Source organism: the organism of the source record quoted next, unplaced genomic scaffold (assembly GCF_019419815.1).
Source record: "Pyrus x bretschneideri cultivar Hongxiangsu unplaced genomic scaffold, Pyrus_bretschneideri_v1 Contig51, whole genome shotgun sequence".
In the NCBI taxonomy this organism is placed as follows: Eukaryota; Viridiplantae; Streptophyta; class Magnoliopsida; order Rosales; family Rosaceae; genus Pyrus; species Pyrus x bretschneideri.
The window spans coordinates 2,555,481-2,695,681 of NW_025999789.1; the positions used below are offsets into that span (position 1 = coordinate 2,555,481).

Consider the following 140,201-nt stretch of genomic DNA (forward strand, 5'->3'; position numbering starts at 1 on the left):
TATGAAAAGAAATTCTTCTTCAGCATCGTCTTCAACACCTCTCTCTATCGATGCGGCAGATCCAGAGAGAAGAAGCCGGGTTGTAGGGTTTTTCTTTGGAGGGCTTCATAGGTTCACTTGCTCCTAATTTGTGCTTGCAACGTGTCTAATTATTTAACACGTACGATTTTTTGTTTAGATCAGTGATTTTTTTTCTAGAAATTTTAATAAGTAATAGCTAGGGTGGTTTTATCGAATATGCTTTAAGTATACAATGATATATTTACACCTGATAGGGTGGAGAATTAAATTGGTAGCAAAATTGTCGTTTTTGAGATTGAGATTCGAACCTAAGACCTCTTATTTACAAATAAAGGAATAATATTATTACGCCGTAGTACTAAGTAGTTGTTTAAGGTGTATTTTGAGTGACGGTGATATATGATATAGAACAAATAGCAAAATCGATTGAAGAAGAAATGGATCATCATAAGACAAAGGGATACAATGAGAATTTGCAGATTTAGCGTCCGAGCTCCGATTTAGGACTACGGTACTTTTTTTAGAAGAGAATGACGTTACGAGTCAAACTCACTGATTTATCGTGATGTACGTGGATTTTGGCCATCTAACCTTTTGAGTCACCCATGCTCTATACATATATATCTAATTGCACCAACATGAAGAACATAATCAAAGAACTTAAACGTTGAAATTCAATAGGAACAAGGCGAAGCAGAGGATATAAAAAACCAGATACAAACTAAAGAAGATCACTTCGAACTGAATTATAAGATTAGATCAAAGGGTAATAAGTACATAATATTTCAACTTGAACTTTTATAACTAAGTTCTCAAAGATACCCGTCCGGTTAATTATTCTTCGTTACCATAAACAAATTATAAGATTAGCTAAACAACCTTTGCAATATTCAGTCGACGATATAACTGAGCCCATCAACCCAATCGAACTTCTCCATGTGGTGACCCCGAAAGATTGAATAACCCTAGTCGTTAACTTAGAACAACCGAGATTAACCAAATGTAAACACTGATAGAAGTTAGCAGAAAGCTAAAGCAATTTAACTGAGTGACTGAATCATGTTAGAGGGAGCACTTCCTGCGTCAATTTATATCATCAGTTATACATGTGGGAAAGATTATACATGCAATGTTATCACAATTTGCCTTTAACGAATTCAACTAAACAAGATCGATCGATCGAACTATATTAACAAATGAGCTAACTGAAATGAAATCTGGATTTCAAACCAAAAAATAAGTTCTGAATTTTAAACTCTGCATTTATATTTGAGTTTCTTGACCCGTTCATCTAAATCCCGAAAAGATCCAAGCTTTACTTCAGTTTGATACCAAGAACAACTGAGATTAAGCAAATGTAAACACTAGAGCTAAGTTAAACTTCTCGAAAGAAAATCGCAGATAGCGAAAGGAATTTACCTGAGTCGTGTTAGAACAAACACTTCCGGTGTCAAATTTAAGAGGAAAAGCGAACGATCATTAGTTTTATGTGTCAGCTATCACAACTTGCACTCAACAAATTCAACAAAACAAGAGCCAAAGAAAACTAAATTACACCTCCCCAACACAAATTATTATAATCAAAGCATTTCATTAACAACTCGAGAGCATATCGTAATGAATGCCATGAATATCATCCAATGATCATACAGTTTTGGATGTCAGTGATTTTTGTAGAGATGATTTTGAGAGAAACTTAAAGGATAAATGATTGGAAGGAACACATTATAGAGTATGCCCTAAGAAGTGTATCTAAATTGTGTCAAAAAATGTCTCCCAATATATAATAGAGACACGTTTTAATACATTTTTCATGACTCACTTTACAATATATTTCAATAATCCATCCGTCTATCTTTTAGGTCGTTGCTCATAATTTTAGATATGCAATCTTACCATGTGTAGGAATGAATTCAATTCAACACTTTGACAGTATAACATGCCAATTACAATAGCTTAGAGCATCTCCAATAAACTTTCTAAATCAACTCGTGCTAGATTTTGCCACAATTCCTATCCACCTTCTATTTTGTCACACTTCTATCCACCATCTAGGATATGAATTCTCCTGAAAGCTCCTAAATCTAGAAAATGAGAAAGTAATTCCCAACATTAATTACTAATATTTTAAATAAGAGCTCCTTTATTATTGGTCAACAATGGAAATGGGTCTCTCCAGATTCCTTCCATCAAATTCATCAATTCTGAACTTTGAAATTTGATTCAACGGTTAAAGTTATTATAACTTTTGAAGGTACCCCTATTTTTAACCGTTGGATCAGATTTCAAGGATCCGGATTGATGGATTTGACAAATTTTGTGAAAGGGATCCACCCTTTCCGTCAACTATCGTTATATCTCCCTAAACTGGAAAGTATGATTGAAGTAGAAATTTTTAAAGAGCTCCAAAACTAATTTTTTTTTTTTTATCTTATTAACTAAAACTGAATTAAAAATATTAAAAACATAATTAAAGATGCTTTTAATATTTAATTAGCTTCTCAACACGAGTCTGGCGATCACGCGCACTACGACTCATTACAAATTTGTAAACTATTTGAGTAAATAGAAAAACAAACTTGTAAATTATTCAACTGAAGCGCCAAAAACAAAAATAAAACGATAACATGGAGCAACTTACATGGCTTCCTTTCCCGTTTCATGTAGGTCCCTCGACATTAGCTCAGCTGCGTGTCCCTCTGCAACCCCCACCTTCTAATCCTCAATTGAAACTGCGCCACCGCCGCCAAAACCTTCACAGTCTGCTCCGGACTCAACACCTCCACCACCTTCCTCACCGTCGACCCGCGAAGACCATCGGCGCTCTCGAAAACCCCCAGCATGGCCGTCTTCAGCATCTCCATCGCCATATCCAGCGATGAAATCTCCCCTTCCATCGGCCTCCCCACCCTCCTCGCCAGCGCCAGAATAGGCGGCGCCGCCACGCTCTCCTGAATCCTCGCCATTGTTTCCGAGAGATCCCGCTCCGCCCGCCTCGTCTCGCCCTTCACCGCGTCCATCTCCCTCACCTGTTCAGCCGTCAAGTCCTCAACCGAGCTGTCCACCATGCGCAGCACCATTGACGGCTTGAATCCCCCCAACCAGAGCAAGCTCCGCTCAAAGGAGCTGAGCCAAGGCGGCGAAAACAAGACGAACGCATCCTCCTCCGCCGTTCTGGCTTTCTCGGCGAAGTACTGCTGGTAGTGGGACAGAACCTGTTCGATTAAGATCCTCTCTCGGGCATCCTTGTTTTCGTAGTCCGGCGATTCGACCAGATTAAGGAGCTGGTCCAGAAACGTTTGCTGGCGGTCCAGCCAGCCGCCGAGGAACGTGACAAACCGTTCCCTGCCCGGGTGAGCAGCAGCCATGTTTGTCGGAAAAGAGCCAACCAAATTGTTGGTGTCTTTTAAAAAAATGGAATGTCACCGCCTCAATTTATATGTTTTCGATTTCCCTTTTTGGTAATTTTATGTCTTTTTGGGATGTGAGTTTTGGAGTTACTTTCCTAAAAGGGTAAGGAGTGGATGCTTTCGTAATACTCAATTACTTCATTGGTGTGCGATGCGGTTGCTTCGTTATGAAGGCTTTTACTTGTTTGGTTAGGCGAGGAAGATCACATAGAAAGTGCTCCTCAATTGTAGGCGGTGAAGCAATGGCAATTCTGTGGGGTTGGTGAATGACTTGCATGGAACGATTTGATTATTGCTTTGATATTTAAATATAAGGTCAAATATAAATTAATATTTTGTTATTGAACTATAAAGCGTAAATTGGCATTTAGATAACTTTACAATTAGATAATGAACTGACATAGAACGAGTTGACAATTATAAAAATATATGAATCACTAAATGTCTACTAAACTCGTTTTATATAAGTTGATACTTTCAAGCTACCCAAATTTTTTTTTTCTTTTAGGTGGGTGTAAGTGTCAAGCAGTAAGAGAGACAGGTAATTGATACGGTGGAAGACATTCAAGTCGTCTGGCTTGGTGATAATTTTGCTTGGCGCACGGTGGGACCCACAACCGACGATTTCATAAAAAGATATGTACTGGCGGTTAATTTCTATCTATCAACCTATCCAAGTCGGGTATTCCACCTCCTATTACCATCTTTCGCACAGGAATCAAGCACGTTCGTTGATACAAGAACTTTTGCGCCACCTGGTGCTCCTACCAATCGTCGTTAAACACTTGGCCACTTTGCTTAGTGACACATGGCATGTCGCCTGATTGACAAGTGGCATATTTGTGTCGCTAACAACTCGAATTCATTATATTCATTATCTTTCTATTACCACAAAATTCAGGATACTAAAACTGAATATGACGGTCTTTATTGGCTTAGCCTATTAACTCATCTCACACAACCAATGCCCTGAAATTCTCTTACTCGCTCTCTTGAATGGTACAAATTACATGATCCTTTGATTATAACAGTGATTCAGCGCCATATTATAAGATCCGTCCATATAGACAAACTCGTATAGAGAAATGTAGCGTTATCATTTCACTCACTCAAAATGCAACACGCAAAATAATATGATACATGGTTTCTCTTTCCGATACACGTAAAATTCCTCCTCTCTAGAAGCAAGGGCACCTTGGACCATTGCCTTCATCAAATGGTCACTGCATTTGGTACCACCCTTGCTCTAGCACATGTAGCATCTAACTGCAGCTACAAGAGAAACATCATCAAGGAACTTTCGAAACTCAATCCGAAAAGGTCAACCTAGCAGGGGCTAAAGAACAGATTCGAAGTAAAAATAATACTCAAGAAAATCACGGCGAAAGGAATCGAATTTGGAACAGCAAACAGTTTTCGTATAAATTGCAGCCCTCGTTCGAGGGTCTCAGTCAAAAAGATTAGATCAAATGGTAGCAAATACATAATATTCGAACTTGAACCTTTGTAATTGAGTTCTCAAACTAAGCGTATTCCAACAATGAAATGAATTTATAAGGTATTAAGTTTACTCAGCCCCCGAAAAGATATCCGGCTGCTTGTTCTTCGTTACCATCAAAAAATTTAAGAGCTTGTATTACCGCATCTCTCCCAAATCCTAGCTCAACAAGCTTTGCAACTTTAGCTTCAAAATCAGATCCCTGCAACCAACATTGTCACATATGAAAATTTCATTCGATGATCCAACTTCCATGTATGGCGAACCCCGAAAGAGTGAAAACCCTAGTTGATATCTTAGAACTGAGATTAAGCAAATGTAAACACTACAGCGTAATTTAATTTCTCAATAGAAATTAGAAAATAGTGTATTTGCTAAAAAAATTTACCTGAGTCGGGTTAGAACGAGCACTCCCTGTGTCAAGTTTAAAAGGAAGGAAACGACCATCAGTTATATGCGGGAAGGATTCATACATGCACTGCTCTCACAACTTGCAAATAACGAATTCAACCAAGAAGAGTAAACAAACTAAATTTCACACCCTGACACATATCATTATCAAGACGTCCCATTAAACTCTATAATTTGCATTTAACAGATTCAACCAAACAAGAGCAAACAAACTAAATTGCACCTCCCAACACAAATCATAACCAAAGCATCCATTAATGACTATGAGCAAGTTCCAAACTAACCAGAAGATTGCCCTCCTGATAGTACAGTTTTGCTCGTATCTGCTGTTCCCGATGTAACCTGAAGAACACCATATTCAAGCAAAATGAGCAATAATGAAAGAAATATAAGTCCAAGGTCAGCTACCTTACTATATTTGAAACTTTTCTAAGACAACATTATCCTAATGAATGCTATGATCCAAAAAACCGTGTAATATAAATAGATTCTACACTTAAACAATAAAATTAGGAGGGGATGGGAAGATATGAAAAAAACCTACAAAAAATGGAGCAAATACAAAGCCTCATACAAGATGATCCAATTGTTTGTAAGGACAACACCAGAATTTTTATCCTAAGTTTTTTCTTATTAGACAATACATTTAAGAATCGGAAACTGCAAAAAGATTCCTTGACTTAAGGAAAAGCATAAACTCGAGTAGACTTACAGGAGCTCCTGAGCTGGATGCTTCCTTGGCAAACCTTTCTTCATCGAGAAAACGAGATGGGATGTCTTTTTCTAAAACAAATACATAGATTTAGATTTTTCTTTAACAAGGGACCATAAATATTCCAGAATATTTAAACATCCATACATAGAGATCATGGGACCAACCTTGCAAAAATGGTACAGAAACTTCTCCACCGCCAACTCTCAAAACATTTTCATTCAAATCTATAATGCACTGATGACATCTTTAATGTTAGAAGACTAACAAATGGAGCTCCTCCATTAATTAAAACCATTGAGAAAGACAGCTTGCACGAAATTTGGAGCATGGATTCTACCTGATGCTTACGGAGCATATCCAACCCAAAGAGAAACTCCATATTTGGAGCATCGAGAACCATGAATGAACAAGGGTAAAATATACTTCCAATCTATAGAAACAATGTTAAAAAGCCTGTCACTCAAGTAAGAATTTCAGACAGTATAGTATGATATGGATTGCTTATCACAGGCAGCTACCTTGATAGGAGCTACATGTATTCGACCCAATATCTCTGATTGACCAACTCCATGAGCAATGCCCTTATAACGTTGATCTAAAAGCCTCAACAATCTAGAGAGTTCAATGCCCAAAACAACACAACGTTAGGCTTTTGCTCCTGTAACTCACACGTTATTCATAAAAATATGGAAGAAAAAATAAACAGAATTTGTAATTAAAAAACCTGCAGTAAAGCATTCAAAAATTGCCTTCCTTTCACAAAACTTATAAGCAGGGTCGGTCGCCAAAGCAAAATTTATGTGGCTAAAGTTGTTTGATATAAAGTAGTTGGTGAAAAGAAAAATAGATTTGTCATTGAACCACCTCCTAAGGTCTCTCATGCATCCAAATCAACATCAGTATTCATAAAAATACGAAGGAAAAAAAGTCAGCTGAAATTCAAATAAAGAAAACAGCAATAAAGCATTCAAAAGTCTCCTTTTTCACATGAACTTAGCTGAGTTTTGGTCGCAAAATCTTATACTAAGAGGCTAAAGTGGTATGATATAAAGTAGCTAGTGAAAACAACGGACTGCGACTGTTATCGGACCCCCTGCAGTTCCTACTGTTCTACATGATCCACATCTACATCCGCATTCATCTCAAAATCATGCATGCATATTTATCATGTATGGGCCACTGAATGTCCACCATGAAACACATATTAAATGAGTCGCTTGTGTAAATATACTTTCACAACCAGTAAAGAGAAAATTACTATCTAATAGTTAAAAATATCTCATACCCACAACGCTCGGCACAACTTTTAGATATAATAGTTGACTGCGCTCCACTATCAACAAATGCCTGGATACAAGTGGAAATAAACAAAGTATGTAACTTTTGCAGTTACTTAAAGTACAGACAATCAATAAAGAAAGACAACTGATAATACTACTCGTGATGGATAGCGTTTATTGAGTTGTACAGGAAACATAAAGGGCAGTTGAAGGCAACACAGATGACACAAAAATATTCCAGCAGTCTCATGTCACATTGAACTGAAGAGAAAGAAAAGTAACAGTCCTAAGCTATTTGGGAATAATTACCTTCAACGGGATACCATTCACTTCCATGTCAACATACAACATAACCTGGAAAAACAATGAACATCAAACAAAATACCAACTTAAAATGATAACACTGGTAGCAACACCTGATAATCATACATACCACTCTTGCGAAAGCTTCAGGGTTATGCTCCAAAGCAGCAGCCCAATTTTCATCAATTCCTTTCTGCAAAGGAATTAGCAATATTAAACAAAATATATAATGTGAGCAATTAAGATTTGATTTTAAGGATACCGTTACCACTGCAAATGTTTTAGGAAAGAACAACTACAACTCCAGGTTATTAAAGAAACTATGGAGTTGGATTATCGCTTGTGAACCACACTCCTTTGACAAAGACAATAATCACAATACCACTAACCTGGCGAATAGCAGCTTCAATCTTCTTCTGGGCTTCAACATCAAAAGGATCTGCATAAAGAAGAGCCTGCTCACAAGATTCAGGTAAACAAAAACTCCATTAGTTACAGGGATTAAAATCATGCCAAAATCAATATTCAAGAGGTAGGACAGGATAAACAGGTATACTTACAGAAACAGACATTGCAATATCTTTTACAGTTAGTTAACGTCACTGTATTTCTCTGAAACTTCATAAACTACCATATGGCTATATGTGTTTTATTAATCGGAGAGTATGGAGACAGATTACAGTGAAGGCCATATTAAGTAGCAACTATCCTACAATGACTACGGATACAGAAGAAAATGTAACTTACAAGCTCCTCATCTTGTTTCCGTTTTAGTTCAGATTTTTGGCGATGACGCTCTCGTAAAAGTTCCTGCAGTCTATTGAGATCATTTCCAAGAATAACTTGTGCCAAGTCTGGGTCACTCTGTAAGTTACAAACAAAAGAAAAGACTATGAGAAGCTCATGGGAAGTAGAAAATCACAAACTAAGGACAGTGAATTACATTTTGAAAGACTGCAACAAACAGTTTATACCTCAGAATAGCAGTGCAAAATTTAGAAAGGAAGATTTCATTCAACTTATTGCTGTTTCTTTTCAACCACTATGTAGCAAGTATCGGCAAACGCCAACCAAAACCCGAATAAGAAGTAAAAGAACACCATGCTACCTGAAACAACTGTGCTATCAAATTAGAATCATTCCTAATGTGCTGCTGGAAAGCACCTGGATTTACCGCAGACCCATCCGGATTGAAGCTCAAAGCATTGGTGGGTGCACTGAAATATACTCACAGGCCCATTAAACACACGAACATCATACAGTGAATTGCGCATAAAGTACAACATTTTCAAGTATACCTCGAAGCGGCAGTGGATACCATCATTATCAAGTCTTCATCTCTGACACCAAGAGCACTTAGCTTCTCAGAATTCCTCATCTCCCTCCCATTATATAGCAGCTGCTGCTGATGAAGCAGCACCCGCGTCTGCTCATACGCATCAAAAAACATATCAAGCATTCGTTATACATTACTATATTAACTAATCTGCTAACTGAATTTAAAATTAGCTTCCAAACCAAAAAAAAGTTACGAACTTTTAATTCTGCAATCGTATTCCAGTGATGAACTGTAAATCCCATTACAGAAAGATCTAAACTTTACTTCAATATGACATTGTTTTCCCTAAAAACAGCATAATCCCACAAAAATAAAGTAAAAATAACACTAAATCATCAATAATTAAATTAAATTAAATTTCTCACCTCCACCTCCAGCAGAGCTTTCACATTCTCAACCTATCACCAAAAAATATCAAATCAAATTAAAAAATGAACTTGAACTTCCAAATTAATTGAAAGAACTATCAAATCAATTGGGGGTTTCTGCTGAAGTGAAAAATTAGGGTCTTACAGTCTCGTGAGGATCGACGTCCAATGAGAGGATCTGTTCGTCTGCAGTCATCACTGTGATCTTCATCTTCTTCAATCCGTCGCTGCGATTGGATCTCCGCAGTCGATTGGTGAGGATTTTGTGAGATTGTATTGTGGATTGTAACGAATCGGAGCTTCGGGTTTTTGGATATAATAGAGGATTTGTTTGATTAATTTGGACTTCCAGTCCCACTTGAAGAAGACGGAGAGAAGGATCCACTGTGATACGAATTAGTTGCACTCGTCTAGTTTCCTTCCTCTAAAAGAAAGTTATATTCTTTTCCTTGTATTTGTTTAAGAAAATAAATTGACGTAGGTTTTTTTTTTTTACGAAATCAACTGGTAACTTCAACAGAGTATCCACTCTTTTAAGAGTCGAAAGATTAACAATGGCATTTATGTCTTCTCTTAGGCATAATTGTGTGATTTTACTTATTATTTTATGTTTATTGACTTCTGATCTAACTAAGCAACTTTTCTACTTTATAATGATGACTCCACCTAGTTTTTAAGAGTGTGTGTTTACAACTTCTCCAAGTACCCTTTATACCTTTTTGGGCGCTTTTGTACTGTTATTTGATATGCACATTTGATTTTAGGCTCATTTAAACATTTTGCACCGTTATGCATTTTAATATTATATTACATTATCACTTAATATTACGATATTGTTCTTCACTTAAATAAGAAATATTAGGTTCGATTTTCACTAGAGATAGATTTAAACTACATTATTACTAGTTTATTGTGAGGCTTATCTCATTCCCTCACTTATTTAGTATAAATACAACCGTTAGATAAAAAAATTGTATATTGTTTTCTTTGTTATGGTGCTTTTGAACATTTTGTAGCAAGTAATTAATAAGAAATAGTTTAAACCATACTAGACCTAAGTAGGATGATAACATGGGATGGGAACAATTCGTATGATCGAACGAATCACATGTACGTATGAATGTTGGTTACTTCTAGCATCATTAGGTTTATCGACATTATAAATTTACAAACCACCAGGGTAGGTTTATCAAATTACAAACCTAATTAAATATGATTCATCAGGTTCATTAACCTAATTGTCTCTCTCCTTCACATCCCCTTTCTCCCTTTGTCTCTTTCTCGGTCGTTCACTCACCTTCTGCCTCTTAGAGTTTTTTCTTTTTTCTTTTTCGCGTATGGAAAAGGGAAAGGTTCATGTTTCATAATTTTTGACCGAGGTCGGAAATTTTCATATGAAAAGGGTTCACGTGTTCAAGAAGAAGGGATTTCAATTTTCAAAACCACACAATCTCAATTTTTTTGATGTTTTCTAATTAATTGGGTTTGAATATTATTGTTAAAATATTGGATGAAATTTGATGTGTAAAATTATTCGGATTTTATGCAATTGGATTTGCTAGTTAGATATCGATGGAAGAGATTCGATATGACGTGAAAGATTCTTCTCTCTTTTTATTTTTTGTTTGTTTTGTCAATTAGTATTTTACTTTCGTATAATAAGAATTATTTAAATTAATAGCTTAATCTACCGTAAAATGATCTTAGAACTCATGTAAAAAAGGACCTCACAGGTTTTCAAAATGAAGGCCTTAGAGAGCAGCTCTGATTAAACTAAGCTACGAATGGGTTATAGTAAAAAGAAGAAAGGCTTGAATTCTTAGTTCAAGTGTCGTGGAGGCTTCTAACTCCAGTCGAACGCATGTCCTAATTGAATCATGTTCTCCTCTTTTACAAATAATTATTCGATCCTTATGAACCCTAGCCTTACTGCTTTATTTTACTCCAATAAAACAAAAAACAAAGCAACATAAATTCGAAGATCAACGTCCAAATCCTGATGGCCGCTTCTTTTTTAGTCAATAAAACTTCATAAGATGAAACACAGGAAAATCTATATAAACCAGAAACCTTGATTACAATTACAAACAATGAAAATATAACCTAATTAAGAAACTAAAATTCAAATAATAACAAGGAGGAGAATAAAGAAACAAAGCCCTAGCTAGCTAGCTGGAAATTAAGGTGGAGGTGCCGTGTAACCCAAGAAGGGTTTTCTGGTCATCCAATGCCTGCATGAAGATGTTCCACGAATATTATTTGGATCACTGGCATGATCCACAGATTACTTGATGATGAATTGATGCTTCAGATTCTTCAACGGACCGACACCAAAGAACACCGCCATGAATATCAATATCACCAACGTGCAAATGCAACAGAGGCACAACCTGCAGCACATCTCGAATTACTACTTTATTTGATTCTCTTAGTTTCCCACTTCTCCCTATTTGTCTTTTATTCAGATCCAAAAGGTTCTTTAATTTTCTATCTGAGATCTTGGAATTTTGTGGAATTGGGTGTTTGTGTTTTGGACAATGCGAGGGGAACGTTCGAATGTCCTTCGTTGTTCCAACTTTATCGGATGTTTTTCTTGACTTTTCTGTTGTCTATATTAATCAAGAGAGAATGAAAACTCTATGATGCCATGGGTTTGGATTTGAGTGCCAATTAAGTTGCATCATATACCGTAGTTTCTTCATTTAATTGTAATTGTATGAGAAATGGTTTAATTATATGAACTGCTTAATTTGGGTGTCCAGTGGGCATTCCGGTTCAGGATGTGTTATATGAGAAGTTTTTGCAGTCGACAAGAAGTGTTCTCTGAACAGCAAGGAAAAACGCTACCATTTATCATCAAAATCAATCGAATACTAACTAATCTTGCCAATATGTGGAAGTATATACATGTATGTATCATATGAAACAAAAATTAGCACAAAAATGAATTAAGCAGTGCACAATTAATATCGTAATAAACAATGTACATAATAGTATCAAACGGGGGAACACCAAATCAAGTACAAAAACCCGGTAAAAATAGTTTTATTTAAGTTTCAAGACCAACTCAAATTCATCGGTATAACACATATGTAACATTGAAACCCAGAAATAACCGTAATAAAATATGAACCTAGCAAACCCGGAAAAAAAAAATCAAAAAATAAAAAGAAGAGAGAAAGATACACATATTACATTGTATATTTAGTGTAACAACAAGAACCCTAGTACGGTGAAGGTGCTATCTTATCCAACAAGCTGTGTGAAGGTGCCATGTTGCCAAGGAAGGGTCTTCCAGGCTTGCACAGTGATCCATATAAGCTTGGCTCACATGATTCCTGAAGGTGATTTATGTGAATAATCCTGAACCTCTGGATGGGACCAAGCCCCAACAGCAGGCAAACTATTACCGTCAGTAGTATAGTGCAACAAATGCACGAGCAAACCCTAGCAATGCACCCGGGGCAACACATCTTTGCTTGATTTCTTTTGTTTCTCCTTCTCTTCTTTTCTGAAGATTTGGATCCAAAAAGAGAGAAGAGGGAGGAGGGTTCCTCTCTTTCTCTCTCTTTGTGTGTTTTGTATTTGGCCAGGCAAAAGATTTCGTTCTTTTTCCCACTGGCCAAACGAAACTTTTTTCTTCCTAGAGATCTTGGAATTCCCTTGAGTTGGGGAATGCAAATGGTTTAGCGATGTATTTTTTGTTTTAAAGGGCACACCAGATGTTAAATTTAGTAAATTTTCGTATAGTACGCGGACATCAACCATGTTTTTAGAAATCGGTTGACAAGTACGCTTGTTGATTATACACCTTTCAAATTCTTTCCTGAGAAAAAGAGATTTCTAACTTGGCTTGCCTGTGGCCACTATTAAATCTTGTGAAAAAAAACTTCGTCTTTTAATTGTTTAACTCAAATCCAAGTAAATTCTATCCAAACATGGCTAACAAACTTGATATGTTTGACAAGCTTGATATAATTTGACTTGGTCCTTCTCCTTCTTGTTGAAAAATTATAGACATAATCTATGCATGCTGCTTATTAATGTCGTGCTTTGGTCTAATATAACAAAGATATTGTTTCGACCTAGTTCTGTCATCCCTCGTTCAAGTTGAGTTGAGTGAGCTTAGTTCTAGTCGAACAACTCACTTCGAGCGAGTCGAATGAACTTACTCCAGCCAAAAACCCATGTCACGACAAGTACTTAACAATTTTGTTGACGAAATTAACGAAATAGAGCAAACTGACACTTATAACGAGTTCATAGGGTAGAATGAGACACAATAAAGTAAAATAGAGTAAGACTTATTGAAGAGTACATGAGATATTGCTAAAAGTAAGCCTGTGTATAATTAATGTCATATCTTGTGTTGGCTCGACCCTAATGTTGAGAGCAACTCCACCCCTCCATAAATGAGCTGGGCAACAACTCATTTTTACCCCTAGCCCCCCAAAAACCCACTCCACTCCATCCAATTAGCTGGCCCAAAGTGGAGGCCAGCTTCTAACCCAGCACAAAATGAACTGACCCAAAAATCGACTTACATGACGCTAGGTTGACGTCAGCCATGTTAATTAAATTTTGTTGCGACTGGCGCTTGGGGCACACGTTGTATAATAAAAAAAAGAAAAGAAAAGAAAATGTTAGATGAAGTTACCGTTGGCCACGTGTCCACTTTTGTGATGGCAATCCATATTAATTAACTTAATAAAAATTGTTTTAAAATATAGAAAAAATAAGACTTTTTTTTTTATATATAAATACCTAACCATCTTCCACAAAAATTGTAATTTCGGATAATGACACGTGGCGTGACAAGATTAATTAAAAATCATTTTCGAAATTAAAAAAAATTATTTTTTTATTATTTTTATAAAAAAATTAATAATATTTTAATACGAATTGACTATACTATTCAGTTTATAAGTGAAAATGCACTTAGGCAATTACTATTTATTACAGTTAATTACTATTTATTTGAGTGGATTGAATTGACTCTTGACTAGGGAGTTTTTAGAGGTAGAGTTGCTTTGAGTTGATTGATAGGTTTCGAACCATTTGGGTACATTAGATGTCATGTATTTATTTAGGTCAAGGGATGTGTTTGTACAAAATATTGATTTTATTTGTACTAAAACTCCCACTTTGTTTTATAATGTAAATGTTTATTTTATCTCTACTAATTAATAAAATATTTATTATCAACCAAAATCATATAAAATTATCAATTTAACCCTCTAATTAAAACAAAACATGAATAAGAAATATAAGGTAAAAATGTAATTTAGTACAATCAAAAATTATTTTTTTTTTCAAAACCTCGCATTCATGTAATCCTAATATATCTCTAATTAAAAAAAAAAAAAAAAACCTTCCCCCTACCACATTCTATATCATTTCTCTTCCTCTCTTCTTCTCAAAAACAAAAATAAAAAATTTTCTTATACACTTTATGCTATTATTATTTAGAAAAAGAGAAGAAAAATTAATTTGATGTTTTACAAAACTTAAGCTAAATATTGTATCCTGTGTGTTTTTCGTTTTATGAGTATATTTTCACAAAATAATCCACCGAACACATTGTTTATCTGTTTTTTGTATCTAAAAAAAAACAAAAAACTACTCTACAAAATGTTAACGAAGAGAACCTTAACCTACACCAAATTCTAATCAAATTTAAAGAATTCAAGAAGTTCGCACACAAGTCAAGGGGCAGAATAAAATAAACATCACAAAAACAAAATAATAACCTGAAATTGGGCAAAATACAAATCAATTTATAAATCCCAAGAACAACCCAAATCCCTAGTGAAATAAGAAAATCAAACCTAAAAGACTAGAAATTAAAAAATAATAACAGTAAGGAAACAGATTACATTGAAAAATAATGAGAGACAAACAACCAAACCAAACCAAACCAAACCACCTAGAAAGGTGGGGGCGCAGCATAACCCAAGAAGGGCCTACCCGATTGGGACCCGCAGTAAGACCCGGGAACATTCGGGTCACAGATATTCACAGTATCTTTCAGCTTGTGGAATCCGTTCTTGAAGACTCCGAACCCGAATAGCAGACCCACCAGAACCACCACCAGAATCAAACAGGTACACAGCATGCAAACCCTACTCGGACAGCACATCTTTGCCTCTGATTTGGGTCTTTCTTTCTTTCTCTCTCTCTCTCTCTCTAGAAATTTCAAAACCCAGAAACTGGAACTTGAGATCTCGAAATCTGGGAACTGGGTTTTGTTGGGTTTTTGATGAATGTGGTGAATTTTCAGGCTTTAAGGCTTCTTCTTCTTCTTCTTCTTCTGAGGGAACTCACCGATTCGGGTTTCTGTCTCTCTCTTTATAATGGGTTTTCTTTCTCTCTCTAGAAATCTCAGAACCCAGTAGATGCAGCCTGAGATCTTGGAATCTGGGTTTTAATGGGTTTTGGATAAATGTGGGGAATCTGGTCGTTTTCAGAGATGGAGATGGAAAGACGCGATGGGAATCGAATTGTTGGCTTTGAAGGAAAGCAAATTGCAAAATAGGGTTCCGATTTTGCCCTTTAAAACGTGAGTGGATAATGCGGGCAAGAGAAAAGGAGTCGGTTACCTTCCTTTTCTTCTACACGCAAGAAAGATGGTTTGCTTTTTTATTGTTTGATGACGAGGAGGAGGGATGTGATTGGGGGATTCTTTAATGGAATTAATGTCTAATAATTGTTTAAATTTGAAGTTGTATTGTAGCAAGTAATTGTTTTCCTAATATGACTTTGTAACTTAATATAAAAAATAAAATAAAATACAGGGTATTTTCATTAAATTCATATGGATTTGAATTTGAATGCAGAAGAGTAAAGTTCTCTGACCGGACTAGATGTGGAATGGATAGAATCAAACCAATGTAGGTTCATTGTGTTTAGTTAAACTCATTGTGTTTGCGTTAGCTCAACTCACTTAAAATTGAACTTTCATATTTTATGCTGTGTTATTTCTGTTGAATCCAAAATTTAGTAAGTTTTGGATTCATTGTCATATAATCAAAGAGCTTGTTTGGAACTGTTTTAAAAATTACTGAGAACACTTAAATCTTTGCATGAAGCAACAAAATGTTTTCCAAAACTTACTTGACATTTTAGTATGAATTGATTTTAAAAACGTTTTCATCAAAAATGCTTTTAACCATTCTTAAGGCAATTTCAAACAAAACAAATATAAGCACTACAAATTGTATTTATATAACCAATAATTAGGATCATCATAACCCATTTGTTTTATTCTTTTCAACTTACCTAAATTATTTCCTCACCAATTTAGTATAAATATATCATTTGTATTGATAAAAAAACATTTCATAAATTATTTTTCATTTTTGTGATTAAATGTTCTTTGTTTTGGTTTTTTCAAACATAGACGCCAAATCCCCACTATCTTTAATGCCCCACTCCTAATGGTCACAAGCCCACGCAACCGGGATTTCTTCAAGCCCATTAAAAGGAAACCTCGGGAGAGCTTCTAGCTTAAAGCCCAAAAATCAGTTGACCAATTATTTTGACAGAGCTTATAAGCCCAGTTCTTGATTCATAGCACTTGCAGCCTAAAAGAAAAACATTATTTTAATTCAAAATTAAAATGCAATGATTTGTACACCAAAAACAAGGATAAATCATTTGATTCGACAATCAACAATGAAGAACGGTGTGTAAAAAGTAAAAATGAACATGCGAATCACACTATTAAAAAACAATCATCAAAGTCACAAATGCAAATGTATTTTTGAAAAATAGTTTAACATTGAGAAATGCAGATGGAACTCTTTCAAAAGTGGGACTCTTCATAAACTCTATGTCACCTCATGTTTTTGGCACTATGTTTTATAGTATTGGCACGAGAAAACGTTAAACTGTGAGATAATAGAGAATTTATAAAAAATATTATTTTTGAGAAAGTCCTGTTAGCATTCATTTTGAAGGGAAGATATCCTCTCCGAATCTCTCCCATCAAATCCTAGGGATCTAAAGATCCGGGCATTTGAAATTTGATCAAACAGCTACAAACAGGAAATCTTCTAAAAATTATAATAATTATAACCGTTATATCAAATTTCAAAAGTATAGATCTTCGGATTTCTAGAGTTTTATAAGAGAAATCCGAAGGGGATCTCTTTCCCATTTTTAACTTTTGGTTGAACTAAAACCTTTTCACTATTTGGCCCAACAATACCTTAAAAAATTGACCAGTCTGGTGAGAAGGAAGCCATTCAAACGCCACTCATGAGACATTGAGACCCTTTTGTTCATAAAAGTTGTAAAGGAGGGACTAAATTATTATATACTTTTCCTTTTCCCCATGCTAAAAGTTCACTTGGAGTGGAAAATATTTTTCTTTATTCATACAAACGGTATTGGTGAAGAAAGAATACAACGTACAAAATCCGGTTTAGAATTAAATACTTTAAACTGCTTTTACTACAAATTCTTTTTAGCAAACTATATTTCTGAATTTCTTACTTTCTATGATATGTAAAAAATAAGAAAAAAATGCCTCAAATATTGATACATTATCATTATACATGTATATTCCCGAAGGTTGAAGCTCCTAAATGTGATATCTGACCCACTTCATATAGATATCATAATTAACCATATAAAAATAATAAAGAACAAATATAATAAGTAAGATAAATGCTAACTGCTAAGGAGACACTCTATAAAACTCTTTATGTCAATATTTGGATTTCTTTCATACGTGAAAATATCGAAAAAATCAGAGAAATATAGGAAAATGCGGTGAAGTCTAAGCTTTACAAGATATTGAAAAAACTTTTAAATTTCGATTAAAATTGATAAATCTCCTTTTTTTTTTTTCTCTCTTGATATATCGGTTAAATATTAATAAACTGCTCTATGACATTCCTTAAGGTTTAATTTTAAATGTCTATTTGTTTTTGGCACATTTCCATTATTTATATTGGAAGCAATCGATATCGATATATCCATGATATTTCTACAAAGTTGCATATTGATATTTTCACGGTTACATACTTTAAACACTGCTGATAATTCACAGTTTAACGTTAATTTTTTTATATCAAAATTATAAAATATTATGTTAAAAATATGAAATGACAAAAACTTCGTCGTTTCATAAAATATAGAATAATAATCACCTCCTTCTCTCTTGTTGTGGTCTCTTCCAAGTCCCCACTTCTTCACTCCAAAGTCCTCCCTCATTCCCACAACTTTTAATTATTTTTCGCTCCCTCTCTCTCCTCTCTGCTCATCACTCCCTTCAGATCCCACTCTCTCTGCAAATCCCAGATTCCCGATCGCCCGTTTCTCTCTCTCTAAAATCCATTCCGTCAGGGAATCAAAATCCCATCTTTTTCATTCACTTACAAAACCCACACACACATATTTATAGATCTGCTGCTCCTCCTCCCATGGCTGCCACCGGGAATCAAAATCCGCCGCCTCAGCAGCAACCGCCGCCCTTCGACATGCAGAAGTTCTTTAAACCCACAAGCCCATCTCCTCTCAGCCCCCAAACCTCAACCCCCGCCCATTCAAACCAAAACCCTAACCCTAATTTGAGTTCCTCCTCGTTCCCAATCCCGCCCGCTTCTTTCCCTCCGCCCACGGGGCCCTACTCGTACCCGCCCCAAACGGCACCGTTTCACCACCATCAGTTTCAATACCACCCCCACCCGCAGCAGCCCCACCCCCAAATGCCTTACTCTCCGCAAGACCACCACTTGCTCCACCAGAGGTCTCTCTCGTTTCCCACCCCGCCCCTCCAACCCCCTTCTAATTACAACATTGGCACTCCCGCTTCCAACCCCAACAGCACCGGCGGTAGCAATTCCAATTCAAGCCCGAATTCTGGTGCTCGAATCATGGCGCTTCTTGGTGCTCCTTCGGGAAGTCTAGAGCCTGAGTTGTCGACTCCAACAGGTGTCTCAATGGTGCCCGCTCTCCCTATGGGGATTCCATCCACTGGCCCGACTCGAATGCCCAGCAATAAGCTGCCGAAAGGCAGGCATTTGATTGGTGATAACGTGGTTTACGATGTGGATGTTAGGTTGCAGGGTGAGGTTCAGCCACAGCTCGAAGTTACGCCCATAACCAAGTATGGTTCAGATCCTCAGCTTGTGCTTGGCCGCCAAATTGCGGTTAATAAGTCGTATATATGTTATGGATTGAAGCAGGGGAACATTCGGGTGTTGAATATACACACTGCATTGAGATCTTTGTTTCGAGCTCATACGCAGGTTTAAGTCAAATCTTGTATTCTAATTTGTATTCACATCATAGTTTTTTTTGGATTGGTTATGTGCTCTTTTATTTTGTTAAATGACATTGCAGTCTTTGTCGCTATCCGGGGTGTTGATGCCCTTGCATAGTTCATGAATTCAAATTTAGATTCTTTACTTTCGGATGGCTGAAAAAGTTAGTATGACTTCATGTACTATAACTTATGTACCAAGAAATTGGCAATGGGAGTTAAACGGAAAGAGAGAGAGCAGTGCTTGAAGTACTGAATTGCAGGAAATATCACTGCTTGACAATTGATATAAATAAAATAGCTTGATTTATTGAGTGCTAATCTTATATTCTGTGTCTATCCCTCATTAGATGCGGTTTTTGTAAAGCAATGTAAGCTTGCAAGTTTTTATTATCTTACTGATCTAAGTGATGTCTTGTTCTGCCAGAGGGTCACCGACATGGCTTTCTTTGCTGAGGATGTTCACCTTTTGGCTAGGTAGATGTTTTCTGCTATTCTAATATGTATATATTTTTTTTTTGCTCATCTAGTTTGGCTTTCTGTTATTTGACATAAATTTGTGCAGTGTAAGTGTAGAAGGACGACTCTTTGTATGGAAGATTTCTGAAGGTCCAGATGAAGAAGGTACGCCACAAATCACTGGAAAGGTTGTCATTGCTATTCAGGTAGTTGGAGAGGGAGAAGCTGTTCATCCACGAGTTTGTTGGCACTGTCATAAACAAGTAATTCATCCCTAACTCCTATTTTTATCGAACAGTTAATGGCTCCTTCCATTCAGTGCCTACAGTCATTTTCTGTACATTTTTTGTTCTTCTTTTTGGCTTTGAAGTTTGAATTGGCTGGATGATCTCTCTTTTACTTATGAGTATTATGAAAAATGATCTTACAGGAGGTTTTGGTAGTTGGGTTTGGAAAGCGTGTACTAAGAATTGATACTACTAAAGTTGTGAGGGGTGAAGCCCCTTCTGCTGATGAGCCTCTCAAATGTCCCGTTGAAAAGCTGATTGATGGAGTCCAGTTTGTCGGTAAACATGATGGAGAAGTGACCGATTTGTCAATGTGCCAATGGATGACCACCCGTCTGGTTTCTGCTTCTATGGATGGAACAGTATGTACCTTTACTATATTTGAAGGCTTTGTTTCACCTTACATATTTTCTTGTAGTGAAATTAGTGAAACTTTATACAGCATTTTTGAACGGTTGAAACAAATTTAAGGAATCCCTGTTGCCTGCTCCTTTGTGTCATGGAAAAAAATTCAACTTGGTTATTTGATTTTTGAGTCATATGGATTTGTTTACTGTTTGAGGTCAAATTTTAGACACGTTGACTTTCATTGCATATTTTATACTGTTTAATTTATTTGCTCTATGGAGTTTGGTCTAGGTTTGAGGTAAAATCTTGCATACATTTTTGCTTCCCTTGCATATTTCACAGTTTGCTTTATGAGTTATGTGGGTTTTGCTTAGTGTTTGCGTTGCATATTTTTTTACTATTGGCTTATGACCTGTATGGAGTTTGGTCTAGATTTAAGGTAAAATCTTGCATATGATTAGCTTCGCTTGCATGCATTCTACTGTTTGCTTTGAGTTATATGGGTTTTGGTCTAGGTTGAGGTGAATTTTTCACTGCCCTTTTCTATTTTCAACTATTTCTGGTCAAATTCTTGAGCTCACCACCTTTTGGCTCATACATTTTGACTGAAAATTTGTCAACAAAATGTTTCTCTTAATACAATATGGCTGGTCAAAAAGTGTGTCCGGTTTTCTGACCCATAATGCAAATGGCTCTGAAGGAATTCCTGGTTCCAAAGTGACTCTGAGAAGTGTCTTGATTTCTACATCAATGTTTGTATTGAATGGGTAGAGAAATAGTCATGGGCTGTAACATATAATTCACAAGCATCTACTGACATGCACGCGAACACTTTCCTTAAACATTCCTGTTGATGTTTTGTAATAGTTTGTGCTTATTCCACACGAAATGTATGTCATGCAACAGATAAAGATCTGGGAAGATCGCAAGGCTCAACCTCTTTTAGTATTGAGACCCTATGACGGCCAACCTGTTTATTCAGCTACATTTGTGACGGCTCCCCACAGGCCAGATCATATTATACTTATCACAGTGGTAAGTATTTTTTATTCTTTGCTTGTATTATAAGGGTTCTAGTTGTGTTTCTGCGTGTAAGAATGTTCTAGTTTGTAATTATATAAATCTGTTTTATAGGGGCCACTTAATCGGGAAGTGAAGATCTGGTCCTCAGCGAGTGAAGAAGGCTGGCTGCTTCCCAGTGATGCTGAATCATGGAAATGTACCCAGACATTAGAGTTGAAGAGTTCTTCTGAACCCCGAGTCGAGGAGGCATTCTTTAATCAAGTCATAGCATTGTCACAAGCTGGCCTTCTCTTACTTGCAAATGCTAAGAAGAATGCTATATATGCTGTACACTTAGAATTTGGTTCTGATCCAGCATCAACCCGCATGGATTACATTGCAGAATTTACTGTTACCATGCCTATTTTGAGTTTTACAGGGACCAGTATATCTTCTCATGGTGAACAGATTGTTCAGGTTTATTGTGTCCAGACACTGGCCATTCAGCAGTATGCTTTGGAATTATCAAAGTGCTTGCCTCCACCACTGGATAATGTGGGATTAGAAAAGTCAGATTCCAATATTTCACGTGATGCAATTGGGGCTGAAGGATATCTATCTGGAAGTAAACCCACAGAGGCACTGCTAGCGAATTCATCACCTAAACCAGCCGTACAAGAAAGTAGTTCTGAGGGTGCAGCTGCCATGAGGTACCCTGTAAGCGCTAGTTCTGTTGAGGCAATCACTTCAAAAGATATTACCACTTCAAATACAGAATCCAGACTTGTTTCATTGGCATCGGCAACGAGTGACTCTGATGCTGTTTTTGTTGCATCACCACCTATTACTTTGAGTCCTAAGTTGTCTGGGAAATTTTCTGGTATAAGAAGTCCAGCAGATAGCTCTGAGGCAGGTCGCACACTTAATGACCATGGTGGAGACCAACAAGTCAATGATTACTCAGTTGACAGGCAAATGGACGCTGCTCATTTAAACATGTCAGATGTGCCTGCAGTGGATGAAGACTCGAGGAATGATGAACCTAAAGTTGGACAAGATGATTTATCTAGTGTGCTCAATCCCCCTATCATGTTCAAACATCCAACCCATCTAATAACTCCCTCTGAGATTTTAATGGCTGCTTCATCTTCTGAAGCTGCTACTATTGAAAGCAAGAGTGAGGGGGAGGGAAATATGCAAGATGTTCTTGCTAACAATGATGTAGGTAATTCTGAGGTGGAGATGAAAGTAGTGGGTGAAACGAGATCTACTCAAATTGATGAATTTGGCTCGCAAGGAGAACCACAAAAAGCTATCTCAGAAAATAAAGAAAAATACTTTTGCTCCCAGGCATCAGATCTTGGAATTGAAATGGCCCGAGAATGCTGTGCGCTACCAGCAGAAAATTATGTTACAGATGAAGCTCGGCAAGTTGATGATGCCAGCGTGACAGAACCACCAGGCCAGTCTCATGCTGGAGACGAAGACCAGGACTCTGCAAAAGATGTTTCTGTGTCATCTACCCCCCCAACAGTTTTGCAATCGCAGACATCAAATACAAAAGTGAAAAAACAGAAGTGGAAAAATTCACAAGCATCAGGTTCATCGTTCCCATCAGCAACTGTGCTCAATTCAATAGATTCCACCAACGAACATGGTGTGAGTTCAAGCCTACCCTCTTTAGAAGCTGCACACCCTCAAATTATGGCCATGCAGGATACGGTTAATCAGGTAATTGCCAATCCCCGTACGGTAATATTTGGCATATGAATTATTCTCCACATGACAACTGAAGACTTTCTTTTCTAGTTTGAAGACTACTCATCCTTTATCTTGACAAAATAGTGCTACTGCCACTTCAGTGCCTCTGTTAATCTTTTTCTTTGTCAAATTGGAACATGTTTATATTTTTGGAAAAGTGAAAAAGTTGTATGTATATGATGTAGTGTGGGTTGTGTTGTAGAAAAGTGGACTGGACCTGTATTTATTTCAATCATCCTTATCTTTACTTTGTGTACTTTTCTGTTCGTGCAGCTACTGACCATGCAGAAAGAACTGCAAAAGCAGATGACAATGATGGTTGCAGGCCCTGTTACAAAGGAAGGGAGGAGATTGGAAGCTGCTCTTGGGCGAAGTATGGAGAAGACTGTAAAGGCCAATAATGACGCTCTATGGGCTCGTTTTCAAGAAGAGAATGCAAAGAACGAGAAGTTATTGCGAGACCGTAATCAGCAAATAACCAGTTTGATCAATAACTTCATAAACAAGGACTTCCCAGTCATGTTGGAGAAGGTGGTGAAGAAGGAATTATCTGTGATTGTACCAGCTGTTGTTCGTGCTATAACTCCAGCGATTGAGAAGGCCATACCTTTGGCTATTTCTGATTCCTTCCAGGTTAGAACTTTGGATGATTTGACCCCTTCTTCAATAAAGCTGGCCTAGAATTCTATATGATCTGGTATCTTTCATAATAAAGTTGCCTTCTAGTTATCTAATTTGATGCATGTGTTGCAGAGAGGAGTGGGTGACAAGGCTGTTAATCAGTTGGATAAATCTGTTAACTCAAAACTTGAAGCTACTGTTTCCAGGCAAATTCAGTCACAGTTTCAAACTTCTGGCAAACAAGCTCTTCAGGTGTGTATTTGCCGATGGTAGCTTAACTTTCTTGAATTTGTAATCTGAATATGTAACATGTTACCTTGGTTTTGACAATTTATTTACTGATACTATGACCTTTGCACACAGGATGCTCTCAAGTCTAGTATGGAAGCTTTGGTAGTACCTGCCTTTGAGAAGTCATGTAAGGTCATGTTTGAGCAAGTAGATGCTACGTTCCAGAAAGGAATGGTTGAACACACAACTGCGGCCCAGCAGCACTTTGACTCTGCACATTCGCCATTGGCACTGGCTCTAAGGGTACGTATGCTTTTACCAAGTCCAACCATTTTCTTCCTGATAATTTTTTGTTGGCAAACTTCCCTTCTCTTATATTTGAACGGTTATAATCCTTGGGGTCTCAGACTATATTCAGAAAACAAGTGAGAGATCATGTGCTCGTTGTCAAATACAGTGGGCCAAATATGAATTTTGCACAATGATCTTGTTTGATGTTTTATGTTTAACTGAATGTAAGCTGATATATCAGGTTTTTTGTGTGTGGTGTTTTATACGGTTCTCCTTGCATGAAAGTAGCATTTGTTGTACACGGTAAATATCATTAGAGATAAGGATATGATAGTTTGTGTTGACTGAAAAGATGATTCTATATTGTAAGATACAATTGTTTTCTTTCGGTCAGTCAAGGTTTTACTCATGATATCTTTTGGAAATGAAGGGTTTTTTTTTTTTTTTTTTTTTTTTTGATTCCTTTGCTTTTGCTATGTCTTTTGATACCCACTGCATGGCTTAATTTCGTATTGTATGTTCATCTGTTCCTACGGTTGATTTTATATTTTGTTGATATTTGCAGGAAGCTATTAATTCTGCATCATCGGTTACTCAAACCTTAAGCGGAGAAGTGGCTGATGGTCAACGTAAGCTCATAGCTCTTGCAGCTGCACGGGGAAACTCAAGTGCAGTAAATCCTATGGTCACACAACTCACTAATGGACCTTTGGGTGGTCTCCACGAGAAGGTTTGTTCTCTATCTTAAATTTGTGGAATCTGTGGATATGTAACTCCAAAATGTTCAATTTTATCATTGAGGGTTGGTTGGTCGACTATTTTTATCATGAAAAGCAATTTATTTTTGCATGATAGGTTGAGGTGCCTTTGGATCCAAAGAATGAGCTATCGAGGCTGATATCTGAACGCAAGTACGAGGAGGCTTTCACAGCAGCTCTGCAAAGAAGTGATGTGACCATCGTATCGTGGTTATGCCATCAGGTATGCTTTAGATGATACACATGGTGGTTATCAGAGATTCTGAGCTTGCAAAGGATTATGAGCCTGAAACATTCTTACGGCTCTTTTTCCAGGTTGATCTGCGTGGGATATTGCTGTCGAATCCTGTTCCCCTGAGCCAAGGTGTGCTTCTCTCTCTTTTGCAACAACTGGCCTGTGATATCAGCAATGATACACCCAGAAAAGTTGCGTGGATGACGGATGTGGCGGGTGCCATAAACCCGACTAACCAAATGATTGCGATGCACGTACGGCCTGTATTTGAGCAAGTTTACAATATACTGCACCATCAACATGCCTTGCCTACGGTCTCTAGTGCCGAACACACTAGTATCCGACTTCTCATGCATGTCATCAATTCCATGATGATGGCCTGTAAGTGATTATCCATCTCTCGACAAATCTACCCTTGTGCAAGAAACAATTATTATATGGACATTTTGTACAAAAATCTGCTGTGATCTCTTATGAAAAGCGTCGCCGAACCGTGTAGAGTCAGTTTTCGTCGAATTGGATACATAGGGCTTAGGCATTTCGGGTTTCTTTCTTCGGGATACTGTATTTATCGTCTGTTTTTCGCCTTTCTTTTGCTTGTCATAGCTCTATGTAAACTTGCAATTTTGTGTTTTCTTCACACCTGTGAATGCATCTGTGTTTCTATTTTTCCTTAAATTTTAGATGTGTCTTTCAAGGTTATGGTCAATAATTTGTAGACAAGGTCCCCAACAAATTGCGATGAGAGTCAATTTATGGTACATGTTTAAGGAAGTGAGTTGATATTGTTGTACCAATACAACTAACATGTCGTAGGCTTAAATGTTAAAATGGTTTCTGTGTTTTACCATACTGATCAATTTAGTCGTCGTGTTTTCAATTTTGCCAATTTGGTTTCTTTGTTTGACTCAGTCGATATGCTCCTTTTCAATCCAATTACCGTTAAAATTTTAAAAACATGTTTTAAATTGATAAAAGGAACAACAAAATTGAAACCTCCCACCTCCTACATTTCCCCTAATCCTAGCCACCGCCATTACCAAATCCATCCAAAACCAACACTTCAACCACCATGAATCGTCCCATAACCACTCATCCTATCTCTCTCCGAAAAAATCACCCCACTTTCCCCCACCTGCGATTGAATACTGCGTCATTTTTCCGCGATAAATCGACGCTGCATTGCTCTCCACCTTCCGCTCCACTGCGCCAGCGTTGACGCATACGACCCTAATCCGAGCCATCCTTGCATCCATTACCTTCGTAGCATCGATCTGCACCCCTTCTCCCCCTTTGTAGATCTCTCTTCCCCACTGCACATTCGTGACTGGAGATGTTGCCTTGAGTTCTTAATCTGAACTTTTTATTTTATTTTATTTTATTTATATCTATATTTTTTTTAATTTTATATTGAGCTTTTCATATTTCTTAACTAAATAGAGTTTTTAATAAATTAAAATGAAATATTTAACAGTAAATTAACGGAATTGACTAGAATGGCCAACGATTTATAACAGAAGAACTATGTTGATCAAATTTAAAAAATGAGACTAAATTGATAATATAAACACATGAACCCTTTAGACATTTAAGCTTATTTTTAATCATTTTATTAGAACCCAAATAAAAGGGTCAATTTATCTTGGGTGGCGCTACTCACAAATTCTTGAATTTTAATTTTGTTACTAATCATCTTAACTTGTTAGATTAAATGTTAGATTAAAAAGTTGACGAGATTCGAACTTACACCGTGATGCAAAGATAACATTCTTCCCCATGGATCACTTGCAATCATTGATCACCTTTAATTCATTAGATCCGACAACAAAAAATTATTTAAAAAAAATTAAAATTAATATAAATAAATAAATAGATGTAGTTTCCGTTCAAATTCATTCACTTCGTACCCCGTCATCATAAAAGCATTTACAAAAAATTTCCCTACCTTCTAATTTTTTTCTTTTTACACGTCACTCTTAAATTTCTTTTCTTTTTCAAGAAAAGGAAAAAAAAATAAACACAAGCAAAAGTCGGTGTCTGCTGAGTCAGCGGCGAGTCTGGTGGACCCCGGGATTCTATTCGCTTTACGTTTTCTACCAGCACTGGTCCGTTTCCCACCTCCGGGTCGAGTAAAACCCGTCGGCTCGAAACCCGACCGACCTTCTCTGCCGATTAAAATCAATGTGAGCAGCGCCCAACGACATGTCGTACACCGCCCGGGCCGCCGGATCTGACAGCGTGGCGTAGGCGTTGTGAATCTGGATGAAATCCCGGCCGTCGGACTCCGACCCCGACGCGTCCGGGTGGTATTCCTTGGCCAAGCCCCGGTACGCCGACTTGATCTCCGATTGCGAAGCGTTGGCCGTGACTCGGAGGACGTCGTAGAGACTCGCCGCCGTGGCACCGAGTCGCGGCTTGGCCTCTGTGAAGGCCTGGGCGGAGGATGCCTTGATCTGGAAACTCCGCCGCTGGGGCGGTGGCATTTTGGGAAGGGGGTTTGCGGCCGGGGGGAAGAGGGTTGTAGACATTGGGGATTTTGGCGGTCTGCGAAGGGCAATTTGGGAATTGGAAGAGTTTGGGAGGGGGAGTAGGAGGAGGAGGAGGAGGATGGTGTGAATGGAACTTTTGAAAAGGAGGTATAAATAGGAGTCAAAATGCAAAGACGCAGCAAAATCTGTGTGTGCGCCGTGGGTTTTCAGGGGGCGCTGACGTGACACGTGTTCCAGCGGCTTACAGTTTATATTTATTGCTTCTAGAAGCACCAAGGTTTTCCCAAAATACACGGCTTTGGCTAATGGTAAATTAATTTTTAATTTAACTATTCTTTAGTCTCACATGCTATGAGCAATTCGGTGAATTTTGATTTAAATATATATATATTTTTAAATTGTTTTAGTTGTCGGATTAAATTGAGTTATTATATATATTTTTACTGTTTGATTTGTTCATATTCAATCTTAATAGTTGGATTTAATATTTTTGTATATTTGATTTGAAAAAAAAAAAGGAATCTGAACCGTTGGTTGAACCAACGGTCTAACCATGTGGATTGTCCGGTAAATAAAATATTTGTTCGTTTTTCCATAAGTGACCGACAGAGTTAGCAACTGGGTCCTAGCCTCTAACTTTGACTCATTGTCTGGATTAAATTTGGACAGAAAATAATTTTAACCCAAATTTTTTTAGCCCAATGATTGGAGAAGATGTGGGTGAGTTTAAAACTTAAATTTTGAGTTTCAACCTAACCATTGGAGTTGGTCTAATAACTAGGGTTTAGTGAATGTATCACTAAATTTGTGTGATTGACCTGATATTCAACTTATTATAAATGTCTAGTGTGATACTTAATTATAATTGGTTAATTGCGTGTAAAAAAAAAAAAAAATCTATCATATGCGAATGGTACATAAAATTGTAACTTGCCCAGGTTAATTTTTTTTTTTTTTTTTGGTAAACAATGAGGAATACAACCCAAATTAAAACTAACTCAAAATAGCAATGAAACAAAACGAGTTCGAAAGACTCCAAAAATTTCGTCTATAAGAGTCAATTCAATACAGGCAGGAGGCTGATCAAACACATGAACGCCAACATTCATATTAAAATTTTAATTTGCCAACTGATCCATCACATAATTCTTCTTCCAGAATTACAGTTTCGATAAAAAGAAGGAAGTAAGTTTCTAGTATTTATTTTTCATAGAACACTTGTAGATATTTTGTAGAGGCATGGTGATGAAGATGGGCAGGTAACTACATGGTGATGAAGATGGGCAGGTAACTAACTATGCTAGCAAACTTTACTTAAAAACTTTTTCCATAGTGTTGGTGTTGTAGGACGTGCCTTTTTTTTAAGGAAGATATTTCAAGTGATATCACCCAAGTCAAGTCACAAAAAGACATATAGTTTGCTGCATACTCTCTGTTTGATAGTGTGCTCCTATACTATAACAATTTTGAGTAGAATTCTCTTCCCTTTTAATCCTTCTCTTCAAACTCAAGAGTTCTCAAGAAATTTGAACTGTTTAAATTAGTTATGCAATCTCCATTAATTAATTTCATTGACCGCTTCATAAAGACTAAAAAATGCAGATGTTCAATTTAAATTATATACTTTGAATTTTTTAATCTGTAAGTTCTTGAATGTAAGAGGCGAAGATCTGAATTTATATTAAGCAAGTATAGGAAGCGTGGCCCTCCCGAATAGACAAGTGAAAGGGTGCTCTTTCTAACCACCATAGATGGAGTTGAGTTGGTTTGCCACGTAAGAAGGGCTTCTAGAAACCCTAGTCTTGCTGACTGAAAAATTGTACTCCCTACGGCCTCTACACTCCTAACCCACGCAGGCATTAAATAGTTGGCACTAGGTTATGCCACCCTTCTAGAAGCCTTTCTTTTTTCCCAAAAATGGGGAGGGAGAGAGAGAATAATTAGGTGGTAATGGAAGGCTTTTCCTTATTCTGAATGTATGATCAGATCATGCTACAAACGATATTACTATTTTAAATTAGACGGGGAGAGAGAATTTGAAATTCAAAGATAATAAGTTAAAAATTAGGGGAAAAAAAACTCTGTCTACCAAGAGAATCTATCAATTGCAGGCATGCAGCACAATGAAGAGTCTTATTTTCGTTACAATATCAGAAAAGTTTGATCATTATCATCTTCTAATGTGGTAAAGGATGTTAGTCTTATATATATAAGAGTCTTGTTCTTCAAAGGTCCTCATTTTGAGAATATGTAAGGACCAAATGTATATTAGTCAAAATATTAAATTAGTTTAGATTCAAATACTTAAAGTAATTCACAACTTAATAAAGCAAAAGCAACTTAAAATCCATAAACCATTAGAAAACTCATTTTCTTGTTTTGCTTTGATAATTAAAAGCATTTCAAGTCATCATGTTTGCTATTTTAATGCTTCCAAAACAAATGTTTCCTTACCATTAACTGAAAGATTTGTTGGTGTGCCGGGAACACGACTCGATACATCAAGTGTCATTATACAAGTGGATGGACATTTGAAAAGCAGAAAACTTCCCCCCCAACACTTGGTATAGAGGGACGTGTTCCTTGGTACACTGAAAAAATTCTCCCATTAACTACCCTAGTACACTGAAAAAATCTCTCCCATTGACTACTACATAGAGAGCTAAGAGCTTTTTGTTTCTCTCTAATCCTTGGATCCTCCTTAAGGGTCATACATGAGAAGATCAATCGAAGTATTCTGAAAGAAGTTCTGGATTAATTAGTGCGTGCTTCATGTCTAAAAACATCCTCCGGGGTCGATCTCTGTATCCGCCAACTTCGGAAAGTATTAAGCATGTTATAATCTCCGACTCCATTAGTGCATTAGGAAAGGCTACAAATTAAACAAAAATGACATACAGAATTTCTCCCGAGACTCCTATAAGTCTAACAAGTAAGTTACCATCTGTCTAACAAGTAAGTTACCATATGAAGGGCGAAGTCTCTTTACTTTTGCTGCCCCAAGAACCCACATTGTCAATTCAATTGGTGTTCGGGTATGGCAACTAAAGTTCTTGCTCAGATCGAAAGACAGCTTGTACTTGTCAAACTCAAGTAACCAGTTCTCAACTAAGTTCTTATTAACCCATTTTATTCGCCTGCTTCATACAATGTAAGAAATTCAAACCGTTCAAGTTTAATCGTGTAGTCTGAATTTGTTGATCTGCGAGTTCTGAAAGTTGTGAGATTCCATGAGGATGTGAATTATATAAAGCAAGTATAGGAAGCGTGGCCCTACCGAATAGACAAGTGAAACGAGTCCTCTTTTTAACCACTATAGATGTAGTTGAGATGATTTGCCACGCAAGGAAGGCTTCTAGAAACCCTTGTCTTGCTCGCTAAAATTGGGCCTTAAAACTGGGAAAAGGTTTTGGGGATCTTGGAGATTTCGTGATCATGATCGTTTATTGTATATTATGCGGTTAGTTTTCGTTAGGTACTATTTATATTTAATTTAAAATTTAAAATAATTTCTGATTGCACGATATACGATGAACGATCACGATCACATAATCTCCGAAATTCCCAGAAAAAAAACCGACGAGAATCGTTTTCCCTAAAACTGTACTCTCTACGGCCTCTACACTCCTAAAATCCACTGTGGCATTAAATAGTTGGTATTAGGCCATACCACCCTTCTAGAAGCCTTTCTCTTTTACCCAAAAAAATAGAAATAGTAAGAGAAAGAAAATGGAAATAATGAGATGGTAGTTGAAGGCTGAATGTATAATTAGATCAAACAGGATGAAGACGAAAAAACGATATTTGTTATTACAAGCGATATTAATATTTTAAGTCGGAGAAGGAAGAAAATTTGAAACCTAGCGTACTTCAAGTTATCATGTTTGACATTTAATTCTTCGAAAAGAAAATGTTTGAACTTTGTAGTCTCCTTGTCATTAATTGAGATTTAGTATAACGAAAACACGATGGTATATTAAGTGTCATTATACAAATAAATAGACATTTGAAAAACAAACTTCTGCTCAACACTTGTACCGAGTCGTGTTCTCTGATCCACGGAACGGAAAAATCTCTCCCATTAACTTCTACATGAAGAGCTAAGAGCTTTTTGTTATCTCTAATCCATGAATCCTCCTCATGAGACGTACAAGCTCTAGGTCTGTTGTCCCCTTTTGTGTCTTCTTTGTGCTCTAGGTGTGTTGTCCTCTTCTGTGTCTTCTTTGTGTCTCTTTACTAATATTTTGACATCTGTTCTTTAACTTACCTTAGAGAAAACTCTGTTAATTTTTTTATTTAACATTTTAAAGTTAATAAAAAAAATCCGTAATAATCAGAAAGGTTGTTTGGGTTAACAAGATGAGCAAATCCAAAATATGCTTTCTTCTTTGTGGCTCTACAACTTCCTTTCGAGTATTTTACTGAAAATCAAGATGCTCGACACTCTTGTACAATTGATCAATACATCCTTTCAAAGAGCCAATCTGATCTTTTATTAACTTTTAGATGTTAAATAAAAAAGTAAACTGAGTTATCTCTGAATTAAGTTAGATGACACATGTCGAAATATTAGCAAGAAGACGCAAAGGAGACACGAAAGGAAACTTCAGACCTAGAGCTCTTTCCTAATGCACTAATGGAGTCGGAGATTAAAACTTGCCTTATACTTTCCGAGGATGGCGGACGCAGAGATCAAATCCGGATGATGTTTTTTACATGAAGCAAACCCTAATCCAAAACCTTCTTTGAGAATACATCGATCGATCCACTCATGTATGAGACATAGGAGGATTTATGGATTAGAGAGAAACAAAGGAGACACACAATATGGGACAGCAGACATAGAGCCAGACAAGAATTACATACAGAATCTCTGCCGAGACAAGACAGTAGTATAGGTCCAACTAGTAAGTTACCATATGAAGGATGAAGACTCTTTACTTTTGCTGCCCCAAGAACCCACATTGTCGATTCAGCTCGTGCTTCGGGCATGGCAACTAAAATTCTTGCTTCGGATCGAGGACGGTTCTCATCCGAGAGAGGAGGGAGCCTGCCGGTGAATTTTCAGTCAGTCATAGGAAGGCCAGATCGTGTTAGGCATGTAGCAATGCCAAGTATCACCGTACTAAACACCCATTCTGCAGAACCGATCGAGAAGCCAATAGCCAACCATTTTCGGAGCATGAGGTCCTCCATTTACACTGAACACTTATGATGAAATTGTCATGGAAAATGAAGTTTATTTGTTCGGTACAGCATCGTCATTAGAATTCCATTCGTACTACTTCATAAGAATGTAGGTGTTCATTATTTTCACGCAACGAACGACTGCTCGTTCCAAAGGAACATCCTTAACCGAAACCCAAAACTTCCCCAACTCAACGTTCCATATTCACTAACGATCCGATCCTAAGTCTGAAGCATCGAAGTATAATAAAACGTGTGGAGAGAGGAAGGAACTTCGAGCAAAGATCGTAAGGCATCCACGCATCAAAAAGACGGTGTCATTCCACTCAGATTGAAAAGTGCCCTATGTGATTGTCCTTCACAAGAAGCAACGCTGCTACTCAGCTCCGCCTAGCAGACTTTCCACATCACAAACATTGGGCAAACATCCAAGCAAGCAAACATTCCATGTCAAGATTCAAACTATCGAAATAATACTAACGGTCACACATTTGACTAGTTAAATAGAAGCTTTCATTTCTCTCCCAATTTCACGAATACAAACTGCAAGCCACGATGCAGACAATAACAGCAGTCTGCATTTTCCTTCCAATTTTAGTTACTACAACGACAAGGTACACCGCTTCCTTCTACACGCCTACACAACATTCTAATACAACACTTGTAATTTATACCTTAAAACTCGATGATGATGTCCCAAAGGTGCAGTTCTTTCTCTGGCACCCTCAAATCAGTGGTGAGTAAACCAGACGTGTCTTCATATCCAAACTCAGTTTCCTCCGAATCAACTGTTATCCTCTTGGGTCGAGCTGATGAGTAGGCTCCAAATGTGCCACATCCACGAGCTTTCACGACAACTGTTGTGCTTGTGTTAGGTTCATCATATTCTTTTATGGCTCCCCCAGAGTTCAACATCTTGATTAGGCCTATGGGAGCAAATTTTACGCCGTTGGACAGTTCCTTGACGGGAACCACTGTGAAGACTTCATATTCCCGGGTTTTTAATGTTATTGTCATGGATGCATCCTTGGGAAGATAAGACACCTCTCCTGCAAATTTAATCAATGAATTTGTTAAATACTCTAAATAGTATGGTCTACTAGTAAAGCGTCAAGCCTACATCAACAAATCAAATGCTAAACTTACCACCAAGATGAGAAAATACGACAACATCCCCAGACCATTTCTCATCTGCAACCTTGGGCAGATAAATAACATCTTTAGCCCGAATAACCCCGGTAATTGTGCCTGGTTCCAGGTCGTGGATGAGGTTCGTCTTTCCAACCTTACACCACCCAGCTCCCTGGCAATTGAAGACCCCCACAACTCCAGTAACATCGTTCAGATTCCATATCTTCAGAAGACTGTAATAACATAATTTAGATTAGAAAACACATATTATTTGAAGAGACAAAACCACAAAAGATTGATGTCCTTTTATGAACCTTTTCCCATCTCGGGCAGGATCAGAAAATAAGCAATCTCTTGTTGGTCTTCCTGGAAGTTTGGCCCTCAAGATAGATCCATCAGGAAGTACGAGCTTCCTCAGAAGATCGAAGTCATGCTGCCCAGGCTTGTCACTGCATCACATATAAACAGCTCATATAAATTTGTCTCTGGTTTGATTATTTTCATATCAGAAGGAGAAGTTGGCAAAGACAAAAACAAATACCACACCTAACATAAATTGCACATCCTCCAACTGCGCGAGCTGCTCCATGATATTCAGCCATTGGATGCAGGCTCTAACATCCAGAACAAATCCAAAATAAGAATCGAAAACTAAAACAAAATAGGAGAGTACTTGAACTTCAAACTAATATCAGAGTTTGGCTGCTTACTTGAAACATATCCCAATCCGGCTGCATAAACTCCCCAAGGAAAACAGTGTTGTAAGCAACTGATGCGATATGAATTGTATGCGACGCTGGATCTCTAGGCCAGAAATCATCTGATGCCCTTATAACAGCTGTACGCTTCACACTAGCAAATTCAAGGTCACACCAAATCATTAATGTTGAGAATTCATACAAAAAAAATTCAAGGTCTTACGAAATCAGTAATATTGCGCACACAAATGTGAAATAGATTTTTACCTGTATAAAGCATCTGTATTGTGACTCATACAAGAAATAATTTCGTTGTTAGGAAAGTTTCTAGCGATAGACGCTTCCAATGCTTGATGGTATTTTCTCGTAAGCTTTACCCTTCCACCATGGCCTGCCCCTAGGGTCTCAAGAATGTTCTGAACATCAACTTTGACTCCATCTATACCAGCTGATGCGAGATAAGAGTGCAGTTCATCATAAAAGTTGAAAACTTTATCGGGATTCACAAGGCCGAGCCCATTTGTGGTAATATTTTTCAAGGCAAAGCAATCCTCATTAGACTCAACCCCTGGAGATGAAATTGGGTAGGCCAACTTTGAATCGTAGTGTTCCATTTCAGCAACACCAGGTCTAACACCTCCCCAATATCCAGTTATGGCATGCCACACATAAGCATATCTGCAAGTTCGAAAACAAAACATAAGTACTTCCTAATAAACTAAATGGTTGTGACAACCAAATGTCAGAAAATACAATAAGACTTACTTCAAAGCGTATTTTTCTTTAATTTCGGTAACAATGTGGCGAAGCCCCAAAGCAGGATCCTCTACCCTCTGACCCTCTTTACCATCTTTCTGAAATTTGTGGTTCTCTTTGATATGTGTTAATCTGTTTGCAAAGCTGCAAGAAAAGAACAGAAATATTAATATAACGAAATCTGTAAGGTGAGACAACGTGAAACGAGAGTACTTTGGACCAAGTGCTCACTTTGCTGTGTTATCAGCTATGTATGGAACACCAGAAGAGTCCATGTCGACTGACTGCCATCCGTCATCAAGAATAACGAACTTTGGAGGGGCTCCACCACTTTCTAGGCTGCAAAAAACACTTGTTACTGTCTCTGTAATGCTAATGTCGAGTATTCAAAAGCATCCATAACGAGAATATCAGTACCTCTGCAATCCTTGCTTCAGGCCTTCTGAAGTCACGTTGGTGTAGAAAGCATCCCATGTACACCAGCCAAACCAGTTCAACATGTCTGGCATCTGAAACATAAAGCATATTCACTTAGAGATGATCGAATTGAGGGAAAAGAAAGGGCGAGTTCAATTTACAAGAACTGCGAAAAAGATTACGTTACCTTCTTTCTCTCACGAGGAGAAAATGTCTGCAAATGTTTCTCCACAGTCCTGTGTACAGTTAAAGTTACAACTAAGTCGATCGTATACACATTCACAAATAAATGTTGCCAAGAAAGAGTGGCAGTCCCAATTCAATTTTATTTTCGACTTCAACGAGGAATCTCTATCAGAACTTCAATATCTTCGTTTATCCTAAACTAAAAGCACGGAGATCTAATTCCTTTCTACCATTTTCAACAAAAAATTTAATTGAACATTTTCACAAAGTGACGAGCAGAAACCAAAGAATATATTAGCAAGCATGCAATTTATTAACTCTTCAACTTACTTCACAGAATCTGTGATGACATCGAAGGGGTCTGATCCGGCTCCAACGAAAACCAAATGACTACCCTCAAACCCATCAACAGCAGGATCTCCTACAAAACGCAGATTTTTTGCCATTTCAAAACCAACCAAAATTACTTGTAACGGAACAAAAATACATATGAAATTTTTTGAAAACCTTTTCCTTTTGCCTTACCACTTTCTAGGCAGATTTCAATCTCATTACGTTCATTTCCTTGAAGAACAGCCCTGAAGTCCCCTTCGAGAATCGGTAAGAAAACTGTATAAGCTGCAGATTGATCCGCTCCATCATTGCTTCCTTCACCAAAATGAGAATCAATCTTTGTTTCCACAATCAAAAACTGAGTCTCAAAGGGAACATCTTGGCCACTATTGCCCATCCTCTGTGTCATCCACCATAATTTAAACCGGAAAACGCACATAAAACGCAATCCCCTGCACAAAAAGATCGATTACATCAAACATTCACGTAGGTTCAAGCCACAAATCCAAATTATGAATCTTAACCACATCACTAATCACAATTAGAAAATAGAAAAGACAAGATCCTAAAACTTACTAAAGCTTTAACAATTCATTAACATTAACACGGAATTAAGCCACAAATCTAAAAGTTGACACCTTTACCACATCACTAATCACAATTAGAATTTGTTATTAAATGACTTGTATACATCAACATATAATCAAGTAATTAACCGAAAAGCATATGTTGAAGCCAAAAAATCCAAATTATGACACTTTCCCACTCTACAAATCACAGTCAAAACATTAAAAACAAAAGATCACGAAACTTACTTAAAGTTCCCAATTGCATTAACACAAAATTAAGCCACAAATCGAAAATATGACCTTTCCCACACCACTAATCACAATTTAAAAGTGAAAATAAAAGAACTTACTCAAATTTCCAATTGCATTAACACATAATTAAGCCACAAATCTAAAATATGACCCCTTTCCCCATCACTAATCACAATTTAAAAGTGAAAACAAAAGAAGTCACTCAAATTTCCCAATTGCATTCACACATAATTAAGCCACACATCCAAAGTATGACCTTTCCCACACTACTAATCACAATTTAAAAGGTAAAAAAAAAAACAAGATCATACTCAAGTTCGCCATTAACTTGACGACTAACACGTCGAAAATCACAGTTAAAAAGGTGAAAAAGAAGGAAAAAATGAAAAACTTACTCAAGTTTGCCAATCGGAAAGACCCTGCGGCTACCAGTGTGATCAGATTGGACACCAATGAAAGCACCATTGGCCAATGCACCCCCACATGCCGGAGTAACCACAACGTTGTCATGAACCTCAGACAACACTTTGTTCCCCAACACCACCAAGTTCCCACCCTCCACAGAAATCCCAGCCCCAACCGTCATCTTTGCTCTTCCTCCGCCGCAAAAAGCCCACCAAAAACACCAACTACAACTCCAAAGTTCGAGTGAAACAAGAACACCCCAACACCAGCAATGGAATTAAATTGCAGAGTCAGACACGAATACTGGAGAAAAATCCACGGAGAGGTATTTATAGCATAAATTATAAACTGTCGCAATTAATTGTTGAGTTATGCAAATTTGAATTTTGCAATCCAGGGACTCCGTGTAAATCGGGGAAAAAATGACACTTTCCTCAGATATTTGTTCAAACGTAAACAAAAATATCTTTGTGTTGGCGGGAGAGCGATATATCTGGGATTTGCTGCATGTACCGTGTTGCCACGTATATCAATCATATGTATTTTCGAAGCATATTAAATCATTGAGTTGTATTATTGTTGTCGACTTCTATATTTTCGACAGAGAAAGTTATACACCAGTCTTTCGATTAGTGGCCGTCAAATCTGTGGTCGGAATAAATACATAGTAATGCTTGAGAAATTCTTCGGTGTGCCAAAACACTGAGTTTTTGGCTAATTATATTATTACATTTGACGTACTGAATTGTATTTACGATTGAAAAATATCTTTGTATGTTGAATCAGAATGTTTTGTCATACATACACAAAGAAACATGTGATGTGTACGAGCATAATGATATTTCAAGAAATAAAAAGAAAAAGAAAAGGTTTGAGGTGTGACAATAATTCTTGGTTAACATAGTGTCACGTATCTACATCTTGTAATTTGGATGATTGATGAGTTTAGACTAATGAGGATAATATATTAATATAATGAACATCTTATAATTTGGATGATTGATGAGTTTAGACTAATGAGTATAATATATTAATATAATGTAAGTGAATTCGTCATTCTAATTTGTGATTTTGAAGGTATTCTGAAGTCTGAATAACTTTGGTTTCAAGATGGATGAGTTTTTATTACTTGAGCGATAGTTTAATTTAAGTTAAATTATAAGGTGAGGCGTTCGAACTTGAGTGTTAAGGAAAAACACAACTCTAACTGTCTTTGAATGTCATTACAAAATATTTATCAATGGGGTGTTGTACTAAGTACATGAATGTAGCCAAGACGAGTGAGGAAAAAGATGGATCAGTTCCGGCCTTTCTTTCGTTAATAATTATGTGAGGTTCTAAGAACGAAAGAGGATGGGAAAGCGTCATACCCAAATGAGGAAAGACACAAGAGTGTTTAATTTCTTATGACACTAAGGCTCCGCTTTGGTATTGGTTTTTTTTTTTTTTTTTTTTTGTCCTTCCTTCCTTCAAAAACTGCTTTGAAGTAATAAAAAATTGTTTGGTAAAAATATAATTTCTTACTTATTTTACAAGTAAAAACCTTTAGTCAACAATTTTTATAAAAAACGACGTTGAGCTTTTAATAAACATTTTAAATTCATGCAATAACCTTGTTAGCTTTTAAAAATGACATTATTTATTCTTCTACACACATTTTCTCCATCCGAGAACAAAGTGACCGTCACTACCTACCATTACAACCACTAACCTTACACCACCACTGTTAGTACCACCGAGGACGCTGCCAACCCCGCCGTTACCACTACCACCACCACTGCCACTACTAGTACCACCAAAACCAAAACCAGAACGGTAATACCCTAAAAATTTTAATGTATGAATTAGATATTCATAATTATGAATATGTGGAGGAAATCCAAAATAAATCAATTTATGGTTATGAAAATTGAATTGAGAATTTGTAAAAATTTTGTTTCCGGAAATTATTATAATTTACGTCGTAAAAATTTATTGATATGTAAAAAAGATGAAAAAGGCCCCTAGTTGGTTTAACGTAATTTTATGAGGACGTATGTTATCCTCATATATTTCATTGTATTTCTTGATATATTTGAAAAGAGGACGACCATACCAGCATGTAGGCGAAAACCGTTCGTGAAACGGAGTTTTAACAAAAGAGTTATTAACATATAAAGTTAGGGACATTTTTGTAATTTACCCCTCATTTAGAAGGCTGTAGATTTTCTGGAGCAAAGAGATGTGCCACGTGTATGGCTGGAATGAAAGGAAAAGAAAAGAAAAGAGAGAGATGAATGGCTGTGATGGAAAGGAAAGAATAGAAACAAGGAAAGGTAGAAATGAAGGAAGGGAGGTGGGACCAATGGGAGGAGGGAGCCGGGAAGGGAAGAGAGAGAAAAGGGAAACACCGGATCACCCTAGACTTAATGACCTGACCTGGTTAGCCGGCTCCCGTGAAGGTTTTCGACAATTTTCTGTCTGATTCTTGGCTAGTTTCGTCAAATTATTACTTGGAAAAGTGTTTTCAACCTCCCCTTTGTAAATTCTATCAAAAACCCGAGCTATTTTGGACTTGGTTTCGTGGGAAATGCACCGGTGGGTGTACGAGGTGGGCAGCGACGATTTCGCCATTTGGGGAAGCAACACGGTCGACTACCACCATGGTTCGACTCCTGGTGAAGCAGGAAACAAAGCCCAAACAATTGTAGGGGCAGCGGAGCACCGGAGGTGACAGATCGAAGTCACCCATTTCTAGGGTTTCCGGGGGGTTTGAAGGGAATTGGAGCTTTTCCCGGCCAAATTGGACTTGGGCACAGATATAAAACTTGCTCTACTCATTGAAATCTTCATTTCTATGAAATTTGAGAATTTTTGGAATTAGTTGAATTTTTCGGCCAGTAGAGGCGGCCGGCAACCTCGTGTGGTGGAGTGTGGGCCGAGACCCCACCTGACCTTCCGAGGCTAAATTTGATACCCCAAATCCATATTTGACATTTGACTAAGCAATTCCGTTATTTGAGTATAATTTCGTTAAGATCTACCATTTAATCATTATATGAATTGACGATTTGACCGTTGGATCGACATCAAACTTTAATACATGATAGTACGTAATATATAAGGACCATAGGAAACTACGGACTGGGAATCTGATATACGAATTTTCTCGGATTGGACTTGTAATTTCGTGAAAGAATTGAATTGTGATCCGATTGTGAAAGCTAATATTGGATATTTCCATTATTATATGGTGAACTACGAAATGCTTGATCCCACTCAAGGGTACATAGGCAGTCTAATAGGGGTTAGATGCAGCCTTAAATAATTGAGATTAAATTTTTGTTGGAGATTTGAGGGAAGAAAGAAATTATGGTGATTTAATTGAAAATTAAAATCTTATGTTTTTGGTAAGTAAATTTTGGTTGTAGATTTTGTGAGTAATTAGGAAATTGAAATAAAGAATAAGGTTTAATGGTAGTAAAATAAACAAGAGTTTGAATTAGGCCTATCATTGGAATTATTTCCCGAAAATAAATATTTCGGGGCGGGACGTTACAAAAACTGCCACCACAATCACAACTGCCACCCCCTCCATGTTGTTGCTTTACCACCGTTGTTACCTCTGCACCCCAACCACCACATCTCTTCACCATGGTACTCCTAACATTGTCGTTGTCATCACCACTACCCTCGCCACCGCCACTGTCGTCATTGTCTCACCACCCACGACTACAACCACTATCCTTACACCACTGTTGTCATCGTTTCCACCTCCACAACGAATGCCAATGCCATTGCCACCACCTCAAATCTCCACCACTACTACCTCTACACCTTAACCACCACACTGTATTATTGGCACTACTACAACCACCACAATCGTCACTATTACTGCTTTTTGCCACTGCTACCTCTAAACCTCAATCACCACACCCTGTTTTTGGCACCACCACCATAACCCACCATTGTCGCTATCATCACCACTGCTGCCCCTGCCATCACTATCATCACCACTAGCTTTACCATCATGTCCATTTTTTGTCATTATGTACGATTATATTACTTTATATTAAAATTTACCAAATGGTTTTTGTCACATCCCGGGCCGGGGCGGATCATTTCCCGGGCCCGTTCCACCACCGTAGCACGATATTGTCCGCTTTGAGCTTACCATTCCCTCACGGTTTTGTTTTTGGGAATTCACGAGCAACTTCCCAGAGGGTCACCCATCCTGGGAGTGCTCTAGCCCTCTCCTCGCTTAACTTCGGAGTTCCTATGGAACCCGAAGCCAGTGAGCTCCCAAAAGGCCTCGTGCTAGGTAGAGATGGAATATACATTTAAGGATCAGTCCCCTGGGCGATGTGGGATGTCACAATCCACCCCCCTTAGGGGCCCGACGTCCTCGTCGGCACATTTCCGGCCAGGGATAGGCTCTGATACCAATGTCACATCCTGGCCCGGGGCGGATCATTTCCCGGGCCCGTTCCACCACCGTAGCACGATATTGTCCGCTTTGGGCTTACCATTCCCTCACGGTTTTGTTTTTGGGAACTCACACGAGAACTTCCCGATGGGTCACCCATCCTGGGAGTGCTCTAGCCCTCTCCTCGCTTAACTTCGGAGTTCCTATGGAACCCGAAGCCAGTGAGCTCCCAAAAGGCCTCGTGCTAGGTAGAGATGGAATATACATTTAAGGATCAGTCCCCTGGGCGATGTGGGATGTCACAGTTTTACATTGTTTTTCATGCTCGCAACACTTCAAAAGGTACAATTTATCAAATGCTTAGCTGCTTTATTTTATAGCTGATTATTCTTAAAGCACAACAGAAATAATTTTTTTTTTAAAAGCATAACAATTGCAAATTGGCCCTAACCCTCCTTGTTTCTCGTCCTATTTGATGTTAATCTAAAACTAAATTAATGAAACCCTCTTTGTCAACCAAAAGAGGATAAAAATACAACTTTATCTTCTATCACAACAAAAAGTTAAGGATAGTATTGTAATTTCACAAAACAAAATTTTACTATTTTTTTAGGAATTGTTATTAGCATTCCAAAAATCTCACTTTGCACTCCTAACTTTCTATAATTAGAAAGAAAAATACACTTGTGAGGAGTGTACAATGAGATTTTTGGAATGCTAATAACAATTCTCTTTTTTTAAACCTCACCTACATGTAAGTTTATCATCTCTATTTTTTTTTTTAAACAATCTCCCTCCCTCTCTCCTCACTCCTATGTTATCTCTCACTCTCTTCCTCTCTCCTTCAATTTTAACAACTAAAGTGAAAAATTTCACATACTTTATGTGTGAACATATATTAATGTTGGTTAAAATAGTTGGAAAGGAGGTCTGCAAAGATCAAGGGTGTTTTTGAAAATCTACTTGGTAGGGTTCGTGGACGGGAAAGGAGAATCACTTGATTATTTTCTGAAACAAAAATCTACTCTATTATTGTGGATTTCCAATGACGTGACTTCCGGCACCACATGCACTGTAAGTTATTCTAACTTTGAAAAGTAGAAGTGAATTTTCTCAAAACAAAAAGGTAGAAGAGAAAAGGAAAAAAAATCAGAGAAAAGTAGAATAGACAAGTTATCCAATAAGCTCAAGCTCACGTGAACCCTACCACGTGGAAAAGTAATAAGGGTTTCCACCCAATAATTTGGAAACAAATCATGAGGCTTGGTTAAGTTATATGGAGAATGATTTGTATGAAATTGGTTCCCCGTCACGTGATCAAGGGTGGAGTCAAGTACAAGGTTTCCCTAGACTATAGTATAGGAAGAGTTTGGTTCTTCAAGCTTAAAAATATTAATTTTTATTAATATTTTTAGGTTAATTTATGATTTTTAATTGTCATATTTCACATAAGAAATGAATTTTTTTCATTAGTAAGCCTATTTTTAAGAATAATAAGAGATAATAGATATTAAATAAACTCATCACTTTAACCAATATTATATTTAATAATAATAAATTAAAACTTTCATATCAAAAATGGTTCATTATTTTATTCACTTGAAAGTTTTGAAGGCTAAAAACCTGGAAAATATAGCATAAAATTACTACATTCAAGTTTTTACTATTATATAACTTTATGTAGGCAACGTAAGATTAAAAACTTGATTTCGTAGTAATAATTTTAACTTAGCCCACCCACCGAATAATTTCTGGTTACACCATTGCACGTCATGTATCTTGTTTAATAATATATTTTATCGTGCGTAAGTTTTTTTTATGTATTATTAAATCGAGATGTTACCAGACAGTGAATCAAGTACATATAAGTTACTATCGGATACACGAGTACTTAGATTTGTCGTGGCAACTTATCACTAGAATTTTGGAATTCATTTCATAAGTTCATAACCACATGCTTGGTTTTCTCCAGAAGGAGTGACACGCCAACTACCAAGCAGATTAATGCCTGGTTTGGTATTGAGGTGATTCTGAAAAAAACTGGGAGCTATTTTTGTGTTTGGTAAACATTCAGTTTTAGCTTTTTTTCACAGTTTTGGGTGAAAAAAAGCCAAAAACAAGAAGCTGCAAAACTCAACTTTGAAAAACCGGCTTTTTTTCACATTTGTTTTACATAAAAGTTTACCAAACACTATAATACTGTTTTTTTTTTTTTTCAAAAGCACTTTTACAAAAAAGTTTACCAAACACTGTGCTGCTTTATTTCACAGCTGCTTATTCTCACAGCATAGCAGAAATAACTTTTTTTTCAAAGGATAACAATACCAAACCAGCCTTAAGACTTGGCCAGTAGCTAGGCCAACAGTAGAAATTAAGAGGTGCAATGCTGATTAATTAAGAGTAATGTTATTCATACCATGTTTTTGTACCACATTTTCATATCATCTTAAGTGACATTCGATGTGAACAATCACATCATTCGAATTAATCAGATTTTTAAATTTAGGTCATTATTTAATAAACTAATAATTAAGAAAAACTAGTTAATTAAATAATGATTGTGGTATACGAGAAGTATTTCTCCTTCATTTTCTTGGATTTTGCAAATTTTTCAAATGATGTGGCCGTCCACATCAAATACCACCTAAGATGGTATAGAAATGTGATATAAAAATATGATATAAATAACATTACTCATTAATTAATGGATAATTAAGGAGGCCGATCGAAAATTGTGCGAGCAGGGTGGGGTTATGGTGAGTTCAGCTTCTTCCAATGTAACAAAGTAAACATTAAACTAGCTGCACAGATGTAAATTTTTTCTGCAGATTATGATCTTGTGATAGAGAAGGTTGAATTATGAATGTTAATGTTTCGAATATATCTCTCATTACTTTGATTTCTTGATTAAATTTCTATGATATTATGCATTATCTATCTTGGATTCGATGCTCAAATGAATCTTCAAAACAGAACTAATTAGATGTTAAAATTACTCTTCCAGTTTTCATCGAATTTAATTAGGCACCAAACGAGACTATTTACAAGTGAAACAGAAAGCTCTTGGCTGCCGGAAGAGAATTGCTAGTTAAAGTGGTGGCGCATCCCCTCTACACCATGAGTTGTTTTTCTCTTTTCGAAGTATTTTTGTGACGCCCTGAATCGTATGGTTGCTTCCTTTTGCTGGTACGAGTCGGATAGCTCAAGAAGATACATTGGCCTGCTTGGCAGAATCTCTGCTGCCTAAACGCCAAGCGGGTCTGGGTTTTCGCAGCCTTAATGCTTTCAACAAGGGATTACTCGCTAAATAGGGCTGGAAATTAATCCAAGAGATCCCTTATTTTCACTGTTACACATTACTAAGTAAAGAACTATACCTTAACTATGACACTAATTTCATATTTGGTACGCCAGTTTTTGTTTGGTTTTGTTGTTTCTGAAAGTACCAAGCTCACTTAGAGTTTTCCTTCGACAAATAAGTCAATTTATAAATTAAGTGGTTATTGGAGAACCTAGTCCCATAATATAATACACACTTAATATATGAAAAATAATAAACAATTAATATATGAGAGTTCTCGCTTCTAATATTACGGTGACCTTTTGTGATAAATCCAACATCGATTAAGTTAAAACGATAATCTTTGTGATGGACCTGCATGACCTTATATAAGTTTATCCGGGTTGAGGATAGGCAATAGCATAATTACCATCGTGCACTTCTTCTCCAAACATCAGACACATATCCCCCTTTACATTATATCTTCCATTGTCAACCAATTTATGACCCTGAAAATGGCTGACACGCTTATTTCCTTGAAGATGTGGAGGATGAGTCTCTCTTGAGGATGCACAGAGCAAAGGCGTGCTGGATGATTGAACACTGACATTTTGGAAAAACAAGTTGAGAAGCAAGAAACTGAAGGTGCAGCTACTACTTTTTCTAAGAAAGTAACTTTATCTATTTTCCCGGTTGTTGTCCCGGTCAACCGGGCAAATAGACAAATAGATAAGCAAGAAACTGATGGTGTAGCTGCTACTCTTTCTAAAAAGTAAGTTTATCTTGACATGCTCACTAATAATTTGATAATTTTTTGGGGCGCTAATAATTTGATAATTAATAAAGAGTTTTAGAATAATTAACCAATTTTATTTATGCAAATTAACTTCTTTGCAGGTTATACAGGCATTCTCGTTGATTACCTCAAGTTACAGCCTTACAGGCACAATCTAATTGATCTGTTTCCATTCTTTCTCTGAAGATGACGCTCGAGTTTTCTAAAACGACGTATTGCCAGATTAGTTACTTGTCATTTGTCAACAGAAATTAAGATCAAAGTTTTGCCAACACATATCGATCGACAACTGCACAAAAAAGTTGTAGACCCTTTGTACTTCTTGTACGTAACAAGCTAAGGATTATCCATTTTCTTTTGGATGAGGCAAAACATCGATTGGTTTGTTCTTCTTTTTTGTTGGTATTACAGTAATCGCCAGCAAAGCCATGCATGCACAACTACGTGTCTCACGCGTCGACTGCAACGTGTCCCACATGAACTGAAAACAGTTGCCACATAACAATAGATGTCAAAATCTACACGTAAGCAAAACCCAGCTCCACCACCTCAACATAAAACCCCAACTTTTGCCACTTCAAAAACTCCCAGCGCAAAAAATATACAGATGCGAAAGTAATATATGAAGCAGAGCAAAATGGAGATTCAGCATGGACAGCAGAAGCAGCAGCAGATGCAGCTGCAGACCTCAGGCACAAAAATGCTTGTGGCTGCTTTCACTGGCTTAGCAATCGGAGGGTCGCTTGTGGGGTTGATGGGGTTCAGCTTCTTGGCGTCGGTGACGCTGCTGGTTTTGAGCTCGCCGCTTCTGGTTATTTTCAGTCCACTGCTGTTTTTTGCTGGGTTTGTGTTTGTGGGAGCGTTGGTTGGGTTTACTGTGGCTGCAGCCATGGCTCTAGCAGGGATGACTACTTTAGGGTGGATTTTTCAGGAGCTTACTGGTAGACGGCTTTTGGGATCTGGCGGCGGAGACGGTGGTGGTATGGTGGAGAGATTGAAGGATCAAGGAAAAGATTGGGGTGGGTTTTTGCAGCATGGGAGTGAACAAGATCGCAGGGTTAGTAGTAGAAGCTGAACTTTGTGTACAAATAGTTGCGGCATACTTGTGTGTTCTGGTAACTCTAATGGTCTATCTTTCCCCGGTCTCTATCTTCGTGTATTAACATTATGTGGGGTTTGATGGTATATAACCCAAGTGTTTACACGAAGTTTAATATATATCCTTTTCTGTATCACTAAATTAAGTCACCAAGTTTAATATCCTTTTCTGTATCAATAAATTAAGTTAACTTGTTTGTCTTATAACAAGAGGATCAAACTATGATCTACGAAAAACAATATTTTCTTACCATTGACGCTCCATGCATTGAGATAATATCTTCTTTTTTTTTAAAAAAAAAAAAAAGAAGTTAAAAAAAAAATGTTAGTAGACTAACCCACATCATAAAAAATATTAAGAAATAAAATGTCACTTAGCCTACTCCTCAAATTTTAACCGTATGTGAGGTTCTTTTATTTTTCTAGTCCTTAAGATAATATCCTTTTTTTTCAAAAAAAAAAAAAAAAAAAATAGAAAAGGTTAGTAGACTAATCCATCTCATAAAAAATATTGAGAAAAAAAAAATGTCATTAAATCAGAAGTTAGTCTACTCCTCAATCTTTAAATCGTATGTGAGATTTATATACGATCTTTAATTTTTCTCGTCGTCCTTAAAATGTGAGAAAAATGAATTTGAACTATATTATTGCTAGTTCATTGTAAGGTTAAACTCACCCATTCTTCTTTAATGCAAATGATATCGTTTGTTTTAAAAAAATACGAGAAAAAAATACGAGAAATACCACTACGAATACGTAACATAACATTTATTAATTACTCATGCAATACACGTTAACTTTCTAACACAAACACTTGTCATTTTGCTTGGCATAACTCAACCTTGGTCTGAAATTTGAAATCGATAAAAATGGTCCATGAATTTATTTTTCATTGATCATTTTGTTTGTCATCAATCATTATGGTCAATTCGTGCAAAATTTTTGTTAGATAAAAATGGTCCATGAGTTTGTTTGTCATCAATTAATTTGGTCAATCGTGCAAAAATTTTGTTAAATAAAGATCAAAATGATAAAAATACTCTAAATTTAATAAACATAAATGATTTGAAAAAAGTTAAAGGGTATTTTTGTCATTTTCTCCTTATTTAATGAAAATTTTTCAAGAGATAACCAAAATGATTGATGGTGAACAAACTCAAATACCACTTTTATCGATTTCAAATCTCAATAACCAAAGTGAGGACTGCCAATCTCAATAACTATTTTGGCTAAAAAGCCTTTTGGAAAATTACAATTTTGTCAATTTGAATCATAAACTTTGACAGAATTTTAAGTCAAAATCATGAAAACCAAAAAGTGAGATTTTGATAACAGTCAAACGATAGATTTGTTAAATTAAGTGTTAGATTAGAGTGCCGATATGGTTTAAATTCTCGTCGTGATGTAAGATAACACTCATCTTTACCATTGTGGTAGAAAATCACTTGAAAAAAAAAATAAAAACATAAAATGAGATTTTGAGAACAATAAAAAAAGGGAGCTTTATATATAGTGACAAAAAATTTCACTATATTTCAAGGAACTTCATTAGTTTTTAAACATGTCAATGAAAAACAAAAACATAAAAACAACTAAAGTCTAGCCCAAAAACATAGAAAAAAATGTGTTAAAATACCATATACCCCTAAGGCTTTAGGACTATTAATAGAACCTAACTCTCACAACTCCAATATCCTCAATTATTTTTGCAGAATCAGTTTGTATCATTTATTACAAAAATTTAGTTCAACACATCCTCGACCATTTTTGCAAAATCAGTTCAATAAAGTCCTCAACCATTTTGCAGAATCAATTCATCCCATCATCGACCATTTTTGCACCCATCTTCGACCATTTTTGCATAGTTCAACCTGTCTTCAATCGTTTTTGCAAAATCTGTTCAACCTCGTCCTCTATCGTTTTTGCAAAATCCGTTCAACCTCGCCCTCGATCATTTTTGCAGACTCAGTTCAACTCGTTTTCGACCATTTTTGCAGAATCAGTTCAACTCGTCCTCGACTTTTTTTTGTAAAATCAGTTTAACCCGTCTTTGATCATTTTTGCAGAATCTGTTTCAACCCGTTCGACCATTTTTGCAGAATTAGTGCAACCTATCTTCGACCTTTTTTGCATAATCAATTCAATCCGTCTTCGACCATTTTTATAGAATCAGTTCAACCTGTTTTTAATAGATTTTTTCCGTTAACAGAGGTTGAAATAAAACCCTTAGAGGGACTACGGTTGTGAAGGCTATCATGATTTAGAACTTAGACGTCATCCGAGTTGTTTTTTGAGCTTCATTGCAGTTTTTTAACATCAACTACTTGAACAAAATTAACATATTTGAAAGTTTCAAATAATAAATTTTTTGTATCTCTTCCTCACTCACATCATGGCCGATGAATCCAGAAGCTTGGCTTTTCAATCTTCTTCCTAAAATTCTAGTCGATTTTCTAGTAGACCTGGGAACCATGGCTGCCATGTTTCAGAAACTTAATGAAAATTTTCTCCATTAAGTCCTAAGATTTAAATCTGTAACTATAACGAAAAGCACAAAATTTGAATCAAACCCATAATTAATTTGCTTCTATGTTTCTCTCTCCCAAATGGCAATACAACTCTATCAAATGTTTACCAAGTAAACCCAATAATCATCGTCCAAAAAATTAGGAAATATAGTTAGCAAAATATCGTTTTACAGTCAATTAATTTTAATTTTTACATCAATAGATCCGGTTGAAAAGTTTAAGATTATTTAGAAGATGTAAGATGAGGATGAGAGATCGAAGCAATTCACAAGGAGAGAGGAAGGAAAACGGGCGGTGAGCAAGAGAGGGAAAGGGTGGTTATGTGTCTTTAGCTCGTGATGGGGAGAGATGGTTTAAACATAGGGTCAAAATCGTAAATGCAAAAGTAAATCGAAAAAAATCGGGTGTTATAGTTTTGTCTCTCCTTAAAATAATAAAAAGTAAGACTTGTTTGTATGTGATTTTGAAATAATTGAAAGTGTTTTTATATAAATTGTTTTTGGATTTTAAAAGTATTTAAAGTGCTTTATGTAAGAAGCATTAATTATATGCTTATTTTAGGAAGCATTTTAAATGTTTTTTCAAGATTTACTTGCATTTTTACTAAAAATTTGTTCTAAAAACGTTTTCACCAAAAACACTTCCAATTATTTTAAAATATTTCCAACGACCTCGTATTGTCTTAACTTAAAATTAAGTATTAAAAATATTCTTTGTGTGTAATTTTTCCAAGAAAAAAGAGGTTTTGACAACATAAAAAATGAAATGGCCGGGTGAACGCATACCACTACGTATTCTCCCGCCCATCAGTTAACGACTTACGGCGTTTTGTCCGACTTAACTGCAAACGTACAAATGATACGGCGTTTTGTCCCAAACCGTTGGGATGTTAAATCGACGCGCGGGCCGGTGCGTTGGCGGAGCGACCAAAGTTGTGCTTCACGAAACTGTTGGTGAAAATTCAAGAGAAGCATCAAGATCCAATCTTCCAATTAGTCACCCACAAGGAGGAAGAAAAAACCCCAAAAATATTAATCAAAGAAGAAAAACAGCGACTTGGAGATTTGGATTTCTTTGTTAATCATAGCAAAGGAGTATAATCAAGTACGTTTTACTTTCTAATTTATTTATTTATTTATAAATTTTCCTTCTTTTTTTGGTATTTGTTCATGGGATTGTTTGAACTTGGCAAGATTAGGGTTACTGCTATACTCAGATTCCCATTTGAGCATTTAATGATTTTGTTTGCATTCTGTGAAAACCCAGTTTCAATTTTGTGTTTTGATTTCAACCCAGTTTCTGTATCAGCATTTTTTCTTGTTAGTTCTGGGAATTATTGAGTTTCCTTAAAAACCCAATTAAAATTTCTTATTTTGATTCCAAATCAATTTTCGTTTCAGCATCTTTTTTTCTAATCCTGATAATTTTATTGGGTTTCTTTAAAAACCCAGTAAAAATTTGTGTATTGATTGCAACCCAGTTTTTATTGTTCTGTTGTTATATGGATGAGATGGAGTCTTGTAATTGGAACGTTGGAATTGAGAATGCAGTTTCATAGTGGAAGGAACAAACTTTAAAGTTTGATTTTGTGGCGATTTTCTTAACCAGTTTTGAGTTATTGTTTTAGGGATTTAATTGTGTTTATGTGGTAAGTTACAGTTTTATTATTGTTCAATTGTTTGCAGTATATCAAGCTTGGCTCCAACCTTTTGAAACTTCGTTTCTCATATTTGAGAAATGCTCACCAAGAACTCCGTGCATTGATGCTATTTTCTTTGTATGGATGAATCATTGCGTATTTAGTAAAAGACAATGAATTATAAGCCTGGAATCCAGTCTCAACTTGAAGTGAGTTTTATTTCCTTTCTTTGATGACTAAAATTTTGTCTTTCAGCACTCCAATTATAGTATTTCATTACCATTTATGCATTAATTTCTTTTTTCCACACAATGTTACTCAAAAGAAGAGAACTAACGTAATGTTATTACGGCATAAGCACTGAAGTGATGTTTTGAATGTTATGGTGATTCTTGTAACAGATGGAATCACTGGGTAAGGGATCAATACATGAGTTTGAGGATGAGAGTCTTTTTACTCCAAAGACAGATGCTCAAAAGACAAGTTCTATTGAAGCTGTGGGAGAATGTTCGTTTTCAGGAGGTTCACAAGCTAGCGGTGATAAAGTGTGGAGGAATATTTTTTATAGAAGCATAAAGACTGTTGTTTTCTCAACTAAACTCAACTTGCTTATGCCTTTTGGACCGCTAGCGATATTTGTCTCTAAGCTAACCGGCCATAATGTGAGTTGCAACTCCTCCTTCCTGGCTCATTACACCGTTCAATTTTGTATCTAATTTATGAATGTGAATACAGGGTTGGGTCTTTGTTTTGAGCTTGTTGGGTATAACACCTTTAGCTGAGCGTTTAGGTTATGCTACCGAGTGAGTACTATTTTCCCTCTCTTCTTTCTATCTCCTACTAACTTGAAATTTTTAGAAGCTAAGTCAACTTCATCTTTCCTGATACAGGCAGCTGGCATTCTATACTGGAGCTACTGGTAATGCATTCTTGTTCTTTTGTGCCTGATTGGTTACTTTCTACCTCTTATTCCTTTTTGGTTCATTGAATCAAATTGTCTAATTTCTATACTAGAGTTTGCAATCTAAATGTAGTTTTATCTGACTGGGAGTTGACTTTGCTTGATATTGCTGAAAAATTCGGAATAAGAAAACCAAAAGTTATCATACTGAAAACTATAAAACATTATCTAGGTTGCATACTTGATGAGGAAAGGATCTTTATCTTATTATTTCAGCCACAATTTAAATATGGTTTGAAATCTGCAATATATGTGTTGCTATGTAATAAAAAAAAAGATGCATGTCGTTTTCAGTCTGGTTACCTCCTTGCTTTCATTTTGCTGTAGGAATTTAGATTCATGTAGGATATTGATTACGGCACCGGAAGGGTATTGTGAAATTCTCCAGTTATACATGCACATGTATACATAATATATATATATATATATATGTAAACACATAATTGTATTTGCCTTCAGTTATAATACTGAAGGCGTGCCGCTGTGATTGTCAAATCCACATTGATACTTGGCCTGAAGCATTGAGTATTTAGTCTTGTATAATTTCTGTCCTAGTGTATTGTGACTATTGTCTTATAAATGGTCAGTGACAACTTTTCCTTTTAGGCTCAGTTTTTGACGTATCAAATTGGAACTTGCAGTTGGGGGTCTTTTAAATGCTACTTTTGGAAATGCAACAGAACTGATTATATCGATTTATGCACTGAAACGTGGAATGTTACGCGTTGTTCAGCAGTCGTTGTTAGGCTCTATTCTGTCAAACATGTTGCTGGTGCTTGGCTGTGCATTCTTCAGTGGTGGACTTGTTTTTCAAGAGAAAGAACAGGTGTTTAACAAGGTAAATACATCGGCTTTCTTCTTTCCTCTAGAATTTCCAGCTCCTCTATCTTTCATTCTGAAGCTTCTGTATATTGGGCAGGCAACTGCTGTTGTGAATTCAGGCTTGCTGTTAATGGCAGTCATGGGCCTACTTTTTCCAGCTGTCTTGCACTACACTCACACTGAGGTGCATTTTGGAAAGTCAGAGTTGGCACTTTCAAGATTTAGCAGCTGTGTCATGCTCCTGGCATATGCTGCTTATCTTTTCTTCCAGTTAAAGAGTCAGCATAATCAATATGTGCCTCTAAATGAGGTTAGCTGAGGTTTTTTTTTTTTTTTTTTTCTTTTTTTTTTTCCCCTCCTTTTGTTAGTATGGTGCATGTTTTAATTTGAGTATTATTTCAGCATTTGTCTTAAAAGATTGCGAATGTGTTTTAGCACCATATGTTACCTTATTGAATTTTGTGGTGGCATGTATGGTATGAACTCAGGAAGAGATTCAGAATGAAGAGAATGCAGATGACGATGAAGCTCCTGAGATATCTAAATGGGAATCAATAATTTGGCTATCAATAATGACTGCTTGGATCTCAATCGTATCCGAATATTTAGTTAACGCCATAGAGGTAAACAGAAGATTGTGTAGTTGGGTCTTTTAGACTATGCATCTGAATAACGTTTTAATTTTCCCCTCTTATTACTTGTTCTTGGTCAATGTGAGTAGTTGTTATGCTTTGCAGATTGCAAATGATTAATTTTTATAAGTTTTCATGGGAAATTAATCTTTCAAAAATATTTCAGTGGGTTGGAAAAAAAAAAAAAATTCAATGGGATCGAAGTATGGTGAAAGTTTGGCTACTTGTTGTCATGTTTATATATATATGATTAATGAGCTTCGGCGTTGGATGTTTGATTTGTAGGGAGCATCTATAGCATGGAACATGCCAATTTCATTTATCAGCGTTATTTTGCTCCCAATTGTGGGTAATGCCGCAGAGCATGCCAGTGCTATTATGTTTGCCATGAAGGACAAGCTTGTAAGCATCAAGCTTTTTACTTATTGTGGTTTTCTTACTTTGTGTGCCAATAACCATGAGTTTTTCTTCAGGACATTTCTTTGGGAGTGGCAATAGGGTCGTCAACGCAGATATCCATGTTTGGGGTGGGTACTTATCTTGAAGTTTTTAATGCCATTATCATGTTTCTTATAAAATAATGTCTATATTTTGTTATATACTGTCATCCAACTTATGCCTGTTGATAATTCAGGTTAATAATAATTCAGAATAATGCTTTTCTATTCTCATATATAAATATCTTAGACGTTTTTTTTTTCTTTTCGTTACTGCAGATTCCTTTCTGCGTGGTTGTTGGGTGGATTATGGGGCGCCCAATGGACTTGAACTTTCAGCTTTTTGAGACGGCAACCCTTTTCATAACTGTCTTAGTTGTAGCCTTCTTGCTGCAGGTATGCATTCCAATTCCTGAGGTTAAGAACAAAATGATGTAATATGTCTTTTTTGAAGTCGATTTGTCTGATTAGCTAAAGAGCTTTAAGTCCATTTGATAATATCCGTTTTCAACATTACATTCTGTTTTTGTTGATCATGGCTTTGTTTGCAGGATGGAACCTCTAATTACTTCAAAGGGTTGATGCTTATTCTTTGTTATCTGATAGTTGCTGCAAGTTTCTTTGTTCACGTAGATCCTTCACCGGCAGAAGGTACAACAACCCCTTCTAGCTGCTGGAGATCTTGCCCCTTTTTTGCTTAAATTTGTATTTACAACGTGTTGTTGACTGAAAGAGTACGGATCTTTACATATTTTTGTGCAATCTTGTAGAGGAAACGCAAGTAAAAACGTAATCATGGAAGCTGTTGTAGAAGGCTATAAATAAAGGATGGAGCCTATTTGAGGACGACTCTGTACAGAATGAGAGGCGATATTGGAGATGATATGTAGTTCAAACATAGTCAATGAAGCTGTTGATTCTTAAGCTGGATCTGCAAATGATTCGAGGTCATCGTTCTGTTTGTACATATATACGAGTTTCCGACTGGTTTTTGTTTTCGGTCAACTTCTGCTTGTTCTGTTCAATGGATGTTATGGAGGGGAGGTATTATCTGGGCTTGGATGTAAACCTTGAATAAGATAGGGGGAGTTTGGAGATTGGAAAATCTAAATCATGTATGTTAAATTGTTACATAGAAAAGCCTGTTCTTTTATCACTCTTTTGTGGTAAAATTTTGTTACCTTGTGGCCTGTGAAATTAAAATAATTTAGACAAATTTGAAAGCAAATGGCATTTTTGGCATTTCTGAACAATGTTACAAATCTAGAATTGGTGTATGTTTAGAAGTGTTTTCCAAATATGGAAGAGATTTTTATGAAAATTGCTTTCGGAATCAATCCTTGTCCCAAATCTAGATTTAGAGCGTGTTTGGAAGTGTTTTTAAGATGATTGGAAGAGCTTTTGATGGAAATGCTTTTGGAACCAATCCTAAATAAAATTGCAAGTAAATCATGGAAAAGCGTTTGAAATGCTTCCTGCATGAAGCATATAATGTTTATTCCAAAACGCACTTCAGGTGTTTTCAGAATCTAAAAACATTTTCACCAAGTGTTTTTTGTCATTTTAAAACCACTTCCAAACGAGTCATTAACCTTTTTTGAAAAGAAAAATAGAATAGACTTTAATTTTATTAATACTAGAGAAACTAAATTATGAGAAACCACAGTGTAACGTTTCTAAAAGTAGGTCGTATTTATTAGAGATGTACAATATAATCTCTCTAACATTTCTTATATATCCTTATGTTGTAACAACGGTAGAAGACAAGTTTATGCTCGAAGATATAACATAAATAACGTGTTCCGATTACACCGATGGTGGCTCATCCAAGACCGCGATGAAGGGTGGAAGACGGGTTTGACTCCTGATGCTAATGAATCACACGATGGTGGCTCGGAGAAGGTTGTGAATCTTCCCGGGCCACTAGAAGGATAGACTGCCGTAACGAAGCCTCCAACTGGTCTCTTTTTATAAAATAAAAGAAACCAAGTGTAACGCCTCTAATAGAAATAAGATTCGTCAATAAAAGTAAGTTGTGCCTTTATTAGAGATGTGATATAATATGATCTCTTTAACATTTTTTTATTAATCCTTGCTTTATAACAAAGGTACAACTTATTTTTATTAATAATATTTGCGTTATAAAAGACAAGTTTATGCTTGAGGATATAACATAAGTAATGTGTCACAGTTACGCTGAAAAAATAACTCGGCAAACATATTCCAAACTCATCCAAGACGCGATGAAGCCTACAAGGCAAATGAGCAAGACGTTGATTTCATATTGCGTGTACATAACAACCTAGGAAAAATGAAAAGAAAAGCCAAATGAGCACGACGTTGAATATATCTTGGATTCCGTCGAATTATTATTGGGTTTTTTTATTAGTACTCCACTAATTATTGAATGCATCCCATTTAATATTTATTATTAAATAATTTGTATAAAATAACTATTTAAACCCTAAAAAGTAAAGCAAAACAATTATTTACTTCCTACACCCCATATCGCTTAAAAAAGATCCTAACCACCCGTAAATGATATGTAATTTTATATATACCTACACTCACAATGCCGTGATTATGGTTTTTTTTTATCAAAAATGTTAAGGATTCTGCAACATTAGAGAGTACTCTGAAATATTCAAATCTTCTTTGAGATAGTGTAGTAGTGGTTTTTTTTTTTTTTTTTTTTTTCTTTTGCTAAATTTGTTCAAGCATGTTTGCTATTTATTTCTTAGGATGATTTGTGGTGCAATTTCATTCAAGCATGATTGCAGAACCGAGAATCTGCATGAACACAGCAAAAGCAAAATCCAGTAGCCCTTTCATGATTTCTTATTTAAGAAAAGCCAGCAAAGTAGCAATTTCTGAGTTTAAAATCAAATTCACATTTAGAGCTTAATTCCCCTAAATTGACAAAAATCTTGAAGCAGTAGAACCATGAGCACTGTTTGTGTGCTGAAGACAAAGGGTTTAAATTTATTTTTAGGAAATGATGAAGACTCGAGGTAGATTTTGGTGTGGGTTGTGTAGGGTGTGAGGGTAGTTTCGGTTAGTAAGTGGGGTGTATTAAGATAATTTTTAATTTAAAAAGTAAGTATAGGATGTTTTAAGTAACGTGGAATGTTAATTTTATCATGATTCGGTTCTTGGCATTTTCTAGAGTAAGATCTTTGATTTCTTATTGCTTGTACATAACAACCAAGAAAATAAGGGCAATCAGCACGACGTTTAATATATTAATTCAACTTTTGATAGTGGCTTGGAAATGGCCCACAAATTACATCACCTTTGGATTTTATAATGTTATCAGAGAACTTTTACAAAAAAACAACGCGAGATTATTTCCGCAACTTTAGCCTTTTTTTACGCTCTGCTAAGACCACAGAAATAGATCTGTTAAAGGATTGGATTTTGACCCCAAATCGATCAGAACCTGATAATTCGATTATAAATAGATCTGGGATATTTGTCTAAAGCTGATTTGATCCGATAATAATCTATTTGATCGACTTAATATATCATATTATTTGATTTTGATATTATTACAATTTTGTGTTATCATAAATTTTTTTTTTCGTTATCGTTGTAGTGATACCCTACTTTTAAATAGATACATGTGGTGAAAAAACCATTAATTGTAATTCTGTGGTGAAATTTATTATCAATCATAGTCCTAATTGGATTTTGTCTCATTCTTCTATCATTTGTAGGGGCAAAATTGTTATTTTCTTTTTTTATTGATTCTATCAACCAATCATAAAGTGCCATATGGACATATTATTAGATTTTCTCATTTCAAGAGAGTCAAGAGTTCAAATTCAAGATTTAAAAAATCACAAAGTACCTCATTGCGTTTAGGTTAGAATATAAGTTATTATGCAAACATTGAATTAAGTTTCATTTTAAGAACAGTAGTGGACGGGATGACTAGGGTTATGTGAGAGAAAGGAGGGAAGGTGGTGGGCGGTCGGTGTGGCTAACAAGGGTAGGGATTGGTGAGGGATTTCTTCTTTTATTTTTTATTTATTTTTTTTTTACTTTTTTTTAGTTGATTATAAGAAAGTGGAATGCCAAAAGGAAAAGAAAAAAAAAATAATGGAATGACCTTTTTACCCCTATATGTGGATGAGATTTTGACAGAAATTTCAATTTGGACTACGATTGATAACGAACTTCACCACAAGGTTAAGATTAACACTTTTTTTTACCACAGGGGTCGATTTAAAAGTAGTGTCTCACCACAGGGATCAAGAAAAAAAAATTTAGCACTTATATCATATTTTCTTATTATTCAACATGAAAATTTAAATTAAAAGTAAAAAAAAATATAACAAAAAGATGAGGCCACTAATGATATTTTAATCTTTTCTAAGTCTTAAATTAAATCTGATAAGGATCCGATTTGATCAGATGGTAATTGGATATAGATTAACTAGTCAAATTCAATGATCCGAATCGGAATAAGATTCAAATTTGTCAATCAGATTATAAATGAATCCGGATATGAATCAAGACTGATTGGATCCGAATATGACTCGTTTATAGATCTAGAGATGAATTAGTGTGGAAGGAAAGAAAAGAGTTTGGGGGAATTTATTGGACGAATTGTAAGCCAACGACTTGTTTAATTGTACCAACACTGTCAACTTCCCACCTCACCATAAAAAAACAGTTCTACTAGTTGCTTTTTGACTTTTGAGTGATATCTCTGCAGCAAAGATGACATAGATCTGCCGAAGTTTTCTATGACATGCCAAATGTGAACTTTGTTTTCGGGTGCCAACCTGTTTATTTGTACCTCCATATTTTTGACAAGTTTTTTCATCTATCAAATTTTTGTGGGGGAAAGAGATGGGTGTTGGTGAAGCAGCAGAAGATCAGCAGTTACCGCTGCTAAGAAGTTCTTCATCAAATGAACGCAACCAACCTCTCAAAAGAACTGGTAATCTCAACTCATCCCATTGTTTCTTACAAATTTTGTTGAGTTGTATGCATATGTAGTCAGATTTTGCTGCAAGAAAATCCGTTAGAACCAAGGGAGTTATTAAATTTGTTTGACGAGTGGCACGTGACCGTTTCGTTTAGCAACACTCAATCGTTGTTTTGTTGGAGGAGGTCATGAGTTAGAGATTTCATGGCCGACAGTGTTGATTGGAAAAAGGAAATTTGTAACCAGAGGACTCAGAGGGGCCATGTTTGAGAGCTTGTAGAGCTTTCGCATGATAACTTTAGGTGGTTCTAATTATTTTGGTAGTGTAGCGGTTTTTGGGTAGGTTTGATTGGCAGTTGTGGGGAATGTGCAAACAATCCCGTGGTCCTAGTTCCTCCCTCAACTACCCCCATTAATTTGTATTATTACTAAACTGCCGTTTGACCTCCTCAACAATTATTTTAGTTGAAATTAATCCCTGCATAATTTTTTTGGTGAATTAGTTTTCTGAACTATTTGAAATTAGCCAATTAATACTGTCAAATTCGATGAAATTTCATATATTTTGGCGTCAAATACCAGCATGTGCTGGTCCAACACATGATTCGCTTTTGAGAGAAATGTCGTGCCAGTAGTTGACTGCAAAGTAGATGAAATTTCATCGAATCTTATGGTGATTTAGGGGGTTAATATATATATATATATATATATATATAAATGTTTAGGTGGTCAATTTTAACTATGGTAATAATTCAGGAGATCAAACAACAGTTTACCCCAATAGAATTTCGAGAGTTTATGTAAGTCTCTCTCTCCATACACTTGATCAGACAAAGTTTTTTCATGGAACTAGTCACAATTGCTGAATTCTCGCTTTTGCTAGTTTTTGGTTCAATTTGATTTTTCTTACCTCGGTTCGTTTTTAGCTCTTTTCTTAGGGTTTTTGGTTATTGTCCCTCCTATCTAGGTATTTCTCTTTGCTTCTTCAACAAGTTTTCCTCGTGCTGTCAACTTTTGAGGCTAATCTTGACATGAACTTTTTAATGTACAGGAACTCTACCGACTGCAGTAGCACATATAATAACAGGCGTGATAGGAGCAGGAGTATTATCCCTTGCATGGAGTGTGGCTCAGCTAGGGTGGATTGGAGGTCCATTGCTTATGCTTGTATTTGCTTCAGTCACCATTCTTTCCACCAACCTCCTCTCCGACTGCTACCGGTACCCCGAATCCGATAGCCCGACGAGGGTCGGATCCTACTTAGAAGCTGTCAAGGTCTACCTAGGTTAGCATTTCTAACCCAGTAACCATATAAATATACTCTCTAACTTATTTTTATGATCTTTGTAGCATCCCATTGGCAATTTTGATTAAAATATTTTAGACCTTGTGAGATGTAGATGTAGAGTATGTGACGTGCATTCACGGGGGTGTGATTTTTTTACTCTCGTTCTGTCTATTTGCACTTTTCTCCGTGTTTGCTTTCGTTCTTCCTTTTGTTTCCTTAAATTTCAATTACCAAAATATAGAAATAAATGGAAGGAGCACATATGGACAAACTGAGAGTGTAAAAGTCGTAATTTTCTAAATGCGTGCAAACTTTGTTGAAAAAGTGGAGCTAGTAATACATGAATGACTGTATGTTACGCTCAGTCGTGCACGCATGAGTAGACGACTGTGAATGACATCTCAAAGTCTCCTAATTTCACGTTGGCGACTTAACTTAGTCTAGCATAATTTATGTGTAAATTGTATACACATAAGTAATTTTGACTTGTGTATGATTGAATTTTAGGAGAGAAGAGTCAGACAGTGTGTGCAATATTTGTTCAGGAGAGCCTGTATGGCACCGGGATTGCCTACGTTATTACAGCTGCTGGCAGCGTCAAGTAAGTCCTTGTCGAACCTTAATCTGCTTATTGCTTCTTTGTTCTTTGTTTCTTGTTGCACTTGTCTTTGCAAATCCAACGTGATTTGATGGGATGATTGTTTGCATGCTTAGTTTAAGTCCTGAGTTTGGAAAAATCCTAACATCTTTCTTGTCGGATCACATGACTTTGCCGTTACACACACAAAAAAAGCTGCTTTGTATTTCCTTTTCTCTCACTCATACCCATGGATCGATCCGGTTGAGAGAGACCTCATGCTACAGTCAACAAAATTTCTCTCCTAAATTTGGGTGAAAATCAAGGAAGATGATTTTCATATATTCTTTTAGTTTCTTAGACATAACGGTCAGGTAGGATTAAATATGAGTACGAGAGTCTTTAAAAATGTGTATCATTTAAACGAGTCACTTGGGTTTATGATCCCAATTTTTTTATAGAAGAAATTTGAGTCCAGTTGCTTGGCATACTGGACCATAATCCAATTGAAAATGGCCCATACAACTCCAGTTCTTGAGTTTGATGATTCTGTGCCAAGTGAAATCCTAACGTTGCCAACTACAAGAAGATATTTGGTATGGTTATTTGATTATGACAATTATCATTTCGTGTAAGATTGTATGAGGTTGAACAATACCAAAATACGAAATAGTCTTATACTTTTATGAGTCACATCATTAACGTGATTGTGCACTTTCACCCAAGTTTTTCTCGCTGATTAGAGGTCTACGGCTCTAGACATGAAAGGATAAAGTGATGAAATATGCACAAAGTGACAAAGCAAGAGATGCCGATTGACATAATAAAGTTGATGCAAACATATATCAACTTGACGTGAGAAAAAGGAGGGAGATGCTCCTGCCTTAAGAAAACTACAAGCTCAATGTATGTGTGGTTAGAGCTTTGCTATGCATAATTAATTAGTTGTCCAAGCGCGGCTGACTTTTAACTATTGATGCAGTGGTGCCTACTCGTTAATCAATATTGGAAGTCATCGGCATGAATTGAAAGATGTGTGTGTTAAATTTTGCTAAAAACGGATGGTACACGAACGGGTAACTCTTGGTCATTGATTAATAGTGGATAGACTTACACTAACAAAGTCACTTGCCCACGAGTGTGTGACTGTTCCACTCACTCCTCGGGTGTGAGTTATGGCAGCTAATAAGTGATGAGGAATCAAATAAAAACATACTAGAATGTTGAAGCTCTAATTCTATGAAAAAACATACTAGAATGTTGGAGCTCTAATTTTATGTGTTCTTTTATCTTCTTAGGTTCCTGCGAGATTTATTTTTGTAATATGCTCCGGTATACTTACACACTAGTGCGTACTGGAAGCTTTGAACCTTTTTTTAGTAAATCAGGACCATGGACGAAGGCAGTATATATTCACTGGGAGCAGCTTTCCCCACTCGGAACTCTTTTTGCTATAAAAAAAATGTTCCAACTAAAACTATATATTACCTATATGTTCAGAAATAGTCTCAGTCCAAACACTCAATTCAAAATATCCTCTCATGTTCCGTACTTTTCCTACTTTCTCATCCTTTTGAGCCATGCAATTCTTCCATTAGCTAATTGTTCACATTTTACCGTTCTAAACACCAATTACTTGAAATTATTTCAAAGTTTAATTTAATTTCATCATTCAAAGTTGCTTCCACCAAGGTTCTTAAAGACGTTAGGCACGAGTTCTGCGGCGGGCAGAGGCCTAGCGCCAAGGCATATTTATATAAATTTATTTTATCGTATAAATAAGTCTTTGTTTATACTTAAAAATACATAATTGGATTGAGATACATAATTTGCAAAATAGAATGATATATAGATTATAAAGTATTAGAACATAATAAAAATATGGGGAACAAGCATATAATGTATGTTCATTTAAGTATTCAATAAGTCTATTACAATTTATTGAAAAAAATAAAATGCAAAATAAAAGTTATCTATTCTCTGTCTAAGTTTGAATCATGAACTAAACGGATGCCTAGGTGAGTTTAAGTGGACGCCTAAATTGGCCTAAATAGTATTAGGAGGGAATTTTTAGTGGTCCACTAAAAAATGTTTCTGGCTTTGTCTATGTTCAGGACTCATTAACGAATAGTGATTGCTAGTTTGAGCCGCCTTAAAATTGTAAGGTGGCCTTTTGATGGTAGAACAAAAGAGAGTTGCAAATTGCAATGACCACTAGGGAGTTGTCCTTGTGACATACTGACATGTCTATGCAACTATAGCGGCACTTAAAAATTGGTATCACTGAGAATTAGTACAATAAACTGTACTTTGGCACATGGGATATCGGGATATGGTTCAAAGTTCTATTTATTTACTTATTTTAGTTTTTGATTTATCAATTTAACTTCATTGAACGGTGATAAATATGATAATGAGTGTTGTTGATGCACAAAATCAGCGAGGACTTTGGTACAACAGAAAGTGTCAAGTTTGTGACCTTCGCTAGGTTGCTTTGGTCATTAGTGTGGATAAGTATGTAAATGAATAGAGACAGGAAAACAAATAACACAAGATGTACGTGGTTCACCCAGATTGGCTACGTCCACTGAGTAGAGGAGTTCTCATTAGTTGTGAAGGGTTTACACAAATACATAGGTTCAAACTCTCTTTTAGTGAGTTCTAGTGAATAGTTTAGTACAAATGACATTAGGGATTATTGTGGGAGAATGATCCCCTTTTATAGAAGAGAGTTTCTAGTTTTGTTGTGACATTGACACGTGTCGTGTTGTTATTGGCCTCTAATATCGACACGTGTTGCGCTGTGATTGGCCTCTGATACCGACACGTGTCACGTTGTGATTGGCCTCATAGTTGGAGGAAAAGTCTTGTGGGTCATTGACGGTATGCTGTTGACCGGTGCTTAGTAGTTTCGGGATTGATCAAGTATGGTACAAACAGTGCTCCCCTAAGTTCTCGACTGAGGGAAGCTCCTCGGTTGGTACAAACAGTGCTTCCAAGTACCGAAGTGTGGTGTCGCCTTCACTTGCCTTCTTTGTCCTGTAAGTAGATGTGGCATCTTCTCTTGGAACTACTTTTCCTTCATCCATGAATGGTATCTTTGGTTGGCGTTGACGCACAAGGTAATGTATTATTTTCATTTGAAGCTTACTTGTAGTTTCGGGTTTGGTTAAGTGCGATACAAACCATATAGTAGGAGTCCCCCAAGTCTCTAAGCGAGGAAATTTGCCGAAGGAGGTGACATGCAAGGTAAGCAATCAGGGTTCCAAGCAATCAGTCTCAGATCGGTAAGTTGATCTTGGGTTCCGGCTGATTGTACTCATTCTCCCTGTCTCTCATTCAGCAATAAGGATAAAGAGAAGAAACAGGGAGAAGAGATGATATGAGGTATTCTTGTTTTTGGAGAAGACGAACGAATAGGCACGTGCTTTGTTGTACTTGACTTTCCACATGTGTATTCTTGAACTGGGCTGGAAGGTTTTCTGGTTTCCTCCAAAGGAGCGAGTCGACTCCAAAATTTGAGGGTCAAAACAAGTCCGTCAAACCTAGAGTATGTTCGATCCTGATGATATGGGATACTTTTGCTGTTTGACAAAGTAGTAGATGTGGTATGGCGAAACTTTGTTATTCGACAACGGTGTTGGCAAATGGCTATTGAGGCTTCTCGATCTTTTCAATTAGAGCAATGATACCGAGCCTGGATTTTTTATTTTGTTGAAGTTTGCATGTTGAAACTTCGTGGGTGGACCCTGTAAGTTGAAGTAGTGCTCCCTTAATTTCTTGAGTGAGGAAAACTTCTCGGTTGGGGACTTGAAAAATCCAAGGCCTTGAGTAGTCGCGAAATTTCTGGGTATCAAGGTGTAGTATTATATGCTAGGAGTCCTCCAAGTCTCCGGTCGAAAGAGTTGACGAGCGAGATATCTTGCTAGTAGGCAATTTTCCAAACAAAACTTCACCATTTTCCTTTCTAAGTGGTTGCCCAAAATTCCTCCTTCATATATATATTTGGTATGAAAGTTGTTAGGCCCAAAGAAGGGGAGGCTTAGGCTCATTTTATTTTTATTTATTTTTTAATGGGTGAAGCTTTTGTATTGAAGCTTTGTGGGTGAAGCTTTGGTGTTGAAGCTTTTGTGTTGAAGCTTTGGTGTTGAAGCTTTTGTGTTGAAGCTTGTAGGTGAAGCTTTTGTGTTGAGGCTTTGTAGGTGAAGCTTTTGTGTTGAAGCTTTGTAGGTGAAGCTTTTGTGTTAAAGCTTTTGTATTGAAGCTTTGTTGGGCACCATAACTTGATTTTGCTTCACACTATCTTGATCAAGAGTGTGTGAAGCTTTTGAGAATTGTAGTTGCTCTCCATTAATGAAGCTTTGTAGGTGAAGCTTTTGTGTTGAGGCTTTGTAGGTAAAGCTTTTGTGTTGAGGCTTTGTAGGTGAAGCTTTTGTGTTGAAACTTTGTAGGTGAAGCTCTTGTGTTGAAACTTTGTAGGTGAAGCTTTTGTGTTGAAGCTTTGTTGGGCACCATAAATTGATTTTGCTTCACACTATCTTGATCAAGAGTGTGTGAAGTTTTTGAGAATTGTAGTTGCTCTCCATTGATGAAGTTTTGCTGTTAAAACTTTTTTTGATGTTGAAACTTTGTAGGCGAAGCTTTTGTGTTGAAGCTTTGTTGGGCACCATAAATTGATTTTGCTTCACACTATCTTGATCAAGAGTGTGTCAAGCTTTTGAGAATTGTTGTTGCCCTTCACTTGTTGAAGCTTTTGTTGGCAACATAAATTGATTTTGCTTCACACTATCTTAATCAAGAGTGTGTGAGGCTTTTGACATTTGTTGTTGCCCTCCATTTGTTGAAGCTCTTGTGGTGAAACTTTTGTGTTGAAGCTTTGTTGGGCACCATAAATTGATTTTGCTTCACACTATCTTGATCAAGAGTGTGTGAAGTTTTTGAGAATTGTTGTTGCCCTTCACTTGTTGAAGCTTTTGTTGGCACCATAAATTGATTTTGCTTCACACTATCTTGATCAAGAGTGTGTGAGGCTTTTGACATTTGTTGTTGCCCTCCATTTGTTGAAGCTCTTGTGGTGAAGCTTTTGTGTTGAAATTTTGTGGGTGAAGCTTTGAGGTTGAAGCTTTGTTGGGCACCATGAATTGATTTTGCTTCACACTATCTTGATCAAGAGTGTGTGAGGCTTTTGACATTTGTTGTTGCCCTCCATTTGTTAAAGCTGTTATGGTGAAGCTTTTGTGTTGAAACTTTATGGGTGAAGCTTTGTTGGGCACCATGAATTGATTTTGCTTCACACTATCTTGATCAAGAGTGTGTGAAGTTTTTGAGAATTGTAGTTACCCTCCATTTGTTGAAGTTGTTGAATTTCCCAATTTCCTTTTTTTTCTTTTTTTTTTTTTTTTTGGAAAAATTAGAAATTTGAAAATTTGAGCAAGAGATTGTGATGCAAACCACACCTTGTAGTAGTCGAATGTTTGGATGAACCATATAAATTGAATTTGCTTCGAAAAGTCTTGATCAAGAGTGTGTGAAGCTTTCTACGAGCTGTAGTGTTTGCATTGTTACAGAGGAGAAATGTCTGAAGCAGATGTAAGAGGGCTGAAGAGCTTGATCTTCGTATACCATGCACTGAAGCCGTTGTTGGCTTGCAATAAGACTTTGTTGGTGACTATAACTCTTGTTAGGCATAAGTGCTCCCCTAGTTGAGTTGTAAAGCTTGAGGGTTTTTGATTATTTATGAATGCTAGGAGTTCACATGTACAAGTTGTACCACTCGTCTTCTGGTTGGTGGAATGAATGGTGAGTTGCTTTCATCACTTGGTTAGTGGTACGAATGTGGGTTCCTTTATCACCTTTCATCACATTTCACCACCTGGTTGGTGGCACGAAGATAAGTTCTTTCTTCACTTGGTTGGTGGCATGAGTGGCAAGTTGCCAAATGATGTTAGAGTGCGGGTTGTACATTTTATCACCTAGTTGGTGGCACGAAGATGAGTTCCTTCTTCACTTGGTTGGTGGCATGAGTGGCAAGTTGCCAAATGATATTAGAATACGGATTGTACATTTCATCATCTGGTTGGTGGCATGAAGGAGAGTACAAGTTGTACATTTCATCACCTGTTTGGTGGCATGAAAATAAGTTCCTTCTTCACCTGGTTGGTGGCATGAAGGAGAGTACAGGTTGTACATTTCATCACCTCGTTGGTGACATAAAGATGAGTTCTTTCTTCACATTTCATCACTTGGTTGGTGAGAATAAGGGCGAGGTGTCGAGGCACATTGTAGCAAGTGTCGAATGACACAAAGTATGTTGAACCCTTTCGAAGCACAGTTGGCTTATGTATGGATATGTTGGAATGTATGATGTTTATGTATAAATGTGTTGGAATGTATAACGTTCATGTTTATTGACATGAGTGATGCTTATGAATGTTTTGCTATGCATGAAGGGATCCATGCTTTCAATATGTGAACCATATTGGTTGTAACACTTAGTATCACATACTTTGTGTCAAAGTACGCATGTTGAAGCTCTGAGTTGGAGTATAGGGGTAGGTCAGCGTATACCAAGTGTTCTAGTGCTAGGAATGCAAAAGACTCAGAATAAGTTGTCTGAATTCCCTATTCTTTAAATATTTGCCGAATGGCTTGTGTGACAAAAGATCTCAAGTGGTTGAGAGTCAAAACATTTGTAATGTGTATGCCTTTTTATAATAGTATTTCTTTCATCACCCAGTCCTCCACTTTGAAAAAATGAGGCATGGCCCCATAGTCATAATAGTCAACGGTATGTTCACCCTTGGTTGTCTTGATACGAACTTTTATCCCTCTTGTTGTAATAAACTTTCTGAGAGTAAAAATTCTTCCTCTTACCAAGAGATAAATACGTTTGGTGACTTAGCGAGTAGCTAAATGAGGCAGGAGATGATGCAATGGGTGTCTGAATGGCCAAGATCTGCTCACTTGGTAGAACTTGACTTCCACTTCCCACTTGTTGATATGGGTTAACCATATGGGGGTTCCCTTGGTATGTCCTTGCTTCGGCGGAGGTGTGGTTGTAAACCTGTGCCATCACCCCAGAGTAAGTCTTCCAAGTGTTGGCATTGATCATGTACTTGAAGAAACAATCACGTAGGTCTGCCGTGAAGGCTTTGAGGGCGGCCTTGTCATCTGCCTCAACGCAGCGAGAATACTTATGGCTGAAGTGGCCGGCATACTTTCGTAGTGGCTCGTTCGGCTTCTGACGAATAGTGTACAAGTTATCTGCGGAATGCAAACGATCTGTTTGGAAGATGTGTTAAGAGATAAACAGTTTCCTCAGTTCCTCAAATGAGTCTATTGTCTCAGGTGGAAGACGACAATACCAATTCAGAGCTCCGCCAGAGAAGGTAGAGAGGAAGAGAAGACATCGTTCTTCGTCGGTGTGCATCCGATATGCCATGGTGGACTCAAAGAGGTTCAGGTGTTCAATCGGGTCCTTCATTCCAGTGTAGAGCTGTAAGCCAAGCTTCTGCTTTGTCTTTGCTTGGAGGGGGTGTCGAGGATCCTCCTTGTAAGAGGGCCAGGCCTAAGTTGGTTCCAGTCAGGTATTTCGGCCTGACGTTCGGCCTTCAACTTGTTTACTTCCTCAAGGAGTTGTAGGACAAGGGGGTCCTGAGTGGAGTTAGGTACTGCTGGATCCTTCTTCCATAAGTTTCCATCTCCTCTTGGAAGTAGGAAAGCTTGATCAAGGGCATTAGATTTTTCTTTAGACTCACCGTACTGACTTCCAGGGTGAGCCTGTCGAAACGCCCCCGAGTCCCATGTACCTTCATATTCCTTTAGGACATGTTGCTCATTCCCTAGATTGGCAGTTGGCTTGGGGCATGAGAGATGACTGAATCTTTCAAAAACCCTTGGGTTATTGACCTTTGAGCTTATGTGGATGAGGTTCTCTCGACGTTGCCTCAGGAAGTCTCGACAGTCGCGATAAACGACTTTTGATCATTCTACTCTTTCTGCAAGAAGGTGCCTTCCTCCACTTCTCTTACTTCGGGTCGAAGCAGCTGGGTCGAGAGAGGTCTCATGTTGATCAACACCTTGATGAGTAACTCGCTCCCCATTAGGGATATCCATGTTGAAGACAGGTGATCCCTCGTGTTGGGGGACACCCAGGTGGTGGTTGACTTCCTCAGGGACGATGAGTTCATGTGTTTGAGTATGCCTAGCTTCATGGAGCATCCTGAAGAGCTTCTCATACTGCTCCTGGAGGATCTCATTCTTTATCGCTATCTTGTTGTTATGAGCCTCTAGCTCATCGACTTTAGCCTGAAGAGCAAACTTCTTTCGTTCATTCGCACTAAGTGCGAGGGGGGTGTCGTTCTGCGTGTTGTGGCTCCCTTCACTCCCCATGTTGGAGAGGGGTGCCTGGTCAAAAGAATGTGTACGAATGGTGGAAACCAGCTTGATAAAGCTGGAGAGAGTAGGAATAAGTGTGATTCCCACAGACGGCGCCAAATGTTGATGCACAAAATCAGCGAGGACTTTGGTACAACAGGAAGTGTCAAGTTTGTGACCTTCGCTAGGTTGCTCTGGTCATTAGTGTGGATAAGTATGTAAATGAATAGAGACGGGAAAGCAAATAACACAAGATGTATGTGGTTCACCCAGATTGGCTACGTCCACGGAGTAGAGGAGTTCTCATTAGTTGTGAAGGGTTTACACAAATACATAGGTTTAAGCTCTCTTTTAGTGAGTTCTAGTGAATAGTTTAGTACAAATGACATTAGGGATTATTGTGGGAGAATGATCCCCTTTTATAGAAGAGAGTTTCTAGTTTTGTTGTGACATTGACACGTGTCGTGTTGTGATTGGCATCTGATATCAACACGTGTTGCGCTGTGATTAGCCTCTGATACCGACACGTGTCGCGTTGTGATTGGCCTCCTAGTTGGAGGAAAAGTCTTGTGGGTCCTTGACGGTATGTTGTTGACCGGTGCTTAGTAGTTTCGAGATTGGTCAAGTATGGTACAAACAAGTGTAATACCAATAAAAGATGATGAGTAAAAATATTCAGTTTGTTTATTTGAGAGAACAACTTACTTGTAAACTACGCACCATAGTTTTTAGGTGCAAATTAGTTGGGAGTGTTTTCAATCGAGCAAGACATTCTACTTCTGTTTTCAAGCAATTTATTTATTTCAGAAGGGGACCGGCCACACACCTACTAAATTCATGTACTAGAATTCAAATCCAAAATAAAGTGAGGAGGAAAGTTAAAAAATGGGTAAAAGATGAACATGACATGATTGATGATAGCTCATTCCTCCAATTATTGAGAAGATTCAAATAACACATATCAACCATTTCACAAAGTATATGAGCTCCTTGCTATGGCTATAATGGTCTTTTACCCTTAACATAGTAAAGCTATATTTCTTTTTTACTATCAAATCACAGTTTGACATGTCGTATAAACTTTTGCTTATGTGTTTTTAACAAGTCAATCTAGTACATGTGTTAGTCTACGATTTACAGGTAAGAACAGAGATTGATTCTTAACTGTAAGGAGACAAGTAGTGCTCACAAAGCTACATATATGAAAGTCAAGTGTTAATTAGCTAGAGGGATAGAAATGGAAAACGAAACTGTTGCCATTTGGGGCATAGTTAGTTGCATCAATTCAAGTTTGGCATAGTGCTATTTATCATAGTATTTTCCTTTTCGTTTTGTCTCAGATTCAGCCCCTGCCATAAGAACAACAATAGTACATTTTGCAATGAAATGACTCTCTTTTATATCAGTGAAAACGATTAACCCTTATTTAGATTCTATCTAAATATGCACAAAAATAACCAGTTATAAACATTTAATCATAATAGTACAGGAGGGATCGTCACTAAACCATGTTATACATACAACTTAACTGTTTTGTTTTGGTCCCGTACGTCTATTTTTTTTTTATTAGTTTGTAACGAGTTATGTTTGTGCATATTTTCCTCGCTTGTACTAGTATGTTGATGCTTACACTTCTTTCCAACTGAAATTAATTTCGTAAAGACGATATGTATTAACTTTTGTATTCTATTTTGTCAATTTAGAGCCATTCAGAGATCCAACTGCTACCACAAAGAAGGGCATGAGGCTTCATGTGAATATGGAACTAGTCTGTATATGCTGCTATTTGGACTTGTCCAGATTGTTATGTCACAAATACCAGATTTCCACAACATGGAATGGCTTTCAGTTATTGCAGCAATCATGTCCTTTACCTACTCTTTCATTGGACTTGGCCTCGGCTTTGCGAAAGTAATAGGTATTCACTTCGATTTTTTCCAGCTTCTTTTTTCCAAACCTTCCGGCCTCATTGTCCAGAATAAGACATAAATAAAAACTTGGAACTTCGATTTTGAAGATATGTTTGTTAATTTCAGAAAATGGGAAGATTCAAGGAAGCCTAACAGGAGTTCCAACATCAAATGCTGCTGATAAATTATGGTTAGCCTTCCAAGCACTTGGAGACATTGCTTTTGCCTACCCATACTCTATTATTGTTCTTGAAATTCAGGTTGGATTACTAATCTTTTCACACAAAAAAAAAAAAAAAAAAAAAAGGGAAGAAATCTGATTAAAACCACGCAAAATTCTGATTAATTTTAGAAGCTAATTAACATTGGATTGTGTGATATCTGTTAAATCAAAGGATACTTTGAAGTCCCCTCCACCCGAAAATCAGACAATGAAGAAGGCCTCAAAGATTGCCATATTTGTCACAACCTTCTTCTACCTCTGCTGTGGATGCTTTGGATATGCCGCCTTTGGGGATGACACGCCAGGGAACCTCTTGACAGGATTTGGATTCTACGAACCCTACTGGCTCATTGATTTTGCCAATGCTTGTATTGTTCTTCATTTGGTGGGAGGATATCAGGTACCGTACTACAAATATGTATCGAATTTTTCAAGTTCAAATCCCCATTTTTGATCTTTTGTAGTCACGTAAGTACATGTCACATGTATCATGTTGCAGATCTTCAGTCAACCAGTATTTGCAGTTGCTGAGAGATGGTCTAGGAAGAAATACCCGAGCAGTGGATTTGTGAACAACTTCTACTCTATCAAAGTCCCATTGTTACCGAGATTTCAAGTGAATCCCTTCAGGCTGTGTTTCCGTACTGTTTACGTTGTGTCAACTACCGCAATTGCCATGATATTTCCTTACTTCAATCAGGTTTTGGGAGTTTTAGGGGCCTTGAACTTTTGGCCTTTGGCCATATATTTCCCTGTAGAAATGTACTTTGTACAGAAGAAAATTGGGGCTTGGACAAAAACATGGGTTGTTCTGAGGACATTTAGTTTAGCTTGCTTTCTTGTGACAGTTGTGGGTGTGATTGGATCAGTTGAAGGACTTATAAGTGCTAAACTGAGCTAGGGAAGTACAAAGAATATTGTAATATCCTCCATAAACAAATGAATATAATATATACATATATATTTTTTCATCCTCATTTACATAATTTAATTGTTTCCATTGCAAGCTACAAAGATAATGAGATTGCGTTGAGCAAATATACAACCACAATAATGAAACTTTGTCCCACTAAATGAGATCAGCTATATGAATTCTAGAACACCACTGCCTTAATTATATAGTAGTTCTACCTAACAACCTCAAACTAGATGACACACATTGCAAAGGTTAGCAACTTCAAAGAGTTAATATCGCTTATCGAAATTGAATCCTGTGAAGAAGTAGAAGAAAGATTGTAAAAGCACTTCATATCTTGCAGATTTCACCATTTATAAATCATCAGCCTCTTAACTACTCAAAATGTTATGAAGTGCCTGTCTAATGCAAATATATATCCTCATAGGCACAAACCAAAACCTCTAGCTCCTCTGTCTTAAATAAGAGCTAAACACTGCAAACCTAATTGTTCCCTCTTTCTTACCCCAACTGATCAGTTTGACATATTTTCTCTTCCATAAAGGGGGTAAAAACAAGATAAACCTAAAAAGTAAATAATTAAAACAAACTTGTGCCCAATTTTGTGGTATAATTTTTTTTTTTTTTTTAAGAGCTTCTGGGATTTTGGATAAGAATATTATATATAGGGGAATGCTCTCAAATACCAATATTATTGTACGTAATAGATCTCAAAAACACTGTTAGTGTAGAAAATAAACATATCATTTCTATATCATCTTAATATGTCGTCGATGTTGTCCCATTACATAGGTAACAAAGATTCCCCTATAGTTGTAATATATAAAGTATCAATATGTTGTCAATATTGCAGATCTACTGCATTAAATCAGTAATGTTGTTACCATTTCAATATTTGAGTGCATTTCACAGTATTATAACAAATGGTAAATATGAGGCTTAGACGACAACGACGACAACAACAACAAACAAGCTTTGTATACTCCACTTAATGAGATTGGTTGTATGAATCATAGTATACTATTGCGGTTTTGCGCCTAGTGTTCTGTTAACTCCAAGTACTTTATATATTTTCTTATAGTCTCTTTTAAAGTCTTCCCCTGAGTCTCTGTCTCATAGTTCTATCTTAACTGAAGCAACTATAGGTGTTCGATTCACATATCCAAATCATCTTAACCGATTTTCTCTCATATATATATATATATACACACACACACACACACATATATATTCATTAAAACTAAACAAACTATTAATTATGTGGGTTTTTTAATCAATTTACAAGTACATGAAGTCTTCCATAACCATATATTGCATGATTTAGCAACGGTAACATTATTGGACAACCCTGCCGACAAGGCCACACGGTTGCAGACAACATGAACACATAGCTTGGAAGAAACTAGTAGGGAAATGCACACGTGACCATCACGTGCAACAACCTTAACTAGGTTTTGTCTGAGGAGAGCAGAAAGCCACCCAAAAACCATGCACGGATGAAGCATCATACATGCGTGCGTGCAGTCAACCGAGAGAGAGAGAGAGAGAGAGAGGGTTGACCGGGTGTCATGTGGGTGAGCAACCGGCCAAAGTCTCACACGCTCAATGGCGTTGAAGTTTTTAATGAAATCACGAGCCTTTGATGGGATTTTTCCAGTAACCCTATTATGTCATGGCTAATGCATTTGAACCTCTTCATACATTATATCATATATATAAAGAATATTAGAGAACAGGTAAACCTGTAAGAGAAATTTAGAAATTAAAAAAAAAAAGAATTCCCGAAGAAAATGTTTTCGTTTCTTTGTTTTTAGCAAACCAAAATCAAAGAAAAATGTTTTAGCTCTTTTAGCTTATTAGTTTACTTCCACTACTTTCTCAACTCTCAAGCCCTAATCTTGTCTTTTTTTTCTTTTCCAAAATTGTTGACATTTTCGTTTAAGAAAACCTCGATAGCATGAAGAAGATTATTATTGGCATTTTTTAAGTTGAGGAGTAAAAGTTCTTCGAAAAATAGATAGAAAAAGAAAGAGAAAGATGGGTCGGATTCCATGCTGTGAGAAGGACACTGTGAAAAGGGGGCAGTGGACTCCTGAAGAAGATAACAAGCTCTCTTCCTACATTGCCCAACATGGCACTCGTAACTGGCGCCTCATCCCCAAAAATGCTGGTAATTACTATTTACAACTGCAAAAACTCTCTCTCTCTCTCTCTCTCTCTCTCTCTCTCTTCCTGAAACGTTCTTCATTTGGTTTACAAGGTTTACAAAGATGTGGGAAAAGCTGCAGGCTACGTTGGACAAACTACCTTCGCCCTGACCTTAAGCACGGACAATTCTCCGACGCGGAAGAGCAAATAATTGTTAAGCTCCACTCCATTGTTGGCAACCGGTAATGTTGATCTTTTTCTGTTATATGATACAAAAAGAAATAGTTATTAGCACTCCAATGCATCTAGTTATCCTGCCATTCTTCCTCATTTATTCTTTTCACTTTTTACTATAATTAAAGAAGTGAATGCTTTTTTCTCTTTTAAGGTGCGAATAACAGCTCCCTTGCATCCTCTACATATTTCAAGTACTCGGCTCACTAATCATTTCCGGTGAATGTGTCACAGATGGTCGTTGATTGCAGCGCGACTACCTGGCCGCACCGACAACGATGTGAAAAATCACTGGAACACCAAGCTGAAGAAGAAGCTATCAGGCATGGGGATCGACCCCATCACACACAAACCCTTTTCCCACCTCATGGCCGAGATTGCAACCACACTAGAGCCGCCACAGGCGGCTCACCTTGCAGAATCAGCACTCGACTTCTTTAAGGACGAAATGCTCCACCTCCTTACAAAGAAGCGCATGGACTTCCAGCTCCAACACATCAATCCAACGCCGGGAAACAGCACGGCCACGTACATTAACAGAAAGCAGGAAGAAAAAGACGTTACTATTGAAAAGATCAAGATTGGTTTATCTAGGGCAATGCAAGAACAACCAGACATGTTAAACTCAAACAAACTTTGGACGGACACTACTGGAGCAACATCTATGAACATCACAGGGAACTACAGTCCTTTCCCCTTGCCCATGTCTGGAATTCAGTACGGCCATTCAACGTTTGGGAATGAAGGCAATGGATCGCTGTGGAGCCAGAGTCTATGTACTGGAAGTACGGCAGCAGATCAGCTGGGCCAGTTGCATGACAAACTTGAGGTGGAAGAAAACGGAGAGGAGTCCACGGGTGGAAAGGAGCTGAGAAACGGATCATCCAACATATTCAACTCGGATGGTCTCTTGTGGGATTTACCATCTGATGATCTGATGAATCAGATGGTTTAGTATAAATACAAGTGTGAAGGAAATTTAAAAGATAGGCTCAAATCCCTGAAATTTCTTGTGGCTGTGACAATGCCAATGTAAATGAGGTCATTATATAAATTATGGTAAAAGAAATATTAGTAAAAGAAAATAACTTACTGTGAATTCCATGGTGAATCATGCGAAATATGAAGATGAAGAAGATGAAACATGCGAAAGAAGTGCTGTTAAGGAGCCTTAAGTCCTTGTAGCTGCTTCTCAAGTCCTCCTCTTCGTTTCTATGACGGACCCATCTTTGACCTTCTATTGAGAGTATCAATCCCCCTTGGGGAAAAGGGGGGCGTTGCATGTACTTATAAGTAATTGGGCTACTCTCTATATTGCCAATTGATTTTATGGTGGAATCTCAACTTCTTCATATATAATATCAGGATAAGTTGCCCTGTGTGTGAGCCTAAATGTGCTTATAAGTAATTGAGCTATTCTCCGTATTGTCAATTGGTTTTATGGTGGAACCTCAACTTCTTCACTGCTTCTCCAAACCCTGCTACATCTCCCCTGAAACCCTTGCACACAACATGAATTGGGGAATTTTTTAATGGTTTTACCTGAATTTCTATTTTCAAATTTGGTGAACTACCTTCTTGGCTGCCAGGGCAAATGCTAGAATGATTTGGTTTGGTGTTGGGTTCTACTCTGCTTATCTTGCCTAGGATAAGGTCGGTGTTACAATCAAGCACAATGACAACGATGAGCAGTAAGTGTAGTAGTCACGGGCTGGAGGTGGCTCATTCACTGTTACTAGAGACACCGCTGGCGAGTTCTTAGTAGGGGTAAGAAGATCACTCTTCACCTTAAGGAAGAACAGCTTGAGTACCTTGAATACCTTAAGGAGCACTGTCTCATGGATTTGTTTAAGAAGCAATTTGTGTTCATCAGTTAATCTCACTCTGGATTTGAGAAGAAGATCACTGACATGGAGATTTGATGTCGAAGACGAGGGAGTAACGAAGAAAGAGGAAGGGGCGGTTGTGGACGTTGACGAAAAGAAGGGAAAGAGAAGGAAAAGAAGATCTACGGCGGTTGGTTAATTCTTCAAAAATGTTGTCTAACTTCACTAATCATTTTCCATGAACGGAACAGATGGCGCAGTTGATTGCCTGGTCACACCTGATAACTAAACCAAATGTATGGAAGAAATCACAGATGTATGAAGAAAATCTTAGTGATGATGAATAAAGAAAGCAAGAAACTAAGAACTCTAGAGAGAGAAACGAGCGGAAGACGAAAGAGTAAATTGTATTGAATGAAACCAATCGTAACAAATTACATCAGTTATATCCCAACAATTCTAACTCACTTGCTTATGTGGCAATCCTCTACATCTCTCCTTATTTCTCCTTATTATGCTCTAACCATTCAATGATTGCCACTTGTACATTTCAGTTATTACCCCCCTACACAAATCTCAGCTAGGATGTCCAAGATTGAGATTGATACAATGATTTACAAATGTTGGATTGTGTAACCCTTTAGTCAGCACATCAGCAACCTAGTTGTCTATTGAGACATTGTGACTGTATCCAACACACATCTGCAGCACAGTTTGCTAATGCTTTATGTTTAGCCTCTATGGAGCTTCTTGAAACTATTTCTTAGATTGCCAAGATATAGGATTGAGACCAAGAAAGACAACATATCATGTGATTGACCTTATTGTATTGATGTCTGCAACCCAATATGCATCAATATAGGCTGAAATTTGTCTGCAAAATATGTGAGACCACATTGTATAGTTCCTTGGAGATACCTGAGTATCCTTTTGACCAAAAACATATGTGCATCAGTTGGATTGGTCATGTACTGGCATACAACATTCATAGAATAGGCTATATTAGCCTAGTGAATGTCAAATATTGAAGTGCACCAACTATGCTTATGTAAAAACTTGGATTAGCTAAAGGTTGACCCTCATATAGTAATAAATGTGTATGTGGTTTTCAGGGAGTTGGAGCTGGTTTACAATTCTCCATTCCAACTTTTTTAATGAGTTCCTTTGCATATTTAGCTTGACTGATAAACACATCACCATTATCTCTGTATTGAATTTGTAAGCCCAAAAAATATGTTAACTTCCCCATTTCTTTTAAATAAAATTTTTCACTTAGAGTAGTAACCATAGCTTGAAGTTTAGAAATGTTGGAACCTGTGAGGATTATACCATATACATACAACAATAGAATGACTACATCTTTGCCATCTGTTTTAACAAATAGACTTGTATCAGCTTGAGACACTTTGAAGCCCAGAGATGGTAGCACACCTGTGAATTTTGAATTTCAAGCTCTTGGAGCTTGTTTGAGACCATATAAAGATTTGACAAGCTTACGTACATAATCTGGAGTCTTTGAATCCACAAAACCAAGTGGTTGTTTCATATATATATATATATATTTCCTCCTACAATTCTCCATGTAGAAAGGCATTCTTAATGTCTAATTGGTGAAGTTCCCACTTGTGACTTGTAGCTAAAGCAAGTATAAATCTCACTGTAGTATGCCTTACCACAAGGCTAAATGTCTCAGAGTAATCCAACCCATGTTCTTGTGTATAACATTGTGCAACCAATCTTGCCTTGTATCTGGTCATGCTACCATTTGGATTTTTCTTCAATTTGTAAACCCATTTATTCTCTATGATCGTTCTGTTAGGAGGTTGAGGTATTAATGTCCATGTACCTTGCCCTTTAAGAGCATCAAACTCATCCTGCATTGCTTGCTGCTAATTAGAATTACTTGTAGCTGCTTTGAAATTCTTTGGTTCTTCAAAATCAGTGATCTCAACCAGAAATGAAAAACCACCACAGCATAAAGAACCATCATTTATATTTAGAGACTGTAATTCAGGTAAATCTGCATGAAAAACAGTGTAATCCTTTCTCTGAATGGTTCCAGTTTGTAATCTGGTATTCATAGAGTGAGTACTTGAAGCATCTCCAGTTGAAGGATGTAAAGGTTGTTCACAATCATTCATAGAGATAGGAAGTAATACCTGAAGTTGAGCTGGATCAAAGACAAGCAACAAGGGTTGATGCAGATCTTGTACTGGAGTAGGTGAGTGTGATGAATATGGTTCAAATTCCTGTGTATTTGTTGCATTCTGTGAACTTTCAGTTGATGCAGAAGATATATTAGGTGCTCCCAGTAAAGAAGTATCATCAGAAACTGAGCGAGCTGTGTCATTTTCTTTCCTTTCTTGTATATATAGAACTCTTAACTAAACTATAATTAGAGCTGAATGTATTGAAGTCTGTACGATAGTATTTCTTGGTATTACAGAAGACTGATATTTATTTGGAAAAATAGACTCATCATGAAGAACATGCCTAGAGAGAATTAATTTCTTAGTCTGCAAGTTATAACAGATAGCCCATTTTGTCACATCCCGACTCGAGCTCTACCACATCCCGGGTTCAACTTCGTCATAGCACGATATTGTTTGCTTTGGGCCCCGACCACGCCCTCATGGTTTTATTTCTGGGAACTCACACGAGAACTTCCCAGTGGGTCACCCATCTTGAGATTGCTCTCACGCGAACTCGCTTAACTTTGGAGTTTCGATGAACTCTGAAGCGTGCTAAAGGAGGTGGACATTACATATAAGGCATAGAGGATCCTCTCCCTTGGGCGATGTGGGATCTAACACCTTTATACCCTGAATCATAGCCTAAGAACACACAAACTGAGGTTTTTGGCCGAAACTTGCTATCATTTTAGTGTCTCAAATAAGGATAGATTGCAGACCCATAAACCTTCAAATCTTGAAGAGATGGATGTTTATCATACAGATAAAAAAAGGGTGAATGAAACCAAATGAATGTAAAGACAAGAAACCTTATGAATCATCCATTTTGATTTCATAAACTCTTTGAACACATTACTTACAAACTCTCCACCTCAATCTAATTGTAAGCAAATTTAAATTCCAAATTGAACTTCAACATATTTATAGAACTTGACAAATACTGAGAACACCTCAGATTTATTATAAAGTGGGAAAATCCACATATATCTTGTACAATCATCAACAAATACAACATAGAACCTATATCCCTCTGTAGATTTTACAAAAGAGAATCCCCAAACATCAAAGTGTATTCTATCAAATGGTAAAACACACCTAGAACCATCATTAGAGAATGGTTTCCTAGTAATTTTCCCATGAATACAATTAGTGCACATTGCATGTTTATTATCAATAATGACTGGAATTTTGGACTTAGCTAACATAACTGCCAACACTTCATTTGTAGGATGCCCTAGCCTTTGATGCCATAGTGAAGACTTTACTAACTGCCCAATGAATGCACTTGGCTCCTTCCATGATGACATAGGAATTTGAAACATGTCTTGAGGCCTACTTCTTCTTTTGTACAAGATCTTCCTTGTCACCTTGTCCTGCACAAAGAAATATGTGTCATCACAGATAAACCAACACCTATTGTCTTTGCATAATTGTTTTACAGACATAAGATTGATAGCAATTGATGAAACATGTAAGACATTCTTCAAAATGATGGAATGAGATGGTGTTTTGACAACTGTGGAACCAATATTTTGAATTGGCAAATCTTGATCATTGCCAATCTTAATTTTCTCAGAACCTTCAAATGGAGAGACATGATTGAGACTAGCAAGATCCAAAGTCATGTGATGAGAAGCTCATGTGTCCATAATCCAAGTTGCAGGATTAGAGTATGATGGTGAAGCTTGTGCAGACATGCCTTGCATTTTATAAGACAGATCAGGCATAAACAAATTATGTTGCATTACATGAGGTACATGTGTGTACATGTGTTGGAACTTGATAGGAATAATGAGCAACATAATTTGGTGGCTCTGGAATTGTATGAGGTTGTCCTTGATTCACAGACTCAAGATCAGCAGGTGGTCCAGATGGTTGATATGAGTAGTTGGCACTGTGATAGCTCTCAAGTGCAATATGGCCCCTTTTTTAACACTCTGTCATGAAATGTGGCGAATTATTTTAAGGGTTTCTATAAAAACAGGTAGGTGCAGTATGCCCTCTTCTTTGACACATTTGACACTCAGGATGCAGTGTAATTCTTGGTTCTGTATTTCCATTCCGGCCACTGTTGCTTATATAGTTGTTAGAGCCCTTGCCTTTATATCCAAACCTGTAATTGCCATTTCCCCTCGATTGTCCTCCATTGTAGAATCTCTGTTGACCACCATTAAGATTCAAAGAAGACTGTTGTTATTTAGAGTTATCAAAAGGCGGATCCATTTGAGAAATATGCAGGTTGTCCCATTTGAGACTGTGAACCAAATGACACTTGTTGTGGTAAAGGACTTCAAGTGATAGTACCACCAGTACTTGATGGATCGCTTGCAGAAAAATTAGAACTAGATGCACCACTGCTATAGTGAGAACTGGCACCAGCATTAGTATTATGCATATATAAAGCTACCATACTTTGTGTTAAAGAACTCAAGACAACATCATTTTCCCTTTCAGCTCCCAATAGTAGTGCCCTGAATTCTTTCATGGTAATAATGAACTCTCTTGCAAGAATCACAGTTCTTATTGTGGCATATTCTTTTGGTAACCCAGCAATCATAACATCATTATTGAATATATATTCTCCAGCAGCAATCAATTGATCCCTTATAGATTTGATTCTCAACAAGTACTTAGCCATTGAATCACCACCTTTTTGCATTGTGTGCAACTCAGTCTTCAAATGATTCACACCAATTTTAGACACAGATGCATAAATGTCTTCAAGATTAGCCCATGCTTCAGCAGCAGTCTTGCACCCAATTACTTGTTCAATAGCATCATCTGATAGTGTAGCCATTAACAAACTTAACAAAGCCAAATCTACAGTCTCCCATTCTTGAAAAGTAACTGTCACCTCTTTTGTAATCTCAGTTTCAGCACTCACCACAAACTTAGATGGACAATTTGCAGAACCATCAAAATAATCAAACAGTTTGTACCCTTTAAGCACCGACTTGAATTAAAATGACTACTTAGTGTAACTGTGATCATTCAACTTAACAATTAACATTCCCAACAAACCCTCAACTTTCACAGAAGAAGAAGTCACATCTAACAAATTCCAAGAAGTAATCTTTGACAAATCTTTAAACAATACAACTATAAACTTGCTTGAATCACTGGCTTTGGCCTTTTAGATTCTTTCTTGACACAGAGTAAATGGCATTGGCCTTCTCAAAACATTTAGTGCAAAGTAATTCATTCAATCTACAAATACTGGCATTGGCCTTCACAAACACATAAGAAAATCTACCAAACTACACTATCTCAACAAACATATCAAGATCGCAGAAGATCACAGAAAATCTACCCACAGAAGATCACAGGCTCGATACCATGATAACTAAACCAAATGTATGGAAGAAATCACAGATGTATGAAGAAAATCACAGTGATGATGAACAAAGAAAGCAAGAAACTAAGAACTGTAGAGAGAGAAACGAGCGGAAGACTAAAGAGTAAATTGTATTGAATGAAACCAATTGTAACAGATTACATCAGTTATATCCCAACAATTCTAACTGACTTGCTTATGTGGCAATCCTCTACATCTCCCCTTATTTCTCCGTATCATGCTCTAACCATTCAATGATTGCCACTTGTATATTTCAGTTATTAGCACCAACATGACGTGAAACGTCATCAAGCTGAAGAAGAAGCTATCGGACATGGGGATAGACCCCGACACCCTCAAATCCTTTTCCCGCTTGCGGAAGAAAACGGAGAGAAGTGGGTGGAAATTGTAAAACGGAGACAACATAATACAACTCGGATATCGTGTAGTCGGATTTACAATCTAATGATCTAATGTTTCCGATGGTCTCTAATATAATGTGAGAGGAAGGTAGAATGAAATAAATTTCTCCGGCAGTGATAAACAATGATAACACAAGGCTTATTACATAAAATTATGATAAAAGAAATTATCAAAAAAAATTATAGTTCAATACTGCCGGTCCTAAGCCCGGATAGAGGAGAGAGAGCGTCAGGACAGCTAGCATTCCGTTTTTATGTCGAATCCCTATGTTTGCTTACTTTCAATCAATTGCTGTACAACTATATCGTTTCTCTTTCCTACGAATTACATGGTGAATCATGCAAAATACGATGACGATGAAGACGTATCTGCCAGAACCTGCATATACGAATTGAGGAAAGTTAGAAAACCAGAACCGATGAATAAATATTTGAATGTAAAGGTTTAGTTTGGTCAGCACACACACCTCAAGTTGCTCTTCAGTAAATGAATCTTTCTGAATATTCCACGTATCAGCATGGGTACGTCGAAACTCTGCAACTGCTTTTGTAACTGTAGATTTCACCGGCAATGGGTCTCCACTAAAACGAGCGAGTAAAGTAACATGCTCCGGCAACCAACTGAGAAAACAGTGGAAAATGGAAATTGGTATGAGAGAGACATTCAAACATTCATATCCCGTGATAATTAAGATGAAAGAAGTCATGAAATGCTAACTTCCTCAACTTACAACATGCCAACGTGAATAAATTTGAGCTTGTCATACTTGACAAGAAAGGGGTCAGTGTTCCTAAATACATTTGAGCTTGTCATAGTTAACGCTGCTAAAACCCAACCTATTAGTGCGATTGTTTGAGTAACCGTGAATAATTACAAGATCAGTTGCCTGTATCGGACATGACGTACCTGGGCATATCATAAGGGGCTGACAACACGGAAGCCACCAGCACCGTGAATAGAAGCTATGGACTGGCTTGAGCTCAATGTTCTGCATTCATAAACAATGAAAGCATATGAGTTCAGGATTAATATAAATTCGGAACCAAACCTTGTTACAGATCTAGATTTAGGGTGTGTTTTGAAGTGCTTTTTGGATGACTGAAAGAGCTTTTAATAAAAATGCTTTTGAAACCAATCCTTAGTAAAAATGCAAGTAAATTATGGAAAAGCACTTGAAATGCTTCCTGCAAGAAGCACATAATGCTTCTTCTAAAAAGCACTTAACGTGTTTTCAGAATCTATAAACACTTTAACCAAAAATGTTTTCAGTCATTTTAAAACCACTTTCAAACGAGTCTTTAACTTTTGTTGAAAAGAAATATAGATTAGACTTTACTTTTATTAGTACTACGGAAACTAAATTATGAGAAACCATAGTGTAACACCTCTAAAAGTAGGTCGTATCTTTATTAGAGACGTACAGTATAATTTCTCTAACATTTCTTGTTAATCCTTATGTTGTAACAAGGGTGGAAGACAAGCTTATGCTCGAGGATATAACAAAAATAACGTGTTCGGCCGATGATGGCTCATCCAAGGCCCGATGAAGAGTGGAAGATGGGTTTGACTGCTGATGCTGGTGAATCATACGATGGTGACTCAGAGGAGGTTACGAGTCTTTAAGAGCCACTGAAATAGTGAACTACTATGGTGAAGCCACCAACTAGTCTCCTTTTATAAAACAAAAAAAAGCCAAGTGTAACATCTCTAATAGAAATAATGTTCATCAATAAAAGTAAGCCATACCTTTTATTAAAGGTGTGATAAATATGATCTCTCCAACATTTTTTATTATTCCTTATGCTATAAAAGATGAGTTTATGCTCGAGGATATAACATAAGTAATGTGACTTGTCACAGTTACATTGAAAAATAACTCCGAAAACATATTCCAAAGTCATCCAAGACGCGATGAAGCCTATAAGGCAAATGAGCAAGACGTTGATTTCATATTGCTTGTACATAACAGCCTAGGGAAAAAGAAAAAAAAAAAAAGGAGAAATGACAAATGAGCACGACATTGAATATATCTTGGATTCCGTCGAATCCCTTTTTTTTTAACATTGATTCAGCTCTTGGCATTTTCTAGATTAAGATGTTTGATTTCTTATTGCTTGTACATAACAACCTAGAAAATAAAGGCTAATGCTTAATATATTAATACAACTTTTGATAGTGGCTTGGAAGTGGCCTACAAATTACATCCCCCCTTAGATTTCTTAATGTTATCAGAGAACTTTAACAAAATAGTAATGCCAGATAATTTCCGCAAAGCCTTTTTTACGCTCGGTTAAAACCAGAGATAAATAAATCTGTTAATGGATCGGATTTTGACCCGAATTCGATCAGAATCTGATAATTCGATTATAAATAGATTTGGATATTTGACTAAAGCTGATTTGGTCCGATAATAATCTATCTGATCGACTTAATATATCATATTATTTGATTTTGATATTATTACACTTTTTTGTAATCATAATTAAGTTTTTTATGCAATAAAAGTACACTTATATCATATTTTCTTATTATTCAACAAAAGTTTAAATTAAAAGTAAAAAAAAAAAAAAAATATATATATATATATATATAACAAAAGGATGAGGTTACTAATGATATTTTAATATTTTCCAAGTCTCAAATTAAATCCGATAAGGATCCAATTTGATCAGATGGTAATTGGATATGCATTGACTAGAATGATTCGAGTCCGGATAGGATTCAAATTTGTCAATCCGATTATAAATGAATCCGGATATGAATCAAGACTGATTCAATTCAAATCGGACTTGTTTACAAGTCTAAAGATAAATAAGAGTGCAAGGAAAGAAAAGAGTTTGGCGGAATTTATTGGACGAATTGTAAGCCAACGACTTGTTTTATTGTACTAAACTGTCAACTTTTTGCCTCACCAGAAAAAAATAGTTCTACTTGTTGCTTTAAAGTGATATCTGCTTACTCCAGCAAGATGACAAACCTGGCGAAGTTTTCTATGACATGCCAAATGTGTACTTTGTTTTTTGAGGTGCCAATCTGTTTATTTGTACCTCCAGATTTTTGACAAGTTTTTTCATCTGTTAAATTTTGGAAAGGGAGAGAGATGGGTGTTGGTGAAGCAGCAGAAGATCAGCAGTTACCGTCGTTCATAAGTTCTTCATCAGGTGAACTCAACCAACCTCTCAAAAGAACTGGTAATCTAAACTCATACCATTTTTGCTTACAAATTTTATCGAGTTGTATGCTTATGTAGTTAGATTTTGCTGCAAGGAAATATGTTAGAACCAAGGGAGTTAATAAATTTGTTGATGAGTGGCACGTGACCGTTTGGTTTAGTGGCCCTCAATCGTCATTTTGTTGGAGGAGGTCATGAGTTAGAGGTTTCATGGATAACCAGAGGACTCAGAGGGGCCATGTTTGAGAGCTTGTAGAGCTTTCACATGATAACTTCAGGTGGTTCTAATTATTTTGGTAGTGTAGCGGTTTTTGGGCAGATTTGATTGGCAGTTGTGGGGAATGTGCAAACAACCCCCGGTGGTCCTAATTCCTCACTCAACAACCCCCATTGATTTGTATTTTCAGTAAATTGCTTTGACCCTCTTAATTATTATTTTAGTTGAAATTGATTCATGTACTGTGTTTTTTGGAAAATTAGCCTTTTGAACTATTTGAAATTAGCCAATTAACCCTTCACCGTCAAATTCGATAAAATTTTATATATTTTGCCACCAAATACAGGCACATGCTAATCCGGCACATGATTCACTTTTGAGGGTAAAATTGTGCCAGTGTTTGACGGCAAAGTGAATGAAATTTTATAGAATCTAATGGTGATTTAGGGGTTAATTTATCAAAAAATAGTTTATGGAGTCAATTTCAATTATGGTAATAGTTCAGGGAGTAAAATGGCAGTTTACCCTGATAGAATTTCGAGAGTTTATGTAAATCTCTCTCTTCTTACTGGTGATCAGGCAAAGGTTTTCATGGAACTAGTCACATTTCCGAATTATCGCTTTTGCTAGCTTTTGGTTTAGTTTGATTTTTCTATAGTTTGCATTTTTTTCTTACCTCGGTTCGTTTTTAGCTCTTTTCTTAGGGTTTTTGGTTATTTTCCCTCCTATCTAGGTATTTCTGTTTGCTTCTTTAATAAGTTTCCCTCATGCTGTCGAAGTTCAAACAAAAAAAAAAAAATTTTGAGGCTAATTTTGACATGAACTTTTTAATATATAGAACTCTTCCGACTGCAATTGCACATATAATAACATAACAGGTGTGGTAGGAGCAGGAGTATCATCCCTTGCATGGAGTGTGGCTCAGCTAGGGTGGATTGGAGGTCCATTGCTTATGATTGTATTTGCTTCAGTCACCATTCTTTCCACCAACCTCCTCTCCGACTGCTACCGGTACCCCGAATCCAATAGCCCGATGAGGGTCGGATCCTACTTAGAAGCTGTTAAGGTCTACCTAGGCCAGCATTTCTAACCCAGTAACAATATAATACACTCTCTAACTTTTATTTTTATGATCTTTGTAGCATCCCGTTGTCAATTTTGATTAAAATATGCTAGACCTTGTGAGATGTAGATGTAGGGTATGTGACATGCATTCATGGGGTACTGATCTTTTTACTCTCGTTCTGTCTCCTTGGACTTTTTTGCGTGTTTACTTTGGTTCTTCCTTTTGTTTCCTCAAATTTCAATTACCAAAATATAGAAATACATGGGAGGAGCACATATGGACATACTGAGTGTGTAAAAGTCGTAATTTTCTAAATGCGTGCAAACTTTGTTGAAAAAGTTGAGCTAGTAATACCTGAATGACTAAATGTTAGGCTCAGTCGTCCACGCATGAGTAGATGACTGTGAACAACATCTCAGAGTCTCCCAATTTCACATTAGTGACTTAATTTGGCATGATTTATGGGTAGACTTTATACATAGTTGTAATTTTAACTTGTGTATGATTGAATTTTAGGAGAGAAGAGTCAGACAGTGTGTGCAATATTTGCACAGGAGAGCCTGTATGGCACCGGAATTGCCTACGTTATTACAGCTGCTGGCAGCGTCAAGTAAGTCCTTGTCAAACCTTAATCTGCTTATTGCTTCTTTGTTCTTTGTTTCATGTTGCACTTGTCATTGCAAATCCAACGTGATTTGATGGGATGATTGTTTGCATGCTTAGTTTAAGTCCTGAGTTTGGGAAAATCCTAGCGTCTTCTTGTCGGATCACATGACTTTGTAGTCACACACAAAAAAAATTTCTTTGTATTTCCTTTTCTCTCGCTCATATCCATGGTTGAAAAGACCTCATTCTACAGTCAGCAAAAATTCTCTCCTAAGTTTGTGTGAAAATCAAAGGAGATGGTTTTCACATACTCTTTTAGCTTCTTAGACATTGCTCTTTATTTCTAGCCGTCATACATGATTAAATATGAGTACGAGAGTCTAAAAAATGTGTGTGTCATTTAAACTAGTCTCTTGGATTTATGATCCCAATCTATATATAAAGCCAATACAAAAGGTGAATAGTACTTTTGGTGTCACCATGCTTCAACAAAAATGCTCCCAATACAAAAAACTTCAAAGGCATCCCAAAATAATGCAACAAATAAGACAGGGGCATTTTTGTCATTTTAATAGTGTTTTTTTAATAATTAATTTTTTTATGCTTTTTTTTTTTTTTTAAATTAGTACCTTCATAACATCTTAAGAGGCGTGTAATGCCGGTTATAAAAAAGATCTTTCACACGCGGATAATAATGTGAATAAATTAGTTATCAAATGATTTTTTTTTAACAAACAATATTATCTATACTAAGAGAGAGGGGGTTGGGTTTAGCCTCACAATGAGCTAGCAATAATGTAATTAAATCAGTTGTTTATTAAATATTATTTTCTCTATTTTTAAACACGTTAAAAACATCTTAAGAGACGTGTAATGTTGGTTATGAAAAATGTCTTTCCCATGCAAATAATAATGTGATTAAATTCGTTGTCAAATGATTGTTTAAAAAAAAAAAACGATATTATCTACACTAAGGAGGAGGGGATGGGCATAGCCTCACAATGGGCTAGCAATAATGTGATTATTGCTTATTAAATATTATTTTCTTTATTCTTAATGTAAATTCTATAGAGACCGATTTCATTATGTGAATTCATCTGCTTTAATTAGTTTATGAGGGTTTTCTTCTAGCATGATCTAAGATTATTCATTTACTTCGAATATTTGACTTTTTTTTGTCAATTTACTCATATAAATACATTTAAAACGTATAAATCATACGTAGTATGCCGTAATTCAAAAAATATATTCTGCACTCGCTGAAGGCTAGGTTTTTTTATAAAAGAAATTTGAGTCAAGTTGCTTAGCATAGTGGACCATAATCCAATTGAAAATGGCCCATACAACTCCAGTTCTAGAGTTTGATGATCCTGTACCAGGTAAAATCCTAATGTAGCCGACTACAAGAAGACATTCGGTATGGTTGTTTGATTATAACAATTCTCATATCGTGTAAGATTGTATGAGGTTGAGCGATATCAAAATACAAAATAATCTCATACTTTTATAAAATGAGTCGCATCAATAACGTGACTGCGCACTTCCACCCAAGTTTTTATCGCCGATTCTTCTACGGCTCTAGACATGAAAGGATAAAGTGACGAAACATGCACAAAGTGACAAAGCAAGAGATGCCGATTGACATAATAAAGTTGATGCAAACAAATATCAACTTGACATGAGAAAAAGGGAGGAGATGCTCCTACCTTAAGAAAACTACAAGCTCATTGTATGTGTGGTTAGAGTTTTGCTATGTATAATTAATTAGTTGTCCAAGTACGGGTGACTTTTAACCATTGATGCAATGATTTCTACTCGTTAATCAATATCGAAAGTCATTGGCATGAATTGAAAGACGTGTGTGTTAAATTTTGTTAAAAACAAGTGGTACACTAACGGATAACTTTTGGTCATTGATTAATAGTGGATACACTTCCACCAAGAAGTAGGAGTCACTTGCCCACGAGTTTGTGACTGTTCCACTCCCTCCTCAGGTGTGAGTTATGGCAGCTAAGAAGTGATGAGGAATCAAATAATAAAAACATACTAGAATGTTGGAGCTCTAATTCTATGTGTTCTTTTATCTTCTTAGGTTCTTGCGAGATTTATTTTTGTAACATACTCTAGTATACTTATACACTCGTGCATACTGGAAGCTTTAAACTTCTTGTTTTTTTTAGTATATCAGGACCATGGACAAAAGCAGGACCATGGACAAAAGCACTATATGCCTACTGGGAGCAGCTGTCTCCACTCAACTTTTTTTGCTATAAAAAAGGTTCTAACTAAAACTATAAATTACCTATATATTCAAAAATAAAGTCTCAATCCAAACACTCAACTTAAAATACCCTCTCACGTTCCATAATTTTCCTACCCTCTCATATTTTTTGAGCCGTGTAATTCTTCCATTAGCTAATTTTTCATATTTTGCCGTTCTAAACACCAACTACCTAAAATCATGTTGTTGGACAATAAGTTAATAGCGTTATTTCAAAATTTAATTTAATTTCATCATTCGAAGTCGCTTCCACCAAGGTTCTTAAAGACTCTAGGCACTAGTCTTGCGGCAAGTTAAGGCCTAGCGCCAAGGCGGATTTAAATAAATTTATTTTATCGTACAAATAAGTGTCTGTTTATACTTAAAACACAATTGCATTTGGATGCATAAATTGCAAAATAGAATGACATATAGGTTATAAAGTATTAGAACATAATAAAAATATGGGGAACAAGCATATAATGTATGTTCATCTAAGTATTCAACAAGTCTATTATTTTGTTCAAAAAAAAAAAACAAGTCTATTACAATTTATTGAAAAAGAAAAATGCAAAATGAAAGTTATCTATTCTCTATCTAAGTTTGAGTTGCGAACGAGACGGGTGCCTAGGTGGGTCTGGGTAGGCGCTTAGTTGGCCTAGATAGGAGCCTAAACAAATCTAGGAGTCTATTCTTAATTTTCAAATATTTAGAGATTAATCGAGGTGGTGGCCAACTGTCTAACGCCTAGGTTGGCCTAAACAGTTTTAGAAGGAAATTTTTAGAACAATGACTTCCACTAAAAAAATATTTCTGGCTCCATCGATGATCAGGACTCATTAACGAATTGTGATTGCTAGTTTGAGCCGCCTAAAAATTGTAAAGTGGCTTTTTGATGATAGAACAAAAGGAGAGTTGCAAATTGCAATGTCTATGCAAATATAGCGACACTTAAAATTAGTATCACTGAGACTTATTACAGTAACCTGTACTTTGGCACATGGGATATCTGGATATGGTTCAAAATTCTAAGATTTATTTACTTATTTTTAGTTTTTGAATCATTGGTTTTTGAACAATGATAAATAGGATGATGAATTTACAATTATTGAAGGGTGGTGAGCAAAAATATTCAGTTTGTTTATTTGAGAGAGCAACTTACTTGTAAACAACGCACTTTTAGGTGAAAATTAGTTGGAGTGTTTTAAATCGAGCAAGACATTCTATTTCTGTTTTCAAGCAATTTGTTTGTTTCAGAAGGGGACTGGCCACCCACCCACTCAACTCATGTACTAGAATTCAAATCCAAAATAAAGTGAGGAGGAAAGTTGGAAAATGGGTAAAAGATGAACATGACATGACTGATTGAGAAGGTTCAAATAACATATATCAACCATTTCACAAAGTATATGAGCTCCTTGCTATGGCTATAATGATCTTTTACCCTTAACATAGTAAGATTATATTTGTTTCTTACAACTAAATCACAATTTGACATGTCGCATATAAACTTTTTTTTGTATTTTTAACAAGTCAATCTAATACATGTGTTAGTCTGCGATTTACAGGTAAGTAAAGAGATTGATTCTTAACTCTAAGGAGACAAGCAATGCTCGCAAAGCTACATATATGAAAGTCAAGTGTTAATTAGCTAGAGAGATAGAAATGGAAAATGAAACTGTTGCCATTTGAGGCATAGTTAGTTGCATCAATTCAAGTTTGGCATAGTGCTATTTATTATAGTATCTTCCTTTTAGGCCTTCATATTTTCTATACACAGGTCTCAAAAACTTCATAAGTTCCTAGTGTGAGTCTGATAAGCATGGCAATTCAACACCCACTTGAGTCAGCTAGTAATGGTTCCTGTGATGATGATGGCCATCCACTAAGAACTGGTAGACTTTTCGTAGTCTAAATTAAGCACTTGATAATTAAGCGTATGCTGGCGATTTTGATACTCATCTTTTAGCCTCATGCACTTGTTATGTAGATGCCACACAAATTGTATAATGTTCAATATGAAGTGCATACGGCTCTAAAAAGGGAGTGCGAAAATCGTTGCCTCGATTTTATACTCTGTCATTTGGTCTTGGACTTACGTAGTTTCTGGTGGGAAACTCATCAATTAACCAGGAACGCTGTGGAGTTGTGTGGCTCATATCATCACTGCTGTGATTGGATCTGGTGTTTTGTCTTTGGCATGGAGTACTGCTCACCTAGGGTGGATTGGAGGCCCCGTTTCGTTGCTTTGTTTTGCAATTGTCACCTACATTTCTTCCTTCCTCGTTTCGGATTGTTACCGGTCTCCTGATCCTATCACCGGAACTCGAAACAAATCTTACATGGATGCTGTGAAAGTGAATCTCAATAGTAAAAACACCGAAAACCTCTCTTTTTTGCACTTTTTGCTCTACGTGATCTTCATTTTAGGATATGTTTCTAATAGATTGGATTCTTTAATGTGGGATTCTGATTTAGTTCAGTGATAGTTCAGGTAGAAAAAAGACCTGGTTTTGTGGTTTACTTCTGTATTTCAGCATGTTTGGAACTGGTATTGCTTATGTGATTACCACTGCGACCAGTATGAGGTACTTAACCAGCTTCCCCATTGAGTCGTGCTTTTCATGTCATTTTCGTTTTGTTTCAGATTCAGGCCCCTGCTATAAGAAATCAATAGTATTATTAAATGAAATTTGAGATCAATCTTCTTATTTTCTAATTCTAACTCTCTTATGTTAATGAATACAATTAACCTAATTCACTCAGATTCTATCAAAATATGCACAAAAATAACCAGTTACTTTTAATCAAAACACTACTGGAGGGATGGTCACTTAACCGTGTTATATATACGACTTACTGTTTTGTCTAGGGTCTCTCAGTTCTTTTTTTTATTAAAAGTTCGTAACGAGTTTTATTTGTGCATATTTACCTACACTATACTAGTATGATGATGCTTACACTTCTTTCCAACTGAAATTAATTTCGTAAAGGCGATATGTATTAACATTTATATTCTATTTTGTCGATTTAGAGCCATTCAGAGATCAAACTGCTACCACAAAGAAGGGCATGAGGCTTCATGTGAATATGGAACTAGTCTGTATATGCTGCTATTTGGACTTGTCCAGATTGTTGCGTCACAAATACCAGATTTCCACAACATGGAATGGCTTTCAGTTATCGCAGCAATCATGTCCTTTGCCTACTCTTTCATTGGACTTGGCCTCGGCTTTGCAAAAGTAATAGGTATTTGCTTCGATTTTTCCAGCTTCTTTTTTCCTACCTTCCAGCCTCATTGTCCAGAATAAGACATAAATAAAAGCTCGGAACTTCGATTTTTAAGATATGTTTGTTAATTGCAGAAAATGGGAAGATTCAAGGAAGCCTAACAGGAGTTCGAACATCAAATGTTGCTGATAAATTATGGTTATCCTTCCAAGCACTTGGAGACATTGCTTTTGCCTATCCATACTCTATTATTGTTCTTGAAGTTCAGGTTGGATTTCTAAACTTTTGAAAGAAGAAAAACGAAGAAATCTGATTAAAACCACACAAAATTCTGATTGATTTTAATTAGAAACTGTTGGATTGTGTTGTATCTGTCAAATCAAAGGATACTTTGAAGTCCCCTCCACCAGAAAATCAGACAATGAAGAAGGCCTCAATGATTGCCATATTTGTCACAACCTTCTTCTACCTCTGCTGCGGATGCTTTGGATACGCCGCCTTTGGCGATGACACCCCAGGGAATCTCTTGACAGGATTCGGATTCTACGAACCCTACTGGCTCATTGATTTTGCCAATGCTTGCATTGTTCTTCATTTGGTGGGAGGATATCAGGTACCGTATATATATGTATCAAATTTTTCAAGTTTGAATCACCATTTTCTATCTGTTGTAGTCACGTATATTTCGAATGTTTCATCTTGCAGGTCTACAGTCAACCAGTATTTGCAGTTGCTGAAAGATGGTCCACGAAGAAATACCCGAGCAGTGGACTTGTGAACAACTTTTACACTATTAAAGTCCCATTGTTACCGAGATTTCAAGTGAATCCCTTCAGGCTGTGTTTCCGAACTGTTTACGTTGTGTCAACTACCGCAATTGCGATGATATTTCCTTACTTCAACCAGGTTTTGGGAGTTTTAGGGGCCTTGAACTTTTGGCCTTTGACCATATATTTTCCTGTAGAAATGTACTTTGTACAGAAGAAAATTGGGGCTTGGACAAAAACATGGGTTGTTCTGAGGACATTTAGTTTAGCTTGCTTTCTTGTGACAGTTGTGGGTGTGATTGGATCAGTTGAAGGACTTATAAGTGCCAAACTGAGCTAGGGAAGTACAAAGAATATTGTAATATCCTCCATAAACAAATGAATATATATATATATATATATAGTCATCCTCATTTACATAATTTATTGCTTCCATTGCAAGCTACAAAAATAATGAGATTGCACTGAGCAAATAAACGACCACAATAATGAAACCTTGTCCCACTAAATGTGATCGGTTATATGAATTCTAGAACACAACTGCCTTAATTATATAGTAGTTCTACCTAACAACCTCAAACTAGATGACGCACATTGCAAAGGTTAGCAACTTCAACGAGTTGATATCGCTTATCGAAATTGAATCCTGTGAAGAAGTAGAAGAAAGATTGTAAAAGCATTTCTTTTCTTGCAGATTTCACCACTTATAAATCATCAGCCTCTTAACTACTTAAAATGTTATGAAGTGCTTGTCTAATGCAAATATATATCCTCATAGGCTAGCTCCTCTGTCTTAAATAAGAGCTAAACACTGCAAACCTAATTGTTCCCTCTTTCTTACCCCAACTGATCAGTTTGACATATTTTCTCTTCCATAAATATGGTAAAAACAAGATAAACCAAAAAAAGTAAATAATTAAAACAAACTTGTGCCCAATTTGTGGTATAATTTTTTTTTCAGAGCTTTTGGGATTTTGGACAAGAATATTATATATAGGAGAATGCTCTCAAATACCAATATTATAGTAGTATGTAATAGATCTTAAAAACGTTAGTGCAGAAAATAAACATATCATATCTATATCATCTCGATGTTGTCCCATTACATAGGTAACAAAGATTCCCCTATAGTCGTAATATATAGAGAAATTATCAATATGTTGTCAATATTGTAGATCTACTGCATTAAATCAGTAATGTTGTTACCATTTCAATATTTGAGAGCATTTCAATATGTGCATTTCACAATATTATAACAAATGGTAAATATGAGGCTTATACAACAACAACAATCAAGCCTTATATACTCTATTTAATGAGATTGGTTGTATGAGTCCTAGTACACTATTGCGTTCTGTTTTGCGCCTAGCGTTTTGTTAACTCCAAGCATTCCATATATTTTCTTATAGTCTCTTTTAAAGTCTTCCTAGGTTTTCTTCTATCCCTTTTGCCCTGAGCTTCTGTCTCATAGTCGCATCTTAACCGAAGCATCTATAGGTGTTCGATTCACATATCCAAACCATCTTAACCTGTGAAATTCAGTTTTCGGATTTCACTGTTATAATCTACGTATTTGTATTATTGAGATTTTATATTATTTTTTCGAGAATTTATATTAGTTTATTTGAAATTAGATTTCAATTAAACTAGTTACGAAGAGTGAAGTTTGGAAAATTATTATTTACTCGTTGACCTTTTGTAACGTTTTCGAATAGGTCTCGAAGCCACGAGCGCATAGGCGAAAGCCGTTTGCGAGTCCGGATTATAACGGTATAGTTACGGACGTTTGAAGTTGTGAAACTATAGATTGTGGGAATTATTTTAATTTCCACTTAGGGGTGAAAAACGCCCAAACACTTTTTGGGATTATAGGACCGGCCAGTTTAAGTGGAAAAGGGGACCAATTAGAAGGAATAAAAGAAAGGAATGACCAATGGGGGAAAGGGGATTTTTTTTTTAGCTCCATTCCCATGAACCCATTTACCCGCGCCAACCCGGAGTGGTTTCCGGCCACTTCCATCATTTTTTCAGGTAAAATTCAACTATCCATCACCTGCAACCTCTTCCACCATCTCCCATCTTCCATTTCCAACCCCAAGTTGAGGGTTTTTAGGTCCAAAACCGTGTAAAAACCGTGCGGGTGACCCATGGAGCTTTGACTGCGATTCCGCAGTTCCGATGAGTTTCACCACCCACCACCACCCTTAGTCAACTCCCCTTGGACCCAAGAACAAGACCCAACAGGTTGTAGAGGTGTTGGGACACCGAGGAAGTCGAATTGAAGAACACCCACCTTAGGGTTTCGGCGGTTCGTGGCAAGCTTGGGATGTTTTCAGGCCAAATTGGCATTGGCCGCAGGTATAAAGTTTACTCTACGTGTTGAGATCTTCATTCTTGTGAAATTTGAGAATTTTTGAAAAAAATCGAATTTTCCGATATGTAGTGGGCCTATATTAGTTTGTTAGCGACTTGACTATATGAGATATGTTTATTATCTTAATTTCTTTTATTGGTACCGATTGTGAATAAGAATTGGTCGTATGAATATGATTTTCTATTGAAATGTGATTTTATATATTTAGCTATAGACCTATGTTTATTAAACATGATTTGGCTTGTGTACTGATGAGGATTGTGATATGTGATTTGACTTGCATATTTGAATGGTGGTTGATGTGCTTAGATGGTATGATATGATAAAATATGGGTGACTTTAATGTATGTGATATTGGTAATTAACCATGTTTTCATAATTATGATCCGGTGTGGATATGAATTGGTTTTATGAATATGTTTCTATTGAATTGTTATTTCCAATACTAAGATATTGATTTAAGTTTATGACATGAGATTTGACATGTATATATTGAAATATGGTTTGATTGGTTTGTTTGGCATGTTGTAATGAAATGTGAGGACTAGTGGTAGACCGTTAACCCGTGGTGATGGGGATTTGTTGCTTCGACTGATTCGTTCTAAATTTAGTATTTGTGCCTTATTTCCCTTGGTTGAACTTTTGTAAATTAAGTAGTTTGTGCTTGTCTCATTTCTTTGAGGCGTTGTATATATGGTTGTTGGCCCTCTGCGATTCCGTTAAGTGATGGTCCGGAATCGTATCCACTCGGATTCCGTTAAGAGATGGTCCGGAATCCCTCTTACTCTGTGATTCCGTTGAGTGATGGTCTGGAATCGTATCCACTCGGATTCCGTTGAGAGATGGTCCGGAATCCCTCCTACTCCCCAATTCCATTGAGTGATGGTCCAGGATCGTATCCACCTTGGGTTTCATTGAGTTTAGATTGAGAGAGCTTCAAAGATGTAGGCTTCGGCCGAATTACGTCCCTCTAGCCCTAGTTTTTAATGTACATACAAACGATGGATTTTGAGAATCTTGTGCTTTGAATTAGAAAAGTCGTTGGATGTCTGGGTGACTCCTTTGAAGTTGTCAGTGACTTGATTATGATTTCATAAAGCATGATTCTATATTTGATGTTTTTAGATTGTGATCGATGACACTAATTTTACATGCGAGAAACCGATTGATAGTTTTGGATTCTATTGAGTGGTCTGGTATCCCTACTCTTGCTCATTTCCATAAGTTAGACTTGTACCTTGGATTCGAGTGAATGGGAATTACCCACAATAAATCTTGTGAATATAAATTAGAATTATCAAGTTATTATCTGAAATCCAGGCAGGGAATTATATAGAAGTCCTATATTAATTATGAGCATTGAGATGTGATCTGATTGACTGATTAACGTAATTAAATGTTAATATCGTGCCTCCTTGATATCATGGAATGGGTTACTTGAGATGATTGTGGAACGATGTTGAATATGATTGTTGATAAAATGATTAGATACGTGATCAATGCGACTAGAGGATACTATTGTGCTTTATTGATTTTTTGATATATTACATGATATGAATAGCGATTTTATGTTGAAACATAATGATTTATATGATGGATGAAATAGAAACCTTGACTGTCTTGCGGGTTGTTATGTAGTTTAAATCGAATAATTCATGCTTGTCAAGTCCAAATGTTTGATTGAGGAATGCTATGTATTTTGGCTTAAATAGACTGTGTCATATGTCGAGTTATAGCAATGGTGAACTACGAATGGCTTGATCCTTATTGAGGGTACATAGGCAGTCTAACGAGGAGGTTAGATACAGCCATAAAGTATATGAAAAAAAATTACTATGAGATTTGATTCTCAAGTTGTGATTTGCCATATCCCGAAGATGGGTATGTTAGATATACGAGTATTTTGTGACATCGTGTATCGATCCAGGACATATGTCGGGATCGGGGCGTGACATAACCGATTTTTTCTCATCTATATATATTCATCAAAACTAAACAAACTATTAATTATGTGGGTTTTTTAATCAATTTACAAGTACGAAGTCATCCATAACCATATATTGCATGATTTAGCAGCAACATTATTGGACAACTCCTGCAGACATGGCCACACAGTTGCAGACAACATGAAGTCTCACACGCTCAACGGCGTTGAATTTTTTAATGAAATCGTGCGCCTTTGATGGGAGTCTTCCAGTAACCCTATTAGGTCATGGCTAATGCACTTGAACCTCTTCATTCATTATATCATATATATAAAGAATATTAGAGAACGGGGAAACCTATAAGAGAAATTTAGAAATTAAAAAAAAAAATTCCCCAAGAAAATGTTTTCGTTTCTTTGTTTTTAGCAAACCAAAATTAAAAAAAAAAAGTTTTAGCTCTTTTAGCTTATTAGTTTACTTCCACTACTTTCTCAAACTCTCAAGCCCTACTCGTCTTTTTTTTATTTTCCAAAAGTTGTTGGCATTTTCATTTAAGAAAACCTTGACGGCGCAAAGAAGATTATTATTGACATTTTTTAAGTTAAGGGGTGAGAGTTCTTAGAAAAATAGATAGAGAAAGAAAGAGAGAGATGGGTCGGATTCCATGCTGTGAGAAGGACACTGTGAAAAGGGGGCAGTGGACTCCTGAAGAAGATAACAAGCTGCAGGCTACGTTGGACAAACTACCTTCGCCCCGTGATGCAGTTCACTTAGAAGCTGCAGAGAATAGGAAGGGAATAACAACACGCAAGCTAATAAAAAGAGAAGCTATAGGATGCTAACTCAATTGAGAAAAAATTATATTCCAACTCCGTTTCCAGCATCCAAATCACAACCTATTTATATAATAAAAGGAACTTAATTAGACTAGTACATGAAATAAATAAGGAAGCTCAATACGTCTTGCCGTTCCCAACGTTATTAACCTCCTTGGTCTTGGAATCTGATGGGTTTAGTAATCATCCCCCTAGGACATTCCTTGAAAATAGTATATCGCACCTCAGATTTTAATTCTCTCAGTCCCTCCAGGTTGAAAATGACTCGTCATCGAGTCAAAAATTCTCCTGGACATCCTCAGAGTACGGTTGCAAGTCAGCCGCATTGACTATTGTTGACACCACCATATCCGCGGGAAGTTCATCCGGTATCACAACAGAATACTCTTGCAGCAAGGATTCGTTCGCGTACGGAAGAAAGACCCCAACATTCTCCTCTTTGATCCCCAAAGCACATACAGATGCACCTTCTTCAATTTCTTCCATGAATTCTGCCATGGCAAGGCATATTGTCCCCATCTTCTTTTCAGACTTTACTATATGTTGTTCTTTTGAAGGGCCCAAAATTACCTTCACTCCCTCTATCACAAAGGTGTATGTGTTTTTGAACCCATCATGAAGAACTTTTCGGTCATATTGCCAAGGTCTTCCTAACAAAAGATGGCAAGCATCCATCGGTACGACATTGCACCACACTTCATCTTGATATGCCTTCCCAATAGAAAAAGAAACTAGACTTCGCTTATCAACATGCATCTCGTTTCCTTTTTGAAGCCATGCGAGCTTGTAAGGAATATGACACTTCTCTATCGTTAGTTTAAGCTTGTCGGCCATATCTTAAGATACAACATTCTCGCAACTCCCACCATCAATTATCACATTGCAGATCTTCCCATTGGTGGTGCACTTAGTGTGAAAAATGTTATCACGTAACCAGTCATCGACACGTGCAATAGTCATGCTTCTTTATATTCATTATAGACAGGGGGTGTCTAATCCCCTTTGAGATCTCCCAAAAACAATTGCCCTTCAACAAAATTGACAAAACTTTGATTTGGACAATCTGCTTGCTTGTGTCCAAAACCAGAGCACTTGTAGCATTTCAAGGGTTGGTGTTTTGGAGCAAACAGTCGACTCGAACTTGAACCCGCTTCAACTTTGCTGCTACTTTTTTTTACTGAAACTTTGGGATTGAAGCTTCCTTTTCCTCCTGAGTCAAACGTCTTCTCCCTTGGACTTGGATTGCAATTGTTGACTCCAGTTGGTGCTCGAGTATTTTGTTGTTTCAATTGCTTTTCCACCTTGACTGCCAGTTTGCAGATATCGTCATACAACCAATGTGGCTGCAACACAACTGCATCATGAATCTCCCTGACAGCCCACCAAGGTAACGTGCAATCGTCTGCTCCTCGAGCTCATCCATACCGCAACGGACCATGAGCAAATCAAATTCCCATTCGTTCCCTTCGCACCGTTAATTGTTCCCACAAAGCGGATGCATACTTGGTTAGTTTAATGGCAACAATCTTCACCTTCCGATGATCTGGGACTTCTTTGTAGTCGAAGACCCTCTCAACGGTATTCAGCCAATCAATGAACTCATCTGGCCTGATCCTCCCTTCAATTTCGGGATGTCCACCTTCATATTGATATCGTTGAATCTGTCATTGAACTGACCACCGTGTCTACTTCTGCCCTCTTCACCTGACTCTTCATCCGGAGCGCGAAAGTGAAAGGGATTGTCATCTTCATCAGAGGTTTCGCCATGCCGCGACGGTTCCGGGTTTCCAGCCGTTCCAAACGCTCTGTCAATTGCTGCAATTGCCTCCTCAATTCCTCATTCTCGGCATCGTGAGGATCACGTTGGTGATGAGCACGCTGTTGGTATTCACAAGAGTTTGCTAACTCAATACCAAAATATGTGGGTGATAAGTTTACAAACTCTATCACACCTCTCACTTTCACTCTCAATAAAATTGGACAAAGAAAGGAAAGAAGTAGCAAGCTTGGTGATAACAAACACTTTGAAATATTAGAAGAGTTTACTACTCTTAAAGCTTACAAGCTGAAATTAAATGAATGGGAAATGGGATTTGGATGGGATGCTCTAAGGCTTAGCAAGATGGCCTATTTATACAAAACTGAAAAAATAAACAATCCAACAATACATATAATGAATGATGGTGTTCCACATCTTTACACCCTTTCAAACACATGCAGCAACTTTGATAGTTGGCATACACATGCATTGCATCATGGCAGGTTGTAATAACCACCTTTCGGCTTGCACACAACAGCTGTCTTTCCAGCTGCAAATAACACAGATTCAACTAGTACATGGCAGCACACTGCTGTCTTCCTGCTAGCACATCACATGGCAGCACACTTGCTGTCTTTCATCACCATTCGGCTGAATAATGAAGGAGCAATGATGATTATATTTTGCTGGAAACAAGCTGTAAAGAAAGGTTAGCATCACATGGACAGATCACATGACTTTTAATTTGTATTTCCAACACACGCCCACCTCAACGTCGACCTCGAACCATCGAGTTTCAAAGTGACTGGCAGAAACAAGATCCAAAGGACTCTTGGCTCTGATGCCAAATGATACAGTTCATGTAGAAGCTGCAAAGAATAGGAAGGGAATAACAATATGCAAGCTAATAAAAAGAGAAGCTATAGGAAGCTAACTCAATAGAGAAAAAATTATATTCCAACTCCGTTTCCAGCATCCAAATCACAACCTATTTATATAATAAAAGGAACTTAATTAGACTAGTACATGAAATAAATAAGGAAGCTCAATAGGTCCTGCCGTTCCCAACGTTATTAATCTCCTTGGTCTTGGAATCTGATGGGTTTAGTAATCATCCCCCTAGGACATTCCTTGAAAATAGTATATCGCACCTCAGACTTTAATTCTCTCAGTGACTCTTCAGATGGTCCCGCATCACCCCGACCTTAAGCACGGACAATTCTCCGACGCGGAAGAGCAAATAATTGTTAAGCTCCACTCCATTGTTGGCAACCGTTAAGTCTTGGATCATTTTCTGTTATATGATCCAAAAAGAAATAGTTATTAGCACTCCAACGCATCTAGTTATTGCCATTCTTCCTCATTTATTCTTTTCACTTTTTAGTATAATTAAATAAGTGGATTTTTTTTGAAGGTGCGAATAACAGCTCCCTTGCATCCTCTACATATTTCAAGTACTCAGCTCACTAATCATTTCCGGTGAATGTGTCACAGATGGTCGTTGATTGCAGCGCGACTACCTGGCCGCACCGACAACGATGTCAAAAATAACTGGAACACCAAGCTGAAGAAGAAGCTATCAGGCATGGGGATCGACCCCGTCACACACAAACCCTTTTCCCACCTCATGGCCGAGATTGCAACCACAATAGAGCCGCCACAGGCGGCTCACCTTGCAGAAGCGGCACTCGGCTTCTTTAAGGACAAAATGCTCCACATCCTTACAAAGAAGCGCATCGACTTCCAGCTCCAACACATCAATCCAACGCCGGGAACAGCACGGCCACGTACATTAACAGCAAGCAGGAAGAAAAAACGACACTATCGAAAAGATCAAGATTGGTTTATCTAGGGCAATGCAAGAACAACCAGACATGTTAACCTCAACCTTGGATGGACACTACTGGAGCATCATCTGGGAACTTCACAGGGAACTGCAGTGCTTTCCGCTTGCCCATGTCTGGATTTCAGTGCGGCCATTCTACGTTTGGGAACAAAGGCAATGGATCGCCGTGGAGCCAGAGTCTGTGTGCTGGAAGTACGTGCACGGCAGCGGCGGACCAGCAGGGCCAGTTGGATGACAAACTTGAGGTGGAAGAAAACGGAGAGGAGTCCGCGGGTGGAAAGGAGCTCAGAAACGGATCATCCAACATATTCAACCCGGATAGTCTCTTGTGGGACTTACCATCTGATTATCTAATGAATCAGATGGTTTAATACATGATAATGTAAATAAGGTCATTATATAAATTTATGGTAAAAGAAATATTAGCTAGTAAAAGAAAATTATAATTTACTGTAATTGCATGGTGGATCATGCGATATGAGAAGATGAAGAAGATGAATCATGCGAAAGTGCTTTTAAGGACCCTTAAGTCCTTATAGCTGCTTCTCACATCCTCCTCTTCGTTTCTGCGACGGCCTCCCCTTCGACCTGCTTCTCCAAACCCTAGCTGCATCTCCCCCTAAACCCCTCTGCTTATCTTGTCGCCGATACGGTCAGTGTTCTTCACCTGAAGGAAGAAGAGCTACGTCTCATGGATTGATTAAGCACTCCGCGTTCATCAGTTAACCTCACGAGGGATAAACAAGGAAGAGGAAGAGGCGGTTGAAGACGCTGACGAAAAGAAGGAAAAGAAGATCGAGGGCGATAGCCTAGTTTTTCGATAATCTTGTCTAACTTCACTAATCATTTTCCATGAACGGAACAGATAGTGCGGTTGATTGCCTGGTCGCACCAACAAGACGTGAAAAAGAAGCTATCGGACATGGAGATAGACCCCGACATCTACGAGAGATTTTTCAATGTAAACAACACACGAGATGGTACATCACATGTTACTATACAAATGATGGGATGTGTTAAAAAATTAATAACTTAAAAAGTAATAATTCCCACACTCGCATAAAAATACGTGGTATACTATCCGTATTCCTGTCATAATCAAAATTTTCTCCAACACCCACAAACCCTTTTCCAGCTTGAGGAAGAAAACGGAGAGGAATCCGAAGGTGGGAATTGTAAAACGGAGCAAAAATAATACAACTCAGATATCATCCCGTCGGATTTACAATTTGATGACCTGATGATTCCGATGGTCTCTAATTCCGATGGTCTCTAAAGATAGACTGAATTAAATTTCTCCGGCAGTGATAAACAATGATAATACAAGGCTTATTATATAGAATTTATGGTAAAAGAAATTATCAAAAAAAATTATAGTTCACTGCTGCCAGTACTAAGCCCGGATAAAGAAGGAGAGAGGGCGTCAGGTAGTCGACAGCTACCACTCCGTTTTTACGTCGAATCCCTATGTTTGCTTACTTTCAATCAATTGCTGTACAACTATATGGTTTCTCTTTCCTATGAATTACATGGTGAATCATGCAAAATACGACGATGAAGACGACGTATCAGCCAGAACCTGCATATATGAATTGAAGAAAGTTAGAAAACCCGAACTGATGAATAAATATTTGAATGTAAGGTTTAGATTGGCCAGCACACACACCTCAAGTTGCTCTTCAGTAAATGAATCTTTCTGAATATTCCATGTATCAGCATGGGTACGTCGAAACTCTGCAACTGCTTTTGTAACCGTAGATTTCACCGGCGATGGCTCTCCACTAAAACGAGCGAGTAAAGTGACATGTTCCGGCAACCAACTGAGAAAACAATGGAAATTGGAAATTGGTGTGAGATGAGACATTCAAACAGTCATCTCCCGGGATAATTAAGATCAAAGAAGTCATGAAATGCTCACTTCCTCCACTACAACATGCCAACATGAATAAATTTGAGCTTGTCATACTTGACAAGAAGGAAAGGGGTCGGTGTTCTTAAATACATTTGAGCTTGTCATAGTTAACGCTGCTAAAACCCAACCTATTAGTGCGATTGTTTGAGCAACCGTTGCCTATATCGGACATGACGTACCTGGGCATATCATAAGGGGCTGACAACACAGAAGCCACCAAAGCAAGTACAGCACCGTGAATAGAAGCTATGGACTGGCTTGAGCTCAACGTTCTGCATTCATAAACAATAAAAGCATATGAGTTCAGGATTAATATAAATTCTGAAATCATATATGAGATGCTTAGTTGCGGTTCTGGACATAAATAAACATAAAATTGCCTCAAGTATGTATCACAGCATAACATTTATCAATGAATACGTGTAGTATTGTATATTAAAAATATGATGTGCACATTTGACTTCAAAAGAGCTTCTAACATGCTATTTGCACATCAAAAGTAGCTTCTTAGGCTGCTGATGTAAAAGTGTATGCTGGAATGTAGGAAGCTACTTTGCAGTGCAAAGAAAATTTCCTTGTCTAAATCATTTTCAACCCATAAAGACGTTTTGTTTCCAGAAAAACTTGATGCGAGACCAGCAAATTGTAGGAATGAACGAGTGAATGTGGAACATGGATAAACAATACACATATTCGAATCCTTTTAAAGAAAGGACATTGTATAACCAAAGAGAACTTTCAAAAGCAAGGGGAGTACCTCTGCTTTCTCTTCCTCTGAAGAGTAGTAGCTTTGGTATAAGCTTTATCGCGAAAGTCTTTAGCAAGATCTTCATCCCCACCCTTCATTAGGCCTGCTAAAACTGCAGCAGCATGCTCTCTTACCTGAGATATAAATTATAAGTTAAAAATATAAAATCTACCTCACATTGAAAATCTAATACCTAAAAGAGTGAGACTCTCAAAATATCAGTGCATCAATGTTTAATGACCATCCTTAAGAAACACCTAAATTCAGTTTTCCTCTGCTTTCTAGATCAGAAGCTTTAAAGTATGTGTGTTGATAGATCTACATTCTATATACGAACGAAAATGTTCAAACGAAAGGAAACATTAAGTCATCGAATAATGAACTATGTTATTATCTTGAACCAGAAACTTGCCTCAACTTGGTTGTCTAAAAGTAGATTTTCAACAGTTCTCCAAATTTGCTGCTTCTCCGCACTTGAGAGGACGAAAGTGTGCCTGTTGTTTAAGAAAATACAAATAATAATAGTACTTTCTTAGTCTACATGCTAGAATCAATATCATATGTTCTGCAGACTGAAACCAGAGGCTCGTAACAGAACAGGAGATGTAAAACATGTAATATACCTATACATAAAAGTTCGCAGATATGTGAGTGTTGCAGATCTGATTCGCCAGTTAGAGTCATTGGCAGAAGAAAGAATCACAGATACAGCCTCCTGGAGATGAGGTCCCCAGAAAATCCTCCACTTCAGCAATTCAAAAGCTGCTTTTGCTAAGGTTGACAGATCTTTACTTGAAGTTTCCTTTGGAAAAAGAAAAACACCAAAATCATTATTCAGATATAAAGATAATTTCTAGCGCCATTACATTAAAATAGAACCATCCAGTAGATTGTTACAAATTGCAATATCAAATCCCTCCTCAAAAGAGAACTTCAATTTCACATACCTGTAAGGATATAACAGGAGAAAGAAGTCCCACAATTACATCCAGAAGATATGAAACTCGGCCAGACTTCAAAGATGAGATGATAAAATGGAAAAGCTTCACAAAATATGAAAATTACAAATCGATCAGTCCAAAACTTTACAAGAATAAAAAGATACTAACAAATAAAATGTAAACAAATAGTACCGTCTCCATCCACTTGACATCATCCTGTGAATCACCATTTGAATTCCCATTCTCAGAACTAATATTTGTTGCGGTATCCAAACTGTCAGACTGGGAAGTATTCTGAATACTCATCAGCACTTCAGATGCTCGCTCTTTCAGAAACTGAACCCAACTTTTCCCATCAAATTTGTTGGCAACATCTCTTTTTGCCCCCTCAAGTGAATGCTCATGATTAAATGACTCATAAAGCTGGATGTTAGAGCACACCACTGAAAGAGTAACACCTAAAGCTTCTCTTACCTGTCCCACAGAAAATATTCCTCAGAACTTATATTTAAAATAAATGAGAAGGTTTGAAATCCCAATGAAAATGCATAACAGGGATAGAGAGAGAAAATAAAGGTTGTTTCTTTCTTTCAAATAATGATGTTATATTACGAGATCAAAAACAAAAGTTATTAGGACAATAATGACACACAAGAGAGATCATTTTGCAATAGTTTAGGTCAATGAGTAACATGGTATTTATACAACCTCCTACAACGATCACTAATCTTCATCACAATGTCAGAATCTCTTACGTTCATGTATCTAATTGGACAAGACTAGAGAATGATGCATTTATAAACAGAAGTCGTGTGATAGTGCCATTCTAAAACGAATGAGTGATTAAAAGTAAATTTAATCAATCTTTTGAAGTATCACCATCCTAGCCAGTAATTTCTTATGAGAAAGCATCTGAAGACGACCTAACCAATAATTTCTTATGAGAAAAGCACTGTTAAGTTCTCCCATAATATCTATTTTATCCATCTGTTCTGCAAAATAAATAGGATAGTTCTATTCACACACCCATTGTTACCTCCCACACCCTTGTTAATTTTGGGCCATTGATCTTCTTCAATTCATTCAATCATACAGTCGAAAATTGTGAGGGTGCATGAGAATTGAGAAGTAAAAATGGGTGTGTGGATAGCATTACCCAATAAAAACAGTAAAAGGCATGCACAGAGTGAAAAGGCTTACTTGGGCAGATGAATGGCACATGCTACCAAGCAGCTCTTCCAGAAGTCTATGATGGAGCTGTACTTCAGTTGATGGCATTGTCTGTGGAGATAATTCTATAAGTGCAGCTGAAAGAAAAGCATAGCGCTTGGCAACTACAGTAGTGGTTACAGTTCCAGGTAAAGGTGTGGCCAAACAATCCAATACTGGTTGCCTCAAAAGAGGAACTCTTGTTCCATGCTTCCCTTTCCCAGTAACAGCGTAACGTATACAGGCTGCCCACTCAGGTATTGACTCTACTGATTGTGATAAGATTATATTCTGCAACTGGGCCAAAATCCAAGTATCCCATGCTTCTAAAATACCGTCAACATCAGAATGCAACATTCCAGCCAATGCTTCAGCAGCAACACACTGCTTAGACCTCTCCTTGGCATTTGCAAACTCCTCTAATGAGCTTTTAAGTGCCAATAGAACAGGCATGCCACATTCCTGTATTAGCCGCTTGAAAATTCTAGCAAAGTTTGAGTAAAATGTGTCACTCCCTAATAAAGAGATCCAAGTAGGAGTGCGTGGCCATGAAGCAGAAAAATCAAAATAAAATCGGGTGATTGATTTGTCTGCGAGGCTCTGAAAAGAACTTCCATGATTGCCTCTGGAAGATGCGCTTTCAGTATCAGTAACAATATGAACATGAGAAAGACTGTTCAAGGTCTCATTGAAAAAACCATCTTCTTGAAATATTTGGGTTAATTCTCCTTCAAGGGATGACTTTCTACTTCCTTGCACATTCCCAGAGGGGAGAGTCTGTTCCCCAGCAGATAGTTTATAAGGTGATTCTTTTAACAGTGTATTTAGTGCGGAAATTGCAAGTATCCTTGTCTGAGGAAGCTGACTTTTTAAATTCTTTAAGAAGTGACCTGGAAAGGCAAATATAAAGAATTTAGAATTTCACTAAAAAAAGGTAACCTGACAAACAAGATTAGTGCAAAAAAGAAAAGGGTCAACCCATGAGTCAATAAAATCATGAACCCACCGGCAGTTTCACTCAAAATTTTTGAGGAGGAAGTTGGGTCATTCCTAGATGACATTGCCAACAAGAGTAGAACCCTATTAGCCATCAGATTGTACCTGAAAAAATATAAAGAAAAAGATTTTTACAATTAACCTTATGGATTTCAATGCCTACGCATTTAAAGCTTCAAGATATGTAAAGTTCGCTTCAAAGAGAAATCTTCACAAAACACCAACCGCTCAGGTATACTTTCACAGTTTTAGCGTTCAAGGGATGCACCAGAAACTTCAAAGATTATAATAGGAGAAAGTCAAAATAGTTTTTCCGACCTAAAAGAAAAGGTACAATATATTTAGTTACTTACCTCCAATGCAAGCCAGTAGAATCAAAACTCATAGAAGTGATCTGAGAAACCAAATCTGCAAAATCTGGTGCTTCTGTATTATTGCCTGATGCCCTGAAAATGCTTCTAGATACTCCAGCAAAGTGAATGTTGTATTTGACAAAAAGCTGCTAGCACAAAATTTATTTTGTTTATGACAAGCACAAAGATTACTTCAGACAACATGAAAATCACATGAATAGCTTTATCAACTTTTACCTCATTGATTGCTTTCTGGGATTTCAGTGATTCATGATGAGAGCTTCAAGAAGAAGAAAGACACATCAGAATTCAGCCTATAACTTCATAAAGAGGAATGCCAAACCCAGCTCGCAACAGATATTGCTACATATATGAAAATTAGCATTACCTTGAAAGAATTCCAAGAATGCACGAAGAGAACGCCTTTGGGTCCTGGAATGACAGAAACATATCAGAAAATCTCATTTTCCAAAATCAGTTGGAGCAATTTGTGTTGAACGACTACCATTGTCAAATGCTTGAGAACTGTCTGTGAGGCAAGGACTGCACATGAACCTAGCACCATATATTCTGGTGACTTGGGATTCCGTAAGTTCTCTGTTAGAGAAAGGACGCACTTTGAAATCATAGATGGCCATCTCTTTATCATCTTTAAAAGAGATTTCCCAGCAAGTCTGGACACCATGTCAAATTTTTAAATAAGATATGGTAACGCGGAATTGCAACATTGGAAACCACTAAGAATCATTGAATAAAAAGTCTGGACACCATGTAAAATTTTTAAATAAGATACGGTAACGCTGAATTGCAACATTGGAAACCACTAAGAATCATTGAAAAAAGTCAGTGCCATAAAGAATCAAGGAACAAGAGGTAAAATTTACCAGTTTGAATAAGTGGTAAAACTAAAACAAGATAACAATGAAGCAAAAGAAAAGGGAATACTTATTCTCCACTTGCAAACAAACCAAGACAAAAGTTGACATGTGATCACATCAATTTCATTCCATATAAGTACGCTGATTCAATATCAGATACAGATGCAGACATGGTAGGGTCCATTTTCTTAAGAAACTATATACGGATGGGAAGTGTTATTGGCACTCCAAAAATCTCATTCTACACTCCTCACAAGTGTATTTTTCTTTCCTAATATAGTAAGTTTGGAGTGTAGAATGAGATTTTTGGAGCGCTAATAACAATTCCCTATATGGATAACCTAATGTGCATTTTGAGTGAACAGTTTATTTGCTACGGCTTCATTATAAAGTAAGGACAAGAAGATTAGAGACTCACAAACGAACAGTTTCGTAGCTATGCAATGAGAGATTGAGAAGATTATCCACCAAAAGATTCACATGGTCTGGTGGACCAAAATTCCCATTAGTACGGTATATATGATAAGATGATTGTGATGATCTCCATGTACTGTGCATAAATGCCTTGTCAATGAGTGCCCACCGCGGCCTGGCACAGAAAACATAATCAGGGTCAAATTCTGAGATAGATATGAATATTCAATGTGACAAAAAGGAGATTCTTTTTGGATAATAAGATCCAGCAAAACTCTAACCTTCTCTTCCCCTTCGAATGAGCAGAATTTATAAAGTTTACTGAAGGTTCTACAATGGCAGCAGATTCTAGTTTCCATGCCTGCCGGTGATTTGACCACTCATCATACTCCAAACTTCCTGCATATAAGGTAAAGAAATTGATGATGAGAAAGAGCATACCCCAAAAGAAGGGGTCGGGATGAGTATTGTCTAGAGTCAATGTCGATTACCATAGTTTCCTAAAGCATCCATAATACGAATAATGAGTATCAACAGGATGCTATCATCTGATTTCTTCTCTAGTATGTATCTGCGCAATGCACAAAGATAAATAAAAAATAAAAAGATTCAGTAAATCAATCTGCACAGAAGAAATGGATGATATCCACAGGAACATTCCAATGTAGACATTACTTGCAGGCTGCATGTATAATGTCAGCAGCATTTTCTCGCAATTTAGTGGTACCAACAGTTGAACCTGTTGCTCCGGCTATTAGAAAAGCAGCATGATTTGGATGTTCAAGGGTCCCATTCCTTGAGGATGGGGCGAAGTCAGGCAGGCAAGACAAAACACCTTGCAATGAAGAATCTATACGCAGAAGAGTCACTTTCAAGTGCTCTTTCTCATCTCCTGGGTTGAAAATGGCATGTATTAGACAATACAGCTTCACTTCCATGCATATAAAAAGGCACTCACATAGAAGTATATTTGCAGGCCATACATCGTTGCATATCAGTTTGATTACTACATACACTAGATCTCACTCCTGATAACAATATCTCCCTTCACTACTATATCTTCCCAAGGAACAACACCATAAAAACAAATTACCTGGATCTGAGTGGATTTTAGTTTCACATATTCTCGAAAGATCATCCAAAGCCATCCGAAAATGACGGTCCAAAAGTTCATTTGCAGATTCAACTTCTTCGACACTTGGGATATGCCACTTGGGGGCCGCCAATGGTTTATCATTGGAATAATCTTTGGTGTTGATCCATTCCTCTAATGCAGCAGCATTTGGATGATGCAAAACACACCTAGAAGAAAAATAAATACTTTATTTTTTTTCCTTTGGCAGACAGATTTCAAGTGTATATTCACAGAGAAATATGAAGCTAGCAAGAAAAGTTAATATACTTGTACTGATCAATAGGATAATAAAGAACCAGGCTTCCAAGGAGAGATCGAAGAAGATGATCACCAGCTCCATTGACCTGTCAAAAAAAAAAATAAAAAATCATTCAGATAATTGAACAATGCCAGAGAGCATCACATTTTGAGACAAATGTAAAGGAAGAAACTGCTGATCGTGAGGAACAATAGCCATCAAAGTTACAAGACCTTCCAAGATGGGGACTCAAAAGCTGAAAGTATAGCCTCTTTGAAGTGATCCTTGTAGCGCAGAAGTGCAGGACCTCCATAACTTATGGCAACTGATAATACTTTTAATTGATAGTCGATTGCTGTTTCAAGAGCTGGAGAAATTGTTGGCTTAACCTGGAATGAAAATAATTCATAATAAAAACCTAGAAGCACAGAAGCATACAGCTTAAACCATTCACAACAGAAAGTACCTTAGTTGAAACAGAAGCGCCACATATTCCTCTACCTCCAAATCCTGTAGCTGGTGTTCCTTCCAAAGAAGAAATAACAGACAATAAAATTGGCTTGACAAGTTGAGTAACTGCTTCTTCTGGGTTGGAATGAACACATGCGCAACAAAGCAGTCCAACCTCTGCAATTGCCCCTGGAAGAATATTTGTCTTCACAAACTTGGAGATCTTCTTCAAAGCCTGCCAGTGATTTGAGGAGAGTTTACAACATGTCGTGACGAAAAGTTAACCATTAAAACACATTGATTATTATGTCAAAACCAGAGAAACCTGATTATAGAGAGGTTGTGAAAGTCTCCCGAGCAAGATTTCAAGCATGCAATAGTAGTAAGGACCATCCTCAACTAGAAAAGTTCCTGACGCTGCCGATGAATGTAGGCCTTCATTCCTGCAGCATCAGTAACCAATTACTCTGACTATAAATAAGTAATAAACTATACAAGTGAAGCAACAGAGAATACATTACTTACGTAACACTGCTTGGTTCCAGGTGTAAGAGTAATGAAAATAGGCGACACAAGAACTCATCTAACCATTCAGAAAACCGAATCATTGGCATGACAGATAGCTCATCAATATTATCATCCAATGAAGACATCTGCGAACATAAGTGAATTAGTAAGACTGTTTATGCACAACCTACAGGCATATTATCAATTTTTGTTAGGGGATTGAGTGCTTACATTGGAAAATATAGAGCCAATTAATTGCATTGTTGCCAAGGTTTTAGGAGGATCATTGGCATCCATACCAAGTAATGCATTGGATAGTGAAACCATCAAAAGCTCAATGAATTCATCACCATTACCAGGATCAACTGATTTTACTGCAGAATCTGATAGGGACGTGAGGAACAATGAACGCCCAACAAATGCTACCGACGTCACTGCAATCTGCAACTGGTGGGTGGCAGTCATCTGACTAGACAAAAAAGGTTGGTAAAGGAGAAGTTAATTCAATGAAAGAACACCACTTACAGGAGCACACATTTCCTATTATATCCTATAAAGTGCATGCAGTTATAGAAAAGAACACTATGTTTTGTAAGCCTCTAAGTTGAGTAGAAGCCTTCATAAAGGACAATCAAGAAAACATTTTCTAGAAATAGTTTTCCCAACACTTACCAGAAAGAAGAAAATAAATTCCAAAGAAAATTCTTTCCAATAAACTTTTCCCGCAGAAATATTCCCTAAAATTCTATTATAAAGCCACAAATTGTCTGTATTCAGTAGTTCTAGAATAAAGACAAAAAAAATCAATATGACTGACCGTCTCCAAGGCCATTTGGAAGCGAGATGCGACAAAAGGAAGGACCAAAGTAGGCTCCACATAAGACAAAATCGAAGTGGCAGCAGCAACTGTTTCAGAAAGATGTTCATTCTTGCTATATTGACCACGATCAATTAACTTAAGCACCACCCTGACAAAGAAATTCCTTTCTGATCTTCCTAGGTACTGTTTATCCTGTCTATCTTTATCAATGCTCCTGTAATAAGAGTAATTTAGTGGAAAGAGGACAAAATAGGCCTAAGCATACAAAGAAAATATGTCATATCATGTAGACAGATTCTTACAGTTGTTCATGCTGTAAGCGTTTCCGGAATGAAATTACCAAAAAGAGCAAAAAGCGTTCTAATGCATAAGTCCAGCGACCACCATTAGAAGGGTGGTAATATCTACAAAAACGAACACCAGTAAAAACTCAATAACAGATGCTCAGAACAAGCGACATGCTTTTAAACAACATAACAGAGAAAAAGAGAATTCAAACTGAGTATTTGAGTATACAAACTGTTCTAAGAGGTTGACCAATTTTTCAAAATGCTCCTGTGCTGAGCTACCAGGCCTTTGCAAATAGACCTGCAATTTCAGTCATAATATCTCTCACTCTACTATCAAGGAAGCATTTATATAGAGACAAAAATCATTTACAATGCAAAATGTTGCGCATGGCACATAAATTATAAACTCACAATGGTCTTTGCGATGGCCTTTGCTGGGGTAACTGTCTTATTGGAGAACAAGAATCTTGTGTATCTTGGAACATCCACAGAAAATGGATATGATCCACTTCCATTTGCCACAGGAACCTTAACATAAAAGATAAAAACATTGAAACTTTTATTATATTCAATACACTTATAACAAGTTTACTACCATTACAAGCCAAGTCACAGTATAATTATCAATAATAGTATAGCATACATCAGTCAAGATTTAGTTGTATTTCGATTACAACAAGCTTTGGAAAATAGCAAATCATGTTCAGCAACAAAATTCAAACATCAAGGAAAATGCAAGTAACCTAACTCTACACAAATTCAAAGTTGCCTTGAAGGGCTTACTCACTCACCTCAAACATATTTAAGTATCTGGTGAAAAGTGCGGGCAGGTAACACTCCCAATCAATCAACTTGTAGTTCTTTACAACACGAGCTATAACAGCTGCCCATTGACTGTTCCAAAATTGGCAATTGGGTATCGAGTCCCAGAGGTGGAAAAACTCTTTAATCCAATCGCTGTAAAACCAAGAATACAAGGTGACTTCCATGACAATCATGTTGAAAACAATAAAGGAACAAGAATATGAGATACATGTGCTCCTTACTGCGAAAAGAAGTCCTGGTTGTCCAAGTTTGTAGGAAGAAACAGTCTAACAAATCCAGAACCCTCGAAGGATGAATTATGCCAGGGATTTTCCAATAAAGATCTGCACAATTTGTTTCATTAAACAAATAGAAACAACAATGAGGGAATGAATGAAACAGTTGTAATCACCTATCATGCAGTTCTATGTAAAAGTGAATGTGCACACGCGTGTGTATCTATCTATATAAATGAAAACAGAAACAAAAAAGAAACATGAAAAAAATAAATGCAAATGTGACTTGATCATGCGGTACAGTATTTTAATCCTTTTGACTGATGAAATATCAACAGTGTCAAACATCCTAGAAATCATGCACCCCAGTCCCACAAGGGAAAAGGGTCTCAAAGTACTTACCTAAACTCGGACCATATCTCAAAGGCAGAACCTGGTGGGAAGAACTTCCGGCAAGACCGAACAAGAGAAGTAGTAGCCTCAAAATGTCGTTGTCTCAATCTCCAGCCTTCTGGACCTGTATTCCTGTAAAATGTATCAATATATGAAGTTCTTCAAAAGCTATCTATGCTATACCAATTTAATTGAGAAGTTAGTAATCAAGCCAAATATTTCAAAAGAAACAATAATATGAACTATACAGCTTCATTAAAGCCATATCCAGGTTAAACACCGCATAAAATTAAGCATGTGAAGTCAGATTGGTTACCATCTTCCTTCAAGTCATTGGCTTCCTTATTTAAGAACACCTTTTCTTTCAAATCCATAGTTCGATTGCATTCACAAGGAATCATGAACTTATGTACATAAATTTGTCCTGTCTAGAAAAAGATGGTCGTATCTTAAATATTTCTATGTACCGAGGTTGCACCCCTTTGCAGCTATAATAAATTTACTTATGACTACAGAACAAGCAATAAATTAATTAACTATGAAAGAAAAAGGCAGTACGTTTGAAGGTGAATATATAAGACTCACCTAGTGAAATGTGTATGGATCAATGTTTCGTACAAAGGCCGCCATTTTAATTTCAAAGACAACTTCTTTCGATGCTTATTGAGTAGTTTGACTAGGATGTTTCCCCATCTAACCTATCAATACAAATCGAACCCACATTTAAGAAATACTGGCGACAAGCATGTCATTGAAAAATGAATTAAAGGAAAAATCAACTATGCAAAGTATTACCTGGGCATAAAGCTTATTTTGCGATACATAAAACAATTCCAATCCAAATTCAACAAGAACAGTTACATCTTCCAAGGAGACTTCACTTTTCGCCTTGAGGAAACTGCATCACAAATTACACATCCAACTTCGATATGGTTTAAGTGCAGCAACACTAACACATTCATTGCTTCCAAAGCTCGAGTATATTATTTAAATGATGAACACAAGTAATTCGGATTTCAAATTTAACAACACCCCAGTTCGAATAGCAGAATTTAACACAAACCCAATTCCAAAATAACAAAATATTTAGAAACCCAATAATTTGAACAAAAATGGAGAGGAAAGATAGTGAATTGGGTGAGCTCACAGGTCGATAACAGAAACCCATTTGAGAGTGGCATAGACGGATTCAGGATCGTCGTGTTTGTACGAGTTCTTGACGGAGGAGACGACCCAAGAGAAGGACTCCTTCTCCTTCTTCGACTCCTCGGCCACCGGAGGCGGCAGCCATGCATTGTAGAGATGCATAGTTTGCAGGATTTGCTCTGTGTATTGGTGATCCAGAAGAGAAAGGGAATGGATTTGAGAGTGAGTTTGTGGGGATTTATAGTGAAAGCATTCGAAGACTTTGGGTTCAGCCTGCCTTTCTGAACAAGAAAGTTGGGAAATTGAGAGAGAGAGTTGAGGGAGACGGATTGGGGTTTTCTTTCTGGCTTGTGTGATAGATGAAGGAGGGGGGTGACTGACTGGCTACCGGGGACTGGTTTTTTTGTTCACTTTTACGTGCTTCGTAAATATTTTCCACTCAACGTTTTATATTGTTGAACATATCTCTTAACTTTATCATTTTGATAATTTCATAAAAAAATTCTGGTAAACAATGAACAAAATGATAAAAGTATCTTAATTTAATCAACAATGGTCGATTTGACAAAAATTAAGGATATTTTTGTCTTTTTCTCCTTATTTAATATAAATTTTTAACGAAATTACTAAAATAATCGATGGTGAACAAATTAAAAACTAATTCTATCGATTTTTCGGATAAAGTAAAGAGTTACCAATCACGAAGACCATTTTAGTGAAGAAAAAAAAAAAACCCTTTGCTTCATGAGGTTTCTGTACCTAAATCTCATCCTTGAGTCCCATCCGAACGCACAAATGTTTTATTTTAAACTTTGGACGAGATTTGTGTTTTCTAAAAGGGAAACCTAAATCTCCAATGGAATACGAACAATGGTATATTTTCCATTAATAGTTATTACATTACTCAATATTCCAACCATATATGATAGAATATTCACTTTTTTGGAATAATTTTAAAAGAAACAATTATATTTAAAATATAAAATAATGGACCGTGGATGCATGGAAGAAAGGTAATATTCTAATTTCCACTTTTGAGACATTTTATGACTCAAATTTTGATCATTGGGCATATTGAACGGTTCATTTTGATTCAAATAATTAGCGGCTCGTTTCAAAATACTTTTGAAAAGACTAAAAGTGCAATTGATGAAATTGATTTTGGCACCAAAAGCCTTTAAGTGGTTTTTTTTTTTTTTCAAAAAAAAAAAAAGCACCATATATATGCTTCTTACAATAAGCACTTAAGTATTTTTCAAGATCACTTGAATTTTTATTAAAGATTGATTTAAAAATATTTTCATTAAAAACGCTTTCAGTTATTTTAAATCATTTTCTAACGAGCCCTAGGACTCATGGAAATCACTAGTTAAAAAGAGATGATATTGATTTGTAAAGGTATCGCATATGCTTGCTCAACAAGTTTTTATTCTTTTAATATAGAGAACTTTAACGAAAGCTCCGGTGTTGTTCACTTTAACGAAAAACCATATTTTTACACTAAATAGTCAATCTTGATACTATTTACTTTACCCTTTATTTTGTCCTTATCGTTAAAACTCAAAATTTTCAAACTTTTTTCATTAGTTTTCCTTTTAATCTATTGGGGCAATTTTTTCTTATGGAGAATATTCTTGCTTACAGTGTTTAAAAGAAGTGACATGGATTGTATAAACGTCATCTCACATATGCTTGCTCAATAAGTTTTCATCTTTTTTGTTTTTTTTGGGGGCCAATTAGTCTTTTTGTTGAGACTACTTTTGTGCACTACAATTGAGTGATGATGATTATGACCTGATCTAGCTGTTACACGAAATTTAAAAATAAATTAAATTAAATTGATGAAATTAACATTCAAATCAAATACAACGTCTTAAAAGAGGACGTCCTGAATGAAATCAAGGAAAACCCCATTTCATATTAAGGCACTTCTATCAGTAAGTGCGAACTTTGGTACCCAATTTTAATATTTAAACTCATTGGATGACGGATAGTATGGTAGTAATTTTTGTACCGCTTAAGAGTGTTGGGCAAAAATGTTTTCTTCTGTTGTTCGTATGATGCAAGCAAAAATGCTCTTGGCATAATAAAGTGTGTTTAGTTGACTAAATGGACGATGGATTTCAATGGCCAAATTGCAAGCCACGCTCAAGGTAATAAAAATAACGGCCTGGATTTAATTTATCAATAGATTTGTGAACCCATTAAACCCGCCAAAGAAATCACCCACTGCCACCAGTAGCAAAGCCAACATAAGGTCATTGGCTGCTTATGTTCGCAATAACTTCATAGCCCCAATGTATATTTATATAATATTTGTATACGACTAATATACACAACTGCATCAAACTAAAAAAAAAAAAAAAGAGTCAAAAACACTAAATTACAACGTGCTACTTCTTTTGTGCAACCCTATGTATAGTTATTATAGTATTCTTGTTTCTTTGTTTTGTCATTTTTACTATTTCTTGTGTGCGACTCTATGTCTATAGCAAGTGTTCGATAAATTGCCTCACTCGACACACTTCGGTAGAAATCGACAAAATACGACATAACTCGCCAAGTACCCACTAAGAGATCGACACAATTATCTAATAAACGTTTTTGACCAAAATTATGACCCCACTGTTCACAAATTCTGGTTCTGTCACTGACTGTCACTATTGGACTTTTCCCCCCACAAGTAGCAGATATGCCATGGCCGCCTTCAACCCACCCTTGGTAGATCCGCGTGCCTAATGTGTTTTTCGGCCTTATACCATCTCCAAAGGAAATGTCAAATTATAAGAGTCAAATTACACAACTGCATCAAACTAAAATAAAATAAAAAAGAGTCAAAAACACTAAATTACAACGTGCTACCTCTTTTGTGCAACCCTATGTATAGTTATTATAGTTTTCTTGTTTCTTTGTTTTGTCATTTTTACTATTTCTTGTGTGCGACTCTATGTCTATAACAAGTGTTCGATAAATTGCCTCACTCGACACATTTCGGTAGAAATCAACAAAACACGACATAACTCCCCAAGTACCCACTAAGAGATCGACACAATTATCTAATAAACGTTTTTGACCAAAATTATGACCCCACTATTCTCAAATTCTGGTTCTGTCACTACTGGATTTTTCCCCCCACAGGTAGCAGATATGCCATGGCCGCCTTCAACCCACCCTTGGTAGATCCGCATGCCTAATGTGTTTTTCGGCCTTAGACCATCTCCAAAGGAAATGTCAAATTACAATGATGGCTAACGTGACAATTTGAAGTCTTATGTCAAATTTTGTAGTTCTCCAACCGAATTGTCAAATATTATTTTATTATTTAAATAGAACTTTAAATGATTGTAATTATTAAAAAATGTTGAAACAAAATTTTTATTTGTTGAAATGTTAGTGGAACAAGGGACCCACTATTAAAATGAATTAAAAATAAATTTGACATCAAATCACTAAGTCTTCAAATCCAATCAGTAAATAATATTTCGAATGGAGAGACTTTTGATGTTAAATATATACAATGATATTCTATCTAAGATTTTGACATCTCTCTTTTAGAGATGCTCTTAATTCCTACCAATCAAATGGACCCAATATATTAGACCCAAGCTACCATCTAAAGCCCATCAGAGACTGAGAAAATGTGACCGTTGAGAGAATAAAATAAACGGCCAGAAAATGGGACCGTTTGGAGAAAAAGTTACCGTTGCCGGCTGACCCTCATGGCTCTCAGGCTCTTCCCAACAAATATAAATACCTCGGAATCCTTCATCTCCCTCCACCAAAAGCAATCGATACTAATCATCTCTCTCACTTACTCGCTCTCTCTCACTGCAAATTCTCAAGCTTTCTCTCTCTAAATTTCAATTACTTTGTTAAAATCTCACTTTCTGCATTTTGTTTTCTGCAATTTCATTTTTTTTATCTTTCGAGCTTCCATTTTTAAGCATTTCTTTACCAATGGCCGGAATGAAAGATGCCCACATTGTCGAAATCCCGGTAGACGAAGAGCATCAGCATAAGCTCTCGTCCGCCATGACCATCATTTCCGCAAACCAACACCACCCGCTAATGGAAATCTCTGAATCTCCCGGCCATCTCTTGCTCCTCAAGCTCTGGCGAAGGGAAGAAGACCTTTTCGCCAGGCGCATTGCCGGAAAGGAGTCCAGAATGGACTCCATCCGCCGCGAAATCTTTCAGCTCTGCTGCTTTTTCTTGATCTTTCATGGGTTCTTCACCACCATCCTGTTCACTTCTTCGGTTAACAAATCCGAAGACCACGTCTGTCATAAATGGTGGATTCCCAGCGTTTTGTCGCTCTCGACCTCTTTTGTGTTTGTGTTTTTGGTGCAGGTGAATCTTTGGAGGTACTGGAAGGTGTGGAACCAGTTGCAGAGGGCGAAGAGCGAGAACAGAGCTCTCACTAGGTCTATTCAAGAGCTGAGGATGAAGGGGGCGAGCTTCGATTTGTCGAAGGGGCCGCAGATCGGGAAGAGGATGAAGAGCTCGAGCGTTGAGATCAAATGGAAGCCACTGACTTGGTGCTCTCAGTATCTCATTACCATCTGCCTTGTTTGCTTTGCAGGTTTAATGTTTCCTGTTTCGAAATTCATGCTCTGCGGATTCTGAAGATGTGAGCTTGGAGGTGTTTGCTAAGCTGAGAATGATAGCATTCAAGATGTAGCAGAAGCAGAAAGGGAAAGACAGGCGGCAGAAAGCGATCCTTCAGACCAGCCAGCCAGCGGAGATCAACACAACTGACCTCAGATGGGTTCTCCCATCAATCTCCTGGCAATTGCTCAACTCTTTCCGTCAAGCACTCACCAGTGATCTGATCGGAGTCTTCATTCAACAATTGGGAAGCCTGCAGAAAGCAATCCTTCGAACCAGACAACCAGCGGAGCTGAACACAATTGAATTCAGCCGGTCACTTTTTCCGTCAACCAGTCACCGATGATCTGATCGAAGTCGTCATTCAACGCTTGGGAAGCCTATCAGATATCTATAATGGTATTCCAAATGTTTTGCTGCTGCAAAATCATCCTCTCATTCAATGTCCAAAAGGGGGATGAAGCATCTTTGGTCCGATTACTAGCCAGACTCATTCGAACAACCAAATTATACTCCATCCTCGGCTACAGATCATTCGAGATGAAAGAGCGGAAACAGAAATTTTATCTCCACACTACTTCTGAAGCCTATTGCACTCACTCAAACAACGAAATTATACGAAATTATACTCTCCTTTCTTTGTACACGTGATTCAATGTTAACTTCTCATAATTCATTCAATACAGCAATACAATTGTGTCATACTACAAGCACTTTTTATCGAGAATAAAATTGTAAATTTATCTCGCGCGATACTTGTTTTCAACAATATGAAAGTTTAGAATCAAATACATTTACTTGAGAAAGTCCGCACGGAGCCTTGTCTTGAAAATAGAACTGTCAGCATAGTCGTTCTTTTGGACGTAATGTAAGTTCAGAACCACAACAGTCGCGTCACATGCACAAGACTGCTCCATTTACAAGCCAAAAGAGAAGCGCAAAGCTTAGGTTGCACTTTTGAAGCCAAATATCCTAAAAACACCTGCAACAAATTAAGGTAACCAAACACGCATAAGTTAAATGTGCCTTGCGTGTATGAATGAGCTTAGTGGAAGAAAAAACGGCAAACCTTCATCAGTTTGGTATTTGTTCTTGTCATCTCCAGCATATGCAAGTAGATTGGATTTGGGATTCCACTCAACGCTGTTCATGGCAGCCCTACATGGAATTTGATGCACTGTCCGGCCGGTTTGCACATTTGACTGTTTTATACAGCAGCAATATCATCATTACTACTATTTTCAGGTCGGCGTAATAAAAGATGGATTTCATAGGAATGACCTAGCTACATTATTTAATAAAAGAAAGTACTTCACAGAACATATATCTTAGTTAAAAAAACAAAGATAAAATGGGCTAAGCTAGAAAACAACGTCACTGTACAGTGAACAGACGGTAGCCCTTGTAACCAGACATCCACCCACAGGGAGAATGTACTTGGAAAGATAAAAGCCAGGAGTGGTAAGCCACATAAGGCACTTACTATATCAATGAATAAGTCTTCGCTGGCAGACGCAAGATACTCTCCAGTGTGGTTGAAGCTTATTGTCCTCACAGGCGATCTGAGAAAGGTACGTAAAGAGGTTGTTCAAGGACTAGGGATGCTTATGATTAAAGTCTACCTGACAAACTAGTTATCCAATAACTGCAGAGTTAGAAGAAATATAATTGAATTGTACAGGAATATACATGGTTGAACTTACTCAAGTTTTGGAAATGTTTTCACACAGAGCATCTCTGAGATATCCCACAGGCTCACCAAGGAATCAGCACTCCCAACAGCAAAATATCTGTCAAGGTACAAAGAGCACTAGAAAGAGTACAAGGCAAGTAGGTCTTCCTGTGACAGCGTCACGAGAATATTTTGGAAAAAAAATTAAATATAACTAAATAAATTGAGCATATAACCCTTTTTTATAGTGATTGGATCGAAGATGGTGGAGTTCAATAGGCAGCACCAACTAATATAGCAAGTTAATAGCCCAGATGACATCAAAAAGCGTTTTTCTCTCTTAAATAATTTAAAAGATAATACATCTTTGTAGTAAACCTTCCAAGTGGGTCAATGGCAATGCAATAACACCCAGCTGTATGAGCCATGAGGGTGTCGACTGGTTTAAGAGATGGGTATGCTAGTACTTCAACCGTACCTGAGCAAAAGAATATATAATAAAATATCCATTCCAAGTTCCAACATATAGAAAGAATAGAGATTACTTAAAGACAGTTTTTCTCACCGTTTCCAGTCGTCAAGAAGAAAATTTCACTTGTTGTGCTCCAAGCAATTTCATTAACCTGGAAACTTAGAAGACTGTCCAATAAGTATTTGAGGTGCAGAGACAGATGCTATAAACAGGATTAGGGGGTATCCCTTGTACTAGGATGAAGCAATAGGCGGAAGGATCACATAAATGGTTTACAGATAAGTTACACATGTTTTCACAACTATGAATCAGTCATACTACTTAGTGGCTCTACTGGCAAAAAATCTTTGAAAACATAATCATGTGGATACAGAATAGTAAAGTCAAATTTTTTGAAAAAATTAAAAAGCACCAATGTTCAATGAAACAGAAAGAATTTGGGTTGACAATTTCTGAATTTCATAAATTTTACGACTTCAACACCACCATGAAAATAGAGGAGATATGATTAACATCAAATGTGTGGAGAAATCGATCTTGTGATTTGTGTTCTACAACCATAAGCTCTTAAGGTCAGTTTCTAACGTTACATATGAAGATCATACAGAAATTGAATGACTTCTCAAGATTAAGCACCATTAAGCATCACAGTTTTTTTTGAAAAGCCTCATGCTGATGAGACAATATAGATAAGTATCATACACGAAATGTGAAATAGAAGGGGGAATGGGTAAAAGTATCCCTTTTGATAATTACCTCGTAATTGAACTTTCGCTTGTGAATTGGCTTAAACTTCCGAACATCCAAAATTGTTAGTTCATCATCCTACATTTGAACAACGGGCCAAAATACAGCTTAAGAACAGCAATAAATAGCTCTTAGCTACTGATACCCACCACTCAGAATTCCACAGAATGAAGTTACTGAACCAGAAACTGCACAAAACCCGTGGAACGAGGTTTGGAACAACTCAACTTACCCTATTACCAACGGCGATGTGCGTCCCATCAGGTTTATAGGTGATGTTAATGTTCTCCCCACTAAGTTCTGCTAGCTGTGCACATTTTCCACCTGAAGCACCCACATAGAGATAACATCAAATTCACATCTTGGTACCTAAAAAATGAAAAAATAAAAACTTGAAAGAGCAATGACTCACTCCGAGCATCCCAAAGACGAACCGTCTTGTCCCCAGAGGCAGTGGCAATTAAATCAGCATGCTTGGGGTCCCAACACAGCTGATCCACACTATCTGTGTGCCCCTTCAATTCAATATCTTTAGCCTTAGCCTGTAACATATATAAATAGATATACATAAACATAAATATAACTCAGATAAAACCTATGAATTTATTGGAAATTTGAATAAATTAACCTGGAAAGAGCTGAGCTTTACATGTCCATGGGGCTCAACGTGCCAAACCCTAGCAGTTTGATCAACAGAACCCGACGCAAGCTTCGTCCCCGTGCAGTTCCAAGCCACAGAATGCACCTTATCAACAAAGAAACGAACAAATTTAGCAAATTGAAAACGGACGCAAGAGATTTAGGTTTTGTGGAGACTGCGATTGGATTACGAAATTTAAAGAGAGAGGGAAAGAGAGAGAGAACTTTCTTCTTGTGGCCCTGGTACTCTCTGCTACTGAGATTCTTAAAGGGTATTGCGGGTTCCTCCGTTTCTGCCATTGTTGGCGAGCTTCAAGGTCTAAATGGTTACTTTCGCTGTTACCAGTAGCGGGTAGATTAATCAGTCCCTCCAAATTACTTGGTTTCATTCGGTTCGATTTTTTTTCAAAATCGAAATTTTTGGTTCGATTTGGTTAGATTTTTTTAGTTTTCGTTTGATTTTCTTTTGCTCAGTTTCGACTTGTTTTCGGTTTTTTTTTTTTTTTTATTTAATTTTAATTTATAAAAATTAAACTACTTTTAATATGAAGTTTATAAGAGAGACTCGCACTGGTAGACTAATAATAAGAAAATAGAGAAAGTGGAAAAATAGTTGTATATATACAAAATCATATAAACCAATTATATTCTACCAGCAACCTCAATTGCAAAGAAAAATGATAACTATATCCATTACAAAAGCAAACAAATAAAAAAGATCTTATAAGTTTCAAAGCCTTCCAAAATTTCTTCTATAACCAATGAAATATCCTCTCTAATTAAACCAAATATGCTCTTTGAAAAAGCCTTAGGCTTAGTTTCAAACTTGGCTACAAAGTTTTACAAAAGAAACATAATGGGCATACATCCATAAAGTATAAAGGATTCAATTTCCGAACTTCCAAAACCGAAACCGAACCAATAAGGTTTGGTTTTGTTTGGTTTTCCTTTTTAGTTTGGTTTTTTCGATTTTCGGGTTTTTGGTTTGGTTCAGTTAACAGTACGGTTTTTTTTTTTTCGATTTTTGAACTCATCCCTACCTCCAATTACATGAAAGAGGCTCATCTTACTTTCTTTTTCATTTTTTATACAACGACATTTACACTAAGAATGTTGACGAAAAAAAAATGATATTGCACTCGTTATTTACGATATTTGAATTTAAAATCTTCTCATTTAATGCTAATTGTAAGACTTAGCTCATTATCTCATCCATTATTGTAAATAATATCATTTATTTAAAAAAATAAAAAAAACTTCTCATTTGATAATACATTATTGGCCAGAAACATTTTGTATAAGTTACTTACATTGTACTTGGAATTGTTACCGAGTATTGATATGTAAAACTACATATTTTTCTTAGCCTCCAATTTATACATGTAATTTGGCATACTCCACCACAACCACCATATCAAAAGATTCAGAAAATGTAAATGCAACATCATCTACCTAAGTACAACGTCCGTCATATTCTCCCCCCACTCCATCAAGTTCTATGATCCATCATTCTGCAAGACTTCTCAAAACCTAAAACCATCGGCATTGAGTTGTAAGTAGAGCAATTGAGCTCTAACGTAAAGAATTTTTCAGTTTGTTGAGAATACAACGGGTTACAACAAGTGTTATAATACAAGTGCTTAGAAAATTAAAAAAAATTGGCAAATTACACAAAACTACTTCAACTTTGAGTTGAACCACAATCTGATATCTCATTTTGTAAACATTGCAATGTCATACCTCAACTTATGATTTCGTTGCAATGTGAGACCTTCTTCAATTTTTCTATCAATTTAGTTGTTAAATGATGATGTGGCATGAGTGGTGCCCATTTATCAGACTGCAATGAATTCATAAGTTAAGGTATAACATTGTAATGTTTAAAACACGAGGTATAAGATTGTGATTCGACCCAAAGTTGAGGTAGTTTTGTGTAATTTGCTCTAATTTCAACCACTTATAAAAACACTTGATGTACCGAGTGTGTTATGATTGTGTACATTGGATGTTCATGTTGAGTAGTTGGGTGTACATTGGATATTTATGTTAAGTGGTTGGGGTAGTAATTTACGAAGAAAATTTTAAGTGTGTCAGAAACACGATCCAATATACCAAGTGTTATAATATAAGTGGTTAAAGTTTTTTTTTTAAGTATCCAAACACTTGTAATATAACACTGATGTATCGCGCCGTGTTCCCATCACACTAAAAAATCTCTCTTATCCACGAATGAATAGTAAGTAGGTAGGTTAAGTAATATAAATAGGTAAGCTAGGTTGTTATACATCTCCAACACACAGCCGTATCCTCCCACACTCTGTAAGTATATATATAAATTTGAAATGTTTTCTTAATCATGAAAATAATGGGAAGAGCTCTTTGTTTCGACATCAGTAATAAATAATTTATAAACAGTAATAGCTTTGGTTATTTATGTTATACAAATGTTAATTTTTTTCTTCATTTCTGTTGATTATTTGTTTTAGTTTTCATGTAACGCGCCAGTAGGTCTTTAATGTTGTCATACATATCCAGAATACTAAAGCTTTTTGGAATGGAAGGGATAGGAAAGAAGGAATACTCCGCTTTACCCTTCCCTCCACCTCCACCTACATGATTCCCCACCCTCTGTTCCTAATCCTTTCCATTTGACTCTGTCCTTCATTGAGCATTCCTTCAATGTCTGCATCAACTACTCAACACTACGATTTTTTGCAATTTCTTGGAAGGTGCGTAGAGCTTCGAGTTTTCTTATCACTCAAGTGTTCCCACCACCTCATTCCCGCTGTGTGCCCTCGTTGGCACTGTTTCTCGTGGGTTGGTTCCTACCAGTGGCAGCGAGGAGTGGCGACTGCCCCTCCCCTAGCAGGAAAATACGCCTAAGAGCGCTGGTTCAGCCCCTCCGCTCTCGTCGGAATTCATGGCACCTATAAAAATTGGTTTTGACCAATGCACTGTCTTGGTCAAATTTGCAGAAGAAGGGCAATAGTTTGGTTGGATTTGCAGAGGAATGACAAAGATTGAGGGGAGTTCTCGTCTGAGTTCCTAGAAACAAAACAGTGAAGACGTGATCGAGGTCCAAAACGGATAATATCGTGTTAACGGGCCCGTGATGTGACATTGCGAGACATCAAATTTGACTCCCGCCTCTTCCATGTGAAGTGCTTGAACGCATTCGACGCCACTCATGGATGATGTGATTTGCACAATTTTCAATTAGATTCATATAGTTTTCGATCCATCCGGCATTACAGTTCAACTAAAGAAAGCAAAGGTTTTAAAATATGCGATCACTTCTCTAAATGCTATCGTTGCCGATGATTTATTTTACTTTGTTCAATAGTTTTACTTGTCACTTCTATGTCCAACTAATGTATCCATTTGAATATCCACTGGGATTGGGAAGATACAAGTTTTGTTCAGAACTAATCCGTCTTTTATCTTCAACGTTGATTAAAATTTTGACGATTGCAAAAATTGTCGATTTAAACACTATTGGTGGGAATGGTTGTGATATTTACTGTCCACCTTGTGCATTTTTGGTCTCATAATGACTGATAAGTATAACATTACTCTTCATTAAATTGGTGGACCTAGCCTATTTTTAGGTTAACATGTAAGTTAAATTTAAACCAAAGAAACAGAATATAGTCAGCATAGAGCTTTCCCTTTTCTCAATCAATGTTTCATATTTTGAAATGACAATAGTTGTCGACAAACAACGCTAATGGACTCTCTTAAAGTTACACTCTTTATAGATTATTTTTCACTTTATGTTTCTTGACATAATATTTTATAATATTAACACGAAAATTAACACATGTGAAATGAAAGAGAGTCGACGACAAGTCCAAGAGAGTTTTACTTAACTAAATTAAATTAAACATTAAAATACAGACTTATAAGAAAAACGAAAGGACCAAGCGGGCAGCAGCCCCTGAAGCCTTCCCACTGATCAACCCCGCGAGCCACCGCGTCGCCGTCGGCGACAACTTTTCTCACTCTCCCTAACCGCCAGAAAAATCAATGTCAAATTCTTCGCCGGTTGGATCCCAATCTCAACAATTCAGTGACAGCAGCTTCTCTCGCACCTTCAAGTACTTACTCGGTCAGTCTCTCTTCCCCAATCTCCCTCTCTCTCTCTCTCTCTCTCTCTCTCTCTCTCTCTCTCTCACTAACCCAAGGTTGAGGATGATCGATGTAAATTGCTAATTTTACCAGCTACCCAATTCTTGTCGAGGGGAATCCCATTCATATTCAATGCGTGGATCGTCAGACACCTCTCAGTCGAGGACTTTGCGGTTACAATCTCTCTTCAAATTTCTCCATATTTTACTGCATTTCTAATATTTTGCATTAGATTTTTGTCTACTTTGCATCTTTTGATATCTTTTCGGTTTCTGATTCGGATTTCGCGATAACCTACGCGGAAAATTTGTAAACTTTAGCTTGTTAATTGTTCTTCAATCAAATTGAGCAATAACCCACATGAAAGATTTATACTTTTGGTTGTTATTTGCTCTACAACTGAATTTGATGATTGGTTTTTAGTTTCCATTTGATTGGGAAACCATAACTGTCTAATTGTGAGCTCACTTTCGCATGTTTCTATATCTTTTTGGCTTCAGCCCACATGGAAAATTTATGTATTTTAGTTTGTTGTTTGTTCTACAACTGAATTGTGTGATAGTCCAATCTCATACTGTACCAAAACTCTAGCAATCCAGTCCAATGAAGTGTGAGGTTTATATGCTTAGAGGTTGTGTTATTGTTGCCCGTAATGATTGGGTTTTGGTTTCTGTTTGATTGGAAACCATAATAGTTTCAGTGTGAGCTCACTTTTGTACAATTTTCTCTCTTTTGATGCAGCTTTATGGAGTACAATTTCCTCTTTTTGTCACCTGTGTATTGTTTCTGAGTCGGGAGGGAGTTCGGCGAGCATGCCTGCGTGCAGACATGAAACGGTGCTTTCTTTGTTCTCATAGAAATGCATTTATTTGTACCAACCAAGGAGCTGTAATTCTTATGTATATTGCTACAGTGATGGTGTGTCGACAGAAGAAAATATAGCAAAGATAATGAAATTTGCATGGTTGATTCCCCCATGTGGAATTCTTCTTACTGTTGCAGCGTGCACTGTTGTCTTCTGGAATAAAGACTTAAGCTTTTCTAATCCATATGGACAAGCGATCTTAATTAATGGTACGTTGCTTTATCTTGTTTTCTGTTTGAAAAAATTATATGTTGTTGCTGTTGCTTCTCTTCAAATATGGAGATTTTCACTTATAATTTTACTCATTTACAAAGCATTTGAGACTAGGGTATATGTTTGGTTTTCAAGTCCAATTGTGATTTTTGAATCATTAGTATTGGTTCAGTAATTTTACAAGTAGAATCTGTTTATGAAAATCATAGACCTTTTCACCTTGCTTGATTGGATTCCTTATTTCAGTTTTCATTTTAATGTGTCGCTGACACGACATTTTCATGTGGCAGGCCTTGCATGTATTTTTGAACTTTTGGCAGAGCCCTTGTATATCCTTTCCCAGAACTTGCTTCTGCTTAAATTAAGGCTAGTAGTTGAAACAGTTGCCACTCTTTTCCGGTGCATAACGATGTTCATTCTCATTGTCAAGCAAACTGGCATGGTAAGAGCTTTAATCAAATTATTTTGGCAATCATGATTATTTCTTAACATGTTTGTTTTGTCATATGCACCTGTGAAGCAGTGTTGTGTTGATCTTATTTGCTTCACCTTTGTAGTATGCTTTCATGTGGTGATGCACTTTGCTTCCTTAACCAGTAGGGTTATGGTTTTGCGGAACCATCTTATTGGGTACTGGACATGGAACAAATCTTGTAGTAACTTTTTAACCCATTGTCCATGTTAAAGGACAATGAGGAAATAAACTGTAATTATACCATAGTAAAAGATTAATAATGAATGTAGGCACTTCTCCATAGCCCAGCATATAAGGCTAGAAAAGCCACTGAAGTCCTCTGTTGGTAAGGATTTAATTTCCAGAACAGGGAGGCGATAATAAAATGAGCAATTACATATAGGAATCTAGTTGTACAGTTAGAAGTGATGCATCTAATCAAACCTACTTAAGGGTGGTTATCAGTCAACCTTGGGATCTGGATGTGATGACATGAGCATGTGGGCAGCATTCCATTATATAATTCACCATTTCCATCTATTTTATGACATGTAGTTAATCTCTTTGTTGGTTGGAAATATTTGTTTAGTACCGGTTGTTTACTTATTTGATGGTTATGATATTTTATCCACTTTGACTCAAAATAAAACTACTAGATTATTTGGTTTATGACATTAGTTCCACTTATAATTACGGACGGTCAATTGCTTGGTTGCAGGAGAAAGCAATTGTATTTACATTGTCACAAACTGCCTATGGAGTGTGCTTGTTCCTAGGTTATTGGGTCTACTTCCTCTTTTTTGCTGCATGTAGAAGTACTGCTCTTTTCCCCTTCAGGTATTTTGTATTTACTTCTAGCTTTACATTACATTGCTTTTTGTAGGATGATAAATTACATTTTTCAGTTATACCAAGACGGAGAGAATTGTTGAGATGAAGTGTGGTGCAATCTCTTTTAGAATGGATTTTTCTCATGAAGAAATATAGGAACGCATAAAATATGGTGGCTCTTGTGGTCATCACAGTATTTGTTGTATTTGACTACAGAAAAAACAAATATTTATTTTTGGCAAGACTCTTTTGTAGAATGTTCTTGTTGGTCCCGGGCTTATCTGGATGCATTTAGGCGACGGTGCCTTACGTTGATGATGAATGGTTTTCATGGTAGCTAGTTATATATTACATTTAAGTTCTGAATCATCAAAATTGTGTACTTGTGTAGTTGAGTGGAATATTATCATTTGTATATTCTTCAGTTGTCAGTATTTTTTGTCTTATTCATATGTATTGAAATTCAACTGGTTGGCTTAGCAGAAAGGATACTTCGATAAGCAAATCTTCCTAATTAATCTTGTGTTTATTATCAATGTGCTTTAGTTGATTGCTTGATGTTTTCACAGTGTAAAGAATAAGAAGGATTATGATAGGGAGCTGTCAGACATGTGTAAGTTGTTTACTCTTCAATCCTTTGTGAAGTTGATCCTTCAAGAAGGACAAAGTCTTATCCTTTTATGGTGGGCGACATATTATAACCAAGCTGTGTATGGGCTTGTGGATAAATTAGGTAATTATCTGGTCCAGAAATTTAGTCACGGTCACTTATCACAATAAGAGCTGATTTTGCTCTGAGACGACTTCGATAGAGAAACATGGCATTAATTTGGATTTACTTTCTTTTTTTTTTTATAAATTTATTGCATATCAGGGAGCCTGGTGGTCAGGATGGTGTTTCTTCCTTTTGAAGAAAGTTCCTACGCTACATTTGCAAGGTCTGCATCAGGTTTACTTTTCTCCTCTATTTCCTTTATGGTTTTGTTTTATTTTATTTTTTTATTTTTATATGCAGGATACAGTGTTGTCTTGAATTTGAGTTAGCCTCTTTCTGCGTTTTTGTTTTTAGCCATTCGAATTACAGATGATCTCCACATTCAGCTCACATTTCAAATTGGTTTTGTATCCATGGAGCTTCTCCATGGTTCCATTAAGAGTCCAAAACTATACTATCTTGAAGTCAGTTGCCATTGTGCTTGCTGCTTAAAATAAAATTATGTTGTACAGGGTTCAGTGCTTACAAACTTTAATTTTCTTCTAATTCAACAGGAAAAGACCCTGATAAAGACAGGCGGTTAGGAAGTAGCCTTACTGAGGCCCTCAAGTTGGTTTTGTTAATAGGTGCGATGTGTTTCCACTTCCTCTTTCGATCTGTTTTATTCAATTAATTATATTGTGAATAGGTATGTACATAGTCTTGATCCAGTAAGTAAATGAGTACATAAGTAGTTGAACTGTAATAGCATCTTAGTCCTATAGATCAGATATGAGTATATGTCATTTACAATGCACAGAGTCCAAGGGACTCAAACAACTTCGAAATATCTTTGGAAAAAAAGGAAAAATATGCAAAGTCAATATGTTGTAACAGACAAGATCAAGATATTGAGAACACTTACATTGGTCTTCGGTTTTATGGCCTAATGAGTAAATTAGAGGACCCCCTCTGCTTGGGATTTCCACGGCTGTGAGTTTAATTTCTCTGTAACCGTTTGATAATCCTGGTGATCAAGTGATTTTGTATTTTTTTAGGAAGGTTCTATTTTGACATATATTTTGAGGTTTATCATTTTATTGTATGTGTTTTATGGCGTTTGAGGTTCTGGTTTTCTCAGATTGCTTGGATATCCTGTAGGTCTTGTATTCATGGCGTTTGGCCCGAGTTATTCTTATTCTCTCATCAGATTGTTATACGGTCGGAACTGGAGTGATGGGGAAGCATCATCAGCCCTTCGATATTATTGCTTTTATATAATAGTTTTGGCGATGAATGGTGAGTGATGTTCTGGCTCTGCATGTCAATTTTCATAGGTGTATATATTATGGTCTTTCACTTGCAACGGTTTTACATAACAACCACCAAAACAAAGAAAGTAACAAATACATAAGTGGAAGATTGAGCTAATTCATTGGCCCACGCTTTTTATTTTTTTGGTTTCAAGGGACTTTCTGAATTCTTTATTCAGTTACCAATCATAGTAACAAATAAATAAGTGGAAGATTGAGCAAGTTCATTGGTTGTGAAATCCTCGAAGTCTACTTCTCTTTGAATGATGAATTCCCTTATTTTAAAGTAAATGAGTACCTAAGATTCATGAGTGATATACTTGTCTATTAAGATGTAGTAAGGCTGCTAGGTTCCAAGAAACTAAACGGTGGTAACTGGTAAAACAATAAATCATGCACATGTACACATCCATCGACAAATCGAATAAGGGTTTTCATTGGAGCTGGCACCCCTTTTAGATCATTGATATTTTTCTGATATTTGATTCGCTTTCTATGCAATCAGTCATAGGTGGCCTCGTGATAACTTAAAGATCTTATTGCTGTGCCTAAAAAGTATCAAGTGAGAACTTAGATTGTGCTTTGATTTTGCATCAGGAACTTCTGAAGCATTTCTACATGCCGTTGCAAAAGAGAAGCAACTCGTACAGTCAAATCTGTCGTCGTTTCTGTTCGCATTCATACATATAGTGCTGAATATCCTGCTGATAAACTCAGCTGGTGCAGTCGGCTTGATTTTGGCAAATTCATTAAGTATCCTTTTCTTGGTTTAGGCAGTTTTCTTAAGGTTCGTTGTGTTTATTTCGTGTTTTTTTAATTAAGGAAACTGGTTGTTTTTCTTTTACAAATAGCACCTGCAATATTTTTGTTAGAAGAGTAAGAACATAAGGTTGCTGCATGTGCTGTGTAGTGTGTATATACACAAGTATGTTCATATAACTTTTCGTCAACAATAAATGTTATGTAAGCGCAATAGAGATGCCATCATCAGTTTGAAATAAGGTTGATCAGAGAGTAACTACCATAATGTGTTACGGCATTTAAGTTTATCAGTTCTAGTCTCTACTTTCTTGACATGGTAAAGATATGATCTGAGAATTATCTACTCGGGGATATTCATCAAGCATCATTTCCAGGTACACTGTTATTTATTTTGATCTTGCAAGTTTCATCGATGTTTTTATCCTTGTAAGTACTGATTTTTTCTCTCTCCACAGGATTCTTCCACGTTTTCCTTTTACAGATGTTTACCTTCAGGATGGAAGGTACTCTTGTTTTCGGGAATAACAACTACTATTTCTGAGAGAATATTTCTGGACCGGGAGAATTTCTGGCCGACCTTTTTGGTTCATTTTTCCATTGGTGTTGCTTGCTTCTGCATGTCGTCGTTTGTTATGTATGTTCTTGTGCCCTGTGTTCACACTGAAATTTTCGTTTCATGATGTCCTAGTTACTTCGCGCACGAGGATATTAATCATGTGTTTTGTTTCTATATTCCTCAACAGATACCGCCGTGAGAGATCGTTCATCAACAAAATCATCCGCTTCCGTGATCACACAGACTAAACAACAGACTTTTCTTTGATCCGCCTACGGACACAGTGTAGTCTTTAGCAGCTAACTGATCTACAACTCTTACAAGTGTATCTGGGTATCTGAATTCTGGATTACGGTGCAGCAAAAACAACAGGATGTGGAAGTTGCAGCCATATATTACGAAGAAAAACAGGTTCTGGATTATAGACAAGTCACCATTGGAGCCCATTTAGTAGGAATTTTCGGAAAAATATAAACCGAAAAGATTTAATTTAGTTCGTATGTTAGAATTTCAAAGCATAGAGATGTAGTTTATCAGTTAAATTCGGTTTTCTTGAGAACTAGGGTTACTGCAATTGCTCTTTCATATGGTGATTGTTTTGACTTTTATCCATGATCAAGTTCAAATATTATGACAATCAGCATAATAGGTTGGCTAAACTATGATTCGGTCCATGTCGTTTGGGCGAAGTTATTTCTAGCTCATGTAGTTTCAATTGTCGCAATTTAAGTCACTGGCGGAATTAAGCTAATGTCCTTGAATTGCGGAAACTATGAGAACTAAAGCGAAACTTCTACGCAAACTATGGAGATCAAAATCATGATCGTTTAATAAAATAATTGAATGACACATTAAGACTAGAACTTGGCCAAATAATCTTCGTTAATCAGTCTAAACATACCTACTTAAAAAATATGAAATTGATTTTTTTTTCTTTAAAAATGAATTATTGGATGGTATTATTGCATATAATTTTGCTTGTTTTGTCATAATTTGTATGGAATAACATGTATAGGTACAATATTAAAATATCAGAAATTTGGAAACTCATTTGCCTTACGCAACAGAAATGTCATAGAATTGATACAATCTGGATCCCGGTCAGATTCTCTTGGTGAGGATTCTGAAAATTCGTGAATCGTGTCTGTTTATTATATATTGTGTGGTCAAAAATTATTTTAAATATTTTTATTTCAAAATTAAACACAAGTAGTATCTCACAAAAACTGATCGCACAATGTATGATAAATAAACACGATTTACGAATCTTCATATCTTCGCCAGAGAATCCTGTTGGGAATTGATAGGACCCTATATAAAAAAAAAAAAAAAAATTGAAATGTCAAAATAGAATGTGGGTTTGAATTGTTACACGTGGCCATCTCAAGGTTTCATGTTTTCATGGCTGAGAGTCTTGAGACTAAAGTGTCCATTTATTGCCAACTTCCGGATTGAATCTTCTACGTCCAAAAGTTAATTTAACGTGTTAATTTTTCAACTTATTTTTTAATTATAAAATTGAAAATAAATTAAGTTAATATCACTCAACTAAAGTAATTCATAAAAGACAAGAGTTTGAGTACAGAAGATTTAAACTCTAACCAATAGTTAAGAGGTGTGAAAATAATAATAGAGTTAGTTTAGGCGAGCAACTTGAAAAATATAATTGCCTATTCTAGGAAGACTTTTGCCTCGGGTTACTCTTGTAAGGGCTCGCAGTTGTTGTCATGGTAAAAAAAATACCGACTCCATTTTTCTACATTTTCAAAGGTAGAGAATTAGTATATAATTTATTCGAAGCTGTCATCGATATGAAAATGAAGAATAATTATTTTCAGATGGGTAGCGGCCGATTTATCTCATGACTCATTTTTAGGTTAAAAAAAAAATTAAGAAATCAAACATTTAGGTAATTGAATTAGATCCAAAGTTTAATTTTTTTTTTTACTTCCCAAGAGAAAGAAAGTTACTGTGTAGTGACAGCGGTCGTGGCGACGGTAAAAAGTAAAAAAAATCAGTTCAAGTACAAATGAAAATCCACCGACGCTCGGACCTGGACTGAAAGAGATTTCAGAGAGAGAGAGAGAGAGCGTCTGGTTGGGAATCGCGATCGTCCCACCTGCCAGCCTGAGACCTAAAGAGGGAGAGTCACCTCCGACGACCAGAAGAAGGAGAAGAAGACGATCGGACGGCTGAGAGGCGCTATGGAAATGATGTCATCATCGGGCGGTGGAAGGTACATGGCTTACTCGCGTTCACCGTCGGCACCTCACTCCCCTCACCTCTCCGGCCTTCGCTCCGCCGCTCTCGTCGCCGCCGAGCAAGAAAAGTATGCCGCTTTAGATCTGTTCACGGTTTCTCGATTCCTCTTCAATATGAAACCGTAATTTGATTTCTTGATTTTGTATGAACCCTCATCGATATCGGTTTGTTGATGTATATATGTATATATGTATATATATGTTGCAGATATCTATTGGAGCTGCTTGGGGAGCGTCACAAGCTGAGTCCATTTTTGCTAGTTCTGCCGAATTGCAACCGGTTACTAAACCAAGGTCAGTTTTGATCTTTGAATTGAGCTTGCCTTTGTTTATGAGAACTGATTTTATTGGTATATATGCATGTATAAATGTGGAGACTCTGCGATCAGTAACTGATCAACCCGAATCACAATTCATTTCACTCGATTTGAGTAACTTTGCAGGTTGTTGAGGTACATACCCTATTAATCTAACATGATTAAGCTAAGTAAGCATTTGCGAAACACTTGATAACCCACTTTGTAATTAGTTTAACTTGGTGCTACGCACTAGGGTCGTAGAGATGTTAATGGTCCCGCTAATCCAATTTGTTGAAGTTGGTTTTGCACTAATCGTCTCCTGATATCATTTAGCTCGAGCTGATGTTGTATTGCATGGCTGGGATAGAGTTATTGAAGACATCACTTGCTTGATTAGTTTGGAATGCCAATTCCATCTCAAAATTTATTACTACTGAAAAGTATTGAGGTGGTGCACATATCACCATTCAACTGCTTTGCATATGAAGCAAAAACAATTCGATTACAATGATAATCGATTAGAAATTCTTTTCATTGCATTGTATCTCTTTTAGCTCCTAGGTTCTTTACATACCACAGAGGTAGGATATAGGTTGCCTTATTTAGTCTGACTTCATGTTCTACTTTTTGTTTTCGGCATCTCTTGCAAACCTCGTCTTTTAGTTCAAGATTGAGGAAAGTCTCATTTTTTAGACCCGAAAAGGAGGACAAACCAATATCTTGTCTTTACCAGTGGGAACATGCCGACATAACAGGTTTTGGGTGTTTTTACATTAATTAGAGGATAACAATAAATAAACCTGGTCCTCCTACGTAAAGTGATACATACAATGTTCCATGGTATTTGGATATTTATGGTGGGGCCTTCCTTTTCAGATGCCTAAAGACTACAAGACCACCTGTCCAAACCAAAAGGTATGAGCCTTTTTAAAGTATAGATTTTTGACCCGTAGTTTATCTTGGGATTCCATTACTAGCAAATTTAGATACCAAGTTCCTAGCTGAGGACATAGCTTGATCCATAAGCCTTCGCTTTGCTTTTGGGAGTACTTCTTTCTAGGTAATTATACTTTTTTTTTTTTGTCTCTTGCAGAGGAGTCCAAGTTTCTGCTTATTGTTGTTAGATTGGTAATATTTACATTGATTTCTCAGGTTTAAGTGGTTTGATGACCTCGTCTCAGCCAAGTGGTGGTGTTTGGTGGACGTGTATTCTTTTCTGGTGTTTCGTGCCTCTAGTTACTTGGGTTCTCATGTATTAGTTTCTGGCTTCTGTAGTTTGTATTAATTAAGCTTTAAGGATTCGTGATAGTGTTCATAACTATCTTACGAATAATAGGCTTCTTTTCTTTATTAACTTTTCATTACTTTAATGGTAGTTTACATCTTTTAATAATTTTATTACTTTGGGGAAGCATTGATTTAACTGACTCAGGAAAAAATCTTTGTTGTCTCTCCATTTTGTGGTGACCACTAACCTTATAACCAATGCTAACTGGTACATCTTATTCTTGAAAATTGACATTTTTGGAGCAGAAATATTGCGTGTAACTACACTGTTGGGGAATGCGTCAGTTTTAGGTCAAAGTGGGCTTGAACATGCTAGCCCCCTGGCATCTAGAGGAATGTTCTCAAATGGAGGTGCTGATGTGAACGGATGGGCATCACGTTTTCAATCAGAAGTACGGATACTAACCATTAACTTATTAACTTAACATAACATTGTTTTCTGTCTAATTTTACTTTTACTAGAAGCATTGCTGACACGATCCTTTACATCTCATGCTAACCTTTAAGATTTGTTTAGGTGCTGCAATTTATATTGCCACTTTTGAGACAGGTAGTCTGAAGCTAACATCAACAAGCAATACTAATTAGCTTTGCTTCGGGAATCCTACTTCAATTAAGATGGTTCTCTCTTCATTCTGTCTGTCTTTGTCAAGACGACTTAATTTGATTTTATAACATATTATCAAATTTTACATTTGGCATAAAGATGCATTCATACTACAAATGCAGAGTACTGAAAGGCGTTTATAACTTTATACAATCTCTAGGAGATGTCCAAATTTTCTTGTTTTGAGTACTGACCCTTTGGTTATGCTTGTTAATTGACTTTGCCATATCAGGCAAGTTTTTGGTCGTTGTTGATATGGTTTTGAAATATTTCAGCTACCACATGCCTTTCTTTGCTGGGTGATTGTAGAATGATATTATTTTTGTTGTATTAATTTTACTTTTAGTCCTTGAAATGCATTGTTATCTACATTCACAGTTGGGCAATGTTCTGTTTCAATTGTATATTCTAAGGTTTACAATCTTTTTCTACTTAGTTGTTTTTCTACTTAATTATTCATCACATTGTTCAAAGCATGCGTTATGAATTTGTTTGGATCTTGAAGGTTCTTCAAAGACCAATACCTTATGGTTCTCATATGTGTAGAGTAGAATACATATGATCATGAAAAACAATAAAATGTTGTTTTAACGTTTGTGGATTATACTATTCAGATGTCAGGTTTATTACAGCCTTCATCAACCCAAAACTGGCTGAGTCCTCAAAGTAGCTCATCTGGTCTAATTGTGAAGCGAACAATCCGGGTGGATATTCCAGTTGACAAATATCCTAATGTATGGTTGAAGTACTCAATTCTGTTAATTTATCTGGGTACTTTTCTATGTTTGTCTGACATGAAATCCTTGTTGCAGTATAACTTTGTTGGGCGGTTGCTAGGCCCTAGAGGGAACTCTCTTAAGCGGGTGGAAGCAACTACTGAATGTCGTGTTCTGATCAGGGGACGTGGTAGCATAAAGGATCCGACTAAGGTAATAATGAGTTTATTTTTAACATGCAAATGCATCTATGCTTATTTCTGTAATTGATCTGGCATTCATGGATTCAAAGGAATTCTGAACGAGTATTTTTTACATTGTTCTGTAAATAAATTCAGTTTCCATTACTTTTGGTTCACATTGTGTGAATCTAATGTTAGTCCACTCTCCACTGTCATATTTTTGTTCTAAAGGAAGAAATGATGAGAGGAAAACCAGGGTATGAACATCTGAACGAACCTCTTCATATTCTAGTGGAGGCAGAACTACCAGTTGAAATTATTGATACTCGTTTATTGCAAGCACGTGAGGTACTA

At 36.8% G+C, this 140,201-nt stretch overlaps 15 protein-coding genes and 1 pseudogene across 18 annotated transcripts in view; 10 read left to right on the forward strand and 6 right to left on the reverse strand.

The window, feature by feature from the left end:
- Positions 1–2,539: 2,539 nt before the first annotated feature.
- LOC103931492 (protein ZW2) lies at positions 2,540–3,644 on the reverse strand. The gene has a single exon (XM_009341003.3). The coding sequence runs from the start codon at positions 3,387–3,389 to the stop codon at positions 2,700–2,702; it is 690 nt and encodes a 229-aa protein (XP_009339278.2). The 5' UTR covers positions 3,390–3,644; the 3' UTR covers positions 2,540–2,699.
- Positions 3,645–4,827: 1,183 nt separating this feature from the next.
- On the reverse strand, positions 4,828–9,748 carry LOC103931491 (protein DNA-DAMAGE INDUCIBLE 1). Its single transcript, XM_009341002.3, has 16 exons — positions 9,491–9,748; positions 9,343–9,375; positions 8,937–9,064; positions 8,747–8,855; positions 8,386–8,502; positions 8,028–8,093; positions 7,769–7,831; positions 7,645–7,689; positions 7,341–7,402; positions 6,574–6,667; positions 6,393–6,485; positions 6,220–6,289; positions 6,053–6,123; positions 5,625–5,682; positions 5,318–5,343; positions 4,828–5,131 (listed from the first exon to the last, which is right to left on the reverse strand). The coding sequence occupies exons 1-16, from the start codon at positions 9,554–9,556 to the stop codon at positions 5,003–5,005; spliced, it is 1,230 nt and encodes a 409-aa protein (XP_009339277.2). The 5' UTR covers positions 9,557–9,748; the 3' UTR covers positions 4,828–5,002.
- Positions 9,749–18,538: 8,790 nt separating this feature from the next.
- On the forward strand, positions 18,539–26,286 carry LOC103931489 (enhancer of mRNA-decapping protein 4). Its single transcript, XM_009341000.3, has 12 exons — positions 18,539–19,601; positions 20,043–20,092; positions 20,181–20,337; positions 20,505–20,723; positions 21,616–21,744; positions 21,844–23,442; positions 23,746–24,105; positions 24,226–24,345; positions 24,457–24,627; positions 25,181–25,345; positions 25,471–25,596; positions 25,689–26,286. The coding sequence occupies exons 1-12, from the start codon at positions 18,774–18,776 to the stop codon at positions 25,995–25,997; spliced, it is 4,233 nt and encodes a 1,410-aa protein (XP_009339275.2). The 5' UTR covers positions 18,539–18,773; the 3' UTR covers positions 25,998–26,286.
- A 1,184-nt stretch (positions 26,287–27,470) lies between these two features.
- Positions 27,471–28,212, reverse strand: LOC103931488 (chaperone protein dnaJ 11, chloroplastic). Its single transcript, XM_009340999.3, has one exon. The coding sequence runs from the start codon at positions 28,134–28,136 to the stop codon at positions 27,702–27,704; it is 435 nt and encodes a 144-aa protein (XP_009339274.2). The 5' UTR covers positions 28,137–28,212; the 3' UTR covers positions 27,471–27,701.
- A 5,568-nt stretch (positions 28,213–33,780) lies between these two features.
- Positions 33,781–38,446, reverse strand: LOC103931487 (probable galactinol--sucrose galactosyltransferase 1). The gene is made up of 13 exons (XM_009340997.3): positions 38,022–38,446; positions 36,998–37,257; positions 36,803–36,893; positions 36,474–36,522; positions 36,287–36,378; positions 36,101–36,208; positions 35,879–36,013; positions 35,381–35,791; positions 35,126–35,267; positions 34,962–35,029; positions 34,730–34,864; positions 34,431–34,648; positions 33,781–34,333 (listed from the first exon to the last, which is right to left on the reverse strand). Exons 1-13 carry the CDS (start codon positions 38,210–38,212, stop codon positions 33,960–33,962), a joined length of 2,274 nt encoding a protein of 757 aa, XP_009339272.2. The 5' UTR covers positions 38,213–38,446; the 3' UTR covers positions 33,781–33,959.
- An 8,666-nt stretch (positions 38,447–47,112) lies between these two features.
- Positions 47,113–47,828, forward strand: LOC103940401 (major oleosin NAP-II). Its single transcript, XM_009350516.3, has one exon. It carries the CDS (start codon positions 47,135–47,137, stop codon positions 47,585–47,587), a length of 453 nt encoding a protein of 150 aa, XP_009348791.3. The 5' UTR covers positions 47,113–47,134; the 3' UTR covers positions 47,588–47,828.
- A 3,238-nt stretch (positions 47,829–51,066) lies between these two features.
- Positions 51,067–55,785, forward strand: LOC103940400 (vacuolar cation/proton exchanger 5). 2 transcript variants are annotated; one of them, XM_009350515.2, is made up of 13 exons: positions 51,068–51,242; positions 51,824–51,986; positions 52,179–52,439; positions 52,513–52,580; positions 52,668–52,696; positions 53,380–53,576; positions 53,658–53,870; positions 54,049–54,183; positions 54,478–54,594; positions 54,666–54,719; positions 54,909–55,025; positions 55,181–55,280; positions 55,400–55,785. In XM_009350515.2, exons 2-13 carry the CDS (start codon positions 51,951–51,953, stop codon positions 55,420–55,422), a joined length of 1,350 nt encoding a protein of 449 aa, XP_009348790.1. In that variant the 5' UTR covers positions 51,068–51,242; positions 51,824–51,950; the 3' UTR covers positions 55,423–55,785. The 2 variants fall into 2 exon arrangements, with proteins under 2 accessions (XP_048426076.1, XP_009348790.1); XM_048570119.1 differs by lacking the exon at positions 51,824–51,986 and having other exon boundaries at positions 51,067–51,242.
- A 3,528-nt stretch (positions 55,786–59,313) lies between these two features.
- LOC103940399 (probable amino acid permease 7) lies at positions 59,314–72,910 on the forward strand. 2 transcript variants are annotated; one of them, XM_048570094.1, is made up of 8 exons: positions 59,426–59,577; positions 60,322–60,365; positions 60,617–60,850; positions 61,361–61,454; positions 71,510–71,724; positions 71,843–71,976; positions 72,112–72,339; positions 72,439–72,910. In XM_048570094.1, the coding sequence occupies exons 3-8, from the start codon at positions 60,727–60,729 to the stop codon at positions 72,838–72,840; spliced, it is 1,197 nt and encodes a 398-aa protein (XP_048426051.1). In that variant the 5' UTR covers positions 59,426–59,577; positions 60,322–60,365; positions 60,617–60,726; the 3' UTR covers positions 72,841–72,910. The 2 variants fall into 2 exon arrangements, with proteins under 2 accessions (XP_009348788.2, XP_048426051.1); XM_009350513.3 differs by lacking the exon at positions 60,322–60,365 and having other exon boundaries at positions 59,314–59,577.
- Positions 72,911–74,777: 1,867 nt separating this feature from the next.
- LOC125470696 (transcription factor MYB80-like) lies at positions 74,778–76,273 on the forward strand. The gene is made up of 3 exons (XM_048570096.1): positions 74,778–75,025; positions 75,116–75,245; positions 75,472–76,273. The coding sequence occupies exons 1-3, from the start codon at positions 74,893–74,895 to the stop codon at positions 76,190–76,192; spliced, it is 984 nt and encodes a 327-aa protein (XP_048426053.1). The 5' UTR covers positions 74,778–74,892; the 3' UTR covers positions 76,193–76,273.
- A 15,493-nt stretch (positions 76,274–91,766) lies between these two features.
- On the forward strand, positions 91,767–94,734 carry LOC103940395 (probable amino acid permease 7). Of its 2 annotated transcripts, none has more exons than XM_009350509.3 (8): positions 91,767–91,901; positions 92,114–92,228; positions 92,467–92,703; positions 92,828–92,921; positions 93,368–93,582; positions 93,699–93,832; positions 93,950–94,177; positions 94,270–94,734. In XM_009350509.3, the coding sequence occupies exons 2-8, from the start codon at positions 92,156–92,158 to the stop codon at positions 94,669–94,671; spliced, it is 1,383 nt and encodes a 460-aa protein (XP_009348784.1). In that variant the 5' UTR covers positions 91,767–91,901; positions 92,114–92,155; the 3' UTR covers positions 94,672–94,734. The 2 variants fall into 2 exon arrangements, with proteins under 2 accessions (XP_009348784.1, XP_048426052.1); XM_048570095.1 differs by having other exon boundaries at positions 91,769–91,787.
- A 4,334-nt stretch (positions 94,735–99,068) lies between these two features.
- Positions 99,069–104,202, forward strand: LOC125470663 (annotated as a pseudogene).
- A 135-nt stretch (positions 104,203–104,337) lies between these two features.
- On the reverse strand, positions 104,338–116,781 carry LOC103940397 (proteasome activator subunit 4). Its single transcript, XM_009350511.3, has 35 exons — positions 116,543–116,781; positions 116,191–116,293; positions 115,981–116,093; positions 115,405–115,527; positions 115,009–115,110; positions 114,754–114,919; positions 114,374–114,490; positions 114,193–114,260; positions 113,975–114,076; positions 113,670–113,886; positions 113,084–113,317; positions 112,871–112,998; positions 112,671–112,788; positions 112,362–112,580; positions 112,129–112,284; positions 111,925–112,001; positions 111,616–111,824; positions 111,198–111,414; positions 111,014–111,093; positions 110,804–110,921; positions 110,527–110,697; positions 109,736–109,904; positions 109,619–109,662; positions 109,468–109,510; positions 109,231–109,376; positions 108,888–108,982; positions 107,873–108,771; positions 106,865–107,146; positions 106,679–106,774; positions 106,355–106,533; positions 106,144–106,225; positions 105,741–105,865; positions 105,163–105,255; positions 104,738–104,891; positions 104,338–104,650 (listed from the first exon to the last, which is right to left on the reverse strand). The coding sequence occupies exons 1-35, from the start codon at positions 116,701–116,703 to the stop codon at positions 104,609–104,611; spliced, it is 5,448 nt and encodes a 1,815-aa protein (XP_009348786.2). The 5' UTR covers positions 116,704–116,781; the 3' UTR covers positions 104,338–104,608.
- Positions 116,782–120,148: 3,367 nt separating this feature from the next.
- On the forward strand, positions 120,149–121,851 carry LOC103940393. Its single transcript, XM_009350506.3, has one exon. The coding sequence runs from the start codon at positions 120,499–120,501 to the stop codon at positions 121,165–121,167; it is 669 nt and encodes a 222-aa protein (XP_009348781.1). The 5' UTR covers positions 120,149–120,498; the 3' UTR covers positions 121,168–121,851.
- Positions 121,801–125,116, reverse strand: LOC103940394 (THO complex subunit 3). The gene is made up of 11 exons (XM_009350508.3): positions 124,905–125,116; positions 124,690–124,785; positions 124,453–124,582; positions 124,273–124,364; positions 124,050–124,118; positions 123,387–123,444; positions 123,200–123,299; positions 122,853–122,939; positions 122,633–122,711; positions 122,219–122,351; positions 121,801–122,131 (listed from the first exon to the last, which is right to left on the reverse strand). The coding sequence occupies exons 1-11, from the start codon at positions 124,977–124,979 to the stop codon at positions 122,094–122,096; spliced, it is 957 nt and encodes a 318-aa protein (XP_009348783.2). The 5' UTR covers positions 124,980–125,116; the 3' UTR covers positions 121,801–122,093.
- A 3,448-nt stretch (positions 125,117–128,564) lies between these two features.
- LOC103940392 (protein RFT1 homolog) lies at positions 128,565–135,154 on the forward strand. Its single transcript, XM_009350505.3, has 14 exons — positions 128,565–128,787; positions 128,901–128,980; positions 129,549–129,643; positions 129,721–129,881; positions 130,176–130,327; positions 131,058–131,176; positions 131,740–131,903; positions 132,045–132,119; positions 132,440–132,511; positions 133,026–133,163; positions 133,775–133,930; positions 134,262–134,313; positions 134,395–134,573; positions 134,683–135,154. The coding sequence occupies exons 1-12, from the start codon at positions 128,706–128,708 to the stop codon at positions 134,270–134,272; spliced, it is 1,305 nt and encodes a 434-aa protein (XP_009348780.2). The 5' UTR covers positions 128,565–128,705; the 3' UTR covers positions 134,273–134,313; positions 134,395–134,573; positions 134,683–135,154.
- Positions 135,155–136,607: 1,453 nt separating this feature from the next.
- The window catches only part of LOC103938407 (KH domain-containing protein At5g56140), a 3,875-nt gene continuing 281 nt past the window's right edge, over positions 136,608–140,201 (forward strand). Inside the window, exons 1-6 of the mRNA XM_009348406.3 lie at positions 136,608–136,824; positions 136,965–137,050; positions 138,589–138,734; positions 139,564–139,683; positions 139,762–139,878; positions 140,079–140,201. The exon at positions 140,079–140,201 is cut by the window's right edge and continues 21 nt beyond it. Coding sequence (XP_009346681.1) covers positions 136,700–136,824; positions 136,965–137,050; positions 138,589–138,734; positions 139,564–139,683; positions 139,762–139,878; positions 140,079–140,201 — 717 coding nt within the window. The 5' untranslated portion in view covers positions 136,608–136,699. The remainder of the gene's footprint in view (positions 136,825–136,964; positions 137,051–138,588; positions 138,735–139,563; positions 139,684–139,761; positions 139,879–140,078) is intronic.

Bases quoted from the DNA above. Each gene is read 5' to 3' on its own strand.
- LOC103931492 (XM_009341003.3), bottom strand. From the start codon at position 3,389: ATGGCTGCTGCTCACCCGGGCAGGGAACGGTTTGTCACGTTCCTCGGC.
- LOC103931491 (XM_009341002.3), bottom strand. From the start codon at position 9,556: ATGAAGATCACAGTGATGACTGCAGACGAACAGATCCTCTCATTGGAC. The intron at 6,124-6,219 runs GTTGGTCCCATG...TATTTGTTTTAG, and splicing joins TTCTGTACCATTTTTGCAAG to AAAAAGACATCCCATCTCGT. The intron at 5,683-6,052 runs GTAAGTCTACTC...GGTGTTCTTCAG, and splicing joins CATCCAGCTCAGGAGCTCCT to GTTACATCGGGAACAGCAGA.
- LOC103931489 (XM_009341000.3), top strand. From the start codon at position 18,774: ATGGCTGCCACCGGGAATCAAAATCCGCCGCCTCAGCAGCAACCGCCG. The intron at 20,724-21,615 runs GTATGTACCTTT...GTCATGCAACAG, and splicing joins CTGCTTCTATGGATGGAACA to ATAAAGATCTGGGAAGATCG. The intron at 21,745-21,843 runs GTAAGTATTTTT...TCTGTTTTATAG, and splicing joins ATATTATACTTATCACAGTG to GGGCCACTTAATCGGGAAGT.
- LOC103931488 (XM_009340999.3), bottom strand. From the start codon at position 28,136: ATGTCTACAACCCTCTTCCCCCCGGCCGCAAACCCCCTTCCCAAAATG.
- LOC103931487 (XM_009340997.3), bottom strand. From the start codon at position 38,212: ATGACGGTTGGGGCTGGGATTTCTGTGGAGGGTGGGAACTTGGTGGTG. The intron at 35,792-35,878 runs GTAAGTCTTATT...TCGAACTTGCAG, and splicing joins AAAGAAAAATACGCTTTGAA to ATATGCTTATGTGTGGCATG. The intron at 35,030-35,125 runs GTAAGCAGCCAA...TCTGGATGTTAG, and splicing joins CGGATTGGGATATGTTTCAA to AGCCTGCATCCAATGGCTGA.
- LOC103940401 (XM_009350516.3), top strand. From the start codon at position 47,135: ATGAAGCAGAGCAAAATGGAGATTCAGCATGGACAGCAGAAGCAGCAG.
- LOC103940400 (XM_009350515.2), top strand. From the start codon at position 51,951: ATGAATTATAAGCCTGGAATCCAGTCTCAACTTGAA. The intron at 52,440-52,512 runs GTGAGTTGCAAC...ATGTGAATACAG, and splicing joins CTAAGCTAACCGGCCATAAT to GGTTGGGTCTTTGTTTTGAG. The intron at 52,581-52,667 runs GTGAGTACTATT...TTCCTGATACAG, and splicing joins CGTTTAGGTTATGCTACCGA to GCAGCTGGCATTCTATACTG.
- LOC103940399 (XM_009350513.3), top strand. From the start codon at position 59,487: ATGGGTGTTGGTGAAGCAGCAGAAGATCAGCAGTTACCGCTGCTAAGA. The intron at 59,578-60,616 runs GTAATCTCAACT...TTTAATGTACAG, and splicing joins CCAACCTCTCAAAAGAACTG to GAACTCTACCGACTGCAGTA. The intron at 71,977-72,111 runs GTTGGATTACTA...GTTAAATCAAAG, and splicing joins TTATTGTTCTTGAAATTCAG to GATACTTTGAAGTCCCCTCC.
- LOC125470696 (XM_048570096.1), top strand. From the start codon at position 74,893: ATGGGTCGGATTCCATGCTGTGAGAAGGACACTGTGAAAAGGGGGCAG. The intron at 75,026-75,115 runs GTAATTACTATT...TTGGTTTACAAG, and splicing joins CCTCATCCCCAAAAATGCTG to GTTTACAAAGATGTGGGAAA. The intron at 75,246-75,471 runs GTAATGTTGATC...AATGTGTCACAG, and splicing joins CACTCCATTGTTGGCAACCG to ATGGTCGTTGATTGCAGCGC.
- LOC103940395 (XM_009350509.3), top strand. From the start codon at position 92,156: ATGGCAATTCAACACCCACTTGAGTCAGCTAGTAATGGTTCCTGTGAT. The intron at 93,833-93,949 runs GTTGGATTTCTA...GTCAAATCAAAG, and splicing joins TTATTGTTCTTGAAGTTCAG to GATACTTTGAAGTCCCCTCC. The intron at 94,178-94,269 runs GTACCGTATATA...TTCATCTTGCAG, and splicing joins ATTTGGTGGGAGGATATCAG to GTCTACAGTCAACCAGTATT.
- LOC103940397 (XM_009350511.3), bottom strand. From the start codon at position 116,703: ATGCATCTCTACAATGCATGGCTGCCGCCTCCGGTGGCCGAGGAGTCG. The intron at 116,094-116,190 runs GTAATACTTTGC...TTGTATTGATAG, and splicing joins AAAATAAGCTTTATGCCCAG to GTTAGATGGGGAAACATCCT. The intron at 112,002-112,128 runs GTCTTGTAACTT...TTTTTTTGACAG, and splicing joins TTGAGTCCCCATCTTGGAAG to GTCAATGGAGCTGGTGATCA.
- LOC103940393 (XM_009350506.3), top strand. From the start codon at position 120,499: ATGGCCGGAATGAAAGATGCCCACATTGTCGAAATCCCGGTAGACGAA.
- LOC103940394 (XM_009350508.3), bottom strand. From the start codon at position 124,979: ATGGCAGAAACGGAGGAACCCGCAATACCCTTTAAGAATCTCAGTAGC. The intron at 124,365-124,452 runs GTGAGTCATTGC...TGGGTGCTTCAG, and splicing joins TCGTCTTTGGGATGCTCGGA to GTGGAAAATGTGCACAGCTA. The intron at 123,300-123,386 runs GTGAGAAAAACT...TCTTTTGCTCAG, and splicing joins CTTCTTGACGACTGGAAACG to GTACGGTTGAAGTACTAGCA.
- LOC103940392 (XM_009350505.3), top strand. From the start codon at position 128,706: ATGTCAAATTCTTCGCCGGTTGGATCCCAATCTCAACAATTCAGTGAC. The intron at 132,512-133,025 runs GTGCGATGTGTT...GATATCCTGTAG, and splicing joins CAAGTTGGTTTTGTTAATAG to GTCTTGTATTCATGGCGTTT. The intron at 133,164-133,774 runs GTGAGTGATGTT...ATTTTGCATCAG, and splicing joins AATAGTTTTGGCGATGAATG to GAACTTCTGAAGCATTTCTA.